This window comes from Stenella coeruleoalba (assembly GCF_951394435.1).
Source record: "Stenella coeruleoalba genome assembly, chromosome: 5".
NCBI classification, from domain to species: domain Eukaryota; kingdom Metazoa; phylum Chordata; class Mammalia; order Artiodactyla; family Delphinidae; genus Stenella; species Stenella coeruleoalba.
In genome coordinates this window covers 58,189,326-58,333,504 of record NC_137150.1, presented here as the reverse complement: position 1 = coordinate 58,333,504, position 144,179 = coordinate 58,189,326, and the positions used below count along the sequence as shown (strand labels likewise).

Below are 144,179 nucleotides of genomic sequence, written 5' to 3'. Positions count from 1 at the left end.
CCAGCACCACCTATTGAAGAAGGTGTCTTTTCTTCATTATATATTTTTACCTCTTTTGTCATAGATTAGGTGACCATAGGTGTATGGGTTTATCTCTGGGCTTTCTATCCTGTATCATTGATCTATATTTCTGTTTTTGTTCCAATACCGTACTGTCTTGATTATTGTAGCTTTGTGGTATAGTCTAATGTCAGGGATCCTGATTCTTCTAGCTCCGTTTTTCTTTCTCAGGATTGCTTTGGTTATTCGGGGTCTTTTGTGTTTCCATACAAATTGTAAACTTTTTTGTTCTAATTCTGTAAAAATGCCATTGGTAGTTTGATAGGGATTGCAACGAATCTGTAGATTGCTTTGGGTGTTATAATCATTTTCACAATATTGATTCTTCCAATCCAAGAACATGGTATAACTCTCCATCTGCTTGTGTCATGTTTGATTTCTTTCATCAGTGTTTATAGTTTTCTGAGTATAGGTCTTTTGCCTCCTTAGGTAGGTTTATTCCTAGGTATTTTATTCATTTTGTTGCAATGGTAAATGGGATTATTTCCTTAATTTCTCTTTCTGATATTTCATTGTTAGTGCATAGGAATGCAACAGATTTCTGTGCATTAATTTTGTGTCCAGCAACATTACCAAATTCCTTGATTAGTTCTAGTAATTTTCTGGTGGCATCTTTAGGATTTTCTGCATATAGTATCATGTCATCTGCAAACAGTGACAGCTATACTTCTTCTTTTCCAATTTGTATTCCTTTTATTTCTTTTCCTTCTCTGATTGCCATGGCTAGGACTTCCAAGACTATGTTTAATAATACTGGCAAGAGTGGACATCCTTGTCTTGTTCCTGATATCAGAGGAAATGCTTTCAGTTTTTCACCATTGAGAATGATGTTTGCTGTGGGTTTGTTATATATGGCCTTTATTATGTATTGATAGGTTCCCTCTATGTCCACTGGACATAAATCGGTGTTGAAGTTTTTCAAAAGCTTTTTCTGCATCTATTGAGATGATCATATGGTTTTTATTCTTTCATATGACATTCATTGATTTGCATACATGGAAGAATCCTTGCATCTTTGGATAAATCCCACTTGATCATGGTGTATGATCTTTTAAATGTGTTCTTAGATTCTGTTTGCTAGTATTTTGTTGAGGATTTTTGCATTTATGTTCATCAGTGATTTTGATCTGTAATTTTCTTTTTTTGTGATATCTTTGTCTGGTTTTGGTATTAGAGTGATTTGATGGTGGCCTCGTAGAACTAGTTTGAGAGTGTTCCTTCCTCTGCAATTTTTTGGAAGAGTTCGAGAAGGATAGGTGTTAGCTCTTTTCTAAATGCTTGATAGAATTTGCCTGTGAAGCCATCTGGTCCTGGACTTTTGTTTGTTGGAAGATTTTTAATTGCAGTTTCAATGTCATTACCTGTGATTGGTCTGTTTATATTTTCTAATTCTTCCTGATTCAGTCTTAGAAAGTTGTATCTTTCCAAGAATTTGTCCATTTCTTCCAGGTTGTCCATTTTATTGGCATATAGTTGCTTGTAGTAGTCTCTTATTATCCTTTGAATTTCTGCTGTGTCAGTTGTAATTTCTCCTTTTTCATTTCTAATTTTATTGATTTGAGTCGTATCCCTTTTTTTCTTGATGAGTCTGGCTAAAGGTTTATCAATTTTGTTTATTTTCTCAAAGAATCAACTTTTAGTTTTATTGATCTTTGCTATTGTTTTCTTTCTTTTCTATTTCATTTATCTCTGCTCTGATCTTTATGATTTCTTTGCTTTTACTAACTTTGGGTTTTCTTTGTTCTTCTTTCTCTAGTTGCTTTAGGTGTAAGTTTAGATTGTTTATTTGAGATTTTTCTTGTTTCTTGAGGTGAGATTGAATTGCTATAAACTTCCTCTTAGAACTTCTTTTGCTGCATCCCATAGGCTTTGGGTCGTCATATTTTTGTTGTCATTTGTTTCTAGGTATTTTTTAATTTCCTGTTTGATTTATTCAGTGATCTCTTGCTTATTTAGCAGCGTACTGTTTAACCTCCATGTGTTTGTGTTTTTTTTTACAGTTTTTTCCTGTAATTGATTTCTAATTTCATAGTATTGTAGTTGGAAAAGATACTTGATATGATTTCAATTTCCTTAAATTTTCTGAGGCTTTATTTGTGACCCAAGATGTGATCTATCCTGGAGAATGTTCTGTGTGCACTTGAGAAGAAAGTGTATACTGTTGCTTTTGGGTGGAATGTCTTATACATATCAATTAAATCTGTCTGGTCTATTGTCATTTAAAACTTGTGTTTCCTTATTTATTTTCTGTCTGGATGATCTGTCCTTTGGTGTAAGTGGGGTATTAAAAGTCCCCCACTATTATTGTGTTACTGTCGATTTCCCCTTTTATGGCTGTTAGCATTTGTCTTATGGATTGAGGTGCTCCTTTGTTGGGTGCATAAATATTTATAATTGTTATATTTTCTTCTTGGATTGATCCCTTGATCATTATGTAATGTCCTTCCTTATCTCTTCTAACACTCTTTAAATTCTATTTTATCCAATATGAGTATTACTACTCCAGGTTTCTTGTGTTTTCCTTTTGCATGGAATATCTTTTTTCATCCCCTAACTTTCAGTCTGTATGTGTCCCTAGGTCTGAAGTGGGTCTCTTATAGACAGCATATATACTGGTCTTGTTTTTGTATCCATTCAGCCCGTCTGTGTCTTTTGGTTGGAGCATTTAATCCATTTACATTCAAGGTAATTATCAATATGTATGTTCCTATTACCATTTTCTTAATTGTTTTGGGTTTGTTTTTGTGAGTCTTTTTCTTCTCTTGTGTTTCCCGCCTAGAGAAGTTCCTTTAGCATTTGTTGTAAAGCTGGTTTGGTGGTGCTGAATTCTCTTAGCTTTTGCATGTCTTTAAAGCTTTTGATTTCTCCATCGAATCTAAATGAGATCCTTGCTGGGTAGAGTAATCTTGCTTGTAGGTTTTTCCCTTTCATCACTTTAAATATGTCCTGCCACTCCCTTCTGGCCTGCAGAGTTTCTACTGAAATATCAGCTGATAACCTTGTGAGGATTCCCTTGTACTTTATTGTTTGTTTTTCCCTTGCTGCTTTTAATATTTTTTCTTTGAATTTAATTTTTGTTAGTTTGATTAATATGTGTGGTGGTGTGTTTCTCCTAGGGTTTATCTTGTATGGGACTCCATGTGCTTCCTGGACTTGGGGGGGGCTATTTCCTTTCCCATGTTATGGAAGTTTTAGATTATTATCTCTTCAAATATTTTCTCAGACCCTTTCTCGTTCTCTTCTTTTTCTGGGACCCCTATAATATGAATGTTGGTGCTTTTAATTTTTTCCCAGAGGTCTCTGAGACTGTCCTCAATTCTTTTCATTCTTTTTTCTTTCCTCAGCAGTTATTTCCACCATCCTACCTTCCAGCTCACTATTCATTCTTCTGCCTCAGTAATTCTGCTATTGATTCCTTTTATTGTATTTTTCATTTCATTTATTGTGTTGTTTATTACTGTTTGATTATTCTTTAGTTCTTCTAGGTCTTTGTTAAACTTTTCTTGTATTTTCTCAACCCATGCCTCCATTCTATTTCCGAGATTTTGGATCATCTTTACTATCATTACTCTGAATTCTTTTTCAGGTAGGTTGCCTATTTCCTCTTCCTTTATTTGGTCTTGTAGGTTTTTACCTTGCTCCTTCATCTGTAACATATTTTTTTGTCATCTCATTTTTTTTTGATGGGTGGGGCTGTGTTCCTGTCTTACTGGTTGTTTGGCCTGAGGTGTCCAGCACTGGAGTTTGCAAGCAGTTGGGTAGGGCCAGGTCTTGGTGCTGAGATGAGGACCTCCAGGAGACCTCACTCCAATTAATATTTCCTGGGGTTTGAAGTTCTCTGTTTGTCTAGTGGTTTGGATTCAGCGCTCCCACCACAGGAACTCAGGCCTGACTGCCAGCCTGGAAACCAAGATCCTGCAAGACACATGGTGTGGCAAAAAAAGAGAAAAAGAAAAGGAGCAGTACAATAACAAAGAATAAAAAATAAAGTAAAGTTAGAAAAATAAACATATATAATAGAAAAAATATAAATATAAGTGAAACAACAACAAGGTAAAACAGAACTACAATAGCAAAAAAAATAAAATAAAATAGGGGAGAACAAACCAAAAGGAGCAGAACAATAATAAAGAGTAAAAAATAAAATAAAATTAGAAAAATAAAGAACTTATTAGAAAAAGTAAAAATATAAATGAAACAACAACCACAACCTAAAAAAAAAAAAAAGAAAAAGGGCCAGAAAAGGGTTTGGCTGTGGGGGCGGAGCTTAGGCAGGGGCAGGGCTTAGGCAGGTTTGGGGTTTAGGCGGGGACAGGGGCCTAGGCTTAGGATCCACTAGGCTGCAATAGACAGCTTGGCCGGAGGGGACCTCAAAGTGTGGAGTGCAGAGGTAAGGCCCTGGGTGGGCGTGTGGGGGCGGGGCTTAGGCTCCACTCACCAGGAGGGGACCTTGGACTGCAAAGGATCAGGCCTGGGACCTCAACAGGCTCCCCATTGATTCCCTCACTGTGGGTGAACACCCTCCAAGCATGGGAACCCCTCCCTTCCCCCAGACACCCCTCAGGGGCACTGGTCCAGTCTGGCCTCTACCTACCTTTCCTCTCCCCCTCCCCACTACCTCCCTCCCACACCCTCAGGACCCACGTGGCCAGATAGGGCCTCGGTGGGCAGAGGATCAAGCCAGGGACCACTGCAGGTTCCCCCCCCAAGTGGGCAGAGGAAATGCTGGCCGTTCCCTTCCCATCCTTCACTCTCCCGGGGGTCTCTCCCTGTCCCTGTTGCTCGTAGGTGGGCCATTCCAGTTGTGGGAACACCTACCCTCCCCTAGCTGCTCCTCAGGGGTGCCAGTCCCATCCACCTCCACTTCTCCTCCCCCCTCCCTCCCCCCAACGTCCTATCCGGTTGCTCAGGAATTCCTCCCATCCCCTTAAGTGTCAGTGGTCCCCCACCAGTGCCTGCTAGGTGTCCTAGTTGTGAGGAGACGTGAACTCCACATCCTCCTACTCTGCCATCTTCACTCTCATTATTATAGAGCAAGAGATTCCTGGGTTCCACCCCCAGAGTTTCTGTTGCAGTAGGTCTGGGGTGGGCCCCAAGAATTTGTCTTTCTAACAAGTCTAAGAGAGTCATATTGATGCTGCTGGTCTGGGAATATGAAGTTTATGGCACCTACCCCAAAGAATAGGTGGTCTAGTTAAGGAGACAGAAAAGTAAATAGACAGTTCCAATGCAATGATAAATGCCACAGTGCTTTGGGGACACAGATAAGGGAGAAAAAAACCCAGAATGATAGCGGTGGTGGTAAAACATGCTGAAATAACACTGAGCTGAAGTTGGAGATGGAGTGTTAGCTATAGGGGAAAAGGTGACTCTAGGCAGAGAGAAAACTTGGAAGCTTTGGTTGGTGATTAGCAGACCACATTTAGGGTATTGCAGCAGTTCCACTTGGCAGGAACATTGGATGAAGTTGCAGAGACAGCCAGAAGAAAAAAAGAAAAGGAATACGTCTTGAAGTGACCAAGTTAGTGGACTGGAAATCCAGCATCAGATGAATGAACGTATTTCATAATCTAAATATACATCCAACTAATGGAGGGTATTTGCCTTGCTTTAAGCCCATTTAGAAAAATAAAATCATTTACATTAGAAAAGATTGTCATAAAATTCCTGTTTTCCTCTGTAACATATAAAACAGGAAAAAAGAATTACTCTTCCAAATGGATTTATACCTCACTCTTTGAAGAAGATATGCATTTTCTTACTTTTCTAAAACAAACTATATAGCCACATAAAGGATAATAATAATAATAATGTAATCATAATATTTTTGAGTGCTAGGCATTGCCTCATTTAATCCTACCTAAAATCCTATGAAGTATGTATTATCTTCCTTTTATGGATGATAAAATGAAATATCGAAGCTTAAGTAATTTGATAAAGGTCACTTAGGTAATAAATGGCAAATATGGAACCCAGGTCTAATTCCAAGGCCATGCTCTTAAGCAACAAGTCTCTTTCCTTTGCTATTTCATATTGAGCATGACAAGATAGAGGTGCAGTCTGGAGCCATGAAATGATCATCGAGGCAAGACCTACCAGGACTCATTCTTTGCAAGAATCTCTACCTTACCTTCATAGAGCTAACAGTCTGGTAGGCAAGAGAGATATGAACACAAATGGGTATAATAAATTATTACAGTGAACAGTTGGGCACAAATAAGTCAGAGCACAATTCTACTTGATGAAAGGCATAGAAGTATACAGAGAGAATTCAGAAAGAAGATGAGGTACAAGTAGAATCCTGCAATCCATGTAGGTGTTTGGCAAGCAAGGAGAAAAGGCCTAGGCAGGGGAAATATTTTGAACAACAGCATTGTATGTTCTAGGAACTGAAAATAGTTCCATCTCATTGAGGTGTGAGGTGAATAGGGAGGAAAATGAAAATGAACAGGTGAGTTGATTACCTAATGGAAGGTCTTATATCCATGCAAAGTTATAGGGACTTTATGTCTGACAAGGGAAAGATTAACCAGAGGAGTCACTTGATCCTATTTACCTTTTTAAAAAAATTTGAAGTATAGTTGATTTACAATATTTTGTTAGTTTCAGGTGTACAGCATAGTTATTATGTATTTTTGCAGATTATACTCTGTTATAGGTTATTATAAGATAGTAGGTATAATTCCCTGTGCTATACAGTATATCCTTGTTGCTTATCTATTTTATATAAACATTAGTTTGTTTCCATTAATCCCATACCTTAATTTGTCTCTCTACCTTTGGTAACGACAAGTTAGTTTTCTCTCATCTGTGAGTCTGTTTCTGTTTTGCATATACATTCATTTGTTTTTTTCTTAGATTCCACATGTAAATGATATCATACAGTATTTTCCTTTCTCTGTATGACATTTCACTAAGCATAATATTCTGTAGGTCCATCCATGTTGCTGCAAATGGCAGTGTTTCATTCTCTTTCTTATAACACATCTTCTTAAGCCAGTCATCTGTTGATGGGCACTTGCGTTGCTTCCAAGTCTTGGCTATTGTAAACAGTGCTGCTATGAACATTGGGGTGCATGTATCTTTTCAAATTAGAGTTTTCATTTTTTCTGAGTATATACCCAGGAGTGAAATTGCTGGATCTTATGGTAGTTCTATTTTCAGTTTTTTGAGGAACGTCCGTACTGTTTTCCATAGTGACTGCACCAATTTATATTCCCACCAACAGTGTAGGAGGGTTCTCTTTTCTCCACATCCTCTACAAAATTTTTTATTTGTAGGCTTTTTCATGATAGCCATTCTGATAGGTGATACCTCATTGTGGTTTTGATTTGCATTTTGTCTAATAATTAGCGATGTTGAACTTCTTTTCATGTTCCTATTAGTCATCTGTATGTCTTCTTTGGAGAAATGTCTATTCAGGTCTTCTGCCGATTTTTTTGATTGGGTTGTTTAATTTTTTTTTTAATATTTAGTTGTATGAGCTGTTTGTATATTTTGGATATTAACCCTTGTTGATCACATTATTTGCAAATATCTTCTCCCATTCTGTAAATTGTATTTTTGTTTTGTCCAACGTTTCCTTTGCTGTGCAAAAGTTTTTAAGTGTAATTAGGTCTCATTTGTTTATTTTTGCTTTTATTTCTTTTGCCTTAGGAAACATCCAAGAAAATATTGCTATTATTTATGTCAAATAGTGTTCTGCCTCTGTTCTCTTCTATGAGTTTTGTGATTTTAGGTTTTAAACCTGAAACCATTTTGAGTTTATTTTTGTATATGGTGTGAGGAAATGTTCTAATCTCATTGTTTTTCATGTGGCTGCCCAGTTTTCCCAGTACCACTTGTTGAAGAGACTGTCTTTTCACCAGTGTATATTCCTGCCTCCTTTGTCATAGATTAATTGACTATAGGAGCATGGGTATATTTCTGGGCTCTCTGTTCTGTTCCGTTGATCTATGTGTCTGCTTTTGTGCTAATAACATACATTTTGATTACTTTAGCTTTATAGTATAGTCTGAAGTCTGGTAGTTTTGTTCTTTTTCTCAGGATTGCTTTGGAAATTATGGATCTTTTGTGGTTCCACAAAAATTTTAGTGTATTTTGAAATAGTTTGAGAATGATAGTTTTTAGTTTTTCCTTATATGTTTGTTAGAATTCCCCTGTGAAGCTGTCCAGTCCTGGACTTTTGTTTCCTGGAGTTCTTTTAATTACAAGTTTAATTTCACTTCTAGTGATCAGTCTGTTCAAATTGTCTATTTCTTCTTGAATCAGTCTTGACAGGCTGTATGTTTCTAGAAATTTGTCCATTTCTTCTAGGATGTCCAATTTGTTGGCATATAACTATTCATAGTATTCTCTTATGATTTTTTATATCTCTGTGGTATAAGTTGTTACTTCTCCTCTTTCATTTCTTATTTTGTTTATTTGGGTCCTCTCTCTTTTCTTCTTGGTGAGCCTGTCTAAAGGTTTATTAATTTTATCTTTTTAGAGAACCGGTTCTTGGTTTCATTGATCTTTTTTATTGTTTGTTGATCTCTGTTTTATTTATTTCTTCTCTGATCTTCATTATTTCCATCCTTCTACTGACTTTGGGCTTTGCTTTTTTTTTCTTTTTCTTTTTGGTGGTAAGTTAGGTTGTTTATTTGATGTTTTTCTTGTTTCTTGAGGAAGGCCTGTATTGCTATAAACTTCCCTATTACAGCTGCTTTTATTGTATCCCATATATTTTCAAAGTTATGTTTCCATTTTCCTTTGTCTTGAGGTATTTTCTGATTTACTATTTGATTTCATCATTGATCCATGTAGCGTGTTGTTTAGTCTCCACATGTTTGTTCTTTCCCAGTTTTTCTTTCTGTAGTTGATTTCTAGTTTCATACCATTGTGGATGGAAAAATGCTTGATGTAATTTCTATCCTCTTAAATTTATTGAGGATGTGATCTCTCCTGGAGACTGTTCAATGTGAACTTGAAAAAAATGTGTATTCTGCTGTTTTGGATGCAATGTCCTCTAGGTATCAATTACATCCAGCTGGTCTATTGTATCATTTAAGATTACTGTTACCTTATTGATTTTCTTTGTGGATGATCTGTTCGGTGATGTCAATGGGGTGTTAAAGTCTCCTACTATTATTGTATTATCATCAATTTCTCCCTTTATGTCTGTTTGCTCAATATATATATTGATTGCATTTATCAATACAATATAATCTTGTATTGATCCCTTTATCGTTATATAATCCCTTTATCATTATATAATGTCATTCTTTGTCTTTTGTTACAGCCTTTCTTTTAAGGTCTGTTTATCTATTATGAGTATTGCTGCTGCCACTTTCTTGTAGTTTCCTTTTGCATAAAATACCTTTTTCCATCCCCTCACTTTCAGTCTGTGGGTTTCTTTTTCCCTGAAGTGAGTCTCTTGTAGGCAGTATATTGAAGGTTTTTTTTTTTTTCCCAATCAGCCACCCTATGACTTTTGATTGGAGCATTTAGCACATTGACATTTAAAGTAATTATTGATAGATATGTACTTATTGTCATTTTATTCCTTGTTTACCAGTTGTTTTTGTAGTTCTTCTCTGTTCATTTCTTGTTCTACTTTTTCTCCTGCTGTGGTTTGATGATTTTCTTTTGTAGAATACTTGGATTTTTTTCTTTTTTGTTTCTTGTGTATCTATTTCAGGTTTTTGATTTGTGGTTACCATGGGGTTCATATATGTTGACCCATAATTGTATTTACCTGATTTAAACTGAATTTCAAACACATTCTAAAAGATCTATATTTTTACTCCTTTCCCCCACTATTTGTGGGGTTTTTTTGTTTTCTTTTTTTTTGCGGTACGTGGGCCTCTCACTGTTGTGGCGTCTCCCATTGCGGAGCACAGGCTCTGGACGCGCAGGCTTAGCGGCCATGGCTCATGGACCCAGCAGCTCTGCGGCATGTGGGATCTTCCCGGACCGGGGCACAAACCTGTGTCCCCTGCATCGGCAGGCGGACTCTCAACCACTGCGCCACCAGGGAAGCCCCTATTTGTGTTTTTGATGTCATATTTTGCATCTTCATGCTTAACCATTTACTGTTTATTGTAGTTATAGTTGTTTTTACATTTTTTGTCTTTTAATTTATTTATTGGCTTATTTAAGTGATCTTCAATCCTTAGTATATATTTGCCTTTCCTATTATGATTTTCCCTTTCCTGTAGATTCTTATTTCTTTTCCATTTAGAGAAGACCCTTCAACATTTCCTTTAGGGTAGGCTTAGTACTGCTGAATTCTTTTAGTTTTGCTTCTCTGAGAAGTTTTTCAATCTTTCCTCCTATTCTACATGATATCTAGGTTGCAGGTTTTTCCTTTTATCACCTTGAATATATCATGACTCTCCCTCTGGCCTGCAAAGTTTGTGCTGAGAAGTCAGCTGATAGCCTTATGGGGATTTCTGTATATGACTCTGTTTTTCTGTTGTTGCCTTTAGATTTCTCTCTTCATCTTTAACTTTTGCCATTTTAATTATGACATCTCTTGGTGTGGATACATTTGGGTTCATCTTGTTTGGGACCCTCTGTGCTTCCTTTACCTGAAGCTTGTGGAGCAAGTGGAGCTTGTGCACTTACAGAGGTTCAGCACACTGCCTGTGTAGATGACTATGGCTCTGTTCAGATGCAGCCCATGATTGTGTCTTTTCCCTTGTTTTATTGATTGTGACCAATTATAGGGTCATTACTAGCTACTGAACTCCTTGGACAGGGTTTTTAAAAATTCGGATATATTAGTATTAGTTGTAACCATGATAATAATAATGATATTGTTAACTATTGTTCATTAGGTCCCCACTATAAACTTGGTGTTTCATGTATATTATTTCAGTTAAGCCATATACCAATTCCATTAAGCAGTCAGATATATTATTGCTGCTTTAAAGGTAAGAACCTTAAGGTTTAAATAATTTAACCAAGGTCACATAGTAAGTGGTAGAGCAATGATTTAAACTCAAAATAAAAAATGGGAATGATATATAATTAACAGAATAATATATATGCATTAAAAGATAATTATAAATTTAAAAATGTAAACCTAAAAAGGTAGATTAAATGTGTAGTATAAGGGGCTGATTTTCATACACTTGAAAAACTAAGGCTAAGAAGAAAAAAAAATGAAATGTGGAGGTATATATTCAAGTGAATAAGAGAGGAGAAATAAGAAGAAGAAGATATGTATGTGGTGGGGACTGTGGCAATCCATCAGCAATTGCCTCAGGTACAATTACTCATTGGTAGAATGATTATCCCTAATTTGACCCTTCCAAACTGAGGTTATTTCTAGCACTTTGAACTTCTATATGATTTAGGCAACAGTTTTTTTTAAAAAACTGAAGTTATGTGAGATTAAGTTTAATTTCCCCATATTATTCAAGATATGCTAACTGCTATAACAAAATACCTCTAATTTCAGTGGTATCAACAGCCAAAGTTAATTCTTGCTCATCTTACAGTATATAGGCATGGGGGAGAGGGACTCTGATACATGCAGTCATTCTGGGACCTAGGCTTATTCCATTTAGTGTAACCACTATCCCCCAGGGCTTCAGCAGCCTCCACTGGATCCTCCACATGCAGTCAACTGTTAAAGAAAAAAAGAGACTGAGGATATTTATATGAGGTTTTAGTGGCCAAATATGGAAGTGGTATGCATCACTTCTTCCCACATTCCACTAGACAAACTCAGTCCCATGGTACATCTAACAGTAGCAGAGCTTGATAGTAGCTTAATGACGTGCTAAAGAATGAGAACAAATATCAATGCTCAGTTAGTCACTTTCTTACTCCCCAAATATATTGTTAGCTCCTAAGAGACATAAGTAGTACTTTTTGGTTATTTGTATGCCCCATAAACCCTTATACATTTTCTAGAATATAATAGACTCTCAACTGACTGTTGAATAACTCCCTAGCTCACTTCTTAGCTTTAGGGCCATTGAAAGACCTTCAAAGACCCTAGGCCCACTTATTTTATTTATTTATTTATTTATTTATTTTCAGATTTTATTTTATTGTTTTGATTCCCAAACCAAAGACATTGATAAAGCAAATACAGACTGCAATAATAAATACATCTGCAATAGTTGCTAAATATCATTAAATTATTATGTAATTTAGACAGTAAATATGGTCTATTTTTGCTTCTTTCCAATAGAATACATTTGAACATATTTTTTTATTCAGCATGTTCTTATTAGTCATCAATTTTATACACATCAGTGCATACATGTCAATCCCAATCGCCCAATTCAGCACACTCCCACCCCCAGCCCCCCCGACCCGGCTTTCCCCTGTTGGTGTCCATATGTTTGTTCTCTACATCTATGTCTCAATTTCTGCCCTGCAAAACAGTTCATCTGTACCATTTTTCTAGGTTCCACATATATACATTAATATACGATATTTGTTTTTCTCTTCCTGACTTAATTCACTCTGTATGACAGTCTCTAGATACACCCATGTCTCAACAAATGACCCAATTTCGTTCCTTTTTATGGCTGAGTAATATTCCATGGTATATATGTACCACATCTTCTTTATCCATTCATCTGTCAATGGGCATTTAGGTTGCTTCCATGACATGGCTATTGTAAATAGTGCTACAATGAACATTGAGGTACATGACTCTTTCTGAATTATGGTTTTCTCAGGGTATATGCCGAGTAGTGGGATTGCTGGGTCATATGGTAATTCTATTTTTAGTTTTTTAAGGAACCTCCATACTTTTCTCCATAGTGGCTGTATCGGTTTACATTCCCACCAACAGTGCAGGAGGGTTTCCTTTTCTCCACACCCTCTCTAGCATTTGTTTTTTGTAGATTTTCTGATGATGGCCATTCTAACTCATGTGAGGTGACACCTCATTGTAGTTTTGATTTGCATTTCTCTAATAATTAGTGACGTTGAGCAGCTTTTCATGTGCCTCTTGGCCATCTCTATGTCTTCTTTGGAGAAATGTCTATTTAGGTGTTCTGCCCATTTTTGGATTGGGTTGTTTGTTTTTTCAATATTGAGCTTAATGAGCTGTTTATATATTTTGGAGATTAATCCTTTGTCCATTGATTCGTTTGTAAATATTTTCTCCCATTCTGAGGGTTGTCTTTTGGTCTTGTTTATGGTTTCCTTTGCTGTGCAAAAGCTTTGAAGTTTCATTAGGTCCCATTTGTTTATTTTTGTTTTTATTTCCATTACTCTAGGAGGTGTATCAAAAAATATCTTTCTGTGATTTATGTCAAAGACTGTTCTTCCTATGTTTTACTCTAAGAGTTTTATACTGTCTGGTCATACTTTTAGGTCTCTAATCCATATTGAGTCTATTTTTCTGCATGGCATTAGGGAGTGTTCTAATTTCATTCTTTTACATGTAGCTGTCCAGTTTTCCCAGCACCACTTATTGAAGAGATTGTCTTTTCTCCATTGTATATCCTTGCCTCCTTTGTCATAGATTAGTTGACCATATGTGCGTGGGTTTACCTCTGGGCTTTCTCTCTTTTTCCATTGATCTATGTTTCTGTTTTTATGCCAGTACCATATTGTCTTGATTACTGTAGCTTTGTAGTATAGTCTGAAGTCAGGGAGTCTGATTACTCCAGCTCCATTTTTTCCCTTCAAGACTGCTTTGTCTATTTGGGGCATTTTGTGTCTCCATACAAATTTTAAGATTTTTTGTTCTAGTTCTGTAAAAATGCCATTGGTAATTTGATAGGGATTAAATTGAATCTGTAGATTGCTTTGGGTGGTATAACCATTTTCACAATATTGATTCTTCCAATCTAAGAACATGGTATATCTCTCCAACTGTTGGTATCATCTTTAATTTCTTTCATCAGTGTCTTATAGTTTTCTGCATACAGGTCTTTTTGTCTCCCTAGGTAGGTTTATTCCTAGGTATTGTATTCTTTTTGTTGCAGTGGTAAATGGGAGTGTTTCCTTAATTTCTCTTTCAGATTTTTCATCATTAGTGTATAGGAATGCAAGAGATTTCTGTGCATTAATTTTATATCCTGCAACTTTACAAATTCATTGATTAGCTCTAGTGGTTTTCTGGTGGCCTCTTCAGGATCCTCTATGTATAGTATCATGTCATCTGCAAACAGTGACAGTTTTACTTCTTCTTTTCCAATTTGTATTCTTTTTATTTCTTTTTCTTCTCTGATTGCCATGGCTAGGTCTTCCAAAACTATGTTGAATAATAGTGGTGAGAGTGGACATCCTTGTCTTGTTCCTGATCTTAGAGGAAATGCTTTCAGTTTTTCACCATTAAGAATGATGTTTGCTGTGGGGTGGTCGTATATGGCCTTTATTATGTTGAGGTATGTTCCCTCTATGCTCACTTTCTGGAGAGTTTTTATCATAAATCGGTGTTGAATTTTGTCAAAAGCATTTTCTGCATCTATTGAGATGACCATATGGTTTTCTTCTTCAATTTGTTAATATGGTGTATCACATTGATTGATTTGCGTATATTGAAGAATTCTTGCATCCCTGGGAAAAATCCCACTTGATCATGGTGTCTGATCCATTTAATGTGTTGTTGGATTTTGTTTGTTAGTATTTTATTGAAGATTTTTGCATCTATATTCATCAGTGATATTGGTCTGTAATTTTCTTTTTTTGTAGTATCTTTGTCTGGTTTTGGTATCAGGGTGATGGTGGCCTCATAGAATGAGTTTGGGAGTGTTCCTTCCTTCGCAATTTTTTGGAAGAGTTTGAGAAGGATAGGTGTTAGCTCTTCCCTAAATGTTTGATAGAAATCACCTGTGAAGCCATCTAATACTGGACTTTTGTTTGTTGCAAGATTTTTAATCACAGTTTCAATTTCATTACTTGTGATTGGTCTCTTCATATTTTCTATTTCTTCCTGGTTCACTCTTGGAAGGTTATACCTTTCTAAGAATGTGTCCATTTCTTCCAGGTTGTCCTTTTTATTGGCATAGAGTTGCTTGTAGTAGTTTCTTAGGATGCTTTGTATTTCTGTGGTGTCTGTTGTAACTTCTCCTTTTTCATTTCTAATTTTATTGATTTGAGTCCTCTACTTCTTTTTCTTGATGAGTCTGGCTAATGGTTTATAAATTTTGTTTATTTTCTCAAAGAACCAACTTTTAGTCTTATTGATCTTTGTTATTGTTTTCTTTATTTCTATTTCAGTTATTTCTGCCCTGATCTTTATGATTTCTTTCCTTCTGCTAACTTTGAGTTTTGTTTATTCTTTCTCTAGTTCCTTTACCTGTAAGGTTAGACTATTTATTTGAAATTTTTGTTTCTTGATGTAGGCTTGTATAGCTATAAACTTTCTGCTTAGAACTGCTTTTGCTGTATCCCATAGGTTTTGGATTGTCGTGTTTTCATTGTCATTTGTCTCTAAGTATTTTTTGATTTCCTCTTTGATTTCTTCAGTGATCTCTTGGTTATTTAGTAACGTAGTGTTTAGCCTCCCTGTGTTTGTGTTTTTAATGATTTTTCCCCTGTAATTCATTTCTAATCTCATAGCATTGTAGTCAGAAAAGATGCTTGATATGATTTCAGTTTTCTTAAATTTACTGAGTCTTACTTTGTGACCTGAGATGTGATCTATCCTGGAGAATGTTCCATGCGCACTTGAGGAGAAAGTGTAATCTGCTGTTTTTGGATGGAATGTCCTATAAATATCAATGAAATCTATCTGGTATATTGTGTCACTTAAAGCTTCTGTTTCCTTATTTATTTTCATTTTGGATGATCTGTCCATTGGTGTAAGGGAGGTGTTACAGTCCCCCACGATTATTTTGTTACTGTCGATTTCCTCTTTTACAGCTGTTAGCAGTTGCCTTATGTATTGAGGCGCTCCCATGTTGGGTGCATATATATTTTTAATTGTTATATTTTCTTCTTGGATTGATCCCTTGATCATTATGTAGTGTCCTTCCTTGTCTCTTGTAACATTCTTTATTTTAAAGTCTACTTTATCTGCTATGAATATTGCTACTCCAACTTTCTTTTGATTTCCATTTGCATGGAATATCTTCTTCCATCCCCTCACTTTCAGTCTGTATGTGTGGTCTGAAGTGGGTCTCTTGTAGACAGCATATATATGGGTCTTTTTTTTCTATCCATTCAGCAAGCCTGTGTCTTTTGGTTGGAGCATTTAATCCATTATCGTTTAAGGTAATTATCAATATATATGTTCCTATGACCATTTTCTTAATTGTTTGGGGTTTGTTTTTGTAGGTCCTTTTCTTGTCTTGTGTTTCCCACTTAGAGCAGGTCCTTTAGCATTTGTTGTAGAGCCGGTTTGGTGGTGCTGAATTCTCTTAGCTTTTGCTTGCCTGTAAAGCTTTTGATTTCTCCATCGAATCTGAATGAGATCCTTGCTGGATAGAGTAATATTGGCTGTAGGTTCTTCCCTGACATCACTTTATGTATCTCGTGCCACTCCCTTCTCACTTGTAGAGTTCTATGCTGAGAAATCAGCCATTAACCTCATGGAAGTTCCCTTGTATATTATTTGTCATTTTTCCCTTGCTGCTTTCAATAAGTTTTCTTTGTCTTTAATTTTTGCCAATTTGATTACTATGTGTCTCTGCATGTTTCTCCTTGGGTTTATCCTGTATGGGACTCTCTGTGCTTCCTGGACTTAATTGACTATTTCCTTTCCCATGTTAGGGAAGTTTTCTACTATAATATCTTCAAATATTTTCTCGGGTCCTTTCTCTCTCTCTTCTCTTTCTGGGACCCCTATAATGTGAATGTTGTTGAGTTTAATGTTGTCCCAGAGGTCTCTTAGGCTGTCTTTATTTCTTTTCATTCTTTTTTCTTTACTCTATTCTGCAGCAGTGAATTCCACCATTCTGTCTTCCAGCTCACTTATCCATTCTTCTGCCTCAGTTATTCTGGTATTGATTCCTTCTAGTGTAGTTTTCACTTCAGTTATTGTATTGTTCACTTCTGTTTGTTTGTTCTTTAATTCTTCTAGTCCTTTGTTAAACATTTCTTGCATCTTCTCAAGCTTTGCCTTCATTCTTTTTCTGAGGTCCTGGATCATCTTCACTATCATTATTCTGAATTCTTTTTCTGGAAGGTTTCCTATCTCCACTTCATTTAGTTGTTTTTCTGGGGTTTTATTTTGTTCCTTCATCTGGTACATAGCCCTCTGCCTTTTCATCTTGTCTGTCCTTCTGTGAATGTGGTTTTTGTTCCACAGGCTTCAGGATTGTAGTTCTTCTTGCTTCTGCTGTCTGCCCTGTGGTTGGCCCACTTATTTTAGAAGCCCAAACCTGTATGGTATCAAAATATCAGCATATATCACATACCATATTAATATATATTTTTACCAGGAAGATTTGAAAAGTGTTATAAATTCTAATTTTGGAATTATTTGACTCCTATCAAATCACAAAATTGATCAAAAACAGAATTTTTTATGTTGAAGAAAAGGTTATAAAGGCTCAATAGATAAAATAAAATGCATTGTTTATAATTTCAAGAAAAATTGTATAGGATGGAAATATCTTTTAACAACACACAAAATAAGGAGAAGGAACCTGAAAGCTGTAATGTTCTTGCCATCACAAGAAGACTGAATCAAGAACACAGTTGAATTTTGACCAAATGGAGGAGAGGGTATAAGTAAAAGTCAGCTACACAATCACTCCTTCTGGCTACCTTGGTAACTAAAACCTATATTATGATAATGTTATTATAATGAGAAATGCCTCCATGAAAATAACAAAATTAATAATTAGAGGTGGAACCACACAAGACTCCCCCTCCCCCTTCTGGTGGGAAGATCTTGGGCTTTTGGATTGGGTTTAGGCAATAAAAGATAAGGGTGAGAATAATTTGGGATATTGAGTTAAATTGGGACCTGCCTGCTTGGAAACTTCTTGGCTACCAATGACATGGTATTCTCTACTGACTTAGTTGTGCATAAATGAAATTTTTATCCATCCATGTTACCTCACCTGGCCTAACTGACACCATCATTACATGGACAGAAACCCCATAGAAGGTGGTAGAAGAGAAGAGTTTTAAGTAATTCATTAAGTAAAATCAGTTTTGATTTCTTCACAGTAATTACATATACTAGGGAATTCTTAATGAAGTGAGAAAGTCTAACCTAAAAATTACTTTCAAATATAAAAACAATGTTTGTGAATTCTAAGAATGAAGTTGACACGCTATAATTTATTTAAATATTTAATTAATTATTTGTAGATTTAGACTTTGCTCCTATTCATGTTTTGAAACCAATGCATATATATATATTTCATTTGTCCAGTGTTTGTGTAAGCCCTTGTAAAGCTCAGAGACCCTAGGCTCTGTTCCTACATTGTGTAACAGAACAAATGGTCATGCTTGGTACTTGCCAGTTGGGTTTGCACTGAAGCGTGGTATGTATGTGGAGAGAGGCACCTTCTTTCTCCTGTGTGAATTCATAGATGGAAACCAAGGGCGTTCTTTCTGAGGGTTTCCTTTTGACAGGTCAGTTTAAATTCTATAAATAATAAATATAAATATATAACACATATAAATAAAAATTAAAAGATAGATAGATAGACAGATACATAGATAAGTGCTACTAGGTTCCAGACCCTGTGCTGGTTCTTACTCTTTTTAGTAGTCCTTACCTTCAAAGGCTTTATATATAGCAGCCAGTTATTAATTTTGCCTGAATCAAGTTTTTACATATATAATGAATGTAAAAATTATAATTTTCTAAGTCCATTGTTCCCTCTGGCAGTCTTTTGTAAGACACAACTTTTCCTTCTCTTCTATCTATCTATCTATCTATCTATCTATCTACTATCTATCATCATCATCATTAATATAGAGTAATGGATTCTTATTTTATTCAATGGATTATTATCTTTAGTTTGTGCTAAATTGCTGCAGATGTGGCCAGTGGGCCTCCTTTAAAGTACTTCTGGTCCCTTTATCATGTTCCCATATTTTTTAGCACTTCCTTATTTTCCAAGGAGCTCTGGATCCTTTTAGTATGGAAAGCTATTTAGAAATAGAGATTTGTGTGCTAGTTGTGCTCCTTGCTAATGGATTTTATTGCTTCCTTTCAGCAAAGAAAGCTAGAAAATACACACTCTCCACAGCACACAGAGACACACACACACACATTTATACTGAGATTTTCCATTCCATCCAAACTCCATAGGGTTCTTTCTTTACTATCCTTATTCTATTTGTATCTCCCCCCTGTAGTGAGAATACTGGCTCCTAACCTCAATATGTTTACTTACCTTTTCTGTTCTATAATACACACAAAAAAGTTTCAGAATTGCTCTACTGCTATAAAAAATAAATCTACTAAAAAGAGTTCAATATTTGTTTCAATTTTTATTTTCTTTTGATTAAGGATATATAGTTAAACTGTTTACAAAGTTTCAAAAGTTACTTAGATTTTATTAAATCCTCCTTCAGCCTCACTACCAAATTTTGAGGCCTGGCTAGTTCCACTCTGTTTTTTTAGCTTAAGTGTTACTTTCTAATGGATGCCTTTCCAAACTCTCTGTGTTAGATTCGGTCTGTTCGTTAGATGTTCTCATAGCATCTTAATGCTTTTCTTACATAGAACTTTTCCTTTTTAGTCTTTGTGGTTGTTTACTGACTGTCTCTCCCAATATGCTGTAAGTTTCAGAAGAACAAAGATAATGTTTCTCTTATCACCTCTTATTCCCCTTTGAATGTATAGTAGGTATTAAGTAAATATTCATTGGGTAAATGAATTATATCTAGTAGTTCTACAGGAACATAGAAAAAGAAGAAATTGTAAAACGTTGTTTTTTACATTCTTTCTTTCTCTTACTATTCCTCCCCTTCCTTTCCTCCTCCAGAGGCAGAGATGTTTTCAGTTTAGTTGACAAACATTTGTTAAGAAACATTATTAAGCAACTAATGCATATTTCCTGGGCACTGAAATATATAAATCATTTAGGAGATTAAGATCTAGTGCCAAAAGGTATTGTGTAGTGACTAAAGAAATCAACTGGGCTTTCTCAAAGACCCCAAAAGGATCAGGCATATGGATTTCTACACTTATCTACTTTAAAAGGTAGATGTTCTTTTTTGACTAACTTTCAGCACATTTCTACGTTCATTTTTGAAGGTAATTCTGCCAAGTATGCTTTCTCTTCAGTGGTTAAATGTAAAAATAGAACTTCTCACTTGAGGAGCCTCTGAATTAGGTTCCGTGTATGAGTGTGAAAATCCATTGCTGACAGGATTGAACTGTAAATAATTGTAAATAATTTTTTAACGTGCGTCTAGAGCCATGTGACTTCTTCTAATTTGGACACTCCAAATGAAAACCATGTGGCCCATGATTAAATTGAATTTTTTCATTGTGTGTTAGAAAACAATAAATAGGAAACAAAGCAATTTAAACAAAAGTGAGGACCTCTTCACAAGGAATTTAAATGAAGTAGGAAGCAAATTAATATGAAGTGATTTCTGTCACATGCTTTTCCTTCCTCTGTTGTTCCTAGATCCCAAGAACCCTGTGTCATCTTTCTTTATACCCTAAATCAGATAGTTACTTATTTCTGATGAATTCTCAACACTCAGTTGATAAAGTTCCTTTACTTCACTTTTTCTTCTGGATAAAGTTGGATGATAATCAAATAAAGAAGAATGTAAAAGGAGACTCTATGGTGTCATGGGCAAGTATGGGCCTTGAATCCAGAAAGGCCTGTCTCTACATCTTAGCTCTATTAGCTGGAAAGCCTTGGATAAAGCAGATGTTTCTAAGCCTCGTTTTCTTCATCACTAAAATGATAGTCCATTTTCAGGATCTTTTTTGAGTATTTAAAATTACATACAGTAATGTTACTCACACTGAGCCTGGTGCATAGAAATTATAAGTAATTTGTAGTTATTAGGTGGGTTCTTTATCTTACCTCTATCCACAGGCAATTTTTTTGAATTTTATTTTTTATACACCAGGTTCTTATTAGTTATCCATTTTATACACATTAGTGTATATATGTCAATCCCAATCTCCCAATTCATCCCACCAACACCACCCCACCCCCGCCATTTTCCCCCCTTGGTGTCCATACGTTTGTTCTCTACATCTGTGTCTCAATTTCTGCCCTGCAAACTGGTTCATCTGTACCATTTTTCTAGGTTCCACATCTGTGCGTTAATATATGACATTTGTTCTTCTGTTTCTGACTTACTTCACGCTGTATGACAGTCTCTAGGTCCATCCACATCTCAACAAATGACCCAATTTCGTTCCTTTTTATGGCTGAGTAATATTCCATTGTATATGTGTACCACATCTTCTTTATCCATTCATCTGTCAATGAGCATTTAGGTTGCTTCCATGACCTGGCTATTGTAAATAGTGCTACAATGAACATGGGAGTGCATGTGTCTTTTTGAATTGTGGCTTTCTCTGGGTATATGCCCCGTAGTGGGATTGCTGGGTTATATGGTAATTCTATTTTTAGTTTTTTAAGGAACCTCCATACTTTTCTCCATAGTGGCTGTATCAGTTTACATTCCCACCAACAGTGCAAGAGTGTTGCCTTTTCTCCACACCCTCTCCAGCATTTGTTGTTTGTAGATTTTCTGATGATGCCCATTCTAACTGGTGTGAGGTGATACCTCATTGTAGTTCTGATTTGCATTTCTCTAATAATTAGTGATGGTGAGCAGCTTTTCATGTGCCTCTTGGCCATCCCTATGCCTTCTTTGGAGAAATGTCTATTTAGGGCTTCTGCCGATTTTTTGATTGCGTTGTTTGTTTTTTTAATACTGAGCTGCATGAGGTGTTTATATATTTTGGAGCTTAATCCTTTGTCCATTGATTGGTTTGCAAATATTCTCTCCCATTCTGAGGGCTCTTTTTGTCTTGTTTATGGTTGACTTTGATGTGCAAAAGCTTTTAAGTTTCATTAGGTCCCATTTTTTTTTTTTTTTTTTTTTGCAGTATTCAGGCCTCTCCCATTGCAGAGCACAGGCTCCGGATGCGCAGGCTCAGCGGCCATGGCTCATGGGCCCAGCCGCTCCGCGGCATGTGGGATCTTCACTGACTGGGACACAAACCCATGTCCCTTGCATCGGCAGGTGGACTCTCAACCACTGCGCCACCAGGGAAGCCCTAGGTCCCATTTGTTTATTTTTGGTTTTATTTCCATTACTCTAGTAGGTGGATCAAAAACGATCTTGCTGTTATTTACGTCAAACAGTATTCTTCCTGTGTTTTCCTCTAAGAGTTTTATAGTGTCCGGTCTTACATTTAGCTCTCTAATCCATTTTGAGTTTATTTTTGTGTATGGTGTTAGGGAGTGTTCTAATTTCATTCCTTTACATGTAGCTGTCCAGTTTTCCCAGCACCACTTATTGAAGAGACTATCTTTTCTCCATTGTATATTCCTGCCTCTTTTGTCATAGATTAGTTGACCATAGGTGCGTGGGTTTACCTCTGGGCTTTCTATCCTTTTCCATTGATGTATATTTCTGTTTTTGTGCCAGTACCATATTATCTTGATTACTGTAGCTTTGTATAGTCTGAAGTCAGGGAGTCTGATTTCTCCAGCTTCATTTTTTAATTTATTTTAAAGTCTGTTTTATCTGATGTGAGTATTGCTACTCCAGCTTTCTTTTGATTTCCATTTGCATGGCATATCTTTTTCCATCCCCTCACTTTCAGTTTGTATGTGTTCCTAGGTTTGAAGTGGGTCTCTTGTAGAAAGCATATATATGGGTGTTGTTTTTGTATCCATTCAGCTAGCCTGGGTCTTTTGGTGGGAGCATTTAATCCATTCACATTTAAGGTAATTATCAATATTTATGTTCCTATTACCATTTTCTTAATTGTCATGGATTTGTTTTTGTAGGTCTTTTTCTTCTCTTGTGTTCCCACTTAGAGAAGTTCCTTTAGCATTTGTTGTAGAGCTGGTTTGGTGCTGCTGAATTCTCTTAGCTTTTGCTTCTCTGTAAAGCTTTTGATTTCTCCATCAAGTCTGAATGGGATCCTTGCTGAGTAGAGTAATCTTGGTTGTAGGTTATTCCCTTTCATCACTTTAAATATATCATGCCATTCCTTTCTGGCTTGTAGAGTTTCTGCTGAGAAATCAGCTGTTAACCTTATGGGAGTTCCCTTGTATGTTATTTGTTGTTTATCCCTTGTTGCTTTCAATTATTTTTCTTTGTCTTTAATTTTTGTCAGTTTGATTACTGTGTGCCTCCGCGTGTTTCTCCTTCGGTTTATCCTGCCTGGGACTCTCTGTGCTTCCTGGACTTAATTGACTATTTCCTTTCCCATGTTAGGGAAGTTTTCGACTATAATCTCTTCAAATATTTTCTTGGGTCCTTTCTCTCTCTCTTCTCCTTCTGCGACCCCTATAATGTGAATGTTGTTGCATTTAATGTTGTCCCAGAGGTCTCTTAGGCTGTCTTCATTTCTTTTCATTCTTTTTTCTTTACTCTGTTCCACAGCAGTGAATTCCACCATTCTGTCTTCCAGCTCACTTATCCATTCTTCTGCCTCAGTTATTCTGGTATTGATTCCTTCTAGTTTAGTTTTCATTTCAGTTATTGTATTGTTCATCTCTGTTTGTTTGTTCTTTAATTCTTCTAGGCATTTGTTCTTTAATTCTTCTAGGCCTTTGTTAAACATTTCTTGCATCTTCTCGAGCTTTGCCTCCATTCTTTTTCTGAGGTCCTGGATCATCTTCACTATCATTATTCTGAATTCTTTTTCTGGAAGGTTGCCTATCTCCACTTCATTAAGTTGTTTTTCTGGGGTTTTATCTTGTTCCTTCATCTGGTACATAACCCTCTGCCTTTTCATCTTGTCTATGTTTCTGTGAATGTGGTTTTTGTTCCACAGGCTGCAGGATTGTAATTCTTCTTGCTTCTGCTGTCTGCCCTCTCCACAGGCAGTTATTATGTATCTATTATGTATTCTGTGGACTAGGTGAGATATAAGTTAAATTGTAAGATACAGTCCCTATCAGATATAGGGCATGACCGGGGCAGATTAGGGAGGGCTGAACCTGAAATTAGTCTTCCATCTAGGTGGGAAGACGGCATCAATGGCTGTTGAAGAAACAGCAGAACATAGTATTTAAAGTTTGGCAGAGTCCTCTGGAAGACTCAGCATATAAGGGATCCAGTGTGGGTACAACATGGGACACAATGCCCAGGAATGGGTGCTATTCTTATATCCAGGCATGTAAGTCAAACCAGTCATATCTTTCCATAGATACAAAGTTGATAGTCATTGTGCTAGGCTCTTTTAAAAAATTTAAATCTCTGGTAGAGACTTGCATGAAAAATGTAGGACCTTGGTCCCGCAAAGTTTGAGGTCCTCAACAAGTTTAACAAGAGAGGGTTTCAGGAGACAAACCAGGGAAGAGCTAGTTAGCAGAGCTGTGCTATAGAGAAGGGACTGGATCCCAAGAATTAAGCAGAGTAGTTTTTTCAAGGCTGGGCTCAAGGCTAGAGTCAGAGAAGCATAAGTTTGATTGGATAGTGAGATAATACAAAGAATTGGATTATCAAATCAGACACATGAATCAGAATTTTGCCAGGAACAAGTTTTACTAATGATATCAGGTGCACAAGTAATCTTGAGACATAGGTGAAGCAGGGAGACATCTGAAATAGTCAGTACATCTTATCAGGGCCTTTTTTGGGGGCTGCATCAGGATGTTTCCTAGTCCCAGATTAATCTATGAGGTCTCCAATGAGTTGTGCAGTTAAGTCATTTATTGAGAAAGAACTTTTTGGGCCATGAAACATTTCCATTTTATGCTCAGATAGTTACATAGTTTATATCACATTTTCCAGGAAGCCATGTATATAAATCCATAGATTCTAGGTATGTTATCATTTTATAACAGGTATATCCTGCTACAGATGAGGACTGTCTTGTTAGAAAATGGCATTACTTTGTTTGCTAGAGGTCATTAACCTTAGTATGCTTACAAGGATATTTGACCAGGTCATCTTTTATTCTTTTTTCTTTCCTGGAGGTGTCCCCTGCCAATGGGACAGAAATGGGAGAGAGGAATTGCAAATCTTCTATTTAACTATTTACTTCTCAGATGATAAGACCCAGAAAATTGGAATCAAGCTGAATTCCCTCCTTCCAAAAATCTGGATTACTTTTGGAGTTTGACTTAAGGATAGAACTGGCAGGTGGGAGGAATATGGAACTGGGGGAAAAACTAAGGAACTTTTGAGCTTGTCTCCATACTCAGTGGATAAATGTACTCCATATCATTAAGGATTTAAAAGGATAAATGGACATATAATATATAAAAAGGGCCTTAAGTATATGGATGAAGGGAGAGTAAGTGAGTTGGAATAACCAGGGCAGGCTTTGTTAACTTCTTTGTTTTCCTTCTTTTTTAATTTAACCCTTTCTCTCAGCTTGTGGTGTAGTGAGGGAGATTTCTGCACTCCACTAATGGGTGAAGTTCTGTCCATAAAGTCAAGGTTCACTCAATGCAAAGTCTAAAATATCAATAGAAATATTAAATGTAAAAGAAGAATTAAATATGAGAGAGGATATTAAAAGGTAGGTGGTTTCTGTGTCTTGAACAGACTTAATTTATCCTTGACATATGGTCCATTGTCAACCCTGAAGGGGTTGCATGGTTTAGACTAGTTCTCTGTAAACTAACAGCTGAAGAGCTGAAGCATATTGCCTTTGGTTATACTGCTAATTGCAGAGTTGTTTTTCTGACCTGGGTACAATAGCCAGGCCAGGCTAAGCTTGGCTGCAGTAACAAAGGCCTGAAATTGCAGTGACTTTATACAACATATATTTGTTTCTTCTTTTATAAAGTCCAGTACAAGTCAAGCAGTCCCACACTATGGAACACATAGCCTCCACTTGTTTTTAACTGCCTAGGATTGAAAGTGACATGCTAGATTCCACATCAGAGAATTAATTAAATGACCTCAACCTAAATATCATGACAGCTAGGAAATATGGTCTTCCTAAAGGTGTGGTGAACACACAATAGTGTCCCTGTCATAACAAGAGTCCTGATACCCAGTCACATACTCCTATCATGACATTTATTAGTCTGCCTCTGACCCCACACACTCTCCAGCTCTGAAGCTGGTTTGATATTCTTCAGTAACAGTATTTTTAGCTAAAACATATTTGTTCCCATAAAGCTAGTCATTCTGGGTTTTTTTTTTCTTACTTTAAAAATATTAACTGTGGCTGCTTTTAATGGGTGGGATTTTTTTTTTTTTTTACAAATTCCCACTTGATTTTTTTTTTTTACAAATTCCCAAAACATATATGCAACTTCAACATCCTTATTCTAAGTAGATGGGGGACTCATCAGGCCTCATAGAGCTCAGGTTTCAAATTTTTTTCTTCTAGTTTTACAATGCAAATGGGCACTCTACACATTTCATATCCCCACTTTCTATTGAAAAATGTCGCTCAGTAGTTCTAGCTGCATGATTTTTAGATGAAATATCTATAGAAATATGTCATTGTGATAAAGAGGAGAATTTGGCCAAGAATCAACATTCTTTATGTTACTCTGCTGAGAAAAGCTGTAACAGAAGCTGAATGATGTATTTGGTATATGAAGTGTAGTGAATATAAGATGCATAATGATGCAAAAGATGCAAATATTTATTGAGTAATAACTAAATACAAAGGAGACCATATGGATCCTGTTCTACACTGACACCCAAGAATCATAAGATATGTTTGGACAGCTGAATATTACCAAACAAGATATATAGCCAGTGGGCTTGGCATGTTCAAATCCTGCACATTCCAGAGAAAGCACTGGCCCTTGACTAGCTCATGGGAGACGATCTCTGAGCCCTTGGAATGTTTTGCCTGAAAAGAGTATCTTTGTATACCTGAGACCTTGGGCTATACAAGATAGTTCATGCTAACAATGAAATTTACAGCGATTACCCATTTTGTTCTCCTGCGACTCTGGGCCATGCTGTGTCAATTTGACCTCTGGGGTGTGGGGGAGAGGTTGGAGACTTACAGTCATGTAAGCATGGAATGCCTATGTACTAACCCGCAATAAAAACCTAGGACAGCAAGGTTCTAGTGAGCTTCTCTGGTTGACAATATACATCATACACGTTGTTAACTGGGAGAATTAAGTGCTGTCTGTACAACTTTAATGGGGGAGGGTAACTTGCACCTGGTTTCTCCTGGACTCTGTTCTATGCATCATTTGCTGATTTAAATCTGTATCCTTTCACTGTAATAAATTTTATCCAGGAATATAACAGCTTTACTGAGTTCTGAGTTCTTCTGGTAAGTCATTAAACCTGACAGTAGTCTTGGGCTCCCCTGGAACACAGGTGAATAAAAGTTCATAAACAGAAAAATAATTCCCAATAGAATTGTGAGACACTAAGTGTCATAACAATATATAAAACATTTTTTAAGTGTGTTACTATTTACAAAAATTTCCCATAAATTACTCTATTTGTTATAGGAATTCAGAAGGAGTGAGAATCACTTCAAACTATAGAGTCAAGCAAGGTTTTATGGAAGAAGAGTCAGAATGTTGAGCTGGATTTCAAAGAGCTCAGCAAAGAAGAGAAGACCAGAATGGGGTAAGGAAAATGCAATCCAGGGTCAGAGGGCAGTAAGCAGAACATTTCACCTGAAGTGTGAGTTTGAGGAAGGTAAGTAAAGAGTTAAGACTGTAAATGCAGTCTTCGGCCAAATTGTAGGGTTTTAATGCTGGTATTGTTTACCATAAATCTAAAAGCTGAACTTTTAGTAAGTTAAACTAGTCAAATTCCAGAAAGTTTCTGTGTGTGGAGAAGGTTCACTGTAGAGGGTCTCCGTATGCTGTAAAATTCTGATGATAAAGTGAATCTTACTGCCAGAAAAAAAGTCACTGTAATAATAACCTATTGGGGTTCCACATGTATCCTTTTACAGTGATGTCCACATCAAATTTGCTCAATTTATAACTGAAAAATTGAACTGTCTTCAGCCAGAAATTGTAAGCTCCACCTGTCATCTGAGAATCCAGCTGTGTTCTTTTTGGATTGTTGTACCATCACAGTAATAAGGATTCTGCAATCAGAATTTAGCTCACACTTTTGATAATGATTCATTATCCAAAGCTGTCTCCAGCTCAGCTTCCCTGTGGCTTCACTGGCCCTAAAGCCTCCAAAACTGCTGTTGTCAGGAAGACTCACTGGTATTACTTTTGCTATTATTCACTGACTGCCCTAAATACATACCATTTTCTTTGGAAGTAAGTTGTGGGGGTTGGGATTGGAGTGGGTAGGATTTATAAGGAAAAGATGGCAGGTTTATGCAAGGGCTTGGATTACAGAAAGGCATTAAACCCAATGTAGGTCTTAAAAGGTTGTGATCATGGGCAGACCACCCACATCTTTATTTCTACAGCAAAATATTATGCCAACCAGCCCATTTCCTTTTCCCCACAGCTATATAATGATTATAATGGTGTGTTTTTTTGTTTCAAGTGTGTTTCTTCCATCAGGAGTAGGAAACGGAGGTACTCTATATTTGATGGTCTTTAGTTTGGTTCAATGCAAAGTTCAGGCCCTCCAACCATGTTATTGTGCAGACATATTCTCTTTCATATTTTGAAAAATTATCGTCTGTATTTAAATTACATGAACACTTTCTCCAGTTTCTTCTTGTATCAATTAGACATGAGCTTGCAATATGACTGAAATTGAACCATTTATTCCTGTTTCTCCAAAATTGTGTGCTTTCCATGTATTCTGTATCTCAGTGTCACTACTATCCACCCAGACTCCAAAGCTAGAACCTAAAAATCATTCTGACTTTTCCCACTCCACTCGTTACTTCCAATCAGCCATCAACTTCTGGCTAATTTACTGCCTGAAAACTTCACCATCCTGTCCACTTTTTTCCCTTCCTATGACTATTCCTTAGTTTGGGCTACCATTATTTCTTACATGAATTGTGGCAATAACTTATTGGCTGGTTCCTCTGTTTCTCATCTTCTATCCCCTAATTCATTTTCTTTTTGAAAATGTATTATAAAATACTGTACTAAATTTTCAGATTACAGAGCAAGAGATACATGATAGTCAGGGAGAGTCTTTCCCGCCACTTTTCCTCTCCTTCCTCCCTTGTTCAATCCTGGAGTGGAACTGGAGAGTGGGGAGGAAGTAGAATGAGGAAAGAAAATATGCCAACTATATCATTTCCTCCTCTCAAGGAGGCCTACACTAAGATCAGAGGAAAACTTTAATTGGAACATTTTGGGATGGAAAAGGGAACTCTGAGGTAGACATGTTAATTTTGAGATGTCAATTGGGAATTTGGGTGAAGATGTTGAATAGGGAGTTGGATTTATGAATATAAAATTTAAGGCTAAAGGGTGCCCACTCTCACCACTTCTATTCAGCCGAGTACTGGAAGTCCTAGTCAGAGCATTTAAGCAAGAGAAATAAATAAAAGGCATACAAATTGGAAACAAAGAGGTTAAATTGTCTCTCTTTGCAGATAACATGATCTTATTATACATATGAAGTCCTAAAGACTACACAGAAAACTGCTAGAACTAATAAACAAATTCAGTAAACCTACAGGACACAAAATCAACATGCAAAAATCAGTTGTGTTTCTATATACTAACAACAAACTATCTGAAAAAGAAGTTTTTAAAAATCCCATTTACAATAGAATCAAAAAAAAATAAAATACTTAGGAATAAATTTAACCAAGGAGGTGAAAAATCTCTACATTGAAATCTATAAGACACTGATGAAAGAAATGGAAGAAGAAACAAAAATGGAAAGATATCCCATGTTCATGGATTAGAGGAATTAATATTATTAAAATGTCCACACTGCCCAAAGCCATCTACAGATTCAATGCACTGCGTAATAAAAATTCCAAAGGAATTTTTCACAGAAATAGAAAAAAAAACCTAAATTTGCATGGAACCAAGAAAGATCCTGAATAACCAAAACAATCTTGAGAAAGAAAAACAGAGCTTGGTGGTATCTCACTTCCTAATTTCAAACTATATTACAAAGCCATAGAAAAAATGGTCTCTGACTTACCATGGTCTGACTTGGGATTTTTCAGCTTTACAATGGTGTGAAAGCAATATGCATTCAGTAGAAACCATACTTTGAACTTTGATCTTTTCCCAGGCTAGCAAAATGTAGTAGGATACTCTCTCGTGATGCTGGGCAGCTCCCAGTCAGCCATTTGATCATCAGGGTAAACAACCAATACAGTTACAGCCACTCTGTACCCATACAACCATTCTGTTTATCACTTTCAGTATAGTATTCACTAAATTGCATGAGATATTGAACACCTTATTATTAAATAGGTTTTGTGTTAGATGATTTTGCCCATGTAGGCTAATGTAAGTGTTCTGAGCACATTTAAGATAGGTTAAGTTAAGTTATGATGTTTGGAAGGTTAGGTGTGTTAAATCATTTTCAATTAACAATATTTTCAACTTACAACGAAAATATTATTGGGAAAAGTTATTTAGGAAGTAACCCCATCATGAGTCAAGGAAAATCTGTGTCCAAACAATATTGGATGGGCCTAAAAACAGAAACGTAGACCAATGGAACAGAATAGAGAGCCCAGAAATAAACCCATGCATGTATGGTCAACATCTTTGAAAGGGTGTCAGGAACTCACAATGGAGAAAGGAGTTTATCTTCAATAAATGGTATTGGCCATACACAAAAATAAACTCAAAATGGACTAAAGACCTAAATGTAAGGCCAGACACTATAAAACTCTTAGAACACTCTATGACATAAATCACAGCAAGATCCTTTTTGACCCACCTGCTAGAGGAAGAGAAATAAAAACAAAAATAAGCAAATGGGACCTAATGAAACTTAAAAGAAGCTTTTGCACAGCAAAGGAAAACATAAACAGGACAAAAAGACAACACACAGAATGAGAGAAAATATTTGCAAATGAAGCAACTGACAAAGGATTAATCTACAAAATTTACAAGCAGCTCATGCAGCTCAAAATCAAAAAAAATAAACAACCCAATCCAAAATGGGCAGAAGACCTAAATAGACATTTCTCCAAAGAAGATATACAGATTGGCAACAAACACATGAAAGGAGGCTCAACATCACTAATCATTAGAGAAATGCAAATCAAAACTACAATGAGGTATCACCTCACACCAGTCAGAATGGCCATCATCAAAAAATCTACACAAACCATAAATGCTGGAGAGGGTGTGGAGAAAAGGGAACTCTCTTGCACTGTTGGTGGGAATGTAAAGTGATACAGCCACTATGGAAAACAGTATGGAGTTTCCTTAAAACACTGAAAATAGAACTACCATATGACCCAGCAATCCCACTACCGGGCATATACCCTGAGAAAACCATAATTCAAAAAGAATCAGGCTTCCCTGGTGGCGCAGTGGTTGGGAGTTCGCCTGCCAATGCAGGGAACACGGGTTCGTGACCCGGTCCGGGAGGATCCCACATGCCGTGGAGCGGCTAGGCCCGTGAGCCATGGCCGCTGAGCCTGCGTGTCCGGAGCCTGTGCTCTGCAACGGGAGAGGCCACAACAGTGAGAGGCCCGCGTGTGGAAAAAAAAAAAAGAATCATGTACCACAATGGTCATTGTAATTCTGTTTATAATAGCCAGGACATGGAAGCAACCTAAGTGTCCATCGACAGATGAATGGATAAGTAAAATGTGACACATATATACAATGGAATATTCCTGAGCCATAAAAAGAAACGAAATTGAGTTATTTGTAATGAGGTGGATGGACCTAGAGACTGTCATACAGCGTGAAGTAAGTCAGAAAGAGAAAAACAAATACCATATGCTAACACATATATATGGAATCTAAAAAAAAAAGTGTTTTTGAAGAACCTAGGGACAGGACAGGAATAAAGACACAGACATAGAGAATGGACTTGAGGACACAGGGAGGGGGCAAGGTAAGCTGGGACGAAGTGAGAGAGTGACATTGACATGTATATACTACCAAATGTAAAATAGCTAGTGGGAAACAGCTGCATAGCACAGGGAGACCAGCTCAGTGCTTTGTGCCCATTTAGAGGGGTGGGAAAGGGAGGGTGGGAGGGAGACACAAGAGGGAGGGGATATGGGGATATATGTATAAATATAGCTGATTCACTTTGTTATAAAGCAGAAACTAACACACCATTGTAAAGCAATTATACTCCAATAAAGATGTTAAAAAAATAAATAAATAAATAAAATTTACATTATTATTTTAATGCCACAAATGGAATTAAGGGATCAAAAGGTATGTTAATTTCAATGGCAAAAAAAATAAATTTTAAAAAATTAAATATAAATAAATAAATAAATAAATAATCTTCAGAATAAATAAATGGTGTTGGGAAAACTGAACATCCATATGCAAAAGAATGAAACTGAACCATTATCTTACACCATGCACATAAATTAACTAAAAATGCATTAAGGACTGAAACCATAAAAGTGGAAGCAAACATAGGGAAAAATCTCCTTGACATGGGTCTTATAGCAAAAATAAATAAGTAGGACTCCATCAAACTAAAAGGCCATAAAAAGGAAGGAAATCCAGCTACTAGCAACAATATGGATGAAACTTGAAGGCATTATGCTAAGTGAAATAAGACAGACAGAGAAGGACAAATTCTGTATGATGTCATTTATATGTGGAATCTAAAAAAAAATCAAACTTATAGAAACAGAGTATAGAATGGTTGTTGACAGGGTCTGGGGGCTGAGGGAAATGGGAAGATGTTGGTCAAAGGGTGTAAGCATTCAGTTATAAGATGAATAAGTTCTGGGGATCTAATGTACAGCATGGTGACTATAGTTAATAATACTATATTGTATACTTAAAATCTAATAAGAGTAAATCTTAAATGATCTCACCATATACACAGAAAAAGGTAACTATGTAAGGTGATGAATGTGTTAACTAATTTTATTCTGGTGGTCATTTCACAATATGCGTATATCAAATCATTATGTTGTATACCTTAAATTTATGCAATTTTATTTGTCAATTATATTTCAATAAATCTGGGGAAAGTATAAGTAAAAGTGAGAAAAATTTACTTCCCCCAAAATAAATAAAATAAAATAAAAGTTAAGGCTGGAAATATGGATTTTGGAGTCTTCTGGATATTAGTGGGAGGCTAGATGAGACCTAGCCTAGGCTAGATAGAAAAAAAGGGAGGTTCAAAGACTGAGACATGGGGCCTTCCAGTGTTTAGATGATGGATTGATGAGGAGAAAACATAAAGGAGATTAAGAAGGTGCTTCCAGAAATAGGGAAGGAAAACCAGGCTAGTGTGTCCTGGAAGTCAAGTGAAGAATGTGTTTCAGTGAGCTGGACTGATGGCCTTTGTAAAATGGTGGTGAAGAAGAAGCAAGATGAGGGTGGACGAATAACCACTGTATTTAGCAACATGGAGATTGTTGGTGACCTTTCAATATCAGTGAAGGGGTGGGAAGAAAAGCCTAATTTGAACAGACTCTAAAGAGAACAGGGGAAGAGTCATTGAGGGTAGAGAGTATAGACAAGGAAAGGAAGAGTTTTGCTCTAAAAGAAAATGGGGTGGTTGCTGGAGGCAGAACTGGACGCTAAGAGGATTTTTAAGATGAGAGATGTTTGCATGCCACTGAGCAAGAGAAAATTGATGACACAGGAAAGAGAGAGGAGAGTGACTAAGCAGTGTTCTCGAGTCAGCGAGAGGGGATTGGATCTGGTGCACAAGTGGAGGGGTTGTATTTATCTAGGACTGTTGATAGTTCTTCCAAATTAACAGGAGAGAAGGCAGAGTATATGGGCATAGATGTTGATAGGCGGGTTGATGCAGTGATGGGAGTTTGTAAAAGTTATTGCCTGATTTCTTCAATTTTCTCAGGCAAATAGAAAGCAAGGTCATCAACTGGGAGTGAGGTATTGAAAACTTTGAAAAGCCCCCCTTATCATCATCAACCTATCTATCAATAAAATTCAGCCCTCTTAGCACCTATCATTAGCATGCTCTATATTTTGCTTACTTTTCATGTGTGTATTGTCTATCTTCCCACCAGAACATGAACTGCATGAGAGGAAGGTTTTCTGTCTGATTTATTTACTGCTATAACTACAGAACCTAGAATACTACCAGGTAAATAGGTGTTTGGTAAATAGTTGTTAAATTAATTAATGGAAGGATTTTGTGATTAATTAGGCTTGGGGTGCATTGAGTGGGCTTTTTAATATGAAAACAAAGGAAGTATCTGTGTATCATATAAGAGTGATTAAAGAAGCTATGGGACTTGGGGGACATATTATCCTAATCGTGAGGGGAAACCAGGTTGTTGAATGGCTTGAAGAAAAAGGGAAGAAAAATAGGTTGGTTTCTACTGGCACACTCCTGAGTTTGGCTCATTCAACAAATTGGTTATAATATACAGTTCAGGAAAAGGAGCATCTTCACTTGCCTGAAAGCATTCTAAAGCCTGGAGAACATAGTTTAGATTGCTTGTGGGTTAGACAATTGAGAATGTTCAGTCTCCTTTTTAAAAACATGTAGCAAAAGCTTCAAGTTCAGCATCTGACAGTATGACAAATTGCAGGACTGGTGGACAAAGGGAAATGAGTTTTAATAAAACATTAAAATCCATGGTTACGTGGTATACTTTTTGGGCTCCATATGTTTCTCTGCCAAAATCCAGCCCACACTTCAGTAACTAACTTATATACAAACATCTTGAACATAGCTGCGTCAGTAATAGTTTCCAGTTACATATAAAGCAGAAACTAACACACCATTGTAAAGCAATTACACCCCAATAAAGATGTTTAAAAAAAAACTATTTAAAAATAGTTTTAAATAGTGACAAGACATTGAATAGTCTTGGGATATATGAAATGGAGTCAGAGACAGAAATTCTTGTTACATGTTAATGTGGGACCACTCATTATCTTAAAAAAAATCACCTTTCTGTTGGTCGTGCAAGGGGATCAAACAGATTCAAATTTGAATCTTTATCAGTCAAGGATGAATTAAGTGCAGAGAAACCAATCCAGGTGTTTCCTCCCTTCCTCCCTTCCTCCCTCCCTTCCTCCCTCCCTTCCTCCCTCCCTTCCTCCCTCCCTTCCTTCCTTCCTTCCTTTCTTCCTTCCTTCCTTCCTTCCTTCCTTCCTTCCTTCCTTCCTTCCTTCCTCCCTCCCTCCCTCCCTTCTTTCCTTCCTCCCTGCCTCCCTCCTTCCCTTCCTTCCTTCCTTCCTTCTTTTTTTTTTAATGCTAGAGTTTTCATGCAGAATATTGTTTATACAGTTGATGAAAGGGCTGAGAAGCTGATGGGAAAGAGGGCAGGGCAGGCAAGTCAGAGATTTGCAAGAACAAGAAGCAGCAACCCCTAAGACTAAAGCGGCAGGGAGGAGGTGGATTATCAGAGCCCCAAACTGAGGCCATCTAATGGGAGCTAGAGCTATAGCTAGACCCATTAGACCTGGAGCCACCAAGGAGGTGGAGCTGCTTCTGGAAAGGTTAGCCTAGGCAAAGCAAGGAGTAGGACTATCCTGTCTACTTTTCTGTGGCCTCCTAGTCTCTGTTACTGAACCGAACTTGGGTTCACTCACCCAACATGCAGCAAAGCCAATCTACTGACACCAGGCTGTGGTGAAGGAAAATATGGTGTTTATTTGCAGGGCACCAAGCAAGGAGAATAGGCAGCTAATGCTCAGAAGATGCTGATGGCTCTTAGGGAAGGGTTTTTAAAAACAATTTAGGGGTGAGAATTGCAGGGTGCCTAATCAGTTCATGGACATCCTTCTGATTGGTTGATGGTGAGGTAACAGAGTGATGTTTGGGGAATCTTAATCATCAATCTTCTGGTTCCAACCAGTCTGGGGTCCGTGTGTTTGCAGGCAACATGTAGGCACCATCCTCCACTGGGTGGGGGTCTTAGTTTCTGCAGAACAACTCAAAGATATGCATCAGATTGTTATCTGTATCTCTTCAGGTGGAACTAGGAGTCCTGTGGCTCTATTGTCCTAATCATTAACTGCTTGAGTCTGCTCTTTGGATCTCAGGGAAGGTCAAACAAGAAGCGGGGGAGGAGGGAGGCACAGGGGTGTTTGTACCTGGGAAGGCCTCACAAGTTCCTGCTTGGTTTCAGTCCCCCCTTTTCTTCAATACTTCTCAATCCTGAGCGGAACAGAGGCGGGACAAAAAAGGGAATATAGTTTTGGATAAAGAGTTATTCATAAACTCGGGGGACTTAGTTTCCTCTCCACCAGGTCCCTACCCTCCTACTCCTTGGCTGAATGCATCCAAAAGGCACAACAAAGGAACCTGGGAAATATAGTTTCTGCTAATAGACAGCGAGCCAGAGAGAGGGCAGAGAGTATATATGACAGCAAAGAAACAATTCAGAAACTCTATTCAATCTTTTATTAGCTGTGAGTCCTTGAGTGATTATTTTAACTTTTGCTTTCTTCATCTGCAATATGAAGGATACCTACTTCATAGGAATTTTGTGATTCCAAATGCAATAATGTATATACAATGCCTGATTCATAGTAGGAGCTCAGGACATCTTTTTCCCCCTTCCCCATTTACAAATATTCCTCAAAGCATTGCTTTCCTAGAAAGATAAAGAAACTAATGAGTCTGAAGAGAATTTGGCTACCAAGTCTTATCTTTGGCGCGTCTTTAATTTCAGTAACCTTCATCAAAAGCAGCACAGAACCCAAAGCTGACCAAAAGGGGGCAGTTCTCAAAGCTCATATTTGTCAAGAATTGTTTCTCTGAAATCTCAGTCACTTTGAGGTCCCCTGACAAGATAGAGTTTGTAGTAATGACCACAAAAATCAGTGAACAAGTGTTTCTAGAAGAGACTAAAGTCAATAGCCCTTAATCCTTGCTCCTAAAATAGGGTGTTGTAATTTTTCATAGATCTTGAAAGAGAGGGTTTTAATCACTGCACTAAAATCTTAAGGGAGACCTATCTCTTGACAGTAAAACTTGCAGTCAGGGTTAAGAATGGTGCTCACAAAAGTGTGCATGAAACACAATAAAACCTCATTTTTATAATTTGACCTAATTTGAAATTTGGGGTAACTTTGTCTTGGAAATATTTAAGTTCCTGCTGAAGGGTCTGATTAATTTAATTCATCAGATACTTACTGAATCCCTACAGGTGCTTCTGACCGCAGGCTGGGCTGAGGAAAACATACTCACAGTGCTTGTAAGGTGGTCCCTACCTTCAAGGCATTCATCGTCTAGTAGGGTTTCCCTTGATGAAAAGGTTTGCATAAATTATGAGTCAGGAAGCAAATTCAATCTATTTAATAAAAAGCTTTAAGTAAACAAATTGTATGACTCACTAAAAATAATTTTTATCTCTTCATTAAAGCAGGCTGTGAACTCTTATTTTGCTTAGAGTGTTAATTGCAATAGAATGAATGATACTTTTTTAGCAGATAGCCCTGGAATCAAAATCTGACTTTGTCATATACTAGAGTGATTCTGTGAATAATGATATCTGCTCTGTAGTATTTCCATGGCAGATAACTAAGGAAATATGTGAGAGAGTTTGTCCCACCACCTGGTTCCAGATTCAGAAATATTTGATGATTCACATTCTTCCCTTCTCTGGGAAATGCTCCACCTCTTAGTGATCAATTCAAGTTATCTGATCATTGGACAGTAATAAAAAATGATTTTAAAATATTTTCTGTGTTTTAGAATTTTTAATAATCAGGCATGCCATATCTAGAGTTTATTCAAATTAAAAATGATTTTGTTTTGTTTTTAATTTATATATAAGAAGCATAATTGAGGGGAATTCTTTTTTCTCCAGACTGTTACAGGAATTTAGGAACTAGAGGAAAGTTTATGAAAGCAAAAATATTTTTCTTAACTTCATTTCTTAGAGGCACCACTGCTATCTTTTTGGTGTATTTTTCCTTTAATCTTTTAATCAAAAGTTTTCTTTATGCAATTGAAATGATACCGTATATACATATGCATTTTGGTATCTCGTTTTGGGGGGGTAACTTTATATTATACACATTTTCCATGTCATTAAACACACTGTAAAGCACCATTTTCCACTGTTAAAAAACAAAATCCAACCAAGTAAATTTGAAGATCTAATTGACTTTATTCAATGAATCGAGCAGCATCCCATCTAGAAAGTAGAAAGGAGCTCTGAGGAGCTGTACAAACTGGAAGGTTTTTAAGGGCACAAAGAGGGTGGGACAAGGAAGTCATAAACAAAAGAAAGGATTATTTCAGGCAAAGTGACCTTCCTTTAGGGGAAGGGCAGGGGTCCCTCAGGCAGATTACCTCAATAGTGCTGATCAGATAATTCCAGATTAACTGGTAAAGGTCATGTTCCTGGGCGTGGCTGAAACTGCAATTAAGCTTTGGTTTGCTGTCATGGAGTTTAGCACAAGTGTTTCTTTTCAGCAATAGAGATGTATCACAATTATTTAAGGGGATTAAATTATTCCCTTAATTTTGGGCCCTTTGCTTATATTCCATTTTGTTTATTATAAATAACACTGTAAATATATATTAGTGCATAAATATATACACATTGTTGGATTGTTTCATGAGAATGGACATCTAGTAATATATTTACAGGTCAAAGTTTGTTTGGTTTTTTTTGACCACACTGCACGGCATATAGGATCTTAGTTCCCCGACCAGCGATTGAACTCGTGCCCCCTGCACTGGAAGTGTGGAGTCTTAACCATTGGACCACCAGGGAAGTCCCCCCCCTTTTTTTTTTTTTTTTGGTACAGGTCAAATTTTATAAACTTTTTAAAAGCACTTGATAAGAGGTAACAAACTGAGTGCATCAGCAATAGCCCAAGTATTATAATATTTTTAGGTGTTTAACTGTAAGGAAGAAAATAATGTATATTATTTCAACTTTCAGTTGTTTAAATAATAATGAGATTGGGGATTTCCTAATATGCTTATTGGCCATTTGAATTTCTTCTTTGGCAAATTGCTTGTGAAAGAGCAAATTGTTTTCAATTCCATTCAGTAAATATTCCTTTAGCATTATCCATGCTCCAGATGTTGGAACAGGAGTTGGTGTATAGAGATGCATAAAATGTAACCCATATCTTCAAGGAATTCTAAATATCAAAGGAGAGAAGGAAAAAAATAGTATCATAAGATCAGTAATGGAAACAGAAATGGTTTGCAGTTAGAATAGAGTAAGGAGTGTTTAATCTCTGAGACTGAGGAAGTTTTTAAAGGATGAATACAAAATTTCCAGGCAGATAGTTAAGGGAAGGGCTTTTCAGTACAGAGTTAAGAGCATGCACAAAGTCTCGAAGTTTGGAAGAGCAAATATTCAGTAATTAGAAGTAGTTAGCAACTACTGGAGTATACAGTGGGTCAAGAGAGGATGGAGTGGGCAGAGATGAAGGTGGGAAGATGGAGAAGTTTGCAAGAAGCAAATCATGATGAAACTTATATGCCACGCTGAGCAGTATGACTTGACCCTGAAGGTGATACATAGCTTTTGAGTTCAGCCTTTTTATCTAATAATTTATGATTTCATAACTAAATAAGTAGATGGCAATTTAAGCTTTTTAAATGTCTCATCTGTAAACTAGAACAATCTGTTTATATTTTTGCTATGCTAAACATGTAATGTTACCTTGGAGACATGAAAATTATCTTAGGAAACAGACTGATTGCCTTGTCCATAGATCAATCCCACCAGGGCCCAGTTATTTCCCTGATATCACACACATTCTTTATCTACTTAGTTCTGGGAAACTGTGGCACTTTCTATGCCACAAGCAAAATTATATGTATTTTAACAGTGTCAGGCAATTTTCATTTTACATAGATTCAACATCCATGTCTTTACCAAGACATTGCATGACATTTCATTAGGGATATAATTAAGCCATATTTCCCTTTTTATAAGTTAAAGTTTAAAAATATAGATGTTAATTTGACAGTTAACCATCACCTTCCCCCTGAAGGTCAAGGAGTCCCAACTAGCCTCGGGCCAAACTATGTAGGGATCCTCTCTCCTGCTCTAGTTCTGTCAGCACTGCCGACACAACCGTATTTGGCAAGTGAGCATTGGATGGCAGAAGTCCAAGGAATTATTTAAATAATAACTGAGGGTCAAGCTACTTACATGCACTTCTTAAACTTTTTTTTTTAAAGTGAAGTACTATATATATATACAGAAAAAAATACAAATAAGTACATAGCTAGATGAGTTATCACAAAATAATCACCACATGTAAGCACCACCTAGTCACAAAATATTACCAGCACCCCAGAAGCCTCACTCATATCTTCTCATATTCACTCATAACATAGCAATCATTATCCTAATTTCTTTCTTTCTTTTTTTTTTTTTTTTTTTTGACTGTGCCACGCAGCTTGAGGGAATTTACTTCCCCAACCTGGGATCGAACCCGGGGCCCCTGGCAGTGAGAGCACTAATTCCTAATCACTGAACAACCAGGGAAGTCCCTCATCCTAATTTCTAATACCATAGACAACTTTTCCCGCTTATTTTTTGTATTATTGTTTTGTATCTGGCTTTTTTTCTTCTCAACATAATATTTGTCCAATTAACCATTATAAATATACCACAATTTCTAAATTCACATTATTTTTTATAAACTCTGGAGATGTTTTCAGTTTAGGGCTATTACAAATAATGCTGCTATAGACATACTTATATATGGTTTTTGGTGTGCATATGTGTGCATTTCTGTTGGATGTATGTCTAGGAGTGAAATTGCTAGACCATACAGTGTGCTTATATTCATAATATACTAACAGAGACTACCAAATAGCATTCTAAAGTGGTTGTATGATTTTTGTTCTTATCAGCAGTGTATGTATCTGCACTTCATCCTCACCAACACATGTTATTATCAGTCCTTTTAATTTGAGCCCTCGGGAAGGCTAAACTAAAACTCATCTGGTTTTAGTTTACATTTCTCTGATGCCTAATTAAGTTGAATATCTTGTATATCTTTTTTAGTGAAATGTTAGTTCAAGTGTCTTGTCCATTTTTTATTTCATCATTTATGCTTTTACTTATTGAATTGTGAGAGTATTTTATACATTCTGGATACTAGCTCTTTGCCAGTTACAGTTGTATCTTCTCCCAGTGTGTGACTTGTCTTTTTCTCTCTCTTCATGGTGTCATCTGATGAACAGAAATTCTTAATTTTAATGTAGTTCAATTCATATATTTTTTTCCTTTTATGGTTAATGTATTTTGTACTGTGTAAGAACTCTTTTCACACCTTATCTACATACCTTGAAAGAGAATACGGAATGCTTTTCCCGCCCGCCCAGAAAGTTTACTCACTTTCTTTGTTGTTTGTAACCAATGGGAGACTAACATGGACAATGCACTTTTGAAGGTATAGGGCCAGGGAATTTTTTTTGAGAATCAGGGACTCTCTGTAGTCATTTTGTCTATTAATACCACCTTTTTAACCGCCTCATGGTCAAACCAGACACCTTTAGTCATATCGGATTGTGTAATCTTCCTCTTGAGGAAGGAGGGGAGGAGGAAAGGGTTATGCTTATCCAGAATAAATTCGTGTCGAGGTCATCATTTACCCTCTCATCAGCAGTGGGGTATGCAAGACTGGCAGCAAGTACCAAAATCACATCCAAGAAAGAGCATCAAGGATATCAACCCAGGGGACCATATCCATTTGTGTTTTCAGAGAAAGATGGGCCTGGGTTGAGTACCAGTTCATCAGTAACCTTGCTAAAGAACTAGAAGGTGGTTTGGGCCAGTCCAAGAGGGAGTGGCTGTAATTTCCTATGACTGGCTTAAATATGTTTCTGGAACAAGTCACATGAGTAGAACAATGGCATGGAACATATCTGGAAGTGCTCATTTTCAGACGTATTTCCCACATATTTTCTTTATGTGTTAGGCTATTCCTATATCAATAAAATCCTCTTAAGATTTAATCTACTAGTGGTAAACATGACCATAATCTTAACAGTGTATGAGTCTCTTTCACAGTCTTCCATAAACAAGGAAGTACTTTTTATTTCTGAGAGTTCTGTTTATATCCAGGGGCATTAGCATTGTGTTTCCCTAAGTACAGCGGGGAAATGTGTGATTCTGTCTTTTTTTCCTTCTTCATTAGAGAATGCTATTTATAGCCTTCCAAGGGTACTAACACAATTTCTTGTCAGAGAGGAGAAGGCTAAGGAGTCTAAAATAGCTCTGCCTCTCCCTGCCCTCAGCCTTGTTTAGAGCACTGTTCACCTTTGGAGGAGTGAGATCCTGTAATCCTTCCTGGTTGTAGTTGGCAGCCATTCTCCATATTGGTAGCCAAGTATGTGTATCTTCTGTGTATTTTATCAGGTGAAAGACAGAACTTTAAGAGTCTGTGGGCCTCCAAAGGAAAAATAAATCAAGGAGCTATTTGGTACTCTTGGTTAGAATGCTCCACCAGCTGTTCCTTTTATGCCTTTCTTATTCCCATAACTTTCTTCCCCCAGTTTTCGTTCATTTCCTTTCCCCAGTTACAGCTTTGCGCATCTCCTGACATTGGCTAGTGTCCTCTTGTTATTGACTTTGGCTGTTCTTGGAACCTTGCCTCTTGGATTGCATGTTGTGCTGCCTCCTGTTTCTTTAGATGGTAGAATCTCTCTACTTATAGGCAAATGAGGTTCAAAACTACCTACTCGTATTGATGGGATGGAACTCAAATACTTCTTTCCTATCAATCCCCACTTGTCTCCCTACCACATTCCACCCCAAATTATACTGAACTATTTCTAGATTTCTAAATATATCCCTCCCACCCCTTCCTCCATCTGCCTCTCCTCTTGGTGATGTGGACCTAGTACACACTGCCTATTCTGTTTGGAACCCTTTCTGTCTCCATCCCCTCTTATCATATGCTGCTTATATTTATCCTTCACAACACACTTCAGGAACCAAGCTGCCCAGGAAGCTTTGTAGTTGCTTTTCCAACCCAATCCTGATCACCTAAGTTGTCTTAGGAGCCTTTTCTGTGGATCCCCATAGCTTATTGTGTGTACCTCAGCCTCTGTTTAGTTATGTGTCTACTCATCTGTCTCTCAGACTAGACTCTAAGTTTCTTGAAGTCAAGGAAACCCGTATTTTTCCTTGTTGATTTCCCAACTCTTGTACCAATGCCTGGCACACAACTAGCAAAATATGTTTGTTGATTGTTGAATGATGAACTGAAAGAAGAAGCTCTGAAAAACAGCAGAATGTCTTACAGATTAATACTGAACCCTTTTAAATTAATTTGTTATTTCATTTTGGATCTTTTCAAGTATTTCCCCTCAAGACTCTACTAATGCTTCACTGTACACATCCTAATAGAAAGAAGTTGGTTTATTTTTGGCCTTATTAATAGAGAAAAAAACATTAATTTTCTTTCCACTAATTTCAAATTTGTGAAAATATAAACAAGGACTGAGCTCAAACTTAACAAATATGTGTCAAAGATGGTACAATTTAATCTTGTAGGCAAGAATGTTTAAATTATTCAAGGAAACAAATAGTTAAGTATTAATTTAGAGAAAAGCAATTCATATGGTGGTTACCACTCATTCTCATATATTTATTAAATTTATAAATTGTAAATATAAAATAAAATTTATAGAATAAAGAGGGAGACCAAAGACTTCTGCTAAGTAACATTTTTTTAGCTGTTAGCTGGTACCCTTGAAAGCAACAGAACAATTTCAGGATGTTTGAGAACATCTCAAACAACATGAACAGATTTCGACCAGTTCATGATAATGAATCTTATTGTAAAGAGTATGTTTAAAGCCAGAAGATCTCTCTGCCACTAGGTACCTGCATGACTTTAAGCAACTTATTCAACCTCTATAAGACTCAACTTCCTCATTAGAAAAATATAACTGCCCTAAGGATTACAGAAGTAAAAAGTATGACTAATAGAATGCTCAGCCCAGAGTGACATTCAGTGCTAGTAGATATTATTATTATACTAAACTGATCTAAATTAATGAGAGTCTTTTATGTCTTCAAACTTTTTCTAGTACTTCCTGATAACGATTGCAATTATATTTTCTTCAAGGTAGGCAAAAGATAAACAATACCTTTTTATTTTTAGGCATTAGATTCCATGAAATATTGATTTGCTCCATGAGCAGTCATCTGTTGCCGTTACTGTTTTGCTTTGTCTTTAATTTAACCCTATCCCTAACCTTAATCCTAACCCTTTCCTTTGAGAAACTCCTACCTTTTATATGGGTTGGGTAGATTGAACTCAATCCCCTTCACTTTGGGAAACTCATCCTTTTCATATAGCTTAGGTGGATTGAACACAACCACCTGCCTTTACCCACAGGTCCGAGCTCAATATCCAGATTCATTCAATAAAAATAGCATATCTATCTCCCTCCTTCAGTGGTGGATTCATAGTGCAAACAGGGCCAATCAGCGCCTTCCTTGTTATGTGATACAAGAACATTGGGAGAGAGTAGGACTTTCTTCCTTTCAGATCAAGAGCTATGAGAATACCATAAACTAGAGCTGCTTTCTCCCATCTTCTTTAGCTACATGGAAGTGGCCATCTGAAGGAGGAGAAAATGAAGTCAAAACATAATATAAAACAGAGAAGAATAGAGATAAACCCTGGATCAAGCCATGGATCTTTCATTTATGTGAAGCAATAAATTATTTTTTTCCTTGCACTTGAACTATAAATAGTACTAATATAATTTGCAATAGAAAGGGTCCCTGCTAATATACTTCAAAACAGCAGGAAACTGAGGCAGTAGAAGATAAAAGTAAAACTAAAATCTTGCTGATTAGTACAACTATTCATGATCAAAAAGATCATATTCCAGAAAAACTTTCAATTTTACTAACATGCATCCTCAAATAACAATGAAAGAATGTACCTATCCTAGAAAATTAGAAACTCAAAATATCCATTCTTTTTGTTACTCATTGCAAGCTATGAAAAATGTATTTATAGATAGTGACTCTGATATTAGGAGAAAAAAAAAAACCAGGCTGGCTCTTTATCCTCTTAATTTGGTACTTCCTATCACAAATTTACAAATGGAATGAATAGATCTTTCCTCTTTTTGTTGATCCCCAAATAGCCCAAACCCTCAAAAGAATGAATACTCTACTGAATATCCTAAAATTATCAGCAGTCTTTGAATCTGAAGTTCAAACCAAAGTGAAACTGAAAATTCTCAGGAGGGGACAGTGGTGTGGTGGGAAGGAGGAAATGTGACTATCACCCCTGCCATGGATAAAATTAAAGCCTCTTCTCTTAAAGTCATGTAAAATGGTTTTTGTTTGTATCTTCTCCACTACAGCCTGAGTTTAATATATGATGCACTACTGGTAAGAACTATTCAGGAGTCTTGCCCAACCTATATTATAGGATTACTCGTGGTCTAGAAGTTTTTCACCTTGTCCACATATTTTCCCTAGGATACTTCCAGTGGATAACTTCTGTGTGTGCTCAGAGATAGGTCTTGAGGTATGAGATGATAGCCACTGCTTATTTCCTCTTTTGCTTCCCACTTACCTCTCATCCCATGACAACTGGCAGTGGCAGACTCTTTTTTTTTTTTTGCGGTACGCAGACCTCTCACTGTCACGGCCTCTCCCGTTGCGGAGCACAGGCTCCGGATGCGCAGGCTCAGCGGCCATGGCTCACGGTCCCAGCTGCTCCGCGGCATGTGGGATCTTCCCAGACCGGGGCACGAACCCGTGTCCCCTGCATCGGCAGGCAGACTCTCAACCACTGTGCCACCAGGGAAGCCCGTGGCAGACTCTTTTAATTACTTACTCCAATTTTCATCTTCAAGGCTAAAAGAATCCTAACTGTGCGGGATGGCAGTGTACTCATTCTCGGGGATGGATAGTTGATTAGTCTAAGCCAATTATGGCTGGCCTGGTCCCAGCTTTGCCAGAGGTGGTCTTCTGACACTGCTGTGGTCCATGAGACCCAAGAATAAATTTGTTTTGGGGTGGTTCTAGGAAAGCTTTTTCTTTCTCAATAAAAAGAGGCATGGGCATCCCTGGTGGCGCAGTGGTTGAGAGTCTGCCTGCCGATGCAGGGGACACGGGTTTGTGCCCCGGTCTGGGAAGATTCCACATCCCGCGGAGCGGCTGGGCCCGTGAGCCATGGGCGCTGAGCCCGCAACGGGAGAAGCCACAACAGTGAGGCCCACGTACCGCAAAAAAAAAAAAAAAAAAAAAAAGAGGCACACTCTGTCATGGTCACTTTCACTTTTTCATTCTTCCTGGCTTGGAGGTAAATTAGATGTCTAAACAGCAGCAGCCATATAGCAATCATGAGCTATGAACATGAGGATGAAGGCTAAATTGCTAAGAATGGCAGAACATGAAGCTGGAAAAGCCTGAGTCCTCGATGTCATTGTTGAGTGGCTGAACCAGTGCAGCAGCTAGCTTTCATGCCATATTCTTGGCGTGTAAGAAATACACTACTATTTGTTGAAACTACTGTTAGTTGAGTTTTTTTCTAATTTGCAACCAAACCCAATAATAATTTTCACATATGCTGTTTTGGTCTCCTTTGCCTGGAAAACTGAGGGAAGATGTCTCTTCACCTCCTGTTGAACATCAGAATCTCTGCAGGTTGCTGATACTGGGTGGGCATATCCTGTCCTCTGTGTCCACTGGGTACCATTGTCTCTTTTGAGTCTACCTGTTACCCCCACTGGGCATCATTTCTTTACTGTAACAATCCTGCTGATGTTCCTATTGCTCACGTCATTCAAACAGTGAGCACATACAGTAGTAAAGACCAAGCGCCGAAGTGTATATTCTCAAGCTTCAGGATGAATATGGTTTGAAATCAGGGAGCAAAAGTGAGTCAGGTCTATACAACAGCGACCCCCATAAAAATGGAGAACCCATTGCCAGAAATGCTTCAGGACTGGACTGAGACATCTTAATATGTTGTTTCCCTCAAACCAACAAGATTCAACTACTTATTCAACATTTATTTACTAGAGATGAGGAGAAACTGATTTTCTATTAACAAAAATTACACACCAACAAAGGTAACATACTAAACTCACTTCTACTGATTGAAGCAGATTCAGTCTTCTAAAGAGGAAAAAGAAGAAAAGCATTTCCTCCTTTTCTGTCATCCTGGTTCTCTCTTCTATTTTCTTTGTCAATTTTCTTAACCAGAAAACTTTCTGTGAACTATATTAAAGCATTCAACATTTGGATAATAAAATATGTCATGTGTTCACCCTAAATAACCTTGTGCCATTCCTTTATTTAAGATATGTCAGCTATGATTGCTGATTTCAGGTTCCTCAGAATATTCAACAGAATAGATAGGCACATTAAGCAGGATTGTTTGTATGTCCTCTTGGCAAAAGTAATACCAGTTTGCATTTTGCTAGTCTACTGCGGGTGGAAACCTGAGTTAACAGGCACCTGTTTCTAATTTATCCTGTTGATGCCCTAGTAGTCCTTAAAGACTAACATCCTAGGCGGTTGTCTGGCATGCCCCTAAATCTAGTTTCAAATGAGTCGAAGTCATTGGAGAAATGCAGAGGGAGGAGAAAGAAGGGCTTCTACACTGTTCAGAGGGAAATTCTCTGGACTGCTGGGTGCTGAGCTCTCTTGGTGTGGGTGTTTCTGCCTGCAGGCCTGAAAGGAAAGAGCACAGCTCCCGACAGAATGTATCATATCACCACAGGATGAATTCTGATTCGAGCTTATTACAAAAATTCAGAATCGGGCATCCCTGGTGGCGCAGTGGTTGAGAGTCTGCCTGCCGATGCAGGGGACATGGGTTCGTGCCCCGGTCCGGGAAGATCCCACATGCCGCGGAGCGGCTGGGCCCGTGAGCCATGGCCGCTGGGCCTGCGCGTCCGGAGGCTGTGCTCCGCAACGGGAGAGGCCACAACAGTGAGACGCCCGAAAAGAGTAACAACAAAAGAGTTACTGAACAAATCACAATGGGATTGAAATTGAAGCAAAATGTGACAATAATTGGATGATAGGCAAAATGAAAATGAAAATCATAATAACCGAATTAATATGTGCATTATTTGTTGTCTTCAACAACACTGATTTCACTCTGTGTGCTATGTTATTTTAAACTTCATAATATAACCCTGTATCAGCCTCCAGCTAATAGCAGGATGAATAAAGAGGATTTAGGCCCAGTCAGTATTCTAGAAGAAGTGAAAAATAATGTATAATATTTTAAGAAGTGAATTACCAGCAACTTTCTACAACTCAGCTGACATTCAGCACACAAGTCCACATTTATTTGGCTTCAGGAAATTATTATAACTGGAAGGAAAGCAAAATCAAAGATACACATTTTTAAACTTGGGCAAAAATCTGAGAAGTGTCATTTTTTTTACTAAAATTTGGGGCCATAATTTTTAAAATGTTCTTTCACCAAACTAGCTCTGACTGTATTGGGTCACTCTGAGAGAAATGATGGTTCTATCATAAGTAAAATTGTTGGGAAGAAAAATTTCTTCAGGACTGTGAACAACGGTTGCTGTTCCATGGAAATAACTGGGCCTTTTGAATTGCATTATGGAAGATTTCTTGTAATATATTACAGCTTCACAAGAGAGGCCTTAAGCTTTTCTAGCAAGAAAACATTAATAGCAATAATACTCTTTGAAATGAATTTCTTCAGAACATTCAGGACACAGAAATAACTAATATAGCTATTTAAATACCTTAAGTCATATATGCAAATTACCAGTGAATATATAGTATTAGATAATCTTCACTTTATACAATAGATGAGTTTAAATAAGGTCAGATTTAAAAATTTGTATAGAGAATCTTATTTTTGCTGTTTCTTTAAAATTAGAATATATTTCCATTTGGAGGAAAAAAGTGTCACTAAATACTTAAACATCTTTGATAAAAAAACAAAACCTAGTGGTCAAGTCCATGCTATACTCACCATCATGTTTCATAAACAGTAAAGATCTGTGGAAAGACAAAGTTCTTACTAAGCAACTCGCTCATATTTTTTGAATCAAATTCTCTTCCTTCTGTTCTTTCACAACTTTAAGAGATTCCTTTAGGTACCTTCTATCCCTGTTGCCCTAGCCTGTTTATATATTCTCCCTGCTGTATCAGGGATTCCCTTAGCACTGCATTCAAGGATACCTAAAATTGGGCTTCCCTAGTGGCACAGTGGTTAAGAATCTGCCTGCCAATGCAGGGGATGTGGGTTCAAGTTCTGGTCCAGGAAGATCCCACATGCCACACAGCAACTGAGCCCACGTGCCACAACTACTGAGCCCACGTATCATGACTAGTGAAGCCCGCGCACCTAGAGTCCATGCTCTGCAACAAGAGAAACCACCTCAATGAGAAGCCCGTGCACCACAACGCTTGCCGCAACTAGAGGAAAGCCCACGTGCAGCAACGAAGACCCAACGTAGCCAAAAATAAAAATAAATAAATAAGTAAATAAATTTATAATTTAAAAAAAGGATACCTGAAATTGTTGCATGGCTAATTTTTAAATTTTTTGTCACATTGATTCCAAATGATACATAGAAGCAATGTAACTCTAGCTCTTCAACAAACAAATACCAAAATTTAAACGGCTCAGCACATTATAAGGTTATTCTATGCTCATCTAAGAGTGTAATGTGTATGTTCCTGTTTGGAAGGCAGTCTTCTTCTACAAGGAGATTCAAGGACTTAGGCTATTCCATTACGAAGGTCCACTGTCCTCTCAGGTGTTTTCTTCTTAACAGCCTTGCCTGGAAGTGACTCACAGCACTTATGCTCTCTTTCCTTTGATAAAAACTTTTTCTATAGCCCAACCCAAATGCAAGGTGTGAGTAGATTAATCACTAGCTGGGCAGCTGCTTCTCAACTATGACTCTCCACTAAGAAAGAGGGAGCACCAATTTTTATTAAATAGCTAGATGTTTCTACCACCAATTTGCAATAGAACTAGGCTGCAACCACACGCTTTGATAGAAGGTAGCATTACTGTTAATAATGGACTCCAACCTCCAAAGTTGTTTATATCTGAGAGTCTAGGTTATGCAGCATTAACTTCAGTTAAGGAAATAACATTGAAATTTTTTATAGTACTTCAGCTTCCCCTACTTTAGCAAATCAGTAATTTGGAGGGGAAAAAAGGTATTTATAGTAATAAAAAATTAATTTATTTAAGAAATATGTACTGAACATATGTATTGAGAATTAGGTGACCTAGAGCTAGAAATAATAAGAAATATAAAACCCTATCCATGTTCTTGACTTACTCTTAGAAAAGTGGGAAGAGTGTTTTGGGAGGAGAGGGGAGAATTTCTTTGCTATATTTATTCTTATAAACTTCTGAAAGAGAAATATTTGACTCTCACTGGCTCCAAACTCCTACTAGCTCTACATAAACTTCCCTCAAATCTGGGTACAAGTTCCAAAGCAAATCTATGAATCTTGTAAAAATTTGAAAAATGGTGTACATGGTCCTCTATGTCAGATCCTTAATTTAGTATTATTTGATAATGTAACTTCTAAATGTCAAGGGTGTCCTGGTAGGGCCAAAGCTAAAAATTAGATGTGGTTGGTGGGTTGAGCTAGCTGAACTGCACTCTCGTTTTTATATTTCCATCAGCTGATGACTGACATAGGAAAATAAAGCATTTAAACAATGTCTCCTGGAAGAGATGACCAGATGGAATTCAAATTGCCAGATGACCAGATGGAATTCAAATTGCCAAATCCATCAAAAGGAATGAGGATTTGGGCGTGGTTTGCTCAAGTCAGGAATGGGTCTTGATGTCAATTATACCTCAATAAATAAATGAATGAAGAAAGTCAGGAAGGAAAGAAGGAAGGACCTAGCGACTGGAGAGGAGTAGCGGTTCTGAGCTAGGCATGATGGTCAGTACTTGAACATGACATTACTTACATTCCTGGGCAGCATGTGAACCCTGGGGAGAAGACGGGCTCAGCATGTACCATCTCACTAAATAAGGTAACATGCTCCCCTGCTGTGGAACCCTTATAAATCAGCCTCCCTCATCTGGCCCCAAGTTTTACTACCCTGCTCCTACTGTTCTCTGCTGATGGATAAATGCTCTGCCCTGCCTAGGTACAGATCTCACCATCTGTGCCAAGTACCAGGGCTGCCTGGACAATGTTACAGTATACAAGCCAGCAGTTACTAGCAAGGTAAGAAAGTTCTTCCTTTTTTTGTACAATGTTCAGTTGCTAGAGAACTCCTGTAGCCTATTTACCAGTCTCCTGTTATTCCTTGGTATTGGCAGAAACATTGTCTTTGGGATAGAGTGTCAGCCACACTAGATATGGACTCAGACCAAGGTGCAAATCCCAGCTCCACCACCTGCTCCTTAAGTGATCTTTATCTTTCTGAGCCTCGGTTTTCTCACCTTTAAATAGGCAAAACAGTAATACCTACCCCACTTCCATTAGAGTTTCTTTTAAGGATCAAGTGAGATAATGATTGTAAAAGTGGTACTGTGAAGCATAAAGTATTATACAAATTTGAATAAATTCTTTTTTTAAACTATTGTCATTAATTTGTAAAGGAAAATAGGAAAAATTATTTACAAGAAAGAAAAGGCTCTTCTGAAATTCCCATTCTCCAGAGATATTAGTCAAATGTATTCAAGATGGCAATGTCATTTTCTTTTCACTAAAAGCTTAGATTTCTGATACCTCTGGTGAGGAACAGAGAATGTAGAATTAAGAGAAAAGCATGACTGAAAGAGAAACCTTAGAGAAGTTCCTTGTGTGGGTATTTCTAAGTGAACAATATTATAGAAATGGTCCAACTAATACGAACTTTGAGAAAATGTTAAAGGATCCTTGAGCTGACAGACAATACATTTTGATACAGTGTTGTAGGAAATAGCCACTTTTTAAATGAAATGATTTAGGAATCTATTTTCAATTTGAGGTGAACCCATAAGTCAAAGGGACTCATCATAAATTATTAGAGCTTAGACTCTTGTTTGCAGCTGATATAGGAAATTGGAGACATTCTTCTTGAACACTTCACAGTAAGATATAACTTCTTTTATGAATGATAGAATATGAATAGCTGCATTACTGGCATGAACTTGGATGTCACCTTTGAATTTATAGATAATTTTAAGACAGAATATACATTTTGAAAAGTCTAATATTTAACTTAAAGACAAACTCTTGGAATAAAATTTTTTTAGTTTCAGCATTAATAGGGTAAATGGCATCCTAATGATTCCGTTGTTAATATAGATCACATTTTTGTCATTCTTGAGCCTGAACTTATTCCAGTGTAGCCCTTGTTTCTTTCATTATGAAAATATTGCCAAAGAGATTAAAGTGAGGGCTTTGATCCTAATGCAGTTCAATCCTAATCAAGCAACCAGTTGAGAGAATATGAATTGGTGAACACTGGCCAACACCAAAGCCAGAAAAACAATTCAAAATAAATGTCCTACTGTTGGTGATCATTAATATCACCTTGCCATGCACAGATTCACTCTTAAACCAGATTCTCTTTTCTCTGCAATTATTTTACTTTTTAAATTTCCCAGTGATCAAATCCATTTTTGACATCTTGTTCCGCAATATCATTTACATGATATTGCACAAGGTTTAAAGTGATTTAAACACACACACACACACACACACACACACACACACACACCCCAGAGATGAATAATTTACAAAGAGCAACTAACTCTTCTTGAAAGTTACCAAACTTTTCTAGTGAGTTAAAGATAATTTAAAACATAATGCGCTAAACAGGAATGAAGGGGGTAAAGGGAGAAAGATGCAGAGTAATTTCAAATACAACACCCATTCCTCCACACATGCCACCAGTTTATCTTAAATTAGAAATTTACTAGAGTTTATTAAGACAAAAAGAAAATCTCATATCTTATTAAATTGAAAATCACCTTAATATCATTTTTGCAATTGGTCTCAAATTTGTCTCCTAGTTTCTACTACCCCTCACCTACTTCAATCCGTCATTAAATCTATGACATAAATATAGCCTCCTAGAGAGTCCTCCATCTCCTTCCCCTCTCACCACCCTTCCACCACTAGCATCTGATCGTATTCCCACTTCAAATCCAAATATGAGATGGCTTCTGCTGCCTGTAGGTTGAAATTTCAACTACTCTGTGTGTTCAACTGGGTGTTCAAGGTCCTCCATAGCAAGACATCTCCTAAACTTTCTAGCCATATGCTCTGCGTGGATTCTAACATCAATAATATAGATTAGACTTAATAGAAATTATGACTTAATCAGATTTGATTAACTTAGATATGATTAGAAATAATATCTCTAAACCAATCTTCATTATTCCTGGAAAATAATAGGCATTTATAAATTATAACTGCTATTGTTGCTTTTGCTGTTAGTGTTATTATTGTCATTTACTATCTCTGCCTGGGATGCCTGCTCAAGTCTTATCCTTTAAAGCTCCCCAATTCTAAGGATCCTCTCTTCCTCCTTGCTTATAACTCATATCATTCTACTTTACAGCAGTGTTGATTTTTTCTTTCATTGTCTGTCTTTTCATCATGATAATGAACTTTTGGGCAAGAGGAACCATATTTCCACCTTAGGATTACAACTTCTAAAATAATACTATATATGCAGCAAACACTCAGTAAATGTGTTTTTTGGATTGAAGGTATGGCATAGGAAAACCAGTATAAGTTATATAATATGTTCAAATAAATTTCAAATTCATTTTACAAAATATGACTATGATGACCAAATTACATATTGTTCCAAAAATGGACACTTTGAGAGTAAGAGAGGGTATTCTTGATTATTATATGGAGAGAGTAGGCACACACTAGAATGCAAGTTCATCACAAGTAGGAGAAAACTCCATGAAAACACAGGTGAATGCTGCAAAGATTATCCTAATTGTATTATCCCCTCCCTCTTTTCCATCGTGGAACCAACCCTGTTACAGAGAGAAGGTTGGGTATGATTGAGTTTTTAAAATATGGAGGAGCACTAATGGAAGCAACTGAAGTATGTGCCAGTTTGAAGGTCCTTGGAATTAGCCTGAGTTGACAAGATCACAGAGGACTTAAAATGAGCAGCCTTCTCTCATTGAACACCTGGAATGAAGAGTATGAGCAGAATGTCTTAAATTTGCCTGCCATGTTGAACAGGAGTATAATGGGGGAGTGTCCCTGGGCAGAGAAGTGTGCTGCCTTCTAAGTATACAACGACTGCCTGAGAAATTTCCTTTCTCATTCCAGAACTTCTCAGGCTGTCTCCATGTAAGCTGTAGCCTTCACAGCTCTGTGCATCTTTCTGTTTCCACACTCCTCTCTCCTTATCTGTTAATGCTGCGTGACTGTTTTAAAAAGGTTTTATTCTACCCTCTGCCCATCCTTAGTGAGCATGTTCTTGGGCCATCAGTGGTGCTGCCCACAGAATGTTGTTAAAAAACTTAAAACTGAATAAATTTGAAGATTTAATTGGCTTTATTCAGTGATTCATGAATTGGGCAGCATCCCATCTAGCAACAACAGGGGTGCTCCAAGGAGTTATATAAAATGGAAGGTTTTTATAGAAAGAAGGGTGGGGCAAGGAAGTCATTAGCAAAAGATAAGAAACAGTTCTTTTGGGCCAGGACATTGTCTTTTTGGGAGGAAGGGACTGCATGGGTTTTATCATGCAGATTGCCTCTTCTTCCCCTGGTAGGCCAGGGGTGGGATAGAGAGGGTCCATGTGACAGATTACCTTACTGATGCTGACCAGAAAATTCCAGAATGGTTGATTAAGATTACATTTCTGGTGAAGGTCGAAACTACAATTAGGTTAGGTGTTAAAACTAAGCTTGGTATCATGGGCTTTATTTAGCACAAGTGATACCATTTTGGGCCTGTGTTTTTTCTCTTTAACAGTATGAAGGATGGGCATTTTCCAAAGAGGGATGTGGTCCTCCCTGGTGGAGCTGGCCCTGCAGTGAATCAGAGAATTGGCAGGGTCCACGGTGGACTTAGGAGGACTCTGATGATATAGGAAGCAATGCTTTCTGTCCAGTTCTCCCAGAGACTAGACCTCAATCAAGGAATTTAGCAGTGCCTTTTACACTCACTGGGTGAACATCTGATCCGTTGACCAATGTCCAGAACACAGAATGACCACAATATCACACTTGGTTCAATGAAAGGCTGTTACTATAGTGTGGGGGAAACTCTGAAATGAGAACCAGGAGACCTAGAGCCTAGGATCTAATCTAGGCTGGGTCACCAGCCAGCTGTGTGACTTTGAAACAAGTCATATAACAACCCTGTGTCTTAAGTTATAAACAGATAGTAACATCATTGGATAACTTATAATAATGTGGGTAGCTGTGAGATCACCTGTAACACTGTAAATCGCTTCAAATGTCTTGTCTTTTATTATTAAGGTAGGCCACATTATTCCCTATACATTACACTACAAAGTCTTTAAGATATAATTGTTTCTTTTAAGTACTGTTCTGAGTGCAATTAAGCTGTTTCATGATTGCAATTTTGGGGCCACATTACTGCAAAACAAGTATTATTACTTAATGAAAGACAAGTAAGTAGATTTTGCTTTTCAAATTAAGAAAATTAGCTTGAGATGATATGGCTTTTCACAGCAATAATGCTTGTAAGCCAAGCTGTCTAATTTGGAATGCAGATACACTTCACAATGTAGGATTTAATTGATTCTGAAAAAACAGTACTTGTTTTGAAGCACTATGGTATCTTAATGTATCTAATTTCATTAATAGTTTGAAGGGAAAAATACCAGACTTCTGATCCAGTTCAACTCTGCCGGTCAGTTGCTCTGTGACCTCTGGTGAGTCACTTAACGACTCTGGATCTTAATTTTATTTGCAAATCACTTGGAGTAGATAATATCTAAAGTCCTTTCTAGTTCTAAAACCCAGGCTATTTCACAACCATTACAATTTTAAAAGCAATTTTAAGTGTAAATATTTTTCCTTTTTATTAAAACTAATAAATCCTTGGTTGGCATTAATTTACCCAGCACCAAGCAAGTGATAGCCCAATGACGGTATTTACAAAATGAAGTTGTCAAAATGAAACAGCGACTGTTCAGAAGAGTATTAAAGTGCAGTTCACTTTGAAGTAACCTGCCTAGGCATGGCTCACAAATTCTACCCAAAGCAACATTCTTGAGACTGTTTGCTTAGTATGCAAATTAAAATCATCATTAAAAGATCAGTAGCCATGTGGTGGCCTTTATGATTAATGATTTCCACGGCCAAAGGGAGAGATCTGAGTTAATTAGCCTGCCTGGTCTCTTGCCCCCTTTGCCTCCTGGGACAGAGCTGAGTGCAGAGGTACTTCCTTCGGGGGAGAAGGAGGGCCTCTCAGTCTCGGACACCTAAGCTGACCGTTGCAATCTCATCCATGGCACCCTTTTTAGCAGAAGGGAGGTCACTCCTTGAAAGACAAAGTAATAATGGCTCCAGTGAGAGAACCAGGGTATTAGATTACTATATTTGGTCTCTGATGGAAATCAAATTAATAAATTGTGGAAATAAAACTACTTAGCAAGAATTAAGAAAAATATAATGCAAATTCTAAAAATTGTTTAAAAGGACAAAGCCCAAACACTTTCCTTTCAGCATATTCCCCTCTCTGCTCTTGTCTCTTTGTTCCTACCTTTACAAGAGGCATCTCAGTATACTAGAAAAAGCAGAGTCTCTTGGCTTCCCCACTAACTTGTTTCATAATCTTGGCAAGTGAGTACCTCTCTGGGACTGTTTCTTTGTATTCAAAATGTTTCTAGATTCAACAACTCTTAACTCAGTGACTTCATAACTCCTTTAATTTTACTTAAAAAAAAGGAAGACAAGAATATTCATGAAGTCTGAAGGTCAGAGAAGTTGTAGGTCAGAAATTGGAGAGGCAAAGAGGATTTAAGAAGACAAAGCAGAGATGATTGGGGGTTTGAAGTCTCAGTCAAGTGATCCCTGCCTAGGTCAGCAAGAACTAGAGTTGCTGGAAATGTCTGGCCTATTGCCCTTTCACCTGGGCACTGTTGTTCCTACCCTAGACACTTGGACTGCTCAAAGAAGTCAGTTCTGGAAATTTTAATCCAGTTTCATATTATTCCAGTTATCTTCTTCTCCACTTCTGTTCTCTGATTGCTGAGCTCTGATGGCAAAAATCATGCAAGCACTCAGACTGATATCACCAAAAATCTGTGGTTTCAACCCCTCGTCAACCACTAAAAACCCCACTTCACTTTCTCTCTGTCACCCCTCCCTCTGAGCCGAAAATTTTTCTCAACCTCACAGAAAATAGTAGAATTTTTACTGGGACCTCTTCAATGTTCCCCTTACTATTAACTCTTTCCTCCTAGCACATAAACTTAGTTGTTTTCCTTTCTTATAAAGTAGTCCTACATTCTCTTGTGGTCGCTTCTCTATTGATTTCCCTCCTTTCATAGCCAAGCTCCTAAGAAAGGGCTTGTGGCTATTTCTTCACCTTCTATTTACTTTTCAGTCAGTTGCTCTCAGGGTTTGGATTCCCTCAGAAGCAGACTCTGGTTCAGGGGTTCAAGTGCAAGTAGGTTATTTGGAAGGTGATCCCAGGAAACACATTAGGGGTGAAGGAAAGCAAGACAGGGAAGAGAAGGAAGCCAATACAGGGTATGGAATCAAACAATCACTTTTATGCTGATAATTCTCAAATCTGTATCTCCAAGTCACATCCCAAGTTCTAGATCCATGTTTATAAATCTACTAAATGCGCCTAACTGGATATCTATGGCAATTCAAATCCAACATCAAGAAATACTAGTGTCATGTATTCAAGACCTGGCTCTCCTACTTAATACATATATAGCACTGAGCAAGTTATTTAGCCTGCATAATTCCCAGATTACTCCTCTGTAAAAACAGGTAAAATAATAATGTATCAATAGTGTTTTGAAGAATAAATGAGGTCGTTTGTGTTAAGTACTAAGCACAGTGCGGGGTACATAAGAAGTGATCAGTAATCATTAGCTTCCTTTATTAATGTAATAAGAACTTTCTCCACAAACTAATTTCTTATCGTGTATTCCCTCTATGTTAATGGCATTGCCAACTACCCACTTAAATCAGAAATTTTCAAATCATCCCAGAATCTTTTCTCACTCTCAACATCAGGCACCATATTCTGCCAATTCCACCTCCCACATATTTCTTAAATTTGTCATTTCCTCTTCATCCTTCTTCCTCTGCCTTAATGCCAGCCCTCAGCACTCTTGCTTAGATTAGAATTCCTTAGGGGATTCTTCCTGTTTACAATGCCTAACATAGTGTCTGACACAAAGTAATCATTTAATAAATGTTTGAATGAATATCATCGAATTATCTCTAACATAATAAATGGTACCACACTCCTGAATGATACCTGGATGCCTAAGAGTCTTCCCTGATTCCACTTTACTCCTAATAGCACACATTTAATTCTTGGTAGCCCTGTTGCCTCTACTTCCAAAATATACCCAGAGTCCAAGCATTTCTCAATATCTCCCCTGAATCAGTCCTAGTTTAAGACCAGACTCATCTGTCCACCCAGACTTTCTTCCTCTTGCCTTTCTGTATATCTGCCACATGGAAACTGGAGTCTTCAAAGCATAAATTAGATCTTACCATGCTGCCACTTAATAACTTCCTATGGCTTCTCGATAAATTTTTAAATATCTACAGGGACTCCAAAGTCCCCTACTGACTTCTCCTACCTTATCTCTTTCCATTTCTCTCTTGACTCACTGTATTTTGGCCACAGTGGCCTTTGTGCTGTACCTGGAACACACCAAACCTGCACCTTTTGCAAATGCTGTTTTCTGCTTGGACTAATCACTCATCCCTGGGTCTTCACACAGCTGTATCCTTCTAAACATTCAAGTCTCAGTTCCCCATACGTATTATCTAACTTGTATCTTTACAGCTTATTGTCTATCTCTCTAACCTTACTCCTAGAACATAAGCTACTTGAGGCAGAATTTTTGTCTTATTTATCACTGTCTCCCAGGACCCAGAACAGTGTCTAGCATGTAGTAGGAGATCAATAAATATTTATCAACAAATGTTTATTAATACATACTATGTTCAAAACCAGGCTCTGTAGGACACTAAAAGAAGTAAAAAGGGGTTAAAAGATATCAACAAGAACATTATCAAGAACAATAAGACCCTAAATATGCATAAATAAGGATGAGAAATAAACTAGAAAAACTGGAAATAGCTAATTTGTTAAGATGATAAGATTGTGTGTCTTTCCTTTTGAAAACTTCCTTAATTATCATTAGTGTAGAGCAACAAATGAAAATTGCTAGTTGAGTGCTATGACAAAATGTCATGTAGCAGTTCTAAGAAAGAAGAAATATTTTATGGTCAGGGTGGTCTGAGGACTAACTTCTGTTACTCAAGTCATTTAGTAAACAAGGACTATTTGACATTGTATATAATGAACATTTTTCTTCTTTAATTTATTCCTCAGTAATAGTCTATGAAATCTTAAATGGCAATGCTAACATCTTAATGAAATGGAACACTCAATGTTCTGACTCTTTGATGGGCTGAGTTGAAATAAGATTTGTGTGTGTTTGTGGAGGGGCAATTAGCAAATACATATGGAAATTGCTTCTGGTTTGGGGGCCTCTGGCTACTCATCAAATTGCAGGTGGCACAGCCACTTGTCACGGCTTCCCTGTTCCACTTAACCTGGAAATTCTGAACAAGTTTCTGAGGTTCTCTTGATTTCCCTTGAGAGTCCCTGTACCAAAAAAAGCTCTTACGGTAAACTAGAGCTGAGAAAAAAATTGGTCTGAGAACATTCCCATGATTCTCATTACCACAGAATGCTGTTTCTTTTCATTATAGCACAAATTTCCAGAGTTTTATTTAGAGGTAGAAAAGAAAAAAAAAGCTATCAGGGTATTTTTAAAAAAGGAAAGGGCAGCAGAATCAGTTTATCATGTTTTGATGCCATCGTGATTGAGGAGAGGGTTTCAGTGATCTACATAGTAAGATAATTTGGCAACATAAACGACTTCTTGAGTTCTACTTAGGTCAATAATGATAAAGTTGGATACATGAAAATCACTTTAAAAATAAAGAGCTCATGATTATATGGCTTAGCCAAACAAAAATAAATAAATGAATAAATCTGGATAATCATGTCAATACCAGTACAAAATCAGAGAAACAGTCTTATTCTCACTCAATAAAGCCAGACAGTGACAAATCACAGCACTTAGAAAATTAGTGCTGGTGGTTTTGTATTACCCAAAATACTGGTAAATATAAATTTTCTACTCACTTAGACTCCAGCACTGACATTAAAAAGGATAAAGCAGTTGGTTGTCATGGTAGAAATTGCTAGCTGCTGTGGCTAAATCTTTCCTTTTCTTGCTGGACAACTCAGGTAGACTCTATTTCCCAGCCTCCTTTGCAGTTAGATGTGGCCATGTGAGTGAACTTTGGCCAATTGAATAAGATCAAAGGTGATGTATATTCTTTTACGACTGGTCCATGAAGACTCTCATGCATAATTTTCATTCCCTTCTGGCTTGATGCAGGTGAACACAGTGACCTTGGAATCCCCATGTTGAAGTTATAGAGCCACAAATTGAAAGAATCTGGGTCCTTGAACCATTTGGTAGAAAGCTACTTGTCAATCAGAATTTACCTAAGTGAGAAATGAACTTCTCTCATGCTAAGCCTCTGAGATATGGGGATTTGTCTCATATTAGCTAGAGTTACCTTTACAAATACAGCTGGCTAGACTTGTTGCTTATAAATTAAATATCCTATTGGTTCTGTCACAAGCTTTCACAAAAAGTGCTGAAAAATTTAAACAGCATCTTCAATCTCACAATCTTATACTTTTTCATTCTATATGTAACCTTCCAACAATAATTCCCAATTGGGAAAATTCTGTCCTCTGGTATTATGTATTATGTAACTGCCCAGAAGGCTAAGAGCTTCCCAACTGAAATTTTTCTAAGTCATAAAGTTCTGCACTGATGACTTTTTAGGCCAGTTAGGTAACAATGAAAGTCAAATAGCTACATAGTTCAGAACAGTGGCATATATTATAAAGGAAATAATGTCAAGTCATTAGGTTAAGTGATTCTAAGGTTTACAATCATTATCCCAAAATGGCATACCTAAATAAATACCTCTCAAGGAAATGCTTCTGAGATCAGGTCATGGATCATCAATTTCAAGCAGTTGGTAAAAAGATATGTTTTAAAAAAAGGGACACAACAGGACCTGTGCAGAAGGGGAGAGGCAGCACGTTGAAAGGAGGGCCTCTGGAGTCTGGAGTTCTGGAGTTTGCAGGCAAAAGCATTTCCAGTAACCAAAGGCTGTCCTGTAAGAAAGTTGCAGGTACAAGACAGAAGACACACAGATTGCAGCTGGGCACACAAAACAGGTGAGAATATAGTGCCCCTCTTCTCAAAGACCAATTCCTTTCCATATTCTCTGGATTACAGCCTCCATCTTGTGTTGACCTGACATAAACTACCAGATATTTCTCAAGCAAAGATGTGTTTATTCAGGATCAGCTGAGACTTGCAATTCAGGATCTGCAGCCCTGGTGAGCCACATTTAAGTTCCTACACAGCAAGAGCACTTGTTGTAATTTTGCTGGAAATTGCTAGAGGCTGTAACAAAGAGAGCCATTTTAAAATTAAGTTCTGAGACATGCTCAGGAGGAGACGCAAGAGTGTTAGAGGACCCCGGCCAGCCAAGGTCCTGAGGCTGGGGTTGGGGGACCAGGGGTTCGGACAGTTGCTGCACCCCTGCCTTCCAACACCACCAACAGGCAAGGAGGAGAGGCGAGGGGACCTGGGCAGAACAAGAAGGGGGGCCCTGTTTGCCATGAACATCTGTCCGTCATCTGGCGCAGCCTAGGCCCGGCCCCAGAGAGGTGGATGTCACCACAACCATAAATCGACATCAAAGATAGAGAGATTTTTGTCATCTACACTGGAACTGAAGGTAAAAAAGAAGATGAAAGGAAGAGGAGGACTTCAGGAAAAACCAGTAAAGAGTGCTGAGAGGAGAAGACAGAGGCACGGAGGTAGAATCCTTCACCTGCAGTCACACAGCTGCTGTGTGACTGACAGGATCTTGGTGCTCCGGCCAGGTGTCAGGCCTGCACCTCTGAGGTGGGAGAGCTGAGCTTAGGACATTGGTCCACCAGAGACCTCCCGGCCCCACATAATATCAAAGGGCAGAAGCTCTCCCAGAGATCTCCATCTGAATGCTAAGACCTAGCTCCACTCAACGAAAAGCAAGCTACGGTGCTGGACACCCCATGCCAAAAAACTAGCAAGACAGGAATACAACCCCACCCATTAGGAGAGAGGCTGCCTAAAATCATAAAAGGTCACAGACACCACAAAACACACCACTGGACATGGTCCTGCCCACCAGAAAGACAAGATCCAGCCTCATCCACCTGACACAGGCACCAGTCCCCTCTACCAGGAAGCCTGCACAACCCACTGAACCAACCTTACCCACTGGGGGCAGACACCAAAAACAACGGGAACTACAAACCTGCAGCCTGCGAAAAGGAGACCGCAAACACAGTAAGTTAAGCAAAATGAGAAGACAGAGAAATACACAGCAGATGAAGGAGCAAAGTAAAAACCCACCAGAACAAACAAATGAAGAGGAAATAGGCAGTCTACCTGAAAAAGAATTCAGAGTAATGATAGTAAAGATGATCCAAGATCTTGGAAATAGAATGGAGAAAATAAAAGAAATGTTTAACAAGGAACTAGAAGAACTAAAGAGCAAACAAACAATGATGAACAGCACAATAAATGAAATTAAAAATTCTCTAGAAGGAATCAATATCAGAGTAACTGAGGCAGAAGAAGGGATAAGTGACCGGAAAGATAAAATAGTGTAAATAACTACCAGAGAGCAGAATAAAGAAAAAAGAATGAAGAGAATTGAGGACACTCTCAGAGACCTCTGGGACAACATTAAACACAACAACATTCAAATTATAGGGGTCCCAGAAGAAGAGGAGAAAAAGAAAGCAGCTGAGAAAATATTTGAAGAGATTATAGTTGAAAACTTCCCTAATATGGAAAAGGAAATAGTCAGTCAAGTCCAGGAAGCGCAGAGAGTCCCATACAGGATAAATCCAAGGAGAAACACGCCAAGAAACATATAAATCAAGCTATCAAAAACTAAATACAAAGACAAAATATTAAAAGCAGCAAAGGAAAAGCAACAAATAACATACAAGGGAATCCCCATAAAGTTAACAGCTGATCTTTCAGCAGAAACCCTGCAAGCCAGAAGGGAGTGGCAGGACATAATTAAAGTGATGAAAGGGAAAAACCTAAAACCAAGATTACTCTACCCAGTAAGGATCTCATTCAGATTCGACAGAGACATTAGAACCTTTACAGACAAGCAAAAGCTAACAGAATTCAGCACCACCATACCAGCTTTACAACAAATGCTAAAGGAACTTCTCTAGGCAGTAAACACAAGAGAAGGAAAAGACCTACAATAATAAGCCCACAACAATTAGGAAAATGGTAATAGGAATATACTTATCATTAATTACCTTAAATGTAAATGGATTAAATTCTCCAACCAAAAGACATAGAATGGCTGAATGGATAGAAAAACAAGACCCGTATATATGCTGTCTACAAGAAACCCACTTCAGACATAGGGACATATACAGATTGAACGTGAGGGGATGGAAAAATATATTCCATGCAAATGGAAATCAAAAGAAAGCTGGAGTAGTAATTCTCATAGAAGACAAAATAGCCTTTAAAGTAAAGACTATTACAAGAGACAAAGAAGGACACTACATAATGATCAAGGGATCAATCCAAGACAAAGACATAACAATTGTAAATATTTATGCACTCAACATAGGAGCACCTCAATATATAAGGCAAATGCTAACAGCCATAAAAGGGGAAATCGACAGTAACACAATTATAGTACAGGATGATAACACCCCACTTTCACCAATGGACAGATCATCCAAAATGAAAATAAACAAGGAAACACTAGCTTTAAATGATACATTAAACAAGATGGACTTAATTGATATTTATAGGACACCCCATCCAACAACTACAGAATAAATTTTCTTCTCAAGTGATCATGGAACATTCTGCAGGATAGATCATATCTTGGATCACAAATCAAGCCTTGGTAAATTTAGGAAAATTGAAGTCATATCAAGTATCTTTTCTGACCACAATGCTACGAGACCAGATATCAATTACAGGAAATAATCTATAAAAAATACAAACACATAGAAGCTAAAGAATACACTACTAAATAACCAAGAGATCACTGAAGAAATCAAAGAGGAAATGAAAAAGTACCTAGAAACAAATGACAGTGAAAACACAATGACCCAAAATGTATGGAATGCAGCAAAATCAGTTCTAAGTGGGAAGTTTATAGCAGTACAGTCCTACCTCAAGAAACAAAAAACATCTCAAATAAACAACCTAACCTTACACCTAAACCAATTAGAGAAAGAAGAGCAAAAATTCCCCAATATTAGGAGAAGGAAAGAAATCATAAAGATCAGATCAGAAATAAATGAAAAAGAAATGAAGGAAACGATAGCAAAGATCAATAAAACTAAAAGCTGGTTCTTTGAGAAGATAAACAAAATTGATAAAACCATTAATCAGACTCATCAAGAAAAAGAGAGAGAAGACTCAAATCAATAGAATTAGAAATGAAAAAGGAGAGCTGACACTGAAGAAATACAAAGGATCATGAGAGATTACTACAAGCAACTATACGCCAATAAAATGGACAACCTGGAAGAAATGGACAAATCCTTAGAAAAGCACAACATTCCACGACTGAACCAGGAAGAAATAGAAAATATAAACAGACCAATCAAAAGCACTGAAATTGAGACTAGATTAAAAATCTTCCAAAAAACAAAAGCCCAGGACTAGATGGCTTCACCGGTGACTTCTATCAAACATTTAGAGAAGAGTTAACACCTATCCTTCTCAAACTCTTCCAAAATATAGCAGAGGGAGGAACACTCCCAAACTCATTTTATGAGACCACCATCACCCTGATACGAAAACCAGACAAAGATGTCACAAAAAAAGAAAACTACAGGCCAAAATCACTGATGAACATAGACGTAAAGATACTCAAGAAAACACTAGCAAAAAGATTCCAGCAGCACATTAAAAGGATCATACACCATCATCAAGTGGGGTTTATCCCAGGAATGCAAGGATTCTTCAATATATGCAAATCAATCAATGTGACACACCATTTTAACAAACTGAAGAATAAAAACCATATGATCATCTGAATACATGCAGAAAAAGCTTTCAACAAAATTCAACACCCTCTGATGATAAAAACCCTCCAGAAAGTAGGCATAGAGGGAACTTACCTCAACATAATAAAGGCCACATATGACAAACCCACAGCCAACATGTTGAAAAACTGAAACCATTTCCACTAAGATCAGGAACAAGACAAGGTTGCCCACTCTCACCACTAATATTCAACATAGTTTTGGAAGTTTTAGCCACAGCAATCAGAGAAGAAAAAGAAATAACAGGAATCCAAATCAGAAAAGAAGAAGTAAAACTGTCACTGTTTGCAGATGACATGATACTATACATAGAGAATCCTAACCATGCCACCAGAAAACTACTAGCACTAATCAATGAATTTGGTAAAGTTGCAAGAGACAAAATTAATGCACTGAAATCTCTTGCGTTTCTACACACTTAATGATGAAAAATCTGAAAGAGAAATTAAGGAAACACTCCCATTTACCACCACAACAAAAAGAAAAAAATACCTAGGAATAAACCTACCTAAGCAGGCAAAAGACCTGTATGCAGAAAACTATAAGACACTGATAAAAGAACTTAAAAATGATACAGATGGAGAGATATACCATTTTCTTGGATTGGAAGAATCAACATTGTGAAAATGACTATACTACCTAAAGCAATCTACAGATTCAATGCAATCCTTATCAAACTACCAATGGCATTTTTTATGGAACTAGAACAAAAAATTTCACAATTTGTATGGAAACACAAAAGACCCCGAATAGCCAAAGCAATCTTGAGAATGAAAAACGGAGCTGGAGGAATCAGTCCCCCTGCCTTCAGACTATACTACAAAGCTACAGTAATCAAGACACTATGGTACTAGCACAAAAACAGAAATATAGATCAATGGAACAGGATAGAAAGCCCAGAGATAAACCCATGCACATATGGTCACCTTATCTTTGATAAAGGAGGCAAGAATATAAAATGGAGAAAAGACAGCCTCTTCCATAAGTGGTGCTGTGAAAATTGTACAGCTAAATTTAAAAGAATGAAGTTAGAACACTCCCTAACACCATACACAAAAATAAACTCAAAATGGATTAAAGACCTAAATGTAAAGCCAGACACTATAAAACTCTTAGAGGAAAACATAGGCAGAACACTCTACAATATAAATCACAGCAAGATCCTTTTTGACCCACCTTCTAGAGAAATGGAAATAGAAACAAAAGTAAGCAAATGGGGCCTAATGAAACTTAAAAGCTTTTCCACACTAAAGGAAACCATAAACAAGATGAAGAGACAACCCTCAGAATGGGAGAAAATATTTGCAAATGAAGCAACTGTCAAAGGATTAATCTCCAAAATATACGAGCAGCTCAATATCAATAAAAAAACCCAATCCAAAAATGGGCAGGAGACCTAAATAGACATTTCTCCAAAGAAGATATACAGACTGCCAACAAACACATGAAAGAATGTTCAACATCACTAATCGTTAGAGAAATGCAAATCAAAACTACAATGAGGTATCACCTCACACCAGTCAGAATGGCCATCATCTAAAAATCTAGAAACAATAAATGCTGGAGAGGGTGTGGAGAAAAGGGAGTCCTCGTGCACTGTTGGTGGGAATGTAAATTGATACAGCCACTATGGAGAACAGTATGGAGGTTCCTTAAAAAACTAAAAATAGAATTACCATATGACCCAGCAATCCCACTACTGGGCATATACCCTGAGAAAACCGTAATTCAAAAAGAGACGTGTACCACAACGTTCATTGCAGCACTATTTCCAGTAGCCAGGACATGGAAGCAACCTAAGTGTCCATGAGAGATGAATGGACAAAGAAGATGTGGCACATATATACAATGGGATACTACTGAGCCATAAAAAGAAATGGAATTGACTTATTTCTAGTGAGGTGGATGGACCTAGAGATTGTCATACAGAGTGAAGTAAGTCAGAAAGAGAAAAACAAATACCATATCTTAACACATATATATGGAATCTAAAAAAAAAAAAAAGGTTCTGAAGAACCTTGGGGCAGGACAGGAATAAAGATGCAGACGTAGAGAATGGACTTGAGGACACGGGGAGGGGGAAGGGTAAGCTGGGATGTAGTGAGAGTGTGGCATGAACATATATACACTACCAAATGTAAAATAGATAGCTAATGGGAAGCAGTCCCATAGCCCAGGGAGGTCAGCTCAGTACTTTGTGCCCACCTAGAATGGTGGGATAGGGAGGGTGGGAGGGAGTTGCAAGAGGAAGGAGATATGGAGATATATGTGTACATATAGCTGATTCACTTTGTTATGCAGCAGCAACTAACACAAGATTGTAAAGCAATTATACTCCAATAAAGATGTTTAAAAAAAGAAAAAAAAGGGGGCACATGGCCAGTTCTCCAAATGGTGAAAATGTGCTTTGGTGTCCTTTCATGACCACATGAATTGATGTCTCAGATACTCACTAACTAAAGAAAGATAATCTGTCAAAAAGAAGTTCTATCCAGAGATACAATTATAGGTTATGGTATAGTTCCCAATGTAAGAAACTTTCATTCTTTAATCTTATGCTTTGCTTTTTTTAAACTGGAAACACTTTTGTTACTGGTTCCGAACCAAGATTCTCTTCTTAGGACTTAATCCATCATACTTCTAAAACCTTACTGTGCAGATGAGAAAACAAACTGTTCTCTGCCTTACAAATTGAAGATTATTGAAATAGAGTCCAAGGTGTTGACTCATGCATGCAGTTATATAACTCTATCAGTACTCTATTTGTATATGTGAATATTTATGAACCCCCTGGAGGTTTACAAGTAGCATTAATGTGAATTCTTGGTAGGAAAGGCAGAAAAGATCTTCTTAATGAAATTTTGAAGAAGGTCCAAACTCTTAAATTTGATAAATAACTTTCTTAGGAACAGAGATTTATCAGTTCAAAGTATTTTTGTAGCCACCATCCTAGTTTAGGCACTGACTGATTCACCATTACCTATATTTTCTCTCTGACTTAATCCAGTCATACATATGCCAACAGAACACTTCTTTTTTTATTACTTTTTAAAATTGAATTATAGTTGATTTACAATATTGTGTTAGTTTCAGGTGTACAGCAAAGTGATTCAGCTATATATATATACAGCTACATGTATACAATGCCTATATACATATACATTTTTTCAGGTTATTTTCCCTTATAGGTTATTATAAGATGTTGAATATAGTTCCCTGTGCTGTACAGTAAATCCTTGTTTTTTATGTATTTTATGTATAGTAGTTTTTATCTGTTAATCCCATACTCTTAATTTATCTCCCCCTCCCTTTCCTCTTTGGTAACTATAAGTTTGTTTTCTATGTCTGTGAGTCTGTTTGTGTTTTGTATATAGATTCATTTGTGTTATGTTTTAGTGTTTCTAACGTTCACAAAATGGAGCTGGACTCTTAAATAAATTACTATTTGGCACTGAGTTCCCAGCTGCCTCTCATGACAAATCCATTTTTGCTTCAAAGCTCTTTACTGATTCTCATCCAAATTGTGCTTTTCTTCCTTTATCCTACTTCCTTTCTTCTCTCCTACCTCCTCCCACCCTAAATTATCCTGGCTTTGAATTTGTTTAAATATGTAAAATGAACATAAATATATCCATGCCAAAAATTGGGTACAGAAATAATGTTTGCAAAAGCACCTGGTAGAATTCCTGGCACATATTAGGTACTCAATAAATATTAGTGTTTTAGTTTTTGCATCATATAAATCACCCCAAAACAATACCTTAAAACAACAATGATGATTTATTATTTCTGGTTTCTGTGGATCAAGAAGTTAAGAAGAGCTCAGCTAGGCCATCCTTGCTTAGAGTCTCTCATGCAGTTGCAGTCATCTATCAAATTGGGCTGCAGTTATCTGAAGGAAGTGGAAGATCCAATGAGGCTCACTTGAGTAACTAGCAGCTTAGTCCTAGTTTTTGGCTGGGGGCTTCAGTTTCTCTCTGAGAAGACTCTTCCACGTGGTATGGTGTCTAGCCTCCTCTGGAGTGCATGAGATCCAAGGAACCAAGGTGAATGTGGCAGCGTTTATGAGCTAGCCTGGGAAATCACATACCACCATTTCCACCATATTCTATTGGTCACATAGGGACAGCCCTGATTTCATAGGAAAGTAATTTACATAAGAGGGTGAATACCAGAAAATGTGGAACATTGGAGGCTATCTTGGAGGCTGGCTACCATAGTTAGATATCGATTTCCTTAGAGAAAATGCTGACCACTTGGACTACTGTCAAACTAACTAGAGTGCTTTCCAGTTTTACCTTAAAGTATTCCTTTTTAGGCTAGCTAAGCCCAGCCTCCTGCCTCCTATTACCTACTTTGTTCTCTCTCTCTCTCACACACACACAAGAACATACAAGTGCACATAAACACACACACACACGAAGGACTAGCTTCCACATCTAAATTCCACACACGTTATTTTTCAGATTGAAATCATCCTGTTTTTGAAAAAAAAATTTAATTTTAGAGTAGTTTCAGATGATTGGAAAAGTTGTGAAGATAGCACAGAGATTCCCATATTTTCCCCAGCTAATCTCTCCTAAAATTTTTGGCAGAGCTTTGAAAGAAAGAAAGGGTTTGAGAGGTCCAGATGGAATAGTGCAAGCAAAACCTCTAAGACCAAGAACTCATCTCCTTCAGCATTTTGGAGGTGACAGGATCCAGCATTTCAAAGAGATGCAGAATGATATAAACTGAAGGAGAACTAAATGAATCAGATAAAGTTGCTGTTCTACTTCTTATGGCTGTGAAAAGAAGCAATTATTATTGAAAAAAATCATTTTAAGAAAGTAAAGTAATAAAACTGGATATGGACAGGTAACCAATTTGGAAAATTCATGGTCCAAAAGAGCCAAAATTGAATGACTTGTTTTCTAAAACCCATGTTAAAAAATAATGTTAAATTAAGGTGGAATTGAATTATATGATTTTTATGATCTTTTTCGGCTTCTGCCACAAGATTAAATAGGAAGGTAGAGACTGCAACTTTTAGGTAAAGAAGTGGTTCGACAGAATAGTAATTTGGCTTTTGTGAACAAATACCTCATCTCACAAATAATTATTAAATGGAAGGAGACTCCCTTGATTGGAGTGGAAAAGCAATTTTGTCTCACTAAGCAAGATCTGCAATATATACAGATAGGTTGCATTTGATCCTATGGGGAGAGCAGGAAAGTTATTGCCCATTTACAGCTGAGCAAATTGAGGCTCAGGGGAACACTCTCCAGATCAAGCTGAGACCACCGACTGAGTCGATGTTAGAAATCAAGTGGACTAGACCAAAGATTCACAGTCCACAGAAAGATTCAAGGATAGAAGTCTGAGGGCCAAATGAGAGGTATTACCTGGAAGGTCTGTTCCCTACTGTGGAACCCAAGTGTGTTGATCTTCAGGGTCCAGAGCAAGTCTGAGGGCATTAAACTTGAGTGGCACTGACTGAGGAAGGGAGGCTGCTGTTTCAAGGTACCTTTCTGTCTCCTCCCTTTACCTACTTTGTCCTCTCTCTCTCTCTCCCTCACACGCACACACACACACACACACACACACACAATCTTTGAATTCACTCACACTTAATAATTTTATTGTGCTTTGAAAATGAGGGAGAGCAATGAGAATGGGAAAAATCCTACAGCAGATCCCAAAAGTCTCCTGAAAGCTCTTTCTGCCCCCAGACCCCCAATCCTCTAATCGAGCATTATTAGTGACTTCAGGTTATTCACCCCACCAGAAAAAAACCCCACACATCTGAACAAGTCAACCACATTCCTACTTAACCCCATAATGCAGGTGTAAACATGTCATCTTCATCCCTGCATAAAAACTACTTATGACTTCCTTTAGGATAGTCAACCTTAACTTGACATACATATCTTTTAAATAGAAGGTCCTAAAGTTCCATTGTAACCTCATTTCTTACCACTTTTTACGATGAATACTATACTCTAGGCACAGTAAATTATTATATCATGAAGTAAGAGGGGCTGGTGTTCAGAGATACACATAAAATTTTCACATTAACAGTTTCACCTGCCCACAATAATCATATTATATGACATATGACAACAACTACTGCTCTATTTACTGAGAGCCTACTTATGACAAGCATTGTAGTGGATACTTTACATATTATATTTCAGTTAGACCTTATAAAAACTTTCTTCAGAGTAATTATCTCCAATTTCAGTGGAGAAAACAGATTTAGAAGTTAATTTTCTGTCAAGGACACACAGCTAATATGAAGGAGGATTCAGGCTCAGATCTACCTGCCTGGAAAGTCTGTTTTCTTCTTCCTGTGTGGTATAGTATTGTGAAGAACTATGACCCTAGAACCATATGGTGCTGGGTTTAAATCTTAGCTCTGCCATTTACAGGCAGACTAGCCTTATGTAAATTGATTAATCTCTCCAAGTCCCAGTTTCTCCATTTGTAAAAAATAGGATATTAGTAAGCACCTAACCCATAAAACTTTTCTAAGAATCAATAGAGAAAACAGATGTAAAGTGTATAGCTGTTAGTATTATTGAATCTCATCACCTCCACTTGGCAAATTCTTACTTATTTTTTAAGACCTAATTCAGATGTCACCTCAAATTGATATCTTATCTAACTCTGCCAGACAGAATTGTTTTCTCCTAGTTCTCATATGACTTTGGTCTTGTAATGATCTGTTCCCCATTAGACAAGAGTCATGAGTTACTCTATCTTAGTCTGGGTTCCTCCCAAAGCAGACTCAAAGAGACAGGATTTGAGTCAAGCAGTTTTTGGAGAGGTGCAAAGAACATGTATAGATAAGGAAGGAAGCAATCAGGGAAGGGAAGGCAGCCTTTAATAGATATGTTATTAAATCAACTCTTGTCATGGGTAAATGATAATTACTATCCCATAGGGAAACTCTGAAAAACTGTTCAAAATTTAGTACTCAGAATTATCCCAGACAAGAAAGTGGAATCTGGGATGGGTATTTTTATTTCTACACTGACTAGCCATTGGTTACAAGTCACCCTTGTACCAGTACAGGCACTTCTGGCTTGTGGTACATATAAGCATAGTGTGTTCTGGAAGCCTGAGGGCAGCGCACCAACAAAGATGCCAGTGTTGCCTTTGAAAATTAAGCTGATGTATGGTAAGGGATCTAAGAGAACAGGGTGGAGCACTGAGAGTGTTTGCTCTTCGTATCTTATACTCCTGTATAATCATTTATGCATTCATTTACCTGATATTGCTCTTTATCAATCTCCTTTCACCTCGAATTTTCCCATACAATGACTAGTATGCAGTGAGCAACCAATAAATGATTAAAGAGGGAAGGGGAGGGAAGAGAAGAAAAAGAAAGGAAAAGAGGGAAAGGAAGAGAAAAGAAAGGACAAGAAATGCATGGAAGAAAGGAAGGGAAGTGTCTGGAAGGGAAGGGAAGAATGCATCCTATGCCTTGATTTGGAATGGAGAAGTCTCCCTTCTTTTTACCTCTTATGGCAGCAACAGATAAAATGTATATAGATGCTAAGGAAATAAAGAATTCCCAGGATGGCATACATAATGCTGTCTAAATGTCAATTCAGGTATTTAATATAAGAATTAATTATAGAATCTGTGTTATGGTCTCTTACATTTTCCTTGCCTGAACAAAAGCCAAAACGTTGCTATAAAGCTGGTAAGGAACTCTGACCTTCAGAATATGTAGTTTGAGAAAAGATTCCAAGAAGGATAAGTGAAGATTCTTCTATTCTTGCTTTACTAGGTAATGAGTTTTATAATGGAAACACAATTGCAAATTACATAATCAAGTTGGTCAGAGCTATTGATCTGCCCAGTGACAAGACTTCCTAAATGAATTGCCTTATTCTGAAAAGTTGGTAGAAAGCTAATAATGGAAAAATATGTTTCCTGAATTTTGTACCTCTGTTAAGATAAGGCTTATTGCTTCTGCACATCAAAAAATGTTAGACTATTTTTTGATACTGAGCTGCATGAGCTGTTTGTATATTTTGGAGATTAATCCCTTGTCATTTGCTTCATTTGCAAATATGTTCTCCCATTCTGAGGGCTGTCTTTTTGTCTCATTTATTGTTTTCTTTGCTGTGCAAAAGCTTATAAGTTTAATTAGGTCCCATTTGTTTATTTTTGTTTTTATTTTCATTACTCTAGGAGGTGGGTCCAAAAAGTTCTTGCTGTGATTTATGTCAAAAAGTGTTCTGCCTATTTTTTCCTCTAAGAGTTTTATAGTGTCTGGTCTTAAATTTAGGTCTCTAATCCATTTTGAGTTTATTTTTGTGTATAGTGTTCAGGAGTGTTCTAATTTCATACTTTTACATGTAGCTCTCCAGTTTTCCCAGCACCACTTATTGAAGAGACTGTCCTTTCTCCATTGTATAGTCCTGCCTCCATTGTCATAGATTAGGTGACCATAGATGCATGGGTTTATCTCTGGGCTTTCTATCCTGTTCCATTGATCTATATTTCTGTTTTTGTGCCAGTACCATACTGTCTTGATTACTGTAGCTTTGTAGTATAGTCTGAAGTCAGGGATCCTGATTTCTCTAGCTCCATTTTTCTTTCTCAAGATTGCTTTTGCTGTTCAGGGTCTTTTGTATTTCCATACAAATTGAAAAAAATTTTGTTCTAATTCTGTGAAAAATGCCATTGGTAATTTGATAAGGATTGTGTTGAATCTGTAGATTGCTAAACAAACAACTCAATCAAAAAATGAGCAGAAGACCTAAATAGACATTTCTCCAAAGAAGACATACAGATGGCCAAGAGGCACATGAAAAAGATGCTCAACATCACTAATTATTAGAGAAATGCAGATCAAAACTATAATACAATGAGGTATCACCTCACACTGGTCAGAATGGCCATCATCAAAAAACCTACAGACAGTAAATGCTGGAGAGGGTGTGGAGAAAAGGGAACCCTCTTGCACTGTTGGTGGGAAAGTAAATTGATACAGCCACTATGGAGAACAGTATGGAGGTTCCTTAAAAACCTAAAAATAGAACTACCATATGACCCAGCAATCCCACTACTGGGCATATACCCTGAGAAAACCATAATTCAAAAAGACACATGTGGTACTTCCATGGTGGCACAGTGGTTAAGAATCTGCCTGCCAATGCAAGTGACACAGGTTCAAGCCCTGGTCTGGGAAGATCCCACATGCCGTGGAGCAACTAAGGCCATGCCCCACAACTACTGAGCCTGCACTCTAGAGCCCACAAGCCACAACTACTGAGTCTGTGTGCCACAACTGCTGCAGCCCGTGCACCTAAAGCCCATGATCTGCAACAAGAGAAGCCACCACAGTGAGAAGCCCGTGCACCACAACGAAGGGTAGCCCCCACTCTCCACAGCTAGAGAAAGCTCACATGCAGCAACAAAGACCCAATGCAGCCAAAAATAAATATATTAATTAGTTTAAAAATAAGTCTTCATTTAAAAAGACACATGTACCCCAATGTTCACTGCAGCACTATATACAATAGCCAGGACATGGAAACAACCTAAATGCCCATTGACAGAGGAATGGATAAAGAAGATGTGGTACTTATTTACAATGGAATATTACTCAGCCATAAAAAGGAATGAAATTGGGTCATTTGTAGAGATGTGGATGGACCTAGAGAGTGTCATACAGAGTGAAGTAAGTCAGAAAGAGAAAAGCAAATATCAGATAATAACACATATATGTGGAATCTAGAAAAATGGTATATATACATGATCTTGTATGAAAGCAGAAATAGTGACACAGACAACAAATAGAGAACAAATAGAGACAACAAGTAGAGAACAAATGTATGGATACCAAGGGGAAAGGGGTGGGGTGGGAGGAATTGGGAGACTGGGATTGACACATATACATTATTGATACTATGTATAAAATGGACAACTGATGGGAACATGCTGTATAGCACAGGGAACTCACCTAGTGCACTGTGGTAACCTAAATGGGAGGGAAGTCCAAAAGGGAGAGATATCTGTATGTGTATGGCTGTTTCATTTTGTTGTGCAGTGAAGACTAACACAACATTGTAAAGCAACCATACTCCAATAAAAATTAATTAAAAAAAAGAGAGAAAAACAAATACTGTATATTAATACATATATGTGAAATCTAGAAAAATGGTACAGATGAACCTATTTGCAGGGTAGAAATAGAGACACAGATGTAGAGAACGGATGTGTGGACATGGTTGGGGGAGGGGAGATGAATTGGGAGATTGGGATTGATGTATGTGCACTGCCATGTGTAAAACAGATAGCTAGTGGGAACCTGCTGTATAGCGCAGGGAGCTCAGCTCGGTGCTCTGTGGTGACCTAGATGGGTGGGATGGGGGTGGGGTGGGAGGGAGGTCCAAGAGGGAGGGGATATATGTATACACATAGCTGATACACTTCGTTGTACAGCAGAAACTAACACAACATTGTAAAGTAACTATACCCCAATTTAAAAAGAATGTTAGGCTAAAGCAGCTTTGTGAAGCAATGTTGTATGTGACCACAGCACTTGCAATCAGTGCAACAGTATCTCCGACTAGCTTATGTGACCTTGGAGTCACCGTGAAAACTCCTTGGGTCCCAGTTTCATCATTTCTAATATTAGGACATTGGACTAAGCTGTGAGTTGGAAACTCAGATGCCAACGCCTCCTGGATGAATGAGAGTGATGATGGTAAACTGAAGAGCATATACCCCATCCAAAGGGGTGGCCATTACTCAGATCCAACCAAGGATTGCCATGCTGAAATTTCAAGTTTGGGCTGACAAATCTCCCAGTATTTCCTAAGGACTGAAACATGACATTTAAGTTATTTCTTTAGATTTTAATGTGTTGGTACACTTTTTATAAAAAACACAGTGTGGGCCAAGGAAGGCTTATGAACAATGAGCAGGATAGAACTCACAGGTTATTACTCACCTCTGGACTAGATGAATCTCAAATGTCCTTCCAGTTATTCACCTTTTGAAAATGATATATGGAGGCATAAATGTGTTCTTCTAAGACAGAGACACCTGTGCATAGTGCTGCTCCTATTCCTACAGCTGCTTTCTTCCCCAAAGGGGTTTGTACCTTGGCTGAGGTCCAGGACAATCGCCAATAATCTTCCTCAGCTAGGAATTTCTGCAACAGCTTTAGCACCCTGTTTCCTGATGACCCAGATCTATGTCCTGAAACATAAAAATTGGTAGAGATAATCATCCCAACTTTGGATAAATTTCTATTACTTAGCATTATGTAGGTTACTTTAAAGACTGTGTCAGTCCCTGTATTCCTCTGCACTCTGGAATGTTGTTGAAGTCTCCCGTAACATCTTTGTATCCTCCTTGATCTTTAATTAGGATGGGAAATATTGACACCCTTAAGGTCCAGGATGCACCTTCAATCCTAGAAGATGCCTCTGAAAGTTGGTTAGTTATTTCAAGTGAGTGATAGAAAGCACATTCTAGACATAGAGGAATAATCCAGAGAGAAGGAACAATAGGAAATTTTAAAAAAAGGTGGAACAAAGTGTCAGAAAGAGTGAGATGACAAGAGAAAGGTTGGGGGCCATCCTTGAAGGGATGCCTTGAAGAATTTCTTACTCTGAGATGGATGGGACAAATGAGCTTATAAAGCCAAACCGTTGAGAAGGAGAGAGAAGATAATATGGCTAGGTGTCCTCAATCTTTCCTGTGAAGTATGTGATAAAGTTTTGTTCAGTAAGTGAATACCGATAGACTAATATTTGATGAGGGAGAAAATGATTGAGAAAAGGTTCTCTGGAAAATGTCGTAGGTAGACAAATATAGATGATTTTTAAAAATACCAAGTAGATTTAACAGTAAATAGATTTGAGTCAGCAAGAACCCACTATGGAACAAAATGAACCAGCTTATTGCCTTGCTCGAGGAAAGTAATTAGTAGCTTTAGGATAAATGAAGAAAAAGAGCCTAGGAGTGGGAGAAGGGAAATTTTAGTTTCATAGATCTGGGATACAGAGCTATTCTGAGGGAAGCCAAGTTGCAGGATGTCGTCATGCCTGTGAGTGGTTCAAATGGAGTAGAGATGAAGGCCATATGTATTGAGGCGGTCAAGGAATTGTGACGCCAACAGGGGAATATGCCAAAGTTACCAAGGAATGTAGCTGTAGAGGACACGGGGAGACAAGGTAGGAGGTTGTTTTGCAGGTTAGCTATATCTGGGGATGGCAGTAGGGAATAACAAACTTATCCTGTTTTAAGAATTTTGATAAATGGCATAAGGGATTGCCTCCAGGGGAGAGAATTGTCATGGAAATAGAATTGTTAGCAAGAAATTACTGTCTCGTTCTTGGGAGAAGGTATAAAGAGTGACCCAATAATGTTCTCTGGCAATGGGGGAGGGGTTTCAGTGGAAGGTGAGAGCAGAGGATCATGCAAGAGATGGTCAGGGAGGATTAGAATTAAGCTATAAATGAATGAGAAGAAAAAAACTATAGCAAGGAGTGCTTTGAAATCAGACAGACTTGGGTTTGAATCTGGCTCTGCCACTTACTAGCTGCAGGGGTTGATCCAATTTAAGAATTCCACTTTAAGAAAAATAATACAAGGAGTGACATTAGCAAGATGGCAAACTAGTAGGTCTCATGCCCCCACCAAAACAGTAACCTAATAACTACTCACAGATGAAAACAGCTCTGGAGAGCTCTAGATTACAATAAAGAAACTATAGCAAAATGGAGTTTTGTGGAGCACAAAAACTGAAGATGCCGGAATTGAAAAGCACAGCAAGCATTTTACCTGAATCATCCTATCCCCCAGCCCAGCACAGCTTGGGTCCAAGAGGGATCCCCTGGACCAAAGACTCCTCCTAAGGGGGTAAAGGGAACCAGAAGGTCCCCAGCAGCCTTCACCACCAAGGACTACAGCTGACCCCAGCTGACAGAGCTGCTTGGAGTCCATGCCACTGTATGCCCCCTAAGCAAGATCTGCCACTGCATCCCTCTAGGGCCAGAGGTGCCACACCCTTCCCTCCCTCACCACATTCCCCCAAGTCCTGATGCCACAGCATGGGCACCCATGTCCTAGATGCTGGCACTGCCATGACTGTGCATATACCTTTGTCCCTGATCCTGGCACCAAAAATGATCCCCTTGGCTGCGACTTACCACATGGGGGAAAAAGAGAGTAGGAGGACCCCAGGACCTCACCACCACTGTGAACATCTGCAGTGCAATTGAACTTAAGTTGTTATCAACTTAAAATAGAAAGTTATAACTACAAGATATGTTATGCAGGCCTGGAGCTAACCACAAAGATAAAAACCTATAATAGTTACAACAAAAGATACACAGAAAAGAATCAAAGTAAATCACTACCAAAAAAAAAAAAACAAATAAAAAAGGAAGATGGCAAGAGAGGAAGAGAGGGACAAAACAGCTGCAAAACAGAAAACAATTAACAAAATGGCAATAGTAAGTCCTCACTTATCAATAATTTATATGTCAATGGATTATACTTCTCAATCAAAAGGTATAAAGTGGCTGAATGGACTAAAAAAAAAAAGGAGCCAGAGTTATGCTGTCTACAAGACTTACTTTAGTTTTAAAGACCCTCAGGCTGAAAGTGAAAGGATGGAAAAAGATATTCCATGCAAATGATAACCAAAAAGAAAGCAAGGGAGGCTATATTTATATAAGACAAAATAAACATTAAGTTAAAAACTGTCTCTAGAGACAAAGAATGTAATTATGTAATGATAAAAGGGTCAGTTCAACAGGTAGATATGACAATTATGCAGCAACGTGAATGCAGTTAACAACACTGTAACGTATACTTGAAATTTGCTAAGAGGGTAGATCTTAACTGTTCTTACCATGCACACACAAAGAAAGTGGTAACTAGGTCAGGTGATGGATATGTTAATTAGCTTGGTTTCGGCAATTATTTCACAATGTGTACATATATAAAAACATCAGGCTTCCCTGGTGGCGCAGTGGTTGAGAGTCCGCCTGCCGATGCAGGGGACACGGGTTCGTGCCCCGGTCTGGGAAGGTCCCACATGCCACGGAGCGGCTGGGCCCGTGAGCCATGGCCGCTGAGCCTGCGCGTCCGGAGCCTGTGCTCCACAACGGGAGAGGCCACAACAGTGAGAGGCCCGTGTATCAAAAAAAAAAAAAAAAAAAAAAAAAAATCAATTGTATACTTTAAATTATACAATTTTTATTCGTCAATTATATAGCAATAAAGATGGGGAAAAAAGAAAGATAATACAAAATATGAAACTAAAATTAGAGCAAACGTGGATTTTTATTTTGAAAGAGAAATAATAATACATTTTTTAAAAATTTAAAGCTAACAAATACCAAAAACATTCCAATATTCAGAAAGATAACCATATATATTTTTTACTACCTGACAGTTATATACACCGCATGATTTCTTTCCTACATTTTTGGCTTCAAATTCTTTAGTCACTTCTTCATATGACAGTTGTTTCGCAATATCATTTTCTATCGTAAGAATAGAAAGGCAATTCAGTCCTTCCTGTAATATGGTTGCTATAATCTTCTTAAATAATTGCTCAGAAAAAATGCCTTTTGCCTCCATAAGTCATTATTGGTATTGTCATTTAGATTTGTAGAGTTATTCCCAAATTTGGGAAAACCTGTATTAAACTCCTCCCATATGTGAATGTAAGATTTGGAAGCATTTCCATAGTCTATCTTTTGTGTCTGTAGACTTTAAACCTTGTCTCTCCTCTGTTACCTGTGTACTTCCAGTGCTGGGTGCTGTAGGGCAGATTCATATTATGTTACAACTTTTGGCCCTACATCCTGTGACATGATGCTGGGTGAGCTGACACGGCAAATTCCTACACTGGGGGGCTGGTGAAACCTTAACCAAACATGAGGTGCTACTAAACCCAAATTAAATGTAGCCTACCTCAACTTGCCCTTATCCATCTCCCAGAAAGGTTTACGGCCACTCCAGTGCCACAAAGGAGAGTGTGATGGTGAGGAAATTGTAGTAGAAAGAGAAAACAATCTTAACTGATTTCTGTTAAAATATCTTACTTTTGAAAATTTAGTAAAAACATGACCATGTGAACACATGCTAGGGCTTCTTACAGGGCCTTCACAGGGACCCCTGTAAGTGAAGGAGCTAAAGCCTAAGCTGCATCAGCTTCATAGGAAGTGGCCTGCTGGGTAGTTAGGGACCTCGTGGCAGCTACACAATTTCTCTAGTATCCATTTCTCTATCCCGCATGTTATAAGGCAGATGAATTGAAAGAATGTATATAAAGTGCCAGTTCCAGGCATAGAGTAGGTAATCAATAAATGGCAACTAATAAGTAATTAGTAGATTTTACAAACCAGTGACATCTTTTATGTATTTCATACTCTCAAAGACTACAAAGGTTTTTTGTTTTTATGGTTTGTTTTCATTTAAAGACATTTAAGGTGGACTACTTGAGTACTTTTTACACACCCCCTTAGAACTGGGAGCACCTTGGAGTTATTATAATGGAGAACTTGGAATCACCAGGGGTGGGGGGTGCAGTTTAGAGCAGAGCAATAAAGGCAAAACAGCTTAAGTCCATAAGGAAACCCTGTCTCCTAAAGGAGTCCCTCTTTTTTTTTACCCTGCCAGCTGCATAGGTACATGGGCTCAGATATGAGCATATGTCATATATTCAGACATTCCCGATAGAAGGCCAGGAATAAATGAACACATATATGAAAAAACACCCACTTTTTGGGCCACTTTGCTGTGTCAGGCGTTGTGCTGGACCCTCTCATATTCGCTATCTCAGTTAAGCTTCGCAGCAAGCCTGTGCCTGTGTGGGTCCTCAATGTACAGATGAAGAAACAAACAAGGAGAGGAGATCAGCCTCTTCAGCCCTCACTTGGGATGTTGTGTGTAGAAGTGGAAAAGCCCAGGGGGAAAGAAGCTGTGCTCCATCTTTGTGGTTCTCAGCTCTACCACAGAAGGGCCTGAACCAGCTAGCCTGGCACTCCTTCTCTTTGTCCTGATCCTGGGGCAAAGCCAGCACTCTAAGCCACTCTCCAGAGTTCTGTGTGTCAGGCCAAGGGGGCAGGGCTAAGTTCTATTCAAAAGAGAGTAAATGCCAGAAACAGGATGGGAGTTGGGGGCAGGTTAAGGGGTTGGGGAAGAAGAAGGAATTCTGTCTTCAACATAAAGAGAATGTTGAATGGAAGTCCAAATATTTTTTAATAACACATTTTTGGATAACAGTAGGAGAAGTTTTCTTACCTTCCCCATCCCAAACCTTGAGGTAGTATCAATCAGAATAGCTGCTTTATTTTAGTTTTTTAAAATATAATTTATATAATTCTAACATATGAAAACCTGTGTTTATAAAATAGATTAAAATGGCATTATTTTGTTTACTAAAGGAGTTATTATAAAATACCTTTAACTAACCTCCTCAGAACATTTAAAAATAGATCCATTTCTTAAAGATTTGTCTATTACCCTAAGCAGCAAGGTGTACTGTACACCAAACCATCTATGTTTCCCATGCCATTAATGATGTTACCTGTATTTCAGGACTGAGAAGAAAAGTGAAAAAGCACTGAAATAATTTTATTCCTGCCCTTTCCCACTACCTCAGACTCTGATCATCAGATCTCTGTGCTGCTGGCCACCACTCCCATTCCTTGTCCCACTAACATAAGAGGTGAGGAGGCAAAGTAAGAGGCCCTGTTACATGTAAGTGGGAGAAGGGGTGAATGCCACTGGTTGTGTTCCCTGGAAGCATGTCCTTAGACAAGCAAAAGGTCTTTGAAAGAAAGGGAAGGGGGAGGAAGCAAGATTGGGCAAGATTGAGAGATTTCAGATCATGATGCAAGTGTGGCAAGGTCTCTGCCAACCCTGTGGAGCTCCAGAGCAAATATTGACCATCAGAGGGATTCTAGATTGTGCTGAGATATTCCCCCATCTTGCTCAGTCATGGGCTACCAGTTACCCCAGGAAGAGTGAGACCCTGGCTGTCTGCAGTTGAGGCAAACTCTGAAGAAGCCAGTGATTTGAGACTGTCTGCTATTAGCCGCTTCCTGCAGCCGGGCAGATATTCACTCCTGGAAGAAGGAACTGGGCAGCTCATTTCTGTGTCTACCACAGTCCATCCCTTGTCCCTCCTGGATCTCCTTCTCCACATGTTTTGGCAGCACATCCTCTGGGATTCTGATGGACCTCCTTTCCTGAGAGAAACTTAGAAAAGGGACGTTAGCAGGACAAGCTGTAGCTACCATAGCTAAAGTAGATTCCAACAACTGGTACTCATGTCCTCCCTCCTCCACTCAACTATCCAGGGTCTCCTCAAATTTGGTACCAAATCTAGTCTTGTCTACAGTATACCTGATAGCACTACCCCAACCCTTATTCCTGAGGGATCTAAGCCCATCAGACTGTCCCACCTTGGGCCAAAATGATCCTCCACTTACACCCCTGCCTTGTAGAGTCGTTGGATGGGGACAGCCCTGAGAAGAGTACCACCCTGACTCTCTGCAGCCAACACAGATCCTAAAGCACGAATGGATGGAGGCAGCCTGCTGATCACATTCCCTGCATCTGACAGCAAGTCCTTCCTTGAAGGCAGAGCTGAGCAGTGCATTTCTACGTCTGCCATTGGTGAATGCTATTTTAAGCACCTGTCACAAAATAATAAGAAAAATATTACTTATGCTAGAATAATTCATCTATTATTCAGTGTTTGTATATTTTTATTTTTTAAGTAAAAAATCATGATTTTTTTTTGCTTAAAAGTTTAGGTTTCTCTTTAAAATCACATATTTCTGGGTTACTAGGTGGAACAGAGCAGGAGGAAACAACCATCTGGCTCTTTAATAAGTGTGAGTTTTTGATTTAGTAGGTGGTGTTTGTGTTAAAGAACACAGGTCTTTTGGGTTATCTTTCTTCATTCCTTAAAAAAGGAGACAGAAATTCCAAAATAGTCTTGTTTGTTTGCTTAAGAGTCTGTTATTTTTCTGATAACTAAAGCTTCAGAGTGAAACATAAAGTCCTGGTAAAACTGACTGAGTGAATGCTTCGGATATGTGGTAAACTAGAAGAACGAGAAGATGAATTTCCAGAGATGACTGTTAAAAAAGCCTCAAGTGGTGGAGACCATCCTCAAGAGGAGGAGGGAATGAAAAATGAATTCATTCTTTAATAAATGGGCATCAGTGTCCGAAATGAACAGACTCTTAAGAGGGGCTAATGCACAGCCTAACTCCCTGAGAGGAGGCTCTCCTCTGTGGGAACCACCCAGCAGGCTCACCTCAATGTGGACACAGTGATTCTTGAAGTTGCTTACATAAGCAGTAGTATTGCACAAGTGTGGAACCTAAAGGGGCTAGAATCCTGTGAAGCAATTGGTGGGACTGAGCTATAATCACTATGTTTATCACTGTCGGTACAGTTGGCAGACTTCAGTAGCTTGGAAAATCATGGGTATGTATACATGTATATACATACTTTGTGTGGGTATGTATACAAACTTTGCAGATAAAATTCCAATATCTGTGTTCACAAGAGAACACAGATACAAATACGTACATATAGAAATCCGCATCTTGGCAAATTAACCAATCTCGCTCTGTTGACTAAAGGAGTCTTACCTAAGTCCCAAAACAAATTAACCTTAAAGAACTACAGTGTCAAACCCTTTGGTAGAATTCTTTAAGGGCCAGGACCTTGTTGAAACTCCTAGAGTGGTGTTTGGCATATCATAGTTACTCAATAAATGTTCACTGAATGAAGGATAGATGGATGATGGATAAATGATATTTGATTAAGTACATGCAGAATAATAAAGTGAGTCAGTCCTTAGGAGCTTATGATTTACTTCATTTAGCTCAAATAAATGCCAGTGGTTATAATGATAGGGATTGCAAGAATTGTAATGGACTTTAGGAATGGTCTAGTTAAATTCTCTTATTTTACTCATGAGAAAAATGAAGCTTAGAGGAGTGAAATGACTCAAATAAGATCACTCATCCAACCTGTGATCTAATCTGTTCTAGGTATTCTGCCCTTGAATTCACAGTGCTGCCGGATGGTTATCAACAGATCTTAAATTGGTTCCACATAGATATGTTCATCTATGTAATACCATATCAGAGAGAGAGAGAGAATCTATGCACTATTTCTTCTCTTTTTATAATTGACATATCATTGTATGAGTTTCAGGTGTATACCATAAAGGTTTGACTTACACATGTTGTGAAATTATTGCCACAATAAGTATAGTTAATGTCCATCACCACATATAGATACAATAGGAAGGAAGGAAGGAAGGAAGGGAGAAAGAGAGAAAGAAAGAGTCTGAGTCCATTTCAGATTTCTTCTTGTTTTCCCCTCACAACATTATTTGCATAGGTGTGGTGAACTGACTTCTCCTCCCCTTACCAGTTCTCTCTTGGAATATTTTCTTTTTGTGGATATTTTAGAGTTAATTTCATTCTGGATTCTGGTAAACCTGATCATTGAAAACAGTTGGGGCACTGTCTCGGATGCCTATTCTGTTTATAGTCACATAACAAACATTTCAGTCTTTTGCAGGTGCAGTTACTAGATTTAAGCCATATCGTGCCAGGCACATTGCCGTTCACTTTCTATCTCAGGTGCCCTCTACAGCTAACCTTTTAACAGAGTGCCTGCTGTCATCATTAAAGGGTCCACAGAGCTCTGTTACAGAATAATAACCTTGGCATCCCGGTGCCAGGTGCCAAACCCCTCTCCACAGCCTGTTATAGAATTTGGTCCTCTCTGGCACTCAGTCGCTTGGAAGTGGAAGCTGGCCTTCAGTGACCTTTCTATTTTTAACTGCAGTCTTATTTTCCTTCTCCCATTATTTCTCTTCTTCTCCTTAGCCTCTGTAATGCTTTAGTTCAGGTCAGGCTCAGCTCAACTTCCACTTTCTTCATTTAACCTCTCAATTCTCCTGACAGCTCATTCTTTTCCTTTGTCAAAGCTGTACCTTGCAGAATGTTCTCAGACTATAACTGGGGTTTGGGCTCATGCTTAGGCAAAAGTATGTATTTTATTTCTAATTATAAAGTACTACTTTATAACTTGAAAGAAAATATATCTGGAGCAGGGACTGCTGTAAGCTTGGTAATGGAGCACTGAACAACATTGTCCCTGTCCTCAGTGCAGCTAACGTCTTAGAGGGGAAGGCAGGTTATAAATGAGTGTACATTCAATAGACATGAGATAGTGATAGTGCTATGAAGGAAAATAAAGCAGGGGGAGGAAACAGACAAGAACAGAGAGGTGAAGGAGCAATACTTTGGTTAGAGTCAGGAGAACCTCTCTAAGGATATGACATTGAGCAGAGACAGGGACAAACTGAGGAAGTAGACTCTGCAGAGACCTGGGCAAGTGTGTGCCAGGCAGAGGGACTAACAAATGCAAAAGCCTTGAGGTGGGAACAAGCATGGTCATTTCAAAGATGAACAAGTAGGCCACTGTGGCCTGAGGAATGTTGTAAGAGGGGAACGGTAAAAAGCTGGAGAGGTAGGTCAGGACCAGATCTCATACAGCCCAGGGAAAGACTTGAGGAAGCCATCAGAGAAGAAATGCAGAACAACATGGTCTGAATCGTGTACTAATAGAACTATTCTAGCTGCAGAGTGGAGAATTGACTTGGGGATGGAGGCAATGCACAAGAATGGAAACAGGGAAGGCAATTAAGTGACTATTGAAGTAAATCTAGGTAAGATTTTGGAAGATGGCAGTAGAGCTTATCAGAAGTGGTCAAATTCAGGATGTACTTTGCTCTAAAGAAAGGAGGGAAGGATGACTCCTAGGTTTTGGGCCTGAGCAAAAGGAAAATGGAGAGATCACTAACAATTTGTGGAAGCCAGGCAGGGTGCACATATCTGGTTTGTGTGGTAGGAAGGGAAGATATTCAAGAGTTCTGATTAGATGTAAATTTGAGATGATGGACTTGGAAAATTCAAAAGAATAAAAAAAGACATTTAAAAAAATCTTAGATATAGTGCTCTAATTCAAAGGAAAATACCTATTAACATTGTAGTTTTATCTTTCTGCATGTATTTACTGCATATTTTTATTTAGCTTTAAAACTACCTTATTTTAAAAGAATTGTGTTCTTTGAACTAATATACAAAGCTATATTATATTAGACGATGTTTTGATGTATAAAGGGAATTTTCTGAAAAGTTCATCTCTGTGCAAACTGAAAGTATCTATGCAAGTTTTTTTTTTTTTTCATCTTTATTGGAGTATAATTGCTTTACAATGGTGTGTTAGTTTCTGCTTTATAACAAAGTGAATCAGTTATACATATACATATGTTCCCATATCTCTTCCCTCTTGCATCTCCCGCCCTCCCACCCTCCCTATCCCACCCCTCCAGGCGGGTCACAAAGCACCGAGCTGATCCCTCTGTGCTATGCGGCTTCTTCCCACTAGCTATCTACCTTACGTTTGGTAGTGTGTATATGTCCATGCCTCTCTCTCGCTTTGTCACAACTTACCCTTCCCCCTCCCCATATCCTCAAGTCCATTCTCTAGTAGGTCTGTGTCTTTATTCTTGTCTTACCCCTAGGTTCTTCATGACATTTTTTTTTCTTAAATTCCGTATATATGTTTTAGCATACGGTATTTGTCTTTCTCTTTCTGACTTACTTCACTCTGTATGACAGACTCTAGGTCTATCCACCTCATTACAAATAGCTCAATTTCATTTCTTTTTATGGCTGAGTAATATTCCGTTGTATATATGTGCCACATCTTCTTTATCCATTCATCAGATGATGGACACTTAGGTTGTTTCCATCTCCGGGCTATTGTAAATAGAGCTGCAATGAACATTTTGGTACATGACTCTTTGAATTATGGTTTTCTCAGGGTATGTGCCCAGTAGTGGGATTGCTGGGTCATATGGTAGTTCTATTTGTAGTTTTCTAAGGAACCTCCATACTGTTCTGCATAGTGGCTGTACCAATTCACATTCCCACCAGCAGTGCAAGAGTGTTCCCTTTTCTCCACACCCTCTCCAGCATTTATTGTTTCTAGATTTTTAGATGATGACCATTCTGACTGGTGTGAGGTAATACCTCATTGTAGTTTTGATTTGCATTTCTCTAATGATTAATGATGTTGAGCATTCTTTCATGTGTTTGTTGGCAATCTGTATATCTTCTTTGGAGAAATGTCTATTTAGCTCTTCTGCCCATTTTTGAATTGGGTCGTTTGTTTTTTTGTTATTGAGCTGCATGAGCTGCTTATAAATTTTGGAGATTAATCCTTTGACAGTTGCTTCATTTGCAAATATTTCTCCCATTCTGAGGGTTGTCTTTTGGTCTTGTTTATGGTTTCCTTTGCTGTGCAAAAGCTTTGAAGTTTCATTAGGTCCCATTTGTTTATTTTTGTTTTTATTTCCATTTCTCTAGGAGGTGGGTCAAAAAGGATCTTGCTGTGATTTATGTCATAGAGTGTTCTGCCTATGTTTTCCTCTAAGAGTTCGATAGTTTCTGGCCTTACATTTAGGTCTTTAATCCATTTTGAGCTTATTTTTGTGTATGGTGTTAGGGAGTGATCTAATCTCATACTTTTACATGTACCTGTCCAGTTTTCCCAGCACCACTTATTGAAGAGGCTGTCCTTTCTCCACTGTACATTCCTGCCTCCTTTATCAAAGATAAGGTGGCCATATGTGCATGGGTTTATCTCTGGGCTTTCTGTTCCTGTTTAAATATACAAGAGAGTAAGACTCCAAGAAAGCCCAGGCCTTAATGTTTGAAAAGGTGCCTGATCTTCTCCCAGTGAAAATACAGTGTGGGAACACTGGCAGTAATGGATGGATGTGAAAGTCTCTCTCCATTCCTTCAGCTATTGATGTTTAATATTAATCAGGGATAGCACAAGATGAGGTCAGCTTCATAAGAAGCTGTGTAAGGGTCTGAGAAGAAGCTGGTATTGATTTTTATTGTTTTTTATTTTTTGAATTTTATTTATTTATATTTTATACAACAAGTTCTTATTAGTTATCAATTTTATACATATTAGTGTATATATGTCAATCCCAATCTCCCAACTCACCACCACCACGCTCCCCAGCTCCGATTTCCCCCCTTGGTGTCCATACGTTTGTTCTCTACATCTGTGTTTCTCTTTCTGCCTTGCAAATTGGTTCATCTGTACCACATTTTTAAATTCCACATATATGCATTTGTATATGATATTTGTTTTATTTTTGTGACTTACTTCACTCCGTATGACAGTCTCTAGGTCCATCCACATCTCTACAAATGACCCAATTTCATTCCTTTTTATGGCTGAGTAATATTACATTGTATATATGTACCACATTTTCTTTATCCATTCATCTGTTGATGGGCATTTAAGTTGCTTCCATGACCTAGCTATTGTAAACAGTGCTGCAATGAACACTGGGGTGCATGTGTCTTTTTGCATTATGGTTTTCTCTGGGTATATGCCCAGTAGTGGGATTGCTGGGTCATATGGTTATTTTATTTTTAGTTTTTTAAGGAACCTCTATACTGTTCTCCATAGTGGCTCTATCAGTTTACATTCCCACCAACAGTGCAAGAGGGTTCCCTTTTCTCTGCACCCTCTTCAGCATTTGTTGTTTATAGATTTTCTGATGATGCCCATTCTAACTGATGTGAGGTGATACCTCATTGTAGTTTTGATTTGCATTTCTCTGGTAATTAGTGATGTCAAGCAGCTTTTCATGTGCCTCTTGGCCATCTGTATGTCTTCTTTGGAGAAATGTCTATTTAGGTCTTCTGCCCATTTTTTGATTGGGTTTTTTTTTTTTAATATTGAGCTGCATGAGCTGTTTCTATATTTTGGAGATTAATCCTTTGTCTATTGATTCATTTCCAAATATGTTCTCCCATTCTGAGGGCTGTCTTTTTTACAGTTTCCTTTGCTGTGCAAAAGCATTTAAGTTTCATTAGGTCCCATTTGATTATTTTTGTTTTTATTTTCATTACTCTAAGAGGTGGGTCAGAAAAGATCTTGCTGTGACTTATGTCAAAGAGTGTTCTTCCTATGTTTTCCTCTAAGAGTTTTATAGTGTCCCGTCTTACATTTAGGTCTTTAATCCATTTTGAGTTCATTTTTGTGTATGGTGTTAGGGAGTGTTCTCATGCCATTCTTTTACATGTAGCTGTCCAGTTTTCCCAGCACCACTTATTGAAGATATTGTCTTTTCTCCATTGTATATCCTTGCCTACTTTGTCATAGATTAGTTGACCATAGGTGCGTGGATTTATCTCTGGGCTTTCTATCCTTTTCCATTGATCTATTATTTCTGTTTTTGTGCCAGTACCGTATTGTCTTGATTACTGTAGCTTTGTAGTATACTCTGAAGTCAGGGATCCTGATTCCTCCAGCTCTGTTTTTCTTTCTCAGTATTGCTTTGGCTATTTGGGGTCTTTTGTGTTTCCATACAAATTGTAAACTTTTTTGTTCTAATTCTGTGAAAAATGCCATTGGCAATTTGATAGGAATTGCAATGAATCTGTAGATTGCTTTGGGTATTATAGTCACTTTCACAATATTAATTCTTCCAATCCAAGAACATGGTATATCTCTCCATCTGTTTGTGTCATCTTTGATTTCTTTCATCAGTGTCTTATAGTTTTCTGAGTACAGGTCTTTTACCTTCCTAGGTAGGTTTATTCCTAGGTATTTTATTCTTTTTGTTGCAGTGGTGAATGGAATTGTTTCCTTAATTTCTCCTTCTGATCTTTCATTGTTAGTGTACAGGAATACAAGACAATTCTGTGCATTAATTTTGTATCCTGCAACTTTACCAAATTCATTGATTAGTGCTATAGTTTTCTGGTGGCATGGTTAGGATTCTCTATGTATAGTATCATGTCATCTGTGAACAGTGACAGTTTTACTTCTTCTTTCCAATTTAGATTCATTTTATTTCTTTTTCTTCTCTGATTGCCATGGCTAGGACTTCCAAAACTACATTGAATAATAGTGGTGAGAGAGGACATCCTTGTCTTGTTCCTGATCTTAGAGGAAATGCTTTCAATTTTTCACCATTGAGAATGATGTTTGCTGTGGGTTTGTTATATATGGTCTTTATAGTGTTAAGGTAGGTTTCCTCTATGCCCACTTTCTGGAGAGTTTTTATCATAAATGGGTGTTGAATTTTGTCAAAAGCTTTTTCTGCATCTATTGAGATGATCATGTGGTTTTTATTCTTCTATTTGTTAATATGGTGTATCACATTGATTTGTGTATATTGAGGAATCCTTGCATCCCTGGGATAAATCCCACTTGGTCATGGTGTATGATCCTTTTAATGTGTGGTTGGATTCTGTTTGCTAGTATTTTGTTCAGGATTTTTGCATCTATTTTCATCAGTGACATTGGTCTGTAATTTTCTTTTTTTGTAGTATCTCTGTCTGGTTTTGATATCAGGGTGATGGTGGTCTCATAGAATGAATTTGAGAGTATTCCTCCCTCTGCAATTTCTTGGAAGAGTTTGAGAAGGATGGGTGTTAGCTCTTCTCTAAATGTTTGATAAAAATCACCTGTGAAGCCATCTGGTCCTGGGCTTTTGTTTGTTGGAAGATTTTTAATCACAGTTTCAATTTCATTACCTGTAATTGGTCTGTTCATATTTTCTATTTCTTCCTGGTTCAGTCTTGGAAGGTTATACCTTTTTAAGAATTTGTCCATTTCTTCCAGGTTGTCCATTTTATTGGCATAGAGTTGCTTGTAGTAGTCTCTTTGTATACTTTGTATTTCTGCAGTGTCCATTGTAACTTCTCCGTTTTCATTTCTAATTTTATTGATTTGAGTCTTCTCCCTCTTTTTCTTGATGAGTCTGGCTAAAAGTTGATCAATTTTGTTTATCTTCTCAAAGAACCAGATATTAGTTTTATTGATCTTTGCTATTGTTTCTATTTCATTTATTTCTGCTCTGATCTTTAGGATTTCTTTGCTTCTACTAACTTTGGGTTTCGTTTGTTCTTCTTGCTTTAGTTCATTTAGGTGTAAGTTTAGATTGTTTATTTGAGATTTTTCTTGTTTCTTGAGGTAGGATTGTATTGCTATAAACTTCCCTCTCAGAACTACTTTTGCTGCTTCCTATAGATTTTGGATCATCGTGTTTTTGTTGTCATTTGACCCTAGGTGTTTTTTGATTTCCTCTTTGATTTCTTCAGTGATCTGTTGGTTATTTAGTAATGTAGTGTTTAGCCTCCATGTGTTTGTGTTTTTTACGTTTTTTTCCCTGTAATTGATTTCTAATCTTATAGCGTTGTGGTCAGAAAAGATGCTTGATATGGTTTCAATTTTCTTAAATTTACCGAGGCCTGATTTGTGACCTAAGATGTGCTGTATCCTGGAGAATGTTCTGTGTGCGCTTGTGAAGAAAGTGTAATCTGCTGTTTTCAGATGGAATGTCCTATAAATATCAGTTAAATCTATCTGGTCTATTGTGTCATTTAAAGCTTGTGTTTCCTTATTGATTTTCTGTCTGGATGATCTGCCCATTCGTGTAAGTGAGGTGTTAAAGTCCCCACTATTATTGTGTTACTGTTGATTTCCTCTTTTATAGCTGTTAGCATTTGCCTTATGTATTGTGCTCCTATGTTGGGTGCATATATATCTATAACTGTTATGTCTTCTTCTTGGATTGATCCCTTGATCATTATGTAGTGTCTTTCCTTGTCTCTTGTAACATTCTTTATTTTAAAGTCTATTTTATCTGATATGAGTATTGATACTCCAGCTGTCTTGTGATTTACATTTGCATGGAATATGTTTTTTCATCCCCTCACTTTCAGTCTGTATGTGTCCCTAGGTCTGAAGTGGATCTCTTGTAGACAGCATATATATGGGTCTTGTTTTTGTATCCATTCAGCGAGCCTGTGTGTTTTGGTTGGAGCAATTAATCCATTGACATTTAAGGTAATTATTGATATATATGTTCCTTTTATCATTTTCTTAACTGTTTTGGGTTTGTTTTTGAAGGTCCTTGTCTTCGCTTGTATTTCCCACCTAGAGAAGTTCCTTTAGCATTTGTTGTAGAGCTGGTTTGGTGGTGCTGAATTCTCTTAGCTTTTGCTTGTAAAACTTTTGATTTCTCCATCAAATCTGAACGAGATTACAAGTGAAAATAAAAATGGCAACTTGGATAGAACTTTTTAAAAAATGCAAAATACTCTGATTGATGTGAATATGAATGTGTGAGAGATAGTCGTGAGATAATAAACCTATGGGAAAAAAACCCAGAATGTTTTAAAGAGATACATTCAGAGGACACAAAGAAGAGCTCTTGGATGTTAAAATACAATAGCAGAAATTAAAAATTCAATAGAAATTCTTGAGGATAAAGTTGAGGAAAGCTTATAGAAAGTGAAACAGAAAGGTAAAGCTATGGAAGATAATACAGGCAGAGAATAGGAAAATTAGTGGGGCAGTCCATGAAATTTAGAAGCAGAGAACAGAGAAAAGAGAAGGGAGGAAATTAACACAGAAATAATTCAAGAACCTTCTCCAGAACTGAAGCACAGCATTTCCAGACTGAAATGTCTCACTGTGCCTTCATGATTATGAATGAGAAAAGCCTACCACAAGACACAGCATTGTGAAATTTCAGGATACTGAAATCAAAATATAAAATAATAAGAAAAGTATTCAGATTGAAAGTTCATGATTCATTGAAAATACCACTAATCAATTTGTCAATAAGGCATGGAGGTTAAGAGCATGAATTTGCCATCCAGCTCAGCTGAATTCAAATCCCAGACTCTATACTCACTAGCCCTATAACTCTGGGAAAGTCATTGCAACCCTGTGTCTCAGCTTCCATATCTGTAAAAAAGGAAGTTAAAGTAGCACCTACCTTATAGGTTTGTTGTATTACATGAGATAATAAACATAAATACATACAGAAGTGTGACTGGAACATAGTCAGTGCTGAGAAAATGTTAGCCTTTGTTATTGAGCCTCTTATTAACAACTATAGAAGCTAGAAGGCAATAGATCAAAGGCTTCACAATTCTGAGGGTACATGTTTTCTTGTCTATAATTCTATTCCCAGCCTACTATTACTTAAGTATCAGAGTAAAATTTTAAAATTTTCAGACTGCAAAAAGGTAAGAAAAAGATTTACCTCTTATATGCAGTTCCTCAGGAATCTGTGTTCCGCCAAAACAAAGAAAACTAAGAGAGAAAGACATGGAATCCAGGAAAAAGGAAATTCCATACAAGAAGTAGAAAGAAAATCCCCAAGATGATGGTGAAAGGAGACCCGCAAACAAGAGCTAAGCTTCAGACATCCAGATGTGGAAAGTGAAAGGCTCATGAGAGACTTTTTTTAGGAGGATGACATTGATGCTTAACGTACATGCATGTACTGAAAGAAGATTTGCATAACTGGGGAAGTAAATAAAAGAACTACAAATACATAGGAAGCTAAGAATGGACAACAATAGCATTACCTAAAAATTAAAAAAAAGAAACAAGGAAACCCAAACTTGTTAAGGAAAAGTAATAACAGTACCCAATATGACTGAGCAAGGTCTCGTGTTTATATAGTCTTAATACTATACACGCTGTAGTGATAATACAAAATTATGATGAAACTCTGTTGAGAAAAAAGGGAAAGAGTGAGGTTGTATGTGTAAGCTGGGGATAGAGGCAGTGAAAGAAAGCTAAATTGTAATTTTCCATAGTAGGAAGTCAGTATATAATGCGTAAAATTGAAAAATTAAGCTTGTTTGCTTGTTTGTTTGTTTTTAGATTGGTGGAAGTATGGAGGCAAATATGCTAAGAATCAGTTAAAAGAGCTAAAAGTGGCTACCTCTAGGCAACAGAAATTGGAAAGAGGTAGTCAGAGTTCTGCTTTTTTACTGTAATAAGGCTTGTACAACAATTTGACTCTCTAAATTATGATCATGTGTAACTGTGATAAGAAATTAGCACTGAATTAAAAAATAAGCATTGCCCCCCAAATTAGAGCACAATGAAATTAAATGACACTTGCTCATGATCAGTATTATTATGTAACAAACATCCTTATATCCTCAAATATTGATCTCTGACAAAATCTCTGACAATTTATTTTACATAAACATCTAGAGGTAGAACTCCTTTGTTTAAAAAAGTCTATGAACTCTTTAAAGCCTCTTTGTATATATTCCCAAACTATATTCCAGAAAAATTGTATCAAAATACTCTCACAGCAGCCATCGAGGAGAGTAACTCTCTCAACATACTCTCATCAGCATTAAGTATTAATTTTCAATCAATTTTGTTAGTTAGTATAAAGAAAATATAATTTAATTGGTTTATCAAAAGGAAAATTAGATTCTGTTCATATGAATAGCTGCCTAATGGTTAAAATTTTTAGTGACTTCCTGAAGGCATAGCATAGAAGTTAGCCATTAATATCCATCTTTGGGGCTTTGTCTTTGATTAGGATATTTGGAAGAAAATGTGCCATCACACGAGTTATGTGATACAGACTTTATTATACTTGGTGTCATAAAAATAAACTTTATTCTGAGCTGAAGGAAATTAATGATCTTAGACTTTAAACATGGCCTTTCATTTTAGAAGTAGTTGTGTATTTTATGACTATCTTAAGTTTATGCAATGCTTCTCTCTGGAAAATATTTGTTCAATATTCACTTAACAAACATTGATTAAGTGTATACAGTGTTCTAGAATGTACTAAGTGCTGGGACACAATGGTAAACAAAACAGTTTTTGCCCTAAAATCTCAATCCTTGTGTAGGATTTACATAACAGCCTCAGAAAGTCAAGGTAATCTCAGCAATTGAGGGAGAAAATTATTTCTGAAAATATAAATGTCTCTATAGTATGAGAAATAGAGGTGAATAACTTGACTTCCTGGTTGCCAGCCAAGAGTTCAGTCAACTTAGAAACCGCTGCACCTAAGAATATTTAAACAAATCACGTTCAGGAGTAGCATATCATTACAATTAAATGTATGGTATGCACATGTGACTCAGATGTCACGTGGTCTCTATTCAGTTTATAAAAATGGATAGAGAAATCCATCTTCATGTGAAGTATATAGAATGTCCACAAACTCTGTTTCATCTTTATACATTCTCTGTAACTTAATTTTTTGTCAGAAGAGAGATTTGATCCTAGTTCAGAAAACACAAAATACTGTTACATGGTCGTTTCTGTCTTTGAATTGCATTGTCAATGACACTTTAAAAGAAATGAGACCTGACACATACTTTAAAATGTCAACATTGAATTATATCACCATAGTAAGAAGGAAAAACCTCACACAATTTTCACCCACCAGATGTAGACCATCCTGTTGCTCTGCTTCTCAGCCTTAGTGACAGTTTCCCACTTGTACAAAAGCTATTTCTGTGACAGAAACATGCCTTCTCTTTATTAGTCAGATCTGGAGTTATAACTCTCATCAAGAGAAAAACAAAAACAAAACAAAACAAAAAAAAACCACACTGCTTAGGAGCCATAAGACAGATAAAATCATTTTCATCCTCTACTCTCCCCACAGCACTGTGAGAACTTGGTTTCGCTTTTGAAAAGTGGCTTAATGATTAGAATGGAGTCAGGGTGTATTTGCAGAAAGACAGATTAACAGGTCACATTACGACAGTAGTTGGATAGAGTTATAAACGTCAGGGAGCATAACTCTCCTGTCCCAATGCTAGCGAGTAGCAAGTTAAGGAATCATTATCTGAATGTCTCTATTATCAAGGGGCCATGGCTCTCAACATGCTTCAATAAAACAAACTCATAAACATATCCTTCTGTTTTTCTAATCATTTCCCTATTTTTTTGCTTCTTTATGTGTAGCACTGAATAGTTTCGGTAAGTCAGACAGATGTGAGTTTCAGCCTTGATGACACTTAATTAACTATGTTAACTTGGGCTTAAACTCTGAAAAGCTCAGATCCCTCACCTGTAAAAAGAGTGAAATGCTCTCAAAAGGTAGAACAAAACTCCCCACTCCTTTAGTGTGGGCTGTGCATAATGACTTCCTTCTAAAGAATGAAGTACGGAAAAGAAGAAAAACAAATAACTTTACAGTGGAGCAATCTGACAAGCTCTCCCTCAAGGTTGATACCAACAGTGATGAGTCATATTGATAGTACCTACTGTTGATATCCTGTGCTGAGCATGGCACTTTTCCTCTGTGGTCTTCCTCCCCCAAAACCCATAACCCCTCTAATTATGAGGAAAATCATCAGAAAAACCTAAACTGAAGGGCATTCTACGAAATGCCCTGACCACTACTCCCAAGAAGGTAGAAATGGCATCTTTCCTCATGAATATTTTTAGTTATTACATATTATTTGATGATTATATATTTTCAAAATATACATTCCCACCCTACTGACTTCAGGCTTGGCCATTTGACTTGCTTTGACAAATGAAGTGTGAGCAGAGATGAAGTGTGTCCCTCTGAGCTTCTGTCTTGTGATTTTGGTATGCTGTTTTCCCTCTGAAACCTCCATTAAGGCCTCGCAGTCTACCGGCCCACATCCTAAGTGAAGACAATGAGCCGCCCAGCAGCAGTGTTACTGTGGCAGGAGAGGAAAATGTCATGTCCTGGGACCCACAGGAACCCTTAGGACAGACCACAAGTGAAGCTTCTTGGTTTTGTGCAGAAAAGAATTCAAGAGCGAGCCAAAGAAAAGCAAAAGCAAGTTTATTTCGAGAGATACGCACTCCATAGGCAGAATGCAGACTGTCTCAGAAAGTGAAAGTGGCCTCAGGGCAGGGGATTGTCAGTTTTTATGGGCTGAGTGATTTCACATGCTAACAAGTGGGAGGAATATCCTTGCTATTTTGGGGAAAGGTGGGGATTTTCCAGGAATTGGGCCACCACCCACCTTTTTGGCCTTTTATGGTCTGTCTCGGAACTGTCGGTGGGGGGGGGGGTGGGTAAGGGGGAGTGATTTTTAGTATTACATTGAAGGTATAATGAGGTAAAATCAATGACCAGACTGTTCTCGAAGCCATATTGGTTTCAGCTGGTTTCAGCCAGTTTTTATCGCATCCTAACAGCTGTGCCCCTTCTTCATTTATCTGGTGGTTGGGTCCTGCCCCTTCCCTTCCTGTCTCATTACCAAGCAAAGGGCTTGTTGCCTGACACACGTAGAAGCAAATACTCTGGCACCGGCTTTTGAGAAAAGAAAAAACTTTATTGTGAGGACAACCAGCAAGGAGACAGGAGGTACAGTTCAATTTTGTCAAACTGGGGTTCAGTCAAACTTTTATGAGTTAGGGGAGGAGGGTTGGTATGCAGAAGAACTGGCGGGACTTTGGAACTTGGCCATTTGCAGTAAGGTACGGTAAAGGGGCTTCAGTCTGGACCCTCCGCTTCTGAAAGTGTTCCAGCGTTCAGGTTCCAGTCACGTCCGAGCCTTTGGTTCCATGGGGGGAGAAACTGTGGTTCTGGGTGTTTTTTGAGGTCAAGATCTTCTCCTCTGCACATGCTTTGGGTTTTGTTCTGTTGTCTCTGAAAAACAGCTCAGTATCTTGTTAGAAACAAGATAGGGCCAGTTTGGGGCTGGTTCTGTGGTTACGGCGGTTGACCTATGAGAGACATGTAGTATATGAGAGAAAGAAATGTTATGAGTTATTGAGATGTTGGAGTCATCTTATGACAGCAAAACTGAGCTTAAGCTGAGGACCTAGCTCTACTCAAGTAATTGAAGTTCATACCTTTTCCCCTTCTCTCCCTTTCTTCCTCCATGTTCCCTCCTGTCTCCTCCGCTTCTTCTTCTACCAACTTCTTTTCATGACACATTAATTACACATTAATTTCTGAGCTTCTCCTTCCTCTAGTAACTACTTTTGGACTTGAGCATTCCAGCTTCTCTTCTTAAATTTGCTTTTAGCTATTTCTGTTGCTTTCATTTTTCTGGTGTTTACAACCAGAGGCACCAGTGAATGATTGGCGCTCAGATAAAATTCCCTCTGCTACTCACCTGCCTTGCCCTTTATTCTCCCCACATTGGTGTCCAGATGAAATCAGATTAAAATTAACATCCAGAAACTATTTGGATGGAAAAAGAAACTACCACAAGGGAAATTAGGCGTATTTTTAAAGAGGTTAGGAGCTGCTTATAACCATATAAGTCTAATACATTATTTTTTTTCTTTTAGCATCAGCTACCTCCTGAATCACTGCCCAGTTGCCAGCTGCAAGTCCTAGTTCCAAAGTAAGTCTAGCCAAGTCTAAAATTCTAGTTGACTCATCCAACCTTCATGTTCACCCAGGACTTACTTAAGCATCCAAAATAACTTAAAATTTTAGATTCTATCTTCCTAAGATATCTGCATCTGGTAAATGATGCAAAGGCTAAATGGGCAGAAAAGACTCCTCTTAATCATGTCTAAGTTCAATTTCACATGCATGCAACTTATATGGGGAAAAATATCATTAGATTCACCCAACCTTCACAAAGTTAAACTGTCAAATCAACTATCTTTTCAGGAAGCAAATGTCCACAGCACAAAACCAGAAGACTCTGAAAGGGTAGTGTTGCCAGATAATAGCAGAAGGAGCTGCTATTCTGAAGTCAGGCGCAGTTCACATTAGCTTCAGGATTAATGTCACTGGCACAGAGAGCAAGCTCACTGCCATCAGGTAAGCACACACACAACTTTTTCTAGTCCTGTAAAAAAGAGTAAGGGGGTTGATTTTCCTCCTCAACTTCTATCTTAGAATTCATATTGTCCTCTATGGAGTTCATTTATCTCTCTCATCTGAAGATGTAGGATATGTCTGCTCAGGTGGGTGCTCTGAGCATCTAGGAGCCAAATTTGGGGAGAAAGCCAGTCTGCAAAATAGTTGGTTGTTCAGGAGTAGCCTGTGTACTTCCTCCATGAAAAATCTTGTTGGTGCTACTGTGCTGGGGGTTTAAAAGAATGTGTCGCACAGGGGTGGGGTGTTAGGATACATTTTTCTTGTACAAAAACTTAAATGTATAGTTCAGAAAGAAAGAAAATAGTCTGGTTCATTTTGCCACACAAATGGCATCTAGACAAAATTTGGATCAATTGGATTCCAAATCCTATTAAGATATGATGGTAATTGAGATTCTATAGCTTTTACAAAGCTGATTAGGCGATTTTCACAATGTATAAGAATCTCTGCAGAATTTCCACTACTGTTCCTTTCCAGACTAAGAAAGGAGGAAGAAAGAGGAGAGTGATGGTTGGGGCAATCATTTAATGCCCTGGAAGACATTTAATTGCCTTACAGGTTTTATTTCTTTCGGCAAACTGGTCTTTGATTTTTCTGAGCTCACTATGGAAAACTTTGCTGGTCATCAAATTTCTGTTTTTTCTTATTCTTTGCTCAGTTGTTTTTGTTTGTGTGTGTTTTTAAAGATTGTTTTATAATCTACTTTAAATCTTATTTTTAAGTTTCATTATGGGAACAAGAGCCAATTTGCTAAATTCTTTATACCTTTTTCATGTACAATGTTCATAACACTGTCTTATATGGATTTTTTAAAATATATTTTTGAGCACAGCTTATACTGTCTACTTGAAGACAGAACAGGAAAGTCACATATTAAATATTTTGATCACCATATACAATTGCTAGGAAGAAAAAATCAATAGAAACCATTAAAAGTATGTCAAACATAGTAAAAAAAAAAAATTACCAATCAAACAGATGGTTATCATCTTGACAGCTTGACACAGAGGTTAAGCCCAGAAAGTACAGCATTTGAATTCATGAAAGAAAGGAATGCACCCTTAAAAATATCAAAAGGTAGAACCCAATACTTTTCAGAATATATTGTTTTGTGTCTTTTTAGGACTTGATGTAAGGCACTGATGAGGTCTAAATTAAACATAATGAATTGCTAATGTGTGTACTCGTGGCTAGGTCATTCATAGAAAACTTGATTATTTGGAAAACTTCAATATTCAAAGATTAGCATATTATATTAAATATGGGGCATGGACAGAAACCAGTGACCCAGGTGAGTTGCTAAATATAAAATTCCCTGGAGTGATCCTAGCTTCTCTGAGTGGTTCTCAGTCTGTGGTTAGACAAGATCTTTGAATTGAAGGAGAATGGAAAAATAGCCTGAGATTTGGGGGACATAGTGAATGCATTTTTTCTTGGAATGTGCACTAGATTGCTTGAGTATATTATTTACTTCCTTGCATACAAAGTTTAGATGTTCCATGTATTTGGGTTTACTTGATAAGTAACATAACATGCATATAATAAAGAAATAATAAATACTAATATAAATACATAGAGAAAAATGTGTTCCAGACATTTGTATTAGACAATGGCATTAGTCACATCATAAGACTAACCTGTAAATTTAAGTTAAATGTACATATTTTTGTTAATAACTTGTGTCAGTGTTGAATTCTCTTCCCCAACCTCCTCTAACCCCCCTCCAAAAAAAAAAAAGAGAAAGAGAAAAGAAAAAATTCAGGACTTTTTATCAACTCTACCAGTATCCCGAAGAAATACTTATTTTAACTTAATCATTCTATCACTCATTTCATTGGAGTAGTGACCCCTCAGCTTTTCATTCCAGGAGCTACATTCTACTCATCCATGATGATATTAGTATCCTCTTGATGGAATAAAAAGTAATTGGCTCGTTTGCGCCTTGGCTTTTGTGCTTCCTCCACCTGGAGTGTCATGGCTCTAAATTTAGTAAATGTTATTCCTTTAAAGCCTAGGTCAGTGGTGTCTCCTTCTTGAAGATTTTGCTGTACAAAGTAGGAAGTTAATAATTCATCTGTTTATTTATATTTATTAAAATGTTGTGGTCAAATATGTAAATATTTCAACCATTTTTTTTCCTTTACAAAATTTATTTCATAATCTAGCTGGTGGTATTGGATTTAAAATTAGCAGGGAATTTCAAATATTTGAATTAAAGCTTCATACTGCCCCTACTAGTTATCAGTTAAAGAGAAAATTCTAGGCTTTTGTATTCCAGTAACGGTTATTTTTTGGTTTTGCTTTTTGTCTCAGTTTTCTTTCTTTTCTTTCCCAGTACTTTGTGCAGCAGAGTTGGCTTATCTTCGTGTGTACCTTATTTTATCATAATTGCTATTTTCTAATCATTCATCCATCTCATGCAAAATTAGTTCATTAATGTATTATAATCATATCTGAGAGCATGTCATATCCAGGAACTGTTCTTATACTCCTTAATTACAGCTCATTTTTTAAACAATGGAAGGAAGCATTTTTACTAAGAGAACTTTGGCTTTTGAGGGTTCTTTTGTTTTGTTTTACATTTAAGACAAACTCTTCTTTTGATTGAAGTATAATTGATATACAATGCTGTGTTAGTTTCAGGTATATAGTAAAGTGATTTAATTATATATAGATAATATTTTTTTAGATTATTTTCCATTATAAGTTATTATAAGATATTGAATATTGTTCCCTGTGCTAGGTAGTAAATCCTGTTGCTTATCTGTTTTATGTATAGTACTTTGTATTTGTTAATCTCATACTCCAAATTTATCCCTCTCCCCCTTCTCTTTCCCCTTTGGTAACCATAAGTTCATTTTCTATGTCTATGAGTCTATTTCTGTCTTATATATAGATTCATTTGTATTATCTTTTAGATTCCACATATAAGTGATATCATATAATATTTGTCTTTCTCTATCTGACTTACTTCACTTGGTGTGATATTTTCTAGGTCTAACCATGTTGCTACAAATGGCAATATTTCATCTTTTTTATGGCTGAGTAGTATTCCATTGTATATATTTACCACATCTTAAACCCATTGTCTGTTGATGGGCACTTGGGTTGTTTCCATATATTGGCTATTAGGAATAGTGCTGCTATGAACATTGGGGGGCATGTATCTTTTTGAATTATGGTTTTCTCTGGATAATGCCCAGGAGTGGTATTGCTGGATCATATGGTAACTCTATTTTAAGTTTTTAAGGAACCTCCATACTGTTCTCCATGGTGGCTGCACCAATTTTAATTCCCACCAACAGTGTAGGAGGGTTCCCTTTTCTCCACACCCTCTGTAGCATTTATTATTAGAAGACTTTTTGATGATAGCCATTCTGACAGATGTGAGGCAATACCTCACTGTGGTTTTGATTTGCATTCTTCTAATAATTAGCAGTGTTGAATCTTTTCATGTGCCTCTTGGCCGTCTTCTTTGGAGAGATGTCTATTTAGGTCTTTTGCCCATTCTTTGATTGGGCTGTTTGCTTTCTGTTATTGAGTTGTATGAGCTGTTTGTATATTTTGGATATTAACCCCTTGTTGGTCACATCATTTGCAAATATTTTCTCCCATTCTGTAGGCTGTCTTTTCATTTTGTTGATGGTTTTTTTTGCTGTGCAAAAGCTTTTATTATTTATTTTTGCTTTTATTTCTTTCTCCTTGGGAGACTGATCTAAGAAAATATTGCTATGATTTATGTCCTAGAATGTTTTGCCTGTGTTCTCTTCTAGGAGTTTTATGGTGTCATGTCTTATATTTAGGTCTTTCAACCATTTTGAGTTTATTTTTGTATATGGTGTGAAGGAGTGTTCTACTTTCATTGATTTACATGTATCTGTAAGACAAACTCTTTTAATGTTTTTCTTATCATTTTGATCATTACTGTTACTTCTTATACAATTTTATTTTTATAAATAAGTTGCCTGAGATGGTGAGTTTGGCTTCCTGTGAACCATTTATGCTTACTTTCTGGTTTGTATTAAGGTTACCAGACAAGTAATTGCAAATTAGCAAGGTATTAGCACATTAAATGTGAAATGAGGTTTTTAAAACGTGTATGTCAGTGGATGGCATCTGAATTTCTCTTAGGGAGACAAATGTTTTTGAAAAGGAAACTGCCTGTTAGTGTGGAAGATAAGGATGGAGGATTATAGTTTGGAAGGAAATGTATGAAAGTATTAGCTAAATTGTTCATCATGGAAATTTATCACAAATATGGGGGTTTCAATGAGGGAGAGAAAGATGACAGAGGTATTAGACAGAAAAAGTGCTCAGATTATATGGCAGAAGAGAGCAAGTTGGTGAATAATTTCTGCTAACAGGGCTATGGAAAGAGTCTTAAGAAAAGAATTGTCTAATGCTCTGTTTTAAACTGTTTTCTGTGTAGTTTTGTGCTGTAACTCCCCTCTTCCATTGCCTTAAAAGAGAGGTGTTATCTATACAAATTGACATAATTTTGGAATCAAAGAAATTCTTTGCCCCTCCCTATTTTTGTGTAAGACAGAGCAAAAAGAATAATCATTGGGGATGAAATAACAGTGAGACCCAGAGTTCAGCTAGAATAGAAAATGAGAACTACGGGTGTCCAGGAAAACACCAGTTAATAGATAACTCTCTGAAAACACCAGTTAATAGAGAACTCTCTGAAGGTGGGGTGGTGGGGAAAGGCGGTGAGTTTTCTACTTCCTAAAAGGATAGAAATGTTGTCAATTTTATTTTAATCTTAAAAAAATAAAAGCAAGATTAATTGTGTTGACATTTGGGATACACCTATAAATGATAAATACCAAACCTATGAAAATTATTTTTCTAATTTTTATAGAAGATGTTGCTATCAATGCAAATAGGTTTTCTTTGCCATCTGATTATGTCTTATTTCTTATGTCCTCTGTGTGTGGATTGTAAGAAAATCATTATCTTCATTTTCAAAGTGCAGACCTCAGAACATGAAGAGTGTTAAGTGACTTTGAAGGCCAGTCTGTAAGTTAGAAGTGGAATGAAACAGAATCAAAAACCCACATGGCTCAGGTTAAATTCATGATCTGTAAATACTGTGATGAAAATAGTTAATACTTGGCACTTTACTACCTGTGTGATACTGGGCATTTGTCTCAGGAATGGCATCCTTCACGTTTTTTTATAAAAAAGTAAACATAATATTGAATAGTTTTGAGGATTAAATGATATAACATATGCAAAGCACAGTGCCTGAAACCAAATAAGCATTCAGTGAGTGCTAACATTATTTATTAGTTTGTTCTTTCAATTATTGTTTGGAAAATAAAGATTAATATTAATAAAATTATTCACACTCCTTTCAATTCCTATCATTCCAGAAAGCATTGTTTATAAACATTTAAGAAGTTTTGGAACAGAATTTTAAAGCATTCTGGCTTTTCAGCCTACATCAATTTCAATCTCATGGACACTACAAATTTATATTAATTGTATAAGGTCTAAAAAGAATCTCAAGTGACCCAGGGGCATTCAGATACCTCAAATCCTCCTGTTGGTTGATTATCATCCTGGGACCAACTCAGCCTGGGCTCAGGTGTAATCTTCCACAAATGCCTCACAAACTGAAAATTCCATAAAAGGAGCCATAGCAGCTGATGGTACAAGAGCCACAGTCAGAGTCTATATGTCAAATTATAATGCTGCCACCCTTCCTTATTCCAGAAGAAAATTTCTTTATCATTACAATTTAAGTATCAGAGTTTAGGACTTCTTCCATATTCTTGAATGTGGCTTATATATCATAAATGAGAGATGATGGAAGGGATCTTTTATCATTGTAGAAGTCAACTCTTTCTTAAAATTGAGGAAATTGAATCCCAGTGATGTTAGTAACTTGCTCAAGTTCCACAGCAAGTCATGGGTTTCTTTCTAATGAAGTAAAAATAGAAGACTAATACTCACCAAAAATGACAGGTAATTAATTTTTGTTAAAACTTTATTGAGGTCTGACTGACATACAGTAAACCCCGTATGTTTAAAAATTATAGTTTGATGCGTTTTTACGTATGTGTAGACTCATGAAAGCATCACCACAGTCAAAATAATGAACATATCCATCACTCCCAAAAGTCTCTGTAATCTTTTCCTCCTGCTCCTCCTTGGTCCCTGCCATCCCACCCCTGTTGTCCCAAAGCAACCACTGATCTGCTTTCTATTATTATTGTGTAATTTGCATTTTCTAGAGTTTGTATGAATAAAATTACATAGTATCTATATTTTGTCTGGCGTTTTTCACTTCAAAAATATATTTTGAGGTATATCCCTGTTTTTGCATATATCAGTGGTCGTACCCTCTTGTTGCTGAGAAGTATTCCATTCTATGGCTATACCACAATTCGTTTATTCATTTACCTAGTAGACAGGTGGTAATGTGGACATTTGGGTAATTTCCAATTTGGGGCTACTAAAAATAAAGTGGCTATGAGTATAGTGTGTAAGTCTTTGAGTCAACATTTGCTTTTGTTTTTCTTGGGTAAATCCCTAGGAGTGAGTGAAATGTTTGAGTAGTATAGTAGGCATGTATTTAACTTTTTAAAAAATTTATTTATTTATTTATTTATGGCAGCGTCAGGTCTTTGTTGCTGCACACGGGCTTTCTCTGGTTGCGGTGAGCGGGGGCTACTCTTCGTTGCGGTGCGCAGGCTTCTCATTGTGGTGGCCTCTCTTGTTGCGGATCTCTAGGCGTGCGGGCTTCAGTAGTTGTGGAACAGGGGCTCAGTTGTTGTGGCTCGCGGGCTGTAGAGCGCAGGCTCGGCAGTTGTGGCGCACGGGCTTAGCTCCTCTGCGGCATGTGGGATCTTTCTGGACCAGGGCTCAAACTGGTGTCCCCTGCATTGGCAGGAAGATTCTTAACCACTGTGCCACCAGGGAAGTCCCAACGTATTTAACTTTTTAAGATACTACCAAACTATCTTCCAAAGTAGTATCATTTTACATTTCCACCAGCAGTGTGTGAGAGTTCCAGTTGCTCCATGTCTTCACCAACATTTTGCGTAGACAGTCTTTTATATTTTAGCCATTCTAGCAAATGTGTAGGGGTATATCATTGAAGTTTTTATTTGCATTTCACCAATGACTCATGATACTGAGCATATTTCTGTGTGCTTATTTGACATCTATATATCTTCTGTGATGAAATGTCTATTAAAATCTTTTTGCCCATTTTTAAATTGGGTTGTTTTATCTTCTTTTTACTGGATTGTAAGAATTCTTTATATATTCTGGATAAAAGGCCTTTTCCAGGAACTTTTTATTGCTTTATCACACTGGTGAGAACATCCAGTACACTGTTAAATAGAAGTAGTGAGATAAGACATCCTTACCTTGTTCCTGACCTTAGGGGTAAGTCTTTCACCACTAAAATGCCCTTTATCAGGTCGAGGAAGTTCCCTTACACTTACTGAATACGACTTTTTTTTTTTAATAGGACAGAATTCCCTTGGTACCACAGGAGAGAGCTCAGCTGTGAAATTTAGGCATAATTCCCCACAGGAATAAAACCCCTATATGCAAAAGTGAAAGTAGGAGGCATGTTTTGGAATCAAGCTGTACTGACCACACAGGAAGCAAATTTTTGCCTCTAAGAGGAATGAAAAATACTAATATGTGTGCCTGTGTTCTTTCTATGCTTATGTTAGAAATTAATAGTTGATCACAGCATTCTTTACTGGGGAACCCAAATGCAAACAAAGAAACCAGGTTATCATAGGGTCTAGGTAACTACTAGAGTTGGCATGTATGATGAGTATTTTCATCCCTATCCTGCAATATTTATACATAAAAAATAAAGAATAAAAAATCCAATTAAGTGACGTAGTGTGGATGTGGATATAATATCACTTGATATCTGGATATTGTCAGTAAGCAACTTTAGAGAATTATCTTACAGCTTTGGGAGCCTTTTCATAACTATTCCTGCATACAACCTTGTGGAGAAGGCAGGGATTTGGAGAGGATGAATCATTTATAATACTGTAGGACCACAGGATGTTCCAGAAGGAAAGTTCGTTTGAGATCATCTAACTCAGAAGTTTTCAGACTTTTCTGTTCCTAGCTTTAAAACATGTTCTTTTAAAGAACCCCATAGAAAAGTTCAATACATAAGCCAGCTGAAAGCAGGACTGTTGTAGTCTCCCCATGCCCCATCCCTTTGGAGCCCCTGAGGTATCTCAATTAAAAATGCTAAGGCTCCGCTGAGCGAAGTTTCAAAACCACTGATCTCATCCAACTTTCACTTTATGGATGTTGACGTATAAGGAGTGATATAAAGTACCTAACATCACCAGGTAGAGAATAACAAAATTGAGACTTGAAGACAAATCACTTGTTCCTGGTCTAATATTTTCTTCTGCACCATGTGCACACAAAGAAAATATTTTGATTATATGTACATGAGTCATTAATGATAATAATAAAACTGCATAGCCACATAATACTTCACAAAGCACTCTCTCATTTATATCTCATTTGGCTCCCATAGCACCCTCATTTACAAATTAAGAAACTGAGGTTCAAAGAGAAGTAATTTGCCCAAGGTTAGAGAGCTGCTATGTTGTTAGGTTGAGACTCAACCACAACTTTACCTATACTTAGGTTAATGTACCATGTGCTCTGTACCCACAGAAATTTAGGGCTCACAGCCTTCTACAAAGCTCCAGGCTCATATATCCCACCACTAATGAGTTATTTCCATCTTCATCTTCAGTGCCCCACAGGTATCCCCAACTTGTCCCATCCAAAGTGGAACTAACATCTCTGCTACCCCTCAAACACATGTAGATGGGTCCTGGACATCTGTACTTTATTTTTTTTGCGGTACGCGGGACTCTCACTGTTGCGGCCTCTCCCGTTGCGGAGCACAGGCTCCGGACGCGCAGGCTCAACGGCCATGGCTCAGGGCCCCAGCCGCTCCGCGGCATGTGGTATCTTCCCAGACCGGGGCACGAACCTGTGTCCCCTGCATCGGCAGATGGACTCTCAACCACTGCGCCACTAGGGAAGCCCCTGGACATCTGTACTTTAAAAAATCTCCCCAGGCAGTTCTAATGGGCAGCTGGGATGGTGAACCACTGGCCTAAAGAGTTGAACCCCAGCCCCTTAGCACAGTACACAAAGCCTCTATAATAATCCCGGTGTGGTAAATCCAATCTGATCCTCTTCTACTAGGAGCCTGATACTTTGTGGTCCAGGATCATAATATCTACCATTTATTGAACTTGATACATTCTTTCACCCTTCTGTACAATGTTCCTTCCTTTGTTTATTGGGGTCTTCTCCAACCTTCTGGTGGATGCCTACAATTCCTCCATTAGAGACTCATCTTGTTAATATAAGGGTTTGACCCCTGTTAAAATGCAAATAACTTCAGGAAGGAAAACATTAAGTTGTTTTTAATTAATTATGTATCCCTGTTAATAAAATACATAGGAGTAGGTTTTTAGGAAGACAGGATGTGAGCAAGAGGGAGTGTAGGAAAAAGGCATTGGCAAGTGGGTAAAAAGCTGAGGAACTGAATGCTGAGAAAATGTGCGATTCCACAGGGCTGAGTCAAATAAGTTATCAATTATTGTTTTGGATGAGCAAAATTAAGGTAGATTGTTATATGAAAATAGAAGAATACTAAAATTTGGCTATTTCTAATAATTTTCAGAAATTTCTCTACTAATATAAAAAGTAAATGTGTACTAGAGTGAACAAATCAAAAGGTTATAGATAATAAAAAGCCACAGTGTCAGAAACAAGTAAAATATTCAGTGATACGGATAGTTCAGTAAATTATGTATTTGCATTACAAATGATGTTCTAGAACACTTTATCATTTCTTAAGAGGTTATAGGATAAGAAAGATATTCAGGATAAATAATGAAATAAAAAGTCCATGTTATAAAATAATATATATGATTCTGTATTTGTGAAAAATATATGTGCATACACATGTATACATAGAGAAAAGGACCTAACCCTGATGTTCACAGTGCCTATCTTTGCAGGGTAGGAGGAGACTATGAATATTCCTTTTAAGAAAATAAGAAAAATTTGCTTATCTATGTTCTTTAAGTTTGCTTTGAACTGCAATTTTAAAAGTATAATAAACTTTTTAAAGGAAGTCCAGTAGAAGCTATAAAATTCAAATGTGTTCTGTCAGATCACACTGGATTATTAATTATAAGGGAATATGGGGGTGAACATATGCATGATGAATACATGACTGAGGGCCCCAGTGAGGATTCTGTAAAGCAGAGCAGTGCCAAAGTTGGCCAGAGGATCACTATATGTTAGATCCTGCTTACATGACAGAAACAAACAAAGAAACCCAGAGCATCAACGTAATTAAAAACTATTTAAAGCCAAATAAGATTTTTCAAGATGAAGAGTTTCATTCATGAAAATAAACACCCGTGTTAATGACAATGAAAATTCAAGAACCCTTGACCATTGAAGATACTATTAAGAAATAGTGCCAAGAGCCAAAATGAATGACTTACAAATGTGAGGAAAATTGCTCATGTAAGGTAAAACTTACCATCCTAGTCACACACTAATAGAAACCATAAAAACAAATAGTAAAATTCAAAAAAATTGCATGAGAACATGTCTTCATTATGATATTTAATCAACTTGTAATGCAGTTCACTATGTCCATCTGTACTTGTTTTATTTCTTCCCCCTCCTTGAACCCTGAGGATCAGATTTGGGGAGCCCATTCTACTTTCTCCAGTAATTAATTCAAGGAAACAGTAGATCAGAAATTAAAATCTCCTCACATAGTTCTTGTGTTCTCATTTCTTTATTAAGCTTACTGAATGTCAGTGGCATTATTAAACACAAAAGTCTAACTTTTCCAGTAACTTTTAAAATGCTGGCTGCAAGGAGAATCAAAATTAACGAAAGAAACAACTCAGAAACAATACAAAGAACTCTGTGGTTCATTAACACTAGGAGGAATTTAAATGCCACATGCAAATATCAAATGACATTTACAAAGCACATACCCTGTCTAATTCTTCTGTGAGCTAATGCTGTAATTACAGATTTTGTACTTTCCAAAATGATCACCGTAGAGAATACAGCAGCCAGGAAAATTTCAATCATAGTGTAAAAGCCACAAAGAATTGCTGAAACTGTCACCCGCTCAGATTTAAAGTTCAGAGGGTTGATTGTGCTAATTACTGACTGACTTATCCTTTTCCTCCTTAAGAATGAATGTCAGAGTTGGGTACCTGTATAGAATAAATATTCATATCTATATCTGCATATGCATCTATATATCTGCATATCTAATTTGGGCTTCAGTCTGACATATGAGTAATTTGCTGCTATGAAAAATTAGGATTACTAACTCTATAACCAAAGACAATACCTTTAAAAAGCAAAAGCCATACTCTAAAACAGTTCTGTTTAACAGAACATTCTGCAGTGATGGAAACGTTCTATACCTGCACTGTCCAACACACTAGCCACTAGCCTCATGTGGCTAGTGATCATTTGAAATGTGGTTAGTGTGACTGAATAACTGATTTAATTTATTTTCTTTTATTTTAATTAACTTAAATAGCCAGATTTGTCTATTCACTACTATATTGGGCAGCGCTGAAGAAGCTCATGAAATGATAGTGATGAAATGTGATCCAAGTAAAATAGCCAAGTAAAATTTGCTTATCAACTGCTTGCATATGAACAAGCTAAGCTTCTCTTCCTTTCTACAGAATTAAGCCATCCACCAGGATTGATGACAGGGAAAATGGGTAGAAGACACACAAGCTATTTGGGATGTTTAGGATGTTTCTTGAAGGTGGAGATAATGCTATTCATCTCTGTATATGCAGTAAATAGCACAGTGCCTGGCACAAAATAGGTGGTCAGTGTTCATTTTTTAATATTGGGTTGGACAAAAAGTTCATTCGGGTTTTTCTGTAAAACGTTATGGAAAAACCTGAATGAGCTTTTTGGCCAAACCAATATGCTTAAAAAGGTGCTTCTATTTATCAAAATGGGAGATATATCGAGGCATCTGAATTCTAAAAATATAAAACATATAAAACAAACAATTGACTGTGTTCTGTTGTCCATCACTTGCATCAGACTAAACTTTGGCTGTAGGTATATAACCTGTAAATATTACCATGTTGAAAATTAGACATTTAAAACTTTATACTGTTAAAATACACAGAATGTCTTCATAAAAATAGCTTCACAAAGATTTGTTTTATTTTTTCTTGATTTTTTTTCACACCTGTATAAGAAATGGCTGTATGAGCCAGGTGCCCACTTGCACGATGCCCACTGCACCACTCTAACTGGGCACAGCTGCTGCATTTGATATCTTTTTATGCCCATTATATATGTGACAAGGATGACACCTTTCTCTCCAGCTTGCATAAACAGATGGGGAGTGCTGCCTTATATACATGCATACCATGTGCCTGACAGGGTCTTGGTGCTTCGGCTGGCTGTCAGGCCTGAGGCTCTCAGGAGGGAGAGCGGAGTTCAGGACACTGGTCCACAAGAGACCTCCCAGCCCCATGTAATATCAAATGGCAAAAGCACTCCCAAAGATCTCCATCTCAATGCCAAAACCCAGCTCCACTCAATGACCAGCAAGCGCCAGTGCTGGACACCCCATGCCAAACAACTACCAAGATAGGAACACAAACCCACCCATTAGCAGAGAGGCTGCCTAAATCATAAGTTCTCAGGCACCCCAAAACACACCACTGGATGCAGTCCGGCCCACCAGAAAGACAAGATCCAACCTCATCCACCAGAACACAGGCACCAGTCCCTTCCACCAGGAAGCCCACACAACTCACTGAACCAACCTTAGTCACTGAGGGCAGACACCAAAAACAACGGAAACTATGAACCTGCAGCCTGCAAAAAGGAGACCCCAAACACAGTAAGCTAAGCAAAATGAGAAGACAGAGAAACACACAGCAGATGAAGGAGCAAGGTAAAAACCCACCAGACCAAACAAATGAAGAGGAAATAGGCAGTCTACCTGTAAAAGAATTCAGAATAATGATAGTAAAGATGATCCAAAATCTTGGAAATAGAATGGAGAAAATACAAGAAAAGTTTAAGACGGACATAGAAGAACTAAAGAGCAAACAAACAATGATGAACAACACAGTAAATGAAATGAAAAATTCTCTAGAAGGGATCAATAGCAGAATAACTGAGGCAGAAGAACGGATAAGTGACCTGGAAGATAAAATAGAGGAAATAATTGCCATGGAGCAGAATAAGGAGAAAAGAATGAAAAAAAATGAGGACAGTCTTAGAGACCTCTGGGACAACATTAAATGCACCAACATTCAAATTATAGGGGTCCCATAAGAGGAGAGAAAAAGAAAGGGATTGAGAAATATTTGAAGAGGTTAGAGTTGAAAACTTCCCTAATATGGGAAAGGAAATAGTTAATCAAGTCCAGGAAGCACAGAGAGTCCCATATCGGATAAATCCAAGGAGAAACACTCCAAGACACATATTACTCAGACTATCAAAAATTAAATACAAAGAAAAAATATTAAAAGCAACAAGGTGAAAGCAACAAATAACATACAAGGGAATCCCCATAAGGTTAACAGCTGATCATTCAGCAGAAACTCTGCAAGTCAGAAGGGAGTGGCAGGACATATTTAAAGTGATAAAAGGGAAAAACCTACAACCAAGATTACTCAGCAAGGATCTCATTCAGATTCCACGGAAAAATTAAAACCTTTACAGACAAGCAAAAGCTAAGAGAATTCAGCATCACCAAACCACCTTTACAACAACCGCTAAAGGAGCTTCTCTAGGCAGGAAACACAAGAGAAGGAAAAGACCTACAATAACAAACCCAAAATAATTAAGAAAATGGTAATAGGAACATACATATCGATAACTACCTTAAATATAAATGGATTAAATGCTCCCACCAAAAGACATAGACTGGCTGAATGGATACAAAAACAAGACCCTATATATGCTGTCCACAAGAGACCCACTTCATACCTAGGGACACATACAGACTGAAAGTGAGGGGATGGAAAAAAATATTACAAGCAAATAGAAATCAAAAGAAAGCTGGAGTAGCAATTCTCATATCAGACAAAATAGGCTTTAAAATAAAGACTTTATTTACTTCAATAGTAAACCTTCTTTACTACAATAAAGAAGGATACTACATAATGATCAAGGGATCAATCCAAGAAGAAGATATATCAATTGTAAATATTGTGCACCCAACATAGGAGCACCGCCATATATAAGGCAAATGCTAACAGCTGTAAAAGGGGAAATCGACACTAACACAATCATAGTAGGGGTATTTAACACCCCACTTTCACCAATGGACAGATCATCCAAAATGAAAATAAATAAGGAAACAAAAGCTTTCAATGCACATTAAACAAGATGGACTTAATTGATATTTATAGGACATTCCATCCAAAGACAAAAGAATACACTTTCTTCTCAAGTGCTCATGGAACATTCTCCAGGATAGATCATATCTTGGGTCACAAAGCAAGCCTTGGTAAATTTAAGAAAATTGAAATTGTATCAAGTTATCTTTTCTGAGTACAACGTATGAGATTAGATATCAATAACAGGAAAAAAAATCTGTAAAAAACACAAACACATGGAGGCTAAACAATACACTACTAAATATCAAGAGATCACTGAAGAAATCAAAGAGGAGATAAAAAAAATACCTAGAAACAGATGACAATGAAAACATGACCACCCAAAACCTATGGGATGCAGCAAAAGCAGTTCTAAGAGGGAAGTTTATAGCAATACAATCCTAGCTCCAGAAACAAGAAACAGCTCAAATAAACAACCTAACCTTACACCTAAAGCAATTAGAGAAATAAGAACAAAAAACTCCAAAATTAGCAGAAGGAAAGAAATCATAAAGATCAGATCAGAAATAAATGAAAAAGAAATGAAGGAAATGATAGCAAAGATCAATAAAACTAAAAGCTGGTTCTTTGAGAAGATAAACAAAATTGATAAACCATTAGCCAGACTCATCAAGTAAAAAAGGGAGAAGACTCAAATCAATAGAATTAGAAATGAAAAAGGAGAAGTAACAACTGACACTGCAGAAATACAAAGGATCATGAGAGATTACTACAAGCAACTATATGCCAATAAAATGGGCAACCTGGAAGAAATGGACAAATTCTTAGAAAAACACAACCTTCCAAGACTGAACCAGAAAGAAATAGAAAATATAAACAGAACAATCACAAGCACTGAACTTGAGGCTGTGATTAAAACTCTTCCAACAAAGGAAAGCCCAGGACCAGGTGGCTTCACAGGTGAATTCTATCAAACATTTAGAGAAGAGCTAACACGTTTCCTGCTCAAACCCTTCCAAAATATAGCAGAGGGAGGAACACTCCCAAACTCATTTTACGAGACCACTGTCACCCTGATATGAAAACCAGACAAAGATGTCACAAAAAAACAAAACTACAGACCAATATCACTGATGAACATAGATGCAAAAATACTCAAGAAAACACTAGCAAAAGGATTCCAGCAGCACATTAAAAGGATCATATACCATCATCAAATGGGATTTATCCCAGGAATGCAAGGATTCTTCAATATACGCAAATCAATCAATGTGACACACCATTTTAACAAATTGAAGAATAAAAACCATATGATCATCTGAATACATGCAGAAAAAGCTTTCAACAAAATTCAACACCCTCTGATGATAAAAACCCTCCAGAAAGTAGGCATAGAGGGAACTTACCTCAACATAATAAAGGCCACATATGACAAACCCACAGCCAACATGTTGAAAAACTGAAACCATTTCTACTAAGATCAGGAACAAGACAAAGTTGTCCACTCTCACCACTATTATTCAACATAGTTTTGGAAGTTTTAACCACAGCAGTCAGAGAAGAAAAAGAAATGAAAGGAATCCAAATCAGAAAGGAAGAAGTAAAGCTGTCACTGTTTGCAGATGACATGATACTATACATAGAGAATCCTAAAGATGCTACCAGAAAACTACTAGAGCTAATCAATGAATTTGGTAAAGTAGCAGGATACAAAATTAATGCACAGAGAGCTCTGACATTCCTATACATTAAGGATGAAAAATCTGAAAGAGAAATTAAAGAAACACTCACATTTACCATTGCAACAGAAAGAATAAAATACCCAGGAATAAACCTACATAAGGAGACAAAAGACCTGTATGCAGAACAGTATAAGACACTGATGAAAGAAATTAAAGATGATACAAACAGATGGAGAGATATACCATGTTTGTGGATTGGAAGAATCAACATAGTGAAAATGACTATACTACCCAAAGCAATCTACAGATTCAATGCAATCCCTATCAAACTACCAATGGCATTTTTCACAGAACTAGAACAAAAATATCTCACAATTTGTATGGAAACACAAAAGACCCCGAATAGCTAAAGCAATCTTGAGAAAGAAAAATGGAGCTGGAGGAATCAGGCGCCCGGTCTTCAGACTATATTACAAAGCTACAGTAATCAAGACAGTATGGTATTGGCACAAAAACATATAGACTAATGGAACAGGATAGAAAGCCCATAGATAAATCCATGCACGTATGGTCACCTTATCTTTGATAAAGAAGGCAAGAATACACAATGCAGAAAAGACATCCTCTTCAATGAGTAGTGCTTGGAAAACTGGACAGCTACATGTAAAGGACTGAAATTAGAACACTCCCTAACACCCCACACAAAAATAAACTCAAAATGGATTAAAGATCTAAATATAAGGCCAGACACTATAAAACTCTTAGAGGAAAACATAGGTAGAACCCTCTATGACATAAATCACAGCAAGATCCTTTGTGACCCACCTCCTAGAGAAATGGAAATAAAAACAAAAATAAATAAATGGGACCTAATGAAACTTCAAAGCTTTTGCACAGCAAAGGAAACCATAAACAAGACGAAAAGACACCCCTCAGAATTGGAGAATATATTTGCTAATGAAGAAACTGACAAAGGTTTAATCTCCAAAATTTACAAGCAGCTCATGCAACTCAATATCAAAAAAAGAAAAACCCAATCGAACAATGGGCAGAAGACCTAAATTGACATTTCTCCAAAAAAGATATACAGATTGCCAACTAACACATGAAAGCATGCTCAACATCACTAATCATTAGAGAAATGCAAATCAAAACTACAATGAAGTATTACCTCACACTAGTCAGAATGGCCATCATCAAATAATCTACAAACAATAAATGCTGGAGAGGGTGTGGAGAAAAGGTAACCCTCTTGCACTCTTGGTGGGAATGTAAATTGATACAGCCACTATGGAGAACAGTATGGAGGTTCCTTAAAAAACTGAAAATAGAACTACCATATGACCCAGCAATCCCACTACTGGGCATGTACCCTGAGAAAACCTTAATTCATAAAGAGTCATGTACCACAATTTTCTTTGCAGCCTATTTAGAATAGCCAGGACATGGAACAATCTAAGTGTCCATCGTCAGATGAATGGATAAAGAAGATGTGGCACATATATAAGGTGGAATATTACTCAACCATAAAAAGAAACGAAATTGAGTTATTTGTAGTGAAGTAGATGAACCTAGTCTGTCATACAGAGTGAAGTATATCAGAAAGAGAAAAACAAATACCGTATGCTAACACATATATATGGAATCTAAAAGAAAAAAAAGGTTATGAAGAACTTAGGGGCAGGACAGGAATAAAGATGCAGACATAGAGAATGGACTTGAGGACACAGGGAGGGGGAAGGGTAAGCTGGGACGAAGTGAGAGAGTGGCATGGACTTATAAATACTACCAAATGTAAAATAGATAGCTAGTGGGAAGCAGCCGCATATAGCACAGGGAGATGAGCTTGGTGCTTTTTGTCCACCTAGAGGGGTGGGATAGGGAGGGTGGGTGGGAGATGCAAGAGGGAGGAGATATGGGGATATATGTATATGTATAGCTGATTCACTTTGTTATAAAGCAGAAACTAACACACCATTGTAAAATAATTATACTCCAATAAAGATGTTAAAAAAAAAAAACAATTTGGAGATTCCTCAAAAAATTAAGAATAGAACTCCCATATGATAAGCCATTCCACTCCTTGGCATTTATCTGAGGAGCACAAAAACATTAATTCAAAAAGATATGTGAACCCCTATGTTCACTGCAGCATTACTTATAATATCAAAGATATGGAAACAACCTAATTGTCCATCAGTGGATAAATGGATAAAGAAGCTGTAGTATATATACACAATGGAATACTACTCAGCCAAAAAAAAGAATGTAGTTCTGCCAATTGTGATAAAATGGATGGTAATCTTTAAAAAAAAAACAGAAGAAACAAAATAAAAGCAAACTCATGCATACATAAATCTTATTAATGGTTATCAGAAGGGAAGGAGGTTGAAGGGTGGGTGAAATGGGTGAAAGGGGTCAACCGTATGGCAGTGGATGATAACTGACTTGTGGTGATCCCTTTGTAGTGTGTACAGATGTCAAATTATAATGCTGTACACCTGAAACTTACATAATTTTTAAAAAATGGAAAAGGATTTGAATAAGCATTTCTCTAAAGAAGATATACAAATGACCAACAATGACCAACAAGCACATGAAAAGGTGCCCAACATCACTAATCATTAGGGATGTACAAATCAAAACTATGATGCTATTAAAATAGCTACTATTAAAAAAAAAAGTAACAGGTGTTGACAGAGATGTGGAGAAATTTGAGCCCTTGTGCACTGTTGGTGAGAATACAAAATGATGCATTTATTATGGGAAACAGTATGGTGGTTCCTCAAAAAATTAAAAATAGGATTACCATATGATCCACTAGTTCCACTTCTTGGTATATACCCAAAAGAAATGGAAGCAGGATCTCAACGATGTATTTGTATATCCATGTTCATAGCAGCATTATTCAATTATCCAAAAAGTGGAAGCAACTCAAGTGTCCATTCATGTATGAATGGATAAGCAAAAAGTGGTATACACATAAAATTAAATATTGGCCTTAAAAAGGAAGGAAATTCTGACACATGCTACAACATGGGTGAACTTTGAGGATAATAAGCTAAATGAAATAAACCAATCACAAAAAGACAAATACTGTGTGATTCTACTTACTGTGAGGTCCCCAGAGTTCTCAAAATTATAGAGACAGAGTATAATGGTGGTTGCCAAGGGCTAGAGGGAGGGGATAATTGGGAAATGTTTAATAGGTATACAGATTTAGTTTAGCAAGATAAAAAGAGTTCTGGAAATTGGGGCTGTACTACAGTGTGTATGTACTTAATACTGCTGAACTGTGTAGTTTATAAACAGTTAAGATGGTAAATTTTATGTTATGTGTATTTGACTAAAACTTAAAAAACCAAGGCAGGGAAGAATAGAAATTACTTGGTCAGGTTATCAGAGTGGGGTGCAGGTCAAGAATTTATAGCGCTGAATCCCAAAGCTAAACTCATTTAAGTTGCTGAGACTCCTCTCACCCCATCTAATCACAGTGGGCTTGGAGGGGAAACTGGATTTTCCTCCTGTGTAGAATTTATAGTCTAAGAGTCAATTATATACAATTTGAAAGTGTCATAAACATTTTCAGATGAGTAGTGTCTCAAAAAATAAAATACCTCCCCCTTTTATTTCAAAAATGATTTTTAGTTACACAAATAATATATAAATTCACCCCTTTATAAAACGTTAAAACATTACAGGTTTAGTCAAAGACATTTGGTGACTGAGGCAAAAGACCTGAAGTGCGTACCCCAGCATCCATTCTCCCTTTTTGACTTAGCAGTAAAATCCCTCACTTGAGCTGGGGACATGGCCAGGTGAAATAGCAATGACATTTTTCAGCCTCCCTTGCAAGTAGAATCCATCACCTGACTAAATTCAGGTTAATAAGATGTACATGAAAATGTTATATGACAATCTGGGAAATTGCCTTAAAGGATAGTTGGCAAACGTGTTGTGTTGCCTTTTTTTTTTTTCCCATCCCTCCATCCTAGTCCCTAGAACTCAGAAGTGATGGCTAGCCCTCTAGCAGTCATATTGGGTTGTGAGAATGAAGGCTGCACCCTAAGGATGACAGAGAAGAACGCTGGAAGGAACCTATCTCCTTATCTTCTCATCACTGTTTAGATCCCCTCTTTGACTTTTCCCACTCTCATCTCAAAGTAATATCATCATCAGTTTGGTGTATAACTTTCCATACTTGTCCTATGAATTGATGTGCACCCACAGAAAATATGTAGTATTCCCTTTGGGGATTTTACGATTTAGTTTTCTTACCAAAATGTCATCACAGTTTGATGTACATGTTGTTCTGCTGCTCACAATTTCTTAGGTTTAGTATATTCTGAAGCATATGCTTTCAGATGTAAAAACATGACACGCAGCCTGAATTCAGCTCAGAATGTTCCTTCAGGGATGACTGCCTTCATATACTACATAAGACATATGCCTGCTAAAATGATAAAAATAATAACAGCCTTACCAACAAATATTTGGAGAACATGAAGTGGCTTCTACTGGTAAACTGACTTTAGAAAAGTGGCACTGTTATTACTCTACCCTAGATTTACTAAATGTTACTTAAAATGCTAGCTTAAGGAAGAAAGTCTGAATTGCCCCATATAAATGGAAGTCAATTTGGAAATAAAGTCTCCAGTAGAGATGGGTCTTCTGTTCTAGAAGTTCAGTCAGAGAACTCTGCTGCTTCAAAGCAGCTATTTAAATTTCAGAATCCTATGTCAGTGTGGTGATTCATAGGACACTATAGCAGCAAGTCTGCTGTGACCTACACACAGAGTACACACAGTGCTTCTTGTGAGCACTGAGTGGTGGCGTGTCCTAGAGTTATTACAGTGGAAGCATTTCTCCCAACAAACTAAAGCATTGAATTTGATATATAATTTTCAGATCATCACTTGGAAAGAGGTAATGAAGCCTGTCTTGTGACAAATTAAAGCTAACTCTCCTGATATTTTTGTTTCCCACAATGCTTCTCATTGGAACTTCTGGGGAATTCCAGAATAATAGAAACTCAGCACTAAGCTACCACAGGGCTTAGTGCATTTAAGGTACTTAGTAAATGCTTTTTGAATGAATGAATGATTAATTAATAAAGCAAACTAGTCTCTTTAAAGTATTTTTTTCAGTTCTGTAGAATAAAGACAGGTTTTCTTCCTTCCTCTTGTTTTGAAATGGAAATTGAATTATTCTAAAACTGAATGATCATGCTTTCTTCACAAGATGTAGATCAACTCATTGACATTTGCTTTTTCCACATGGAGACTTTGTCATATTAAGGAACATCAACAATTCCAAATCTGAGAATTGCTCAACCCAGTCATTAATAGAAAAAGTTTCTCTTTGTGCTAATAGAACCTCATTGGCAATTTGTCTTTTGTGTTGTAAAGAAACATAGAGTTTCTCTGCTAATGAATTTGTGTAACTCCTTGAAGCTTATGCACAAGTAAATTACATAAAGGTGGTTCTGACGAGACCAACCCTACTTCTCCTTCAAGGTCTAGGTCAGCTTTCATGTTTTTGCTGGCTGGCTCCCCGACACTGACCTCTCCCCAACTGTCCCCTTAGCACTCAGGGTCAGGGCACAGATGCAGAATGCAACATGTGGTCTCAGCCTGCATTAAAGAATTATTCACATGTTCTTAGCACTTTATTGTTTACAAAGTACTTTTCCATACCCCATTCTCCTCCTCAAAACTACTCAAGAGGAAATTGAGGTTTCCATCGTGGCAGCACTAACTCTCTTACTGAGGCAGAATTGCAACTCCATCACCTTGTAGATGTAACCTTGAGTAACGATTTAAAGTTCTCTAAGCTTCAGTTTCCAAATCTATAAAAATGGGAGGGTGGTAATAGTATGGAACTCAGGCTTGACAGAAGAATAAAAGTAGATAATCAACATAAAGCAAACGACACTGTGTCTGGCACATAGGAAACCATCCATGAAGGTTAACTGTTATTATAATGATCTCCACTGTGCAGAATAACAACTGAGGTTTAGATAGGTTAATCACTTTGTTCAAGATTATACAGCCAGTAAGTGGTAGGGTCACAACTCAAATGTGTATCTGATTGAAACCAGAATCTGGTGAAATCCACCTGTGCTATATTACTTCTCTGAGAATTAAAGTGACAAACCCTCATTGTCAGCCTCTGCCCAGGTGAATGTAATGAGCACCCAGTAGACTAAAGGCCGCCCAATCTTCTGTCCAAGGTCATGGAAAACCACAGAACGGGAAGGCATTCACTTTTTCTCTGTTAACTGAGGGACTGTGGAAATAGTCTTCTGATATTCTGTGTAGGGGACTAAGGAACATGGGAAGCTTGATGCCTCAAGCATTTTGATGGCCTAATGGGTGTAAAATTTCTTAAATCAATGCTCAATCATATACCTCCTCTGTCGCACCAAGTGTTCTCCCTCTGGCTTTCTCCTATCCTAGTGTCTTGGCATCCTGGACCAGCTCTGCCTCCTCAGGAGTGTGGTGCCAGGAAGAACCAGCCCTCTGATCGGCCATCCAACTGGGACCTGCCAGAATCATTTATGACCCTGAAAAAGTGCAACTCATTCTTGGTTGCCGTGTGCTAAACGTTTATAGGCACTCAAGCTCACATCTGCATGGTTCCAAAGTGGGCACTCTTATCTACTCCACTAATACTGTTTCTAAGAAGATGTAGGGACAGGAGCATAAAGCAGGCTCTTGATCATGAAGCAGCCACACAGCAGTTGGATTCATGGTCACTACCTGAAGACTGGGGATCCAATACGTCATGAGAATGGGTTTCCAGCACCTTGTAACTCAGAAGCTCAATCCCAACTACAGAGGAGCTGCCTTTATATTCTGCTTTTCTGGGAATTGTGCTGAGTTGAAAAACTCCTTATTTAATTATAAATATTATATATAAGTAATTTTTAGATAGGTAGATAAATAGATGCATTTATTATAAGGAATTACTCATGTGATTATGGAGGCTAAGTTCCGAGATCTACACGTGAGTCAGGAGCTGGGGAGCCAGGAGAGCCAGTGGTGTAGTTCCAGTCTGAAGGCCCCAGTCTTGAGACCCAGGAAGAGCCAGTGCTTTAGTGTGAGTTCAAAGTAATAAAAAAGTGGATGTCCCAGTTCAAAGGCAATCAGGCAGAAAGAATTGTCTCTTATTTTAGTGAGTGTCAGCCTTTTTATTCCATTCAGGCCTTCAGCTGATTGGATGAAACCCACCCACACTGGATAGGGCCAGCTGTTTTACTCTATTTAAATGTTAATTTCATCCAAAAACACCCTCGCAGAAATACCCAGAATAATGTTTGACCAAATATCTGGTCACCCCGTGGCCCAGTCAGGTTGACACATAAAATTAACCATCACATTTGGGAAAAAAACAGTTTGGTCTCATTTGGAATTGTTTGCCTGTTCTGTTTCTTTATCAAGAATGACCTCAAGTCAAGGTCGGTTCCTTTAGGGTAACATAATGTTAAAACTTCTCTACAGACCAAGGTAGCTTCTTTTTAGCTTTGACAGGAAATGGAGACTCTGAGATAAAGAGTAGAGCCAACACCTGAAACCAGTTCTGCCCAATTCCAGATGTCACTTTTTCCATTCTTCCCATGAGGTACCTGCTTCCACTTCTCACTGGTTTCTATTTCCTGTTTAATCACTCGGTTAATACCTGCCTTCAAGCACTGCCCACTACTATTCACACCTCCTGAAGAAGTAGAATCCCTTTAGATTGTGAACCTACCTATAACTGAACTGGGCTGCCTTTCTCTTATTGGGACTTGACTTATGATTATCCGCCTCTCCCTAGACATGACTCCTCTTCCTGCTAGCTCACCTTCTCTATAATCTCTACTTTCTGCAACCCAGAATGCCATACAACTGGAGTTGTGCTACATTATCCCAAACCCTCCTGAGAACTAAAGCTAAGAATTGGTAAAACTAGAAATCAAACCCAAGTTTTCATATCTTAAGCCCAGTACACTGTCCTCATGGCCATGGATCTGCAAAATGGGTGTGTGCTCAAAATGATCCATTGAGGCAGCAGCAAGAAATTACTAGAATGTCCATATTTTAACTTGTAATTTTAATTTTTATTTTATGCATTCTTTACAAAATATATAATGCAACATGTTACAGGAATACACACATAATTTGTAAATATATACACACATATTGGAGAGTATTACTTTTGTTAACGGATAGGGATGCATGATTTTTTTAAGAAGTTTTGGAGAGTGCTCTACACTGGTACTTCACGAATGTTGATGGGCACATAAATCACCTGGGAAATTTGTTAAATACAAATTCAGGTTCAGTGTGTCTGATGTGGCTAAGACTCTGCATTTCTAACAAACTCCCTGCTAATGTTCATATTTTGGTCTGCGCCACACTTTGAATAGCAAGGGTCTCTACATCACACTACTTTCCTTGGTATAGTGCTATGGGGCCACCATAAGTATTCAATACATGGCATTGGATGAATGAAAACTAACAACTCAAGGTATATGTGTACAGAGATTATTTTCAGATTTTTCAAAATGTTTCTTTTATGAGAAAACCAGTACCTATATTTTTAAAATAACTATTAAGATTGATATGAAATCAGGTTAGGTATTATATTATTTCAACTCCATTCCTATGACAAATTGTGTTTGGTTTTAACCCTCATTGGGATAATATTCTAGATTAAAGAAAATAACAACAGCAAAGTGACCAAGTAATAAGTTGAATTTTGAGCTCTGAAATAAACATTTCAGAGATTCTTCTCTTCTTTCTCCCTTCATCCCCAGTAGCTCTCTGGGGCGTATGTCAGCCTAGGAAGGCACTTCCTTCCCACCGTGTTGCTCAAAGTCTACCCTATCATTTCTAAATTCAGGCTTTCTCTCCCTGGGCCTAAGTGCTCAAGGAGGTAATGGATCTACTCATTGATTGGTAGCAGCTTCCATCCAGCTAGTTCTAGAGAGCAATTGGGGTGGAGACATTAAACTTAATGCATATGTAGGCTGTGGTTGGAAGGGTTAGAAGGCAGCCAGAGGGCATGTCAGTCACCTTCCAGCTGCTGCAGTGCCAAGCAGAGGGATGGCTGGCTGGAGACAGGAACGCTGCATCAGGGGCTACTTGGGGTTATTTGTGCCCAGGCTCTGAGAGCCCCAGAGTCACTGCAGAATGTAGAGAGGAGGGGCAAGTGTCCTATTGCAGCAGCAGGTAGCGTCTTACAAAGGACTTTCTTATTTGGCTCTTTTTTTTAAATTTTTTAACTTTTCTTAGTACTTAATTTTGTAAGAAAACAATGTATTGTTTTTAAATGACTATTTTATTCTTGAGCAAGAAAGGAATTCAGTTCAATGAACCAAAATGAAATATTTGTGAATACTCCTGTTTAGTAGCCAGAGGTATTTTAAGAATCCAGAAATGGGTGGTTTAGAGAACAACAATGAAAATAATTCTTAAAGATGTTGTTATTCTGAAACCCCAGCTTACATATAGTTTCTATAGATTACATGGGAAAAGTAAAAATATGAAAATCTCTTTGTAATTGAGAAATTCACAACAGACAGAGGAAAAAATATTTTCACCAAGTTTTAAGCTCTCCTTCCCTACCCTTTATTGTAAATTTTTGTGTTGCCTTTTTAGTCACAGACTATACGAGAATTCAGCTAGTAAACATTTTCAACAACTTTGAAAGCATTTGTAGATCTTTCTTCCTTGCCAACTCTTGGTTCACATCCTTTACGTTCTTAATTTGTACTTATATTAATATCTGGTCTAATGCATTTATAATATATTTTATGAGATGGATTTATATTTTATTCTGAATTTGACTTACCATATTAAGTATATTTTATTCCAAATGACTACTTTCTCATAGATTCATTATTCCAGATTTTTGGCAAGTAATTGTGAATTCTTTTATATAATATTTATTAAGCAATGTTCAAAAAACTATCTCCTAGGTTCTGAGAATACAGAGGTGAATGGACTGTCCCTCCCTCAAGAACCCATGATTTGAGGGCCAAATTTTCAAATATGTTTATACAAGAATTTCTTTCTTTTAATCATGGCTTCTTTTGCTCATGTACTTTGTTTCACCTATTTTGGCAATTATTCCATTCTGTTAATCTGTTAGTTGATGGAAACTGTAAGAATATGCACAGACGCATCTTTATAGTGTACTTCTTAGAATAGGCTCACCAACTCCATATCATGAAAGCAGCTGTGGCCCTGAGTCCGTATATCGGACCTCTCTTCTCTCTAATGAAGTTAAGGTTCTGAGCTCAATCTGCTTGCAGGCCAGTTATCTTCACATGACTTGTGAAGAGCTCACACCCTGATGTTTTGTGAATGATGTTGTGAATGTCTTCCATTGGTTGCACAGGAAGCAAGTCAAAGAGTTGAGTATTATCCCAAATCTAACTTCTGGTGGAAAAACAAACCAAAGCTCAGATCTTATAGTCAGAAGAATCATTATTTAACCATGAGACACTCTGCACAGCTTTTATGCCATAGGATCAATGTTTATGGATGAATAAATGAGCCTGTGCATGGTAGAGCCTAAGGGGCATGGGAGACCTGTTCATATTAGAAGGAGAGAGGCCACCAGGGGTAGAAATCACACAAGTGATTACTTCCAGTGTGGGGCTTAGGAAGCAAAGTGGGTTGCTAGCATGAGGGAACATGAGACGCCCTATGCACTCCCACCCCCAGGACACAGCACAGAAAGTTATAATGACAGCCCTGCAAGGCCTTTTCATTGTCAGTCTTTGGGATCTGTAGTCACTTTCTCCTGCACCCAAAGCCTTAGACACAGGACTCTGTCTGGGTGGCAAAGCTGGAATACTAGAGGGACAGGTCTACAGATGAGCCCTGGTCTCTGCTCTCTGCTTCTCTCTTTCTTAACACATCTCATGCTGTACTGTTATGGTTGGTTTGTCTATTTTCCTTCTAAATTCTGAGCTCCTTGAAGACAACAACCCAGTAACTCCAGTGTCTGACCTGGTACTTAGTAGGCCTTCAGTTAATGTTTGTGGACTGCATGGATGCTGAATACGGAGTCTGGGAAGTAAGGTATTAGCTAGCCAAAGGCAGACAAGGTTGGAATGTCTCTGTAGAGGTGGTGATGACAGCTGGAGGGGGCCTCAAGAAAGGCCCTAGAAAAAATGAAATCTGCAGTGAGGTGCATGTTGGGGTCTGGGAGGGAACCAACGGCAGCAGCAAAGCTGAGGAGAGCTCTGGACAGAGCGCAGGAAAGTTCAAGCCCCCTGTAGTGGCTTCTGGGGTGAAGTCAGCACTAAGTGGACTGAAGACCTCAGGGAGCCAGAGTAGTGAGAGCCTAGGAACCAGCAGCCAGAGCAGCAGTGCACGTTGGAGGTGGCCAAGACAGGAATGGATGGAACTCACATTGCCCAAATACTGAGAGGATTAATGGGCCAGAGACTTTCACAAACAGAATCTCAGTCAACCCTTTAATCAACACAACGTGGCAGTATTTTTACACCCATTATGCAAATGAAGAAACTGCAGATCAGGAACTTGCCCCAGCACATAACTAGGGAGTGTCAGGACTGGGCTTTAAGCCCAGATCATATGACTCCATGTTCAGTGCTGCTTTCACTGCAACACACATGCCTGGGCCAACCCACCTGAGCCCCAGCACTAGGAGCAGAAGGTAGATGTCTCTGTCTCTGGGAACTGGACTTTGCATCTCAGCTTTGAAGAATCTGAAGTGGTATCTTCTGAGTGATATAGGCCATGTACTCCCAGTGACCAGTGAGTAGTGGCTCAGGGCTCCACATGGGGGGCTCATGTTTCAAACTCATGTCTCCAGTACCTATCGGCCAATGGAGTTTAAGAGAAGTTACATTTGTGTAGAGAAGATAGTAATTTTATTGTGTTTATTGTATTCTAAATTTTTTTTTCAGTTTACATTGCATTATTTCTGTTAGCTTAAGTTTGGCATTTAGTTGACATTCTTTCCTTCTGAGTGTTATCAATTCAGGCTTAAACTACTCAGTCTTCTATATAATATCATCAGCTACAGACCTTTTCATTCATGTTATATTTGCCCCTTTAGCATAGAACAAAAAAAGAAAACACCGTTGCTTAAAAATGGAAATAGATAGTCCACTTTTTCATTTCAAAATTTCCAGAGCAGCCACTACTGTACAAATGTTGGTTGCTTAGAGATAATAAGACATTAGTCTCTATCTTCAAAGAGCTTGCATGTAAACAGCTAAATCAGAGTTAAATGCTTGCTAAGTAGAACTACAAATAATATGGCCATGGCAGCTCAGGGAAATAATGTATCCCAACAGCACCCTGAGAGTCAGGGTATAATAATGACTCTCATTTTAGTGGAAACTTGAACCCTGAAGAAAGAGAAAGACTTAAAGGATTAGAGCGATAAGAAAAAATAACTCTACCATTGCCTTGCTGTAAGGCTTTTTGCTATTTTTAAGGCTATAGCTTAGTGGTTAAAGGGTTTGACTTGAGCCAGTCTACCTGCATCTCCATTCTGGCTTCTATCACTTACCTTGAACAAGTCACTGATCTCTCTGTGCTTCAGTTTTCTCATCTGCAAAAAAGACATAATAATGGTTCCTACCTTTATAAAGTTGTTTTGAGGAACTAAATCCACCCATATATGCAAAAAGTATTTGAAACTTTGCCTGATACATATTGTTATATAAGCCTTAGCTACTGTTATTCTCAGTGCCTCTTAGTTTCCTTATATCTAAAAGAGATAACAATACTGACCTTACTGATTTGTTGTCAGGATAAAATGAATTAAAGTTCCAGGCATACGGTAAACACTGAACATCAACTTTCCTACTTTCTTAAGAGAAAATTTATTTCCTCAATTCAAAATGGAAAATAATATGCACACACAAAAAACGTTAGCTTAAGGGTTGCCTTTTTGGAAATTGCCATTGTGAAGCTTTAGAAATTTGTGAACATGCCAGTAAAAGTAGTGGCTCAAGTTTTGCTGGGGCATGTATTATTTATGCCCAAGTTCCAAAGCTTATCAAGTTCCCAAAACTTACATGGCAATTTCCATGATAGACTCATTGAAGCCTTTGAAGAGGCTTATTTATGTCATCATTTCAGAATAAAGCAATCCTATCAATATCTATAAAGCTTTGCAACACTCATTTCTTCCATCCACTCTAAGGGCTTTAAGGTGTGTAAGCTTGTTAAGAAACTGTTGTTTTTCATTTAACTTTGGAACTCTCTAAGCTAATGAATGAGAAGGCCTGCTTTAAAGGGCATTTATAATAACAGTAATAAAACACTCATACATTTGGAGATAAACCAACTTTAAAAATGAGTTTCAGCTATAAACTTATTCTTCCACATACATTTTGAACAGGGGCCCCCACAAAGGCATGCAAATGTTTGGGTGTGGACAGTAGTATTTCTAAAATTGTTTTCTTAATAGACTTTATTTTTTGAAGCAGTTCTAGTTTCACAGCAAAATTAAGTAGATGATAGATACAGAGATTTCCGCACATGCATAGCCTCCCTATTATTAATATATCCCACCAGAGTGGTACATTTATTACAATTGATGAACCTACATTGATTGACACTTCATGATCACCACAGTCTGTAGCTTGCATCAGAGTTCACTTTGGTGTTGTATATTCCTTGGAATGGGACAAATGTATAATGACACATATCTACCATTACAGTACCATACAGAGTATTTCACTGCTGTAAACCTATTCTGTGCTGTGTCTATTCATCCCTCCTCCTGGCCCAACCTCTGGCAACCACTGATCTTTTTTACCATCCCCATACTTTTGCCTTGTCTAGATGTCATACTGGAATCATACAATATGCAGTCTTCTTAGACTGGCTTCTTTCACTTAATACTATGCATTTAGGGGCTTCTCTGGTGGCGCAGTGGTTGAGAGTCCGCCTGCCGATGCAGGGGACACGGGTTCGTGCCCCGGTCCAGGAAGATCTCACATGCCGCAGAGCGGCTGGGCCCATGAGCCATGGCCGCTGAGCCTGCGCGTCCGGAGCCTGTGCTCCGCAACGGGAGAGGCCACAACAGTGAGAGGCACGCGTACCACAAAAAAAATAAAAATAAAAATAAATGAATAAATAAATAAATATATATATATATATATATATATATATATATATATATATATATATATATGCATTTAACGTTCATCCATGTCTTTTCATGGCTTGATAGCTCATTTCTTTTTGGACTGAATAATATTTCATTGTCTTCTATACCACAGTTTATTTATCCATTCACCACCTCAGGGACTTCTTGGTTGCTTTCAAGTTTTGGCAGTCATGAAGAAAGCTGCTATAAATATCCATGTACAGGTTTTTGTGTGGACATGTTTTCACTTCCTTTGGGTGAATACTGAGGAACACAATTGATGAATCATATGGTAAGAGTATATTTAGTTTTGTAAAAAGCTGCCAAACTGTCTTCCCAAGTGACTGAACCATTTTTGCATTCTCACTAGCAATGAATGAGAGTTCCTGTTGCTTCACCTCCCTGCCAGCATTTGATATTTATCAGTGTTCTGGATTTGGGTCACTTAATAGGTGTGTAGTGGTATCTCATTATTATTTTAAGTTACATTTCCCCGATGACATATCATGTGGAACATCTTTTCATATTCATATTTGCCATCTGTATATCTTCCTTGGTAAGGTGTCTGTTAAGGTCTCTCTTTTTTTTTTTTTTTTTGTGGTACGCGGGCCTCTCACTGTTGTGGCCTCTCCCGTTGTGGAACACAGGCTCCGGATGCGCAGGCTCAGCGGCCATGGCTCACGGGCCCAGCCGCTCTGCGGCATGTGGGATCTTCCCAGACCAGGGCACGGACCTGTGTTCCCCTGCATCGGCAGGCGGACTCTCAACCACTGCGCCACCAGGGAAGCCCTCTCACTTTTTTATCAGGTTGTTTGTTTTCTTATTGTTTATCAAGTCTTAAGAATTCTTTATATATTTTAGATAATAGTCCTTTATCAGATGCGTCTTTTTTTTTTTTTTTTTTTTTTTTTTTTTGCGGTACGCGGGCCTCTCACTGTTGTGGCTTCTCCCGTTGCGGAGCACAGGCTCCGGACGCGCAGGCTCAGCGGCCATGGCTCACGGGCCTAGCCGCTCCGCGGCATGTGGGATCTTCCCGGACCGGGGCATGAACCGTGTCCCCTGCATCGGCAGGCGGACTCTCAACCACTGCGCCACCAGGGAAGCCCTCAGATGTGTCTTTTGCATGTATTTTCTCTCAGTCTGTGGCTTGTCTTTTTATTCTCTTGACAATGTCTTTGGCAGAGCAGAACTTTTTAAATTTTAATGAAGTCCAGCTTATCAATTCTTTCTTTCATAAATTATGCCTTTGGTGTTGTATCTAAAAAAGTCATCACCAAACCCCAGGTCATCTTGATTTTCTCATATGTTATCTTCTAGGAGTTTTGTAGTTTTGAGTTTTAAGTTTATTTCTATGATCCATTTTGAGTTAATTTTGAGGGGTGTAAGGTTTGTGTCTAGATTTAATTTTTTGCATGTGGATGGCCATGGTTCCAGCACCATTTGTTGAAAGGAGTATCTTTGCTCCATGAATTGCCTTTGCTCCTTTGTCAAAGATCAGTTGGCTGTATCTGTGTGGTCTATTTCTAAGTTCACTAGCCTGTTCCATTGATCTATTTTTCTATTATTTCACCAATACCACACTGTCTTGATTACTGTAGCTTTATAGTAAGTCTTAAAATCAGGTAGTGTCAGTACTCCAGTACTTTGTTCTTCTCCTTCAATATTGTGTTGACCATTCTGGGTCTTTTGCCTTCCTATATAAACTTTAGAATCAGTTTGTCAATATCCATAAAATAACTTGCTGAAATTTTGATTGGGATTGTGTGGAATCTATAGACCAAGTTGGGAAGAACTGATGTGCTGACAATATTTAGTCTTCCTGTACATAAACAAAATATCTCTCAATTTATTTAGTTCTCCTTTGATTTCTTTCATCAGAGTTTTATAGTTTTCTTCATATAGATCATTTATGTGTATATATATATATACATACATATATATATATATATATATATATATATATATACACACACACACACACACACACACAGAGAGAGAGAGAGAGAGATTTAGATTTATACCCAAGTATTTATTTTTGGGGGGTGCTAATGTAAATGATATTTGTTTTTAATTTAAAATTCCATTTATTTATTGCAGGCATATAGGAGAGTTATTGACTTTTGTATATTAATCTTGTGTCTTGCAACCTTGCTATAATCACTTATTAGTTCCAGGAGTTTTTGTTTTTGTTTTTTGTCAATTCTTTCAGATTCTCTGTATCAACAATCGTGTCATCTGTGAACAAAGACAGTTTTATTTCTTCCTTCCCTATCTGGATAGCTTTTATTTCCTTTTCTTGTCCTATTGCATTAACTAGGATATCCAGTACAATGTTAAAAAGAAGTGGTGAGACAGGACATCATTGCTTAGTTCTTGATCCTAGTGGAAAAGCTTCAAGTTTCTCACCATTGAATCTGATGTTAGCTGTCAGTTTTTTGTAGATATTCTTTACCAAGTTGAGGAAGTTCTCCTCTATTCCTAGTTTACTGAGAGCATTTATCATGAATGGCTGGTGGATTTTGTCAGATGCTTTTTCTGCATCTATTGATATGATCATATGATTTTTATTTTTAGGCTGTTGGTGCGATATGTTACATAAATTGATTTTAGAATATTGAACCAGGGTTACATACCTCAAATAAACTCCACTTGCTGGTGGTATATAATTCTTTTTATGCATTGTTGGATTTGATTTGCTAATATTTTGTTGAGAATTTTTGTCTATATTCATGAGAGACATTGGCTTGTAGTTTTCTTTTCTTCTAATATCTTTGTCTAGTTTTGGTATTAGGATAATGCTGGCCTCACAGAATGAATTAGAAAGTATTACCTCTGTTTCTGTCTTCTGAAAGAGACTGTAGAGAATTGGCATGTTTTTCTCCTTAAATATTTGGTAGGACTCACCAGTGAACCATCTGGTGCTTTCTGTTTTGGAAGGTTATTAATTACTGATTCAATTTCTTTAATAGATATTGGCCTATTTATATCATCTATTTCTTTTTGTGTGACTTTTGGTAGATTGTGTCTTTCAAGGAATTGCTCCCTTTCATCTAGGTTATCAAATTTGTGAGCATAGAGTTCATAGAATTCTTTGATTATTATTTTAATGTCCATGGGATCTGTAGTGATGTTTTCTCTTCCATTTCTGATATTAGTAATTTGTATACTTTCGCATTTCTTCTTGGTCAACCTGACTAGAAGCTTTATCGATTTTATTGATCTTTTCAAAGAACCAGCTTTTGGCTTCATTGATTTTCTCTACAGACTTTCTATTTTCAATTTCATTGATTTCTGCCCTAATTTTTAGTATTTTTTTCTTCTGATCATTTTGGATTTAATTTGTTCTTCTTTTTCTAGTTTCCTAATGTAGACACTTAAATTATTAATTTTAGATCTTTCCTCTTTTCTAGTATATGCATTTAATGCTATTTTATTATTTTCCTCTAAGCACTGCTTTCACTGCATCCCACAAATTTTGATAAGTTGTATTTTTATTTTCATTTAGTTCAAAATATTTAAAAATCCCTCTTGAGATTTCTTCTTTGCCCATGTTTTACTTAGAAGTATGTTGTCTAGCCTTCAATTATTTTGGGAGTTTCCAGCTATCTTTCTGATATCGATTTTTAGTATAATTCCATCAAGGTCTGAGAACAGGCATTATGTGATTCCTAGTCTTTTAAATTTGTTACAGTGTGTTTCAGAATGCGGTCTATCTTGATGAATGTTCCATGTGAGCTTGAGAAGAATGTGTATTCTGCAGTTGTTGAATAAAAGAATCCATAAATGTCAATGATATCTAGGTCATTGACAATGTTGTTGAGTTAAACTATGTTCTTATCGATTTTCTGCCTGCCAGATCTGTGCATTTCTGATAGAGGGGTGTTGAGTCTCCAACCATGATGGTGGTTCATCTATTTATTTTTGCAGTTTTATTAGTTTTTGCCTCATATATTTTGATGTTCCTTTGTTAGGCATATACACTTTCAGGATTGTTATGTCTTCCTGAAGAATTCACCCTTTTATCATTATGTAATGCCCCTCTTTATTACTGATAACTATTCTTGGTCTGAAGTCTGCTCTGTCTGAAATTAATATAGCTATTCCTGCTTTCTTCTGATTAGTGTTAGCATGGTATACCTTTCTCCATTCATTTACTTTTAATTTACATGTGTCTTTATATTTAAAGCAAGTTTCTTGTAAGCAATATATACTTAACTGTTGCATCCACTTTGGCAATCTCTGTCTTTTACTTGGTGTACTTAGACTATTGATGTTCAAAGTCACTATTGATATAGATTGATATCCACTATATTTGTTACAACTTTCTATTTTTTGCTCTTATTCTTTATTCCTGTGTTTATCTTCCTCTCTTTTTCTGCCATTTGTGGTTTTAATTGAGAATTTGTTATTTCATTTTCTCTGCTTTCTTAATATATCAGTTATACTTCTTCTTTTCCTTTTAGTAGTTGCCCTGGAGTTTGTAATATACAACTAATCCAAGTTCATTTTCAAATAACACTATGATACTTCACTACCTTATAATAACAATTAAATCCTAATTCCTCCTTCCTGTCCCTTGTCACCACAGTCATTCATTTCACTTATGTATAATCATATGTACATATATAAACATACATAATCAACCTAACACCATCTTCTGCCTTTTCTCTGGCTTCACATCTTCCCTGTCAAAACTTTTCTTAGGAAAGGCTCTGTTATCAGTGGTTGAGAAGTATAGAAGAACCAGAAATCATCAGAACTAGAGTGACCTTAAAGACCACTTAGTTTAACTCACTTGAGATGCCTCAAGCTCTTCTACAACGTCCCTGACAAGTTATCACTGTTTGTGCATACTAGTGATGTTGAACTCACCAATGCCTATAACCTGTATATCGAATAAGCACAGCTCATGGAATATAATCAAAACACAAATTTTTACTTTCCATTGTCACTTTAATAGATACTTGGTGGGAGAAGTTTATTCCAGCCTCTAAATAGAAATAGGCAGAACTCATGGTTTCTGGTCACTCATGGCTAATGCAGAGTGCTGCAGTCTTTTTAAATCACAAATGTACATTCTCAATTATGTAATTAAATATTCAATTCAATATGCTTTTCAACACTCCAGTATTCATCCAAAGACACAAATCTCTTCCAACCATTAGTGGGTGATCTGGCCCTTTCTTCTTGGCTTGCCTAGCTAATCTTGTTCTCAGACCCTTCTGGCAATGGAGTATAAGAAGGGAGAAGGGGGAAAGGCAGCAGAAAATTCTTAACTTTATGAACTTACCATAAAGCTACTGAAATCAAACTTTAGAGCTCTTCATTTGCAAAGGCCTCTTCCATGGCCTTTTAGCTAATTTTGTACTTGTGATGCTTTATCTTTTTCTTAAAGAGAGCCTCTCAATATCTGTAAGTTTAAGACCTCACAAAAGTTGGAGTCATAAGTGCAGCCTTAAGTTGGCTCCACAGTCCATGATTCTGGCTGATGACTAAAACCAATAGTTCCTGAGTATATGGAGTTGACAGATTCTTCAGAGGCTCTCCTGCTGAGCCCCTGTGAGGTGACTCCCAGGATACCAGAGGTCCCACCCTTTGGCTTGTTGCTCTGCTTCCCTCCTCAGCTTCTGATTTTCCTGTGGTCCTCCCTATCCAGATCCTCCACTGGACTCCCTTCATTTTTCAGTAGAAATCGTATTAAGCAGGACTTTACTAAAGTTTCCACATATGTTCTCTGGGCCTCGTGCACCTTCGACTCACCATTGGAGAAAGGGCAATTTCTTCCATTACAGAGCATCTGTTTCTTTTTGCACTACCCACTGAGACTGATGGCCAAAGTCTCTTGCTGGTCACACACTAGTCCAAGCCTCCTCTCTTTTAGAGTGGTCTCTTTGAAGCCCACTCCCTCTAGGCTGGACATAAAGGAGAGAGCACCCTTGCCACATTCCCTGTGAGAAAGAGAGAAGAGACAAGCTCCCTCTAAAGAAATCTCTTTGAAAATCCTTCCCCATCTCCAATCTCTTGACCCCTGATAGTCTTCTTGCGGAGTCATCTTCTTTGGAAATCTGTGTTTCTGTCCAGCACTTCTCTTTGGAATGTCCTGTTATACTGTGGTGCCATAGTTGTAATTCCAGTTTAACATCTTGTCATACACCCAAGGGAGTTCTCTCCACTTTTGGAAAGTTCTAATAAATCCAAAATACTTCCTTTCAAATTTCAAACATGTGTCTTGCCATGGCTGGTTATGTTCAGTGTCACACAAAATGAGGTTAATTCCTCTTCTACTTGATAGCCCTTTGTGCTAGACTGAATAATGCTCCCCACCCCCTGCCAAAAGGTATCCACATCCTAATCCTCAGAAGTTGTGAATGTTACCTTATATGGCAAAAGTGACTTTGCAGATCTGATTAATAATATTGAGATGGGTAGACTATCCTGGTTTCTTTAAGTGGACTTAAGTGTAATTACAAGTGTTCTTATAAGGGAGAGACAGAACGATATTTGCCTACAGAGGAGAAGGCAAACTGATGATGAACACAGAGACTGGAGTGATGTGCTTTGAAGATGAGGGAAGGGACCACCATCCAGGGATAAAGGTGGCTACTAGGAGCTGGAAAAGGCAAAGTAACGGATCCTCTCTCCAGAGCTTCTAAAAGGACTCTACTCTGCCAACATTTTGGCTTTAGCCCAGTGAGTCATATCTCAGACTTATGAAATCCAGAATTTTAATAGTATAAATTTGTGCTGATTTAAAGGGTTATGGTTTTAAAGGTTTACTATAGCTAAGGTTTTGGTATTCTTTTACAGCAGTGTTAGGAAACAAAAACATCCTTCAAATAGTTGACGAGCATTATAGCTTCTTGAGCCCCTTGGTGAAGAAGTCATGTAGCCCAGAAGGATTGAGATTCTTGCTTAAAGATATTTATGCAAAAAGCAGTGGCCCCTCCTGGTACCCCAGCATCATCCAACTTAAATAAACATCACAGTTCTAAAATGTTTCCTTACATTTTATTTATTTGTTTTTGAGGTGGATTTTCCCAACTAAAGCCTACCAATCAATTTTTTTTTTTTTTTTTTTTTTTGTGGTACGTGGGCCCCTCACCGTTGTGGCCTCTCCCATTGCGGAGCACAGGCTCCGGACGCGCAGGCTCAGCAGCCATGGCTCACGGGCCCAGCCACTCTGCGGCATGTGGGATCTTCCCGGACCGGGGCACGAACCTGTGTTCCCCTGCATCGGCAGGCGGACTCTCAACAACTGCGCCACCAGGGAAGCCCTCCAATTAATTTTTATCATGTCAAATTTCTACCCTATCTGGTCTTTGGGGCTTTCTCCAACTCTGAGAAAATAAAATAAAGGAAAACAAAAGTACTGATGGTACCAGCATACATGGCTCCATGGCTCCACAGACCATTTCAAAGTTCCCTTTAACTGAAACTTACTTCTTTTGTTCTAAGAAGTTCAGCAGGCTGCATAACTGCCTTCTGCTGAAGAGCTTTAAATAATCCCTGCCATACACTATTTTTGGTATCCAGGACAATAGATTATTATAGGCAAAAGGGAAAATTCAGGGCAGTACTCCAAAAATAGGCCATCTCATTTTGAAATGAATTATCTCTTACTTGGTCCCAGGGTATCTTGCACGGACAAAAAAATTCCCCAGGAGAGCAAAGCAAGGACCTTGATGGCATTTTGGGGCAGCAAGTTTGGTTTTATTCTATTTTGTTCACTCTTTAAGTCTGATCAATTTCCTGTGTTCATTTGCATAACTTTACACCTTACCATGTTCCCCCAATAACTGGATAGTCTGGCAATTTCAATTTAGCACTCTTAACATAGCTCTTATTTTTTTAGCAAAGCCCAGAATGCTAAGAAAATTCCAAGCAGCAACATCTATGTTCTCTGCCTTGCTATATTATTTGTGTTTTAATAGATGTATGAATTTATATATATATTATTATACCATTTGCAAACAAATATACAGCAGCAACCTCACAACTCCACAGTAGCCAGTCTTATGCTAAACACTTTTATTGGCATCTCTAATTATTCTATATATAGACAAGTTACATTTCTTTCACTATTTACCTTCTCTTAGAAGAACAAATTCAATTGAATTTATGTCAGCCTGCATTTGTGGAGCAAGTACAGCGTACTACGGGACAACATGCTAGGCACTGACTACAAAAGTGGCATGCACGTGCTCCCCTTCTTAAAGAACTTTCAGGCAAAAAAGTGATACAAACATGCAAAAGAAACCCATTCCAAAATGTGAGGATAATGTAAGTACAGATGCAAAAAGGACACAGATGAGGAGGTAATCTTTTCTCTTTGGGAAGGGTAAGGAGAAGCTACTGCGAAGAAGTGATCTTTGGTTTGGGCTTATGGCTTTTGCTTTGTAGGATGTTTGGTTTGGTTTGGTTTTGGTTTGGGGGCCAGATTTTTGTTTTGTTTACAAGGCCAGGAATGCAATGGGGAAGTATAGTTCAGAAGAAGCTAACAAAGGGAATAGAGGCAAAAGACAATGCAAATGCCTGGTGTATTTGAGGGAAAGCATGTGTATCAATAGGAATATAGATATTGTCTACACTTTAAGCCCTTCAGGAAGAAGTGCCAAAGGTAAGCTAGGCAAAGAGTGCGAGGGGTCTTTTAGACCATATTTACCCACTTCCTTGGTTCAAGTGTATAGATATACAGGAGCACACAGGCAGAAACCTTAGACTCTTCATCTTCCAACACATTCATCTTCAGGCCAGTTCCCTGCTTCCATGTGCAGGGAGGAAGAAAGGAGACAGAACAGAGAGAAGAAAAAAAGTTGGGCTGGCAATCAAAAGGCTTAAATTCAAGCCTAAATCACTACCTACTAGTGATTGGATTTTCCATTTTGATCTTTCCTGAGCTTCAGTTGCTACTGAAGAATGGAAATGGAAATGAGGATAACTGCCCTGCCTACTTTATCAGGTGATTGTACATGTCAGTCCTAAGAATGAGCTGTCAATTCTGAAATCCCATTAAGTATTAGTTTTTTTACATGCATTACCTCTAGTTCTTATAACAATCCTGTGAAGTGAGACTTATTAATCTCATTTTTCAAATGATTAAAGAGAAATAAAGGAGATTTTTTTTCTAGTTGTATTGAGATATAATTGACATATAATATCGTGTAAGTTTAAGGAATACAGTGTTTTGATTAGATACACTTATATACTGCAAAATGATTACCACCATAGTGTTAGCTAACACCTCCATCACATCACATAATTACCTTGTTTGTATGTGTGTGGTGAGAACATTTAAAATCTACTCTCTTAGCAACTTGTAAGAACATATTATAGTATTGTTAACTATATGACCATGTTGTATATTAGATTTCCAGAACTTATTTATCTTATCACTGAAAGTTTGTACTCTTTCACCAGTATCTCCCCATTTCTCCCACCCCCTGATAACCACAATTCTATTTTCCATTTCTATGAATTGAGCTTTTTTAGACTGCACATATAAGTGATACATGCAGTATTTGTCCTTCTCTGTCTGACTTATTTCACTTACCATAACGCCCTTAAGTTTCATCCATGTTGTCGTGCATGGCAGAATTTCCTTCTTTCTCATGACTGAAAAACATTCCATTCTATATATGTGTGTGTGTGTGTGTGTGTGTGTGTGTGTGTATGTTCCATATCTTGGCTATTGTGAATAATGCTGCAATGGACATGGAAGTGCAGTTATTGCCTCAGTATCCTGTTTTCATTTCCTTTGGCTTTATCCCCAGAAGTGGTATTGCTGGATCATACAGTAGTTCTATTTTTAATTTTTGAGGAATATTCACACTGTTTTTCATAGTGGCTGCACCAATTTACTTTCCCACCAATAATGCACAAGGGTTACCTTTTTTTCACATCTTTGCCAATGCTAGTTATCACTCGTCTTTTGATAATAGCCATTCTAACAGGTGTGAGGTGATAGCTTATCGTGGTTTCGATATGTATTTCCCTAATGACTAGTTGAGCATATTTTCATGTACCTGTTGGCCATTTTTATGTCTTTTTTGAAAAGATGTCTATTCAGTTCCTCTGCCCATTTTTTAATTGACTGTTCTTCTTCTCCTGAGTTATAGAGTTCTTTAAGTACTTTGAATAATAACTGCTTATCAGATATACAACTTGCTTCCAGCTTTGTCCTTCTTTCTTTTTTAACTTTATTGAGGAATAATTAAAAAATATAATTGTATGTATTTAAAGTGTAAAACATGATGATTTGATATATATATATACATGGTAGAATGGTTACCAAGGTCAAGGTAATTAATGCAGAACGGCAAGATGGCGGCGCGAGCAGCGTTTGGGCCCCTGGGATGGCGTCTCTGGCAGGGTTCGAGGAATTTTTCTGTATGCAGTTCTAGGAGCAGTACAGCCAAAAATGGTGGCCTTCTTCTCACCAATATGAAGTGGGTACAGTTTTCAAACCTACACATTGATGTTCCCAAGGATTTGACCAAGCCTACGATAACCATTTCTGATGAACCAGACACGTTATATAAGCGACTATCAGTTTTAGTAAAAGGCCATGATAAGGCTGTATTGGACAGTTATGAATATTTTGTTGCACTTGCTGCTAAAGAACTTGGTATCTCTGTTAAAGTACATGAACCTCCAAGGAAAATTTTACTCTTCTCAAATCAGTGCATGTTTTCAAGAAGCACAGGGTTCAGTATGAAATGAGAGCACTTTACAGATGTTTAGAGTTAGAACATCTCACTGGGAGTACAGCAGATGTCTACTTGGAATATACTCAGTGAAACTTACCTGAAGGAGTTGCCATGGAAGTTACAAAGACAAAATTAGAACAGTTACCAGAACACATCAAGAAGCCAATCTGGGAAACAATACCAGAGGAAGAAGAAAGCTAGTCATAAAGTCTCAGTGACCACTTGTGCTGGGATGTGAAGTGAGCATGTCAAGTGGAGGGAGTCTCCAGTGAAGACAGTTTCAAGTCACCCTGACTGCTCTCCTGAGGCCGCACGGCCTGATCAGTAGAAAGCAGGGATTGGAAGTTTACGATACACCAGACTATTGTGCAGGAACCACTTTATCTATTCTTTTATACATGTCATTGTTTCAGTTCGGATTTTAACAAATGTGAGCAAACCATTTGGACCACTCTGTACCAAAACAGTCAAATTCATGTTTTGTTATTCCACTGTTGTTCAATTATTAGTTTGTACTGATTGTGATTTGTATCATTTCATTCATCTAAAAGTGAGTGTTTCAAATATTCCTCACACACATTTCTTTCTTTTGAGGGACCTAGAAGGAAACTTTGGTTAATTTAACACTGAGCAGTTAAAGTTTTTTATATTTACCTTAATGCAGGCTGGCATATGTTAGTTTGGGGGTGGTGACCTCCAAGTTTTACCTTATGTAAGCTTTACATTCTTGAAAATTGATATATTTTATAGTGGATCAAGCACATTTGTGGCATGCGCTGAACTTCTGTAGCCCAAATCCTTTCAGGGCTGCCTAGAAGGGTCACTATAATGGAATATGAGCTCTCAAGAAATTACTGTATCATTTCATTCATCCTGTAATTCATTTATTCAATAAGCTTTTCTTTTGTTGACTTTGCACCCAGCACTATAGTAAATACCAAAAACTGAATAGCAATAACAGCTTTCAAAAATTGTGCAAGGCACAAATAAATACTTTTCCTTATTAAGTTCCATGCTGATAAGACCTCTTTCTTTTGGTGAATAGCACTCTTTTTGTTTGGGGATGTCTACTTTTCCATAAAATTAAATAGTAGTTAAAGCTCTGAAAGAGGCAAGATGACAGTGGGCTGAGGTTGTTGGTGTATCAACCCCAAGGGAGTGATACGTTTCGTTTTTACAGCAGAATCCGGACCATGTCTTTTGTGGTTTCCTTCACATCTTTGGGGTAGTTATGACTTCTCAGTTTTCCACCCTTAAACTGGAGTCCCTGTTCTCTTTTCCTGACCTGCTATCAGGTATGAGTGTTCTGAATGCACACTGCTCATGTATCAGACTTACCTTACTGTCATTAACATGAGAAGAATTACAGCCTTGTGCCCCATGACCTCATTCTGTTTGCAGCTCAGTTGTCGACTGTGTCATTCACAAATGCCTAAAGCCTGTTTATCCCAGGTATAAGCCTCAGGATTAAGAACTAGTCAATAAAGCAAGAGCAGTATAATAGTAACTGTGTCTAGCAAAGCAGCCATTGTGACTCATTTTCATTTTGAAAGAAATAATTCTTTAAAAATAAATGTAGACCCACACACACACAAAAAAAGGATAATTAATGCATGCATCACCTCACAAAGTTAACTCTTTTTTTTGTGGTAAGAATGCTTAAGATCTACTCTCAGCAATTTTTAAGTGTACAGCACGGTATTAGTAACTATAGTCATCATGCTGTACATTAGACCCTCAGAACTTATTCTTATAACTGAAAATGCATACCCTTTGACCTATATCATCTCATTTTCTCCTATGCCCAGCCCCTGAAACCAATATTCTATTCTCCGTTTCTATGAAAGTGGTTTCTTCAAAAAAGATTCAAGGGGCTTCCCTGGTGGTGCAGTGGTTGAGAATCTGCCTGCTAATGCAGGGGACACAGGTTCGAGCCCTGGTCTGGGAGGACCCCACATGCCGCAGAGCGACTAGGCCCGTGAGCCACAACTACTGAGCCTGCACGTCTGGAGCCTGTGCTCTGCAACAAGAGAGGCCGCCACAGTGAGAGGCCCGCGCACTGCGATGAAGAGTGGCCCCCACTTACCACAACTAGAGAAAGCCCTCGCACAGAAATGAAGACCCAACACAGCCTAAAATAAATAAATAAAAAAAAAAGAAGGTAAGAAGGTTAGCTATAAAAAAAAAAAAAGATTCAACATATCTCTATCAAAATTTTGGTGCCATTTTTCACAGACATAGAAAAAATTGTCATAAAATTCATATGGAACTACAAAAAACCCTGACTAGCCAAAGCAGTCCTGAGAAAGAAGAGCAAAACTGGAGACATCACACTTCCTGATTTCAGGTTATATTACAAAGCAATAGCAATCAAAACAATGTGGTATTAGAATAAAAACAGATACATAGACCAGTGGAACAGAATACAGAGCCCAGACATAAACCCATATGTATGATAAACTAATTTTTGTCAAGGGTGCCAAGAGTACACAATGGGAAAAGGATTGTCTCTTCAATAAATGGTGTTGGGAAAACTGGATATCTAAATGCAAAAGAAAGAAACTGAACCCCTATCTCACACAATTTGAAAAATTAACTCAAAATGAATCGAAGACTTAAATGTAAGACCTGAAACTGATACTTCTAGAAGAAAACATATGGAAAAAGCTCTGGCATTGATCTAGGCAATGATTTCTTAGATAAGACAGCAAAAGTACAGTCAACAAAAGCAAAACTAAACAAGTGGGACTACATCAAACTAAAGAGCTTCTGCACAGCAAAGGAAACAATCAATAATTTGAAAAGGCAACCTACGGAATGGGAAAATATATTTACAAGCCATGTGTCTGATCAGGGGTTACTATCCAAAATATATAAAGAATTCATACAACTCAATAGCAAAAATAAATAAATAATCCAATTTTAAAATGAGCAAAGGACCCAAACAGACATTCTATTTTTTTCATTTATTTCCTCTCTGACCTTTGTTATTTCCTTCCTTCTACTTACTTTGGGCTTTTTGTTCTTTTTCTAGTGTCTTGAGGTGTAAAGTTAGGTTGTTTACTTGAGATCTTTCTTATTTGATAATATGAGCATTTATCTCTATAACTTCCCTCTTAGCACTGCTTTTGCTACATTCCATAAGTTTTGGTATGTTGTGCTTTCATTTTAATTTGTTGGAAGATTTATTTTTATTTCTGTTTTGACTTTTTCATGACCCATTGGTTCAGAAACATGTTGTTTAATCTTCACACATTTGTGAATTTTCTAGTTTTCTTCTTGTAATTGATTTCTACTTTCATATCATTGTGGTCAGAAAAAGACACTTGATATGATTTTAATCTTCTTCAATTTATTAAGACTTATTTTGTGACCCACAATATGCTCTATCCTGGAGAATGTTCCATGGGCACTTGAGAAGAATGCGTATTCTGCTGGTGTTGGATGGAATGTTCAGTAAATGTCTTTGTGATTGTCCAACCTGCTTTCTTCTTAGTGGCTGTCAGTAGCTGATGGTGTGCCTAGACCCATCAGTGTCCCACAGGGGAGGATGGCACTTAGCACCTAGATGCAAGTTGGTTGGAAGCCAGAGTCTCAGGCAGCAGCTGGGAAAGTATGTAGTTAGACCCCTTTCAGATAAAACTTGGGAGTTGGGCATTTTTGCCTGCTCCCTCTGTGCTGAGCTCTGGAGGGATAGCCAGTTATTAAATGCTTCTTTGTTTCCTGCAGTCATGTGGAACTCCTAAATGGAAGCCAAATTGACTATCAGAACAGGCTGTCTGGAGACCTGTCCTTTGGATGACAGCCACAAAGCTAGGGTACAGATGTGTGTACAAGATCCTTCCAGGGAGATACTGGTGACTCAAAGTGGCCCATTTTGATATGCATATTTTCTTGTTTGACCAATGTGTAAGAGTCACTCAGTTTCTGGATTTCTTTCTGAGGGAATTGCCTCACATTTGGTGTGTATTTGGGAGGAGGAGTTCAGGAGCCTCCTATATTGCTATCTTTAAAGACCACATTCAGGAGACCTTAAAGATAGCAGAGGAGTGAGACCTGGAGATTGCCTTCCTCCCCACAAATATATCAGAAATA

General features: G+C 37.6%; 1 long non-coding RNA gene and 1 pseudogene across 2 annotated transcripts; both read left to right on the top strand.

The window, feature by feature from the left end:
* The first annotated feature begins 27,535 nt into the window (after positions 1 to 27,535).
* LOC307186528 lies at positions 27,536 to 99,392 on the top strand. Its single transcript, XR_013828386.1, has 3 exons — positions 27,536 to 27,657; positions 98,618 to 98,673; positions 98,949 to 99,392. It is a non-coding gene; the product is annotated as an uncharacterized lncRNA (long non-coding RNA).
* A 40,176-nt stretch (positions 99,393 to 139,568) lies between these two features.
* Positions 139,569 to 140,527, top strand: LOC307187151 (small ribosomal subunit protein uS10m-like; annotated as a pseudogene). Its single transcript has one exon. The product of its transcript is annotated as a small ribosomal subunit protein uS10m-like (transcript).
* Positions 140,528 to 144,179: the final 3,652 nt, after the last annotated feature.